Below are 110,439 nucleotides of genomic sequence, written 5' to 3' on the forward strand. Positions count from 1 at the left end.
CCTAGGCTCTGTGGTTTAACCTCTGCGGTTTAACCCACAGCGCCACCCATGTCCCATGACATTGGATACCTTTTGAGTAAACCATGTGTGTCTTCAGTTAACAAATCCTTTCGGGAAAGTCTGGCAGAGCTGTGCAAGTTTCAGGCTGCAGGAGAAGAGAAGACAGAATATGCTTGCAGTCTTTTAGGCAAGAGGATCCATTACCTAGAGGGGTGGTAGGTTGAACAGCTGAGGCAAATAGCAGAGTCCATTGCGAGTCTCAGCAGTAAATGTTATACTGGATGTTGAACCACAAATCCCTTGCCAGGATCTTTTTTTCTGCAGCAGCCAGAAGCATCAGCCAAATGGGCCTGTAATTGAAGTCAACAGTCTTCAAAAGCATGTCATGGTGACCTGTGTCACCCATGGGACACAGCCAGGGAAATGGGCTGCACTTCATTGCTTTCGGAATGAACTCAGGTTTATGCAACGTGGGTTTCAGGAGTTGCAGTGAAAAGTTCAGACCAACGGCATTGGCACGGAAGCCAAATTGCTCTTGCTCTCATGGCAGGTGCAGTGACCCATAAATGGATCTGTATCCTTTCCAAAATGCTCCTGTCAGAAGACACCACTGGCTATGACACACTTGGAAAAGCACCTGCCCCATCTTGTCACACGTACTTTAGTAAGGCGGTTTTTCCAGGCAAGGCTGAAGGCAATCATTTCTTTCAATGTGGATTTATTGGCTGAACTTGAATGAGGGGTCTTACTGTATGCACCATGAGTGCAAAAGGGATATGTTGTTTCTGCTCTGGAAGTGCAAAATATCGAAGCACAGGCATATAATAAGTTGTCTACTCATCTCCTTGATATACTTTTTGACTGAAAAGGAAAACTGATGAAACCTGCGGCAAAGTTGTGGACACTCAAAGACACACTGCGGGGGAGGGGAGTGAGTGTCTTAATGTTTAATCCACTGAACTTTCTTGTAACTGGCGAGAATTGGTTTTTCAATGCCATCCTATTTGGGTTATGTTTTTGGATTACTTACATTACAGGTACTAGGCATGGGGAAAACGAGAAGTTGTTCCCCTTCACTATTTATAAAGTTAGCTTTTCCGAAGGTGTTTGCAAAGTTTCACAATGAGACATTTGTAGTTCAGTAGAAGAGCAGCTTGGGTGATCCAAAGATCAGGTTCATCCTTGCACACCACACTTGTCCATTCATTGTCTTTTTGCACACACTGCCCATTAATAAGTATATGTAGATACGCAATTTCCACTGGAGTTAAAATAAAACAAAAAACTTCCCATTCATTCCAGTGGGAGGTTTTTCCACATGCAAACTGCAGGTGCAGAGGGCCTGATCAGAATCAAAACTCTTAACACAGGTGGGCTTTAAACCTTTGCTTAAATTTTTAAGCATTTCCATTTTTACAGAAACACCCATGGTTCTTAATGTTATTAACAACAATAATGTTAAATAGCATGGCCCATTGGTATGAGGTGGTTTCCTATGTTCCTATGATTTGGGCAAGGCTTCATGGGCCTCATCCTTACTGAGGTAAGATGGTCAACTTGCATTTGGGCCACACCACTGGACTGCAGGAAGGCTCTCACATTTTTAAAATACACTTTAAAAAGCTCTCACTTTTTTAAAATACAGGACTTTTTTCTGACTAAAACAGCTCCTAGGCATCCTTGAAACTGCATCGTGCCGTGTGAGGAGCAAAAATATTGCAGCGAGCACCCTTGTTTCCATATAAATAATAGCCCACAAGGGCTTTAGTTTGGGTAAACAGACTGCTTAGTAAAATACCAAATCCTTAAACAACCCATATATTCGGAGCACGACAGAAGTGAGAAGAGAAGTCTCGAATGTAAGAATATTTTTATTTGTTTGCAAACAAGCGCTTGTATTGTTGTGTGCACTTTCGGGGAAAGGGACTGTGGCTCTGTGGTAGAAGCATCTCTTCTGCACACTCTCCATGCTCATAAGCGCACTGGCCTGGGCCATGTGAGCCGGCAGGGAAAAGTTGGAGGACAGATAACTGTTTTCTAAGCACTGGAGAGCTGGAACAGATGGCCCTTCCCTCTGGGCATTGACAAGCATTCCTCTCAGAATACTCTTTCTATCTTGCTCCTACACAGCAGCTGAGGTGGAACAGAGCCAAATGCAAACAGACCAGTGCTTCACCAGTGGGGACTCTTAAGTATACTTATCTGACTGTCAACACTATGCTCAGCCACCACCGCTCTCCTGTCCAGTCAGAGCTTTTGCTGCCTGCCCTGCCTCTTTCCTGCATCCCAGGCTTCGGGTGCCAAGCAAATATGGCTGCCTCAAGCCAAAATATACCTGAGAGGAAGAATGATGGAGCACACGTCGTCTCCACATTAGCACCCATGGGCCTTTATTCTTTTTTTAAAAAATCCATAGGATTCCTTTAAACTTTTTCTCTCTTAGGAGAGTAAAGGGAAAGGGATGTATTTGCTAATTCATCTAATAATAATAATTATTTATTTACAGGCAACTCCCAATTTATTCAGGGGTTACGTTCCAAGGCTTAAGTGTTTAAGTGAAATTGTGTATAGCTGAAACACCATGGAAAAGGCCAAATCCACAGTGTGATCAACTCCCGCCCAGAAACCAATGTCCCCTCGTGTGGATCCAGAATTGGTCTCCACAGTCACTTACGGACTCATTGTTAAAACTGTGTTTATGGAAGACAATCTTACTTGGCTACGGGTGATCGCCGCCAAAGAGGAAGAAGATTATTAATTAAGATTTGTATACTGCCCTTCATTCATAGATCTCAGGGTGGTTCACAACATAAAAATAAAACACGAGTAGCAACACCACACAGTTCCAAGAGGAGATAAAGCCTGCATGTAGTGGAAATGTGGGTTATCCAGAGAAAGTTAAGTCACAGATATGTTACACAGAAAGCAGTCAAATTCCTACGCATTTTATAAAGGTAAAGGTACCCCTGACCATTATGTCCAGTCGTGGACGACTCTGGGGTTGCGCACTCATCTCGCTCTATAGGCCGAGGGAGCCGGAGTTTGTCCACAGACAGCTTCCGGGTCATGTGGCCAGCATGGCGAACCAGAGCAGCACATGGAAACGCCGTTTACCTTCCCGACGGAGTGTTACCTATTTATCTACTTGCACTTTGTGCTTTCGAACTGCTAGGTTGGCAGGAGCAGGGACTGAGCAACGGGCGCTCACCCTGTCGTGGGGATTCGAACCACCAACCTTCTGATCAGCAAGCCCTAGGCTCTGTGGTTTAGATCACAGCACTACTCGCGTCCCATACGCATTTTATAACCACCTTTAATTCTTTTAATTTCATTGGGACCAAGGGAGAGTTAGCTTTTCATTCACATGGATATAGCTCCCTTTGATAGGAAACATACCTTCTCTTGTGCTAGGGATCTGTACTAAGCAATAGTGTAGAAGGGAGGGGAAAACCCATCCCTTGTTCATAATTCTCATGATACAGCACAGTAATCTTTCAACGCTCAGCAATATAAGAATAGATGCTTCCATCTAGCGGCTATAATGGGAACTGGGAGTTTTGAGTTTCAGCCTTCAGCAGCAGCAGGTGGTGATAACATCAGGCTTTCCGACTGGTGAGGGTCACAATCCCTGTGTATACACTGGGTGGTATTCAACTCAGTGTTATTCAGAGTAGACCGACCAATGAAATGAAAGGGCCTAACTTAGCCATGCACATAAATTTCTTCTTCTTTCTTTTTAAAAAAAGTTTTTATATTTTTCAAATTTATACATTTCATTAATTTTACAATCATTTTAACATTTCAAAGCTTGACATCTTCCCCCTCTTTCTGTAGTTCCTTAAATTTATTTTTTAATATCTTCTGCATATCCAAATTCATTTAATTATCTAATTTAAATACAAACTGTTATGCAGGTTATTACAATAATCCTGCCAATGTTTTTTTATCTGATTGTACTTTATCTGAAAAATTTCAATAAACCATTTTCATCATATTATAAAAGGTTTTGTTATCTTGATTTCTCATTCTTCCGGTGAGTTTCGCCATTTCGGCATGTTCCATAAGTTTTTGTATACATTCTTCCTTTGCTGGGACTTCTGCTTCTTTCCATTTGGGGGCGAGTAGCATTCTTGCTGCTGTACGTAGTAGCATACCTAACTAAATTTCTATACAATTTAGGTAGTTCTGTCCCTATAATTCCCAAAAACATATGTTAAAAGAAAAATACTGCTGCCTTTCCCTTATGGGGTATCTAAGAGCCCGTAAAGAAGGCTGATTGCCAAAGAATTGATGCTTTTGAATTATGGTCCTGGAGGAGACTCTTGAGAGTCCCATGGACTGCAAGAAGATCAAACCTCTCCATTCTTAAGGAAATCAGCCCTGAGTGCTCACTGGAAGGACAGATCGTGAAGCTGAGGCTCCAATACTTTGGCCACCTCATGAGAAGAGAAGACTCCCTGGAAAAGACCCTGATGTTGGGAAAGATGGAGGGCACAAGGAGAAGGGGACGACAGAGGACGAGATGGTTGGACAGCATGAGTTTGACCAAACTGCGGGAGGCAGTGGAAGACAGGAGTGCCTGGTGTGCTCTGGTCCATGGGGTCACGAAGAGTCGGACACGACTAAACGACTAAACAACAACAACAAGAGCCCGTATAGAGTCCTTGAGTAGTTTCTCTATTGGTAGGAGAAAAGAACAGAGGCCAACCAGAGAAATGAGAAGCAAGGCAGCTAGTAAGCCTGATCTTTATTAACTGTTGCAACAGGGTGTTCACAACCACATGCAGGAGGCAGGAGGGACCCAGAACAATGGTGCACAAACCCTAATAGAGACTTTTGAAGTTGCCCACCCTTTAGCCGGAGACCACCCCCCAAAACATCACACATACATCACAGAAGGAGGCGGGCTACAGTAGAAATACATCACAAGGGGCCGTCTACAATGCAAATCCTGTCTGGCAGGATACTGATAATGGTCACTTGATTGCTTCACCTGGGCAGCCTGGCCATTCCTCTTGAGATGCTAAATAGCTCACCCTATTCATATACCCTTAAGACAGGTAAGCAAAAGACAATGGAGAGTCTTTCCCATTACCTTCCTCCTTGCAGAGAAATATCTGAAGTCAATTTGGGAGAGCCAAAATGGTTTCAGGACTGCTCTCCTGTACTATTTCAGACACGCGGTTCATTTACTCATGTATGTGTTTGCCTTGTAGATTTTTGAACATAGGATTTTTATATATGAGACCTTGGAATTCCTATAACACCTAATTTCTCTGTGTCTGCTCTGAGTAAAACTCAGCTGAATACCAGCCACTATACCTTGGAAACTAATAGGTCGTTATGTGCCCAAAAGGTACTTAGGCCTTGTCCACACAATACCTCTGAAGCACGTTTAAAGCACATTGTTTCCCGCAAAGCATTCTGGGCGCTGTAGTGTACACCTCATGGCTTCCTGCAAATCTCCCCTCTCACCTCCCGCAACTCACCATGTTGTAGCTGCATCTGCTGTAGGTATTCCTCTCACAGACATGGTGGACCTTGATTGCTGGTCCCCACTGGAACTCATAGTGTGGATGATGAAGGTAACTGATTGGGGCATTTTAGTGATTTTCACCTGGACACTGTTTCTGACCGCTGTCACATCAGTGATGAGAAAAACTTCTAGCCTGAGCTTCTGTGTGTATATTTGGAAGCAAGTCTGGGATAGCTCAGCTGGTAGAGCATGAGAGTCATGGGTTTGAGCCCAACATCGGGCAAAAGATCTCTGCATTGCAGGGGGTTGGACTAGATGACCCTTGTGACCCTTCTGATTCTATGTCCCACTATGATCAAGAGGCTTTATTCCCTAGAGCAACCTTCCCCTACCTGGTGCCTTCCAGATGTTTTGGATACAAATCTCATTGTCCTGCCAATCTGAGGGCTTACCCTTATCACTTAACCTATTGCCCTGCTCTTTCCAGGCATAGGTAAAGGTAAAGGGACCCCTGACCATTATGTCCAGTCACGGACGACTCTGGGGTTGCAGCACTCATCTCACTTTATTGGCCAAGGGAGCCGGCGTACAGGTTCTGGGTCATGTGGCCAGCATGACTAAGCCGCTTCTGGCGAACCAGAGCAGCGCACGGAAACGCTGTTTACCTTCCCAACAGAGCGGTACCTATTTATCTACTTGCGCTTTGACATGCTTTCGAACTGCTAGGTTGGCAGGAGCAGGGACCGAGGAATGGGAGCTCACCCCTTCGCGGGGATTCGAACCTCCAACCTTCTGATTGGCAAGTCCTAGGCTCTGTGGTTTAACCCACAGCGCCACCCGTGTCCCTTTCCAGGCATAGGCTCCTGCAAAAAAGTTCTGTGTCGGTGTTTTTTTGCCTCCAAGCTTTCCCACCCCCACCCCCTATTTAGCGCTCAATTGTAGCAAGCACCAATTCGGGTTTTCTGCAGATTGCCATTTGCTCCGACTGAGCTTTAGAGAGTGGGTTTTTGCAGGGCAAAAGCTCTGGAGTGAAAAGGGGAAAAGGGACATGGAGCTTTAAAGTGTGGACTGTGCTTGGAAAGAGTGGAGGAAAGGAAGTGTGGATAAGCCCTAAGTCTATAAAACATTTTACACCAGCTGCAGCTTCTGAACACTCTTCAAGGGCAGCCCCACGCGGAACACATTGTGGTAATCTAAAAGGGAAGTGGGTGGCACTGTGGGTTAAACCACAGAGTCTAGGGCTTGCCGATCAGAAGGTCGGCAGTTCTAATCCCCGCGACAGGGTGAGCTCCTGTTTCTCGGTCCCTGCTCCTGCCAACCTAGCAGTTTGAAAACACGTCAAAGTCCAAGTAGATAAATAGGTACCGCTCCAGCGGGAAGGTAAACAGTGCTGCTCTGGTTCGCCAGAAGCGGCTTAGTCCTGCTGGCCACATGACCCAGAAGCTGTACTGGCTCCCTTGGCCAATAAAGTGAGATGAGCGCCGCAACCCCAGAGTCGGTCACGAGTAGACCTAATGGTCAGGGGTCCCTTTACCTTTACCTTTAAATGGGAAGTGACTTTGGCATGCCTTAGGCTAGCTGGTACATAGGCACTTCATCCTCATCCTGACTCTCAGATTGTTTTTCTTACTCATTGCTAACACCCAATGTTCACTTTCATAAGATACTCAAGATTTTTTCCCCAGTGAGTGTAATGGATTAAAGCTGCAGTCCTGGGAGCAGTTCCAACTGAACTCATTGGAGCTTACTTCTGAGTAGACATGTGTAATACAGTGGTACCTCTGGTTATGAACTTAATTCGTTCCGGAGGTCTTAACCCAAAACTGTTCTTAACATGAGGTGCACTTTCGCTAATGGGGTCTCCCACTGCCGCCACACGACTCCCATTCACATCCTGGGGCAAAGTTCACAACCGGGAGCATCTACTTCCGGGTTAGCGGAGCTCGTTACCCAAAGCGTTCGTAAGGAGGATGGGACATAACCCGAGGTTCCACTGTATAGTATTGCACTGTAAGGAGTCACTAATCTCTTAAAAGAACTTTATACTAAATAGTGGACCCCGATATGATTCTATACCTTCTATGTTAGGTTGGCCGACTTTTAAGAGCAGTATCTTGGCTTCAAATCTTATGCATTATATGAAATTAGCATTTCATATAATGCTAATTGGTTGGCACTCAGAATAGTTTTTATAGCTCAGTCATGCCTTTCGAGGGAAAAAGCTGTTATACAACGGACAAATCATCATAAATGCCTGATGCAAAAGGTCAAACTTATATAACTAGCTATTGATGGGCACAATCCATTTTTATTACATGGCTGTATAGTTATGGTTATACAAGTGGCCGTCATGAATATCTAGCAGAAAAGAATGCTGCTTTATTAACAGGGAGAAGACTATCTTCAGTTCTTTTACAGAAAACCGTGCCTCTTTGTTACACATAAATGAAACTGGAATAACTGTTACTAATTCCATGAAGTATTCATAACTGAGGAGGGGATTTGATTATGTTCAAAACAATATGAAAACCAAAATGCATTCATTCTTCAAAATTCACGCTTCTCTGAATTTTGCAATCTAGTTCTCCAACCAGTGTTTGCAGAACGGCATATGTCAGGGTGTAAATGTGCATTAAAATGATGATAGTGAAGCTAACATGCAAAAAACCATGATGTCAGGAGAAATTGCTTGCACAAATTTGTGACATTAGGAGAAAATTGCCTCTGATGTGGGACTACAATTCCCATCATCCATGCTGGCCGAGAGTTGTAGTCCAAAACGTTTGGAGGAGCCCAGATTGTTTTGTGCATTCTGGAGGCCAGAGGCCTAGTTCATTTACTTCCATATGTTCCGGGTTCTGTCAATCCTATAATTGGCGCAGACTTCTTGGGATTGCAAAATTCCTTATTCATGTGGTCGTGGTCCTCTTACCTGCTCTGGGACACCCTGCTAGGTCCTCCTCCTGCTTATGCACGTGCATGGAGGAATGTTGGGATCTGTCGTTTTTGAGAGACCATGTCACTCTTCTCTCTTGTCTCTCAAACCACAAACTCCATCTTGCAGAAGCTCCATTGTAGCATTTGGGGAACACCAGCTCACTGTTCAAAGCATTGCTTATTCTCACCTGCTTCTGTTGGACTCTAGCCCAATCACACGGGATCTGGGCACACAGGGAAAGAAGTCTGCATAAGCATCCTGAAGGAGGATGGTTATACATTTAGCCTTAATTTCCCCTTCACAGTTGCTGCCTTCCAGCCTGAGGACCTTCAGGCCATGTCCTGCTGGGGTCCTCCTGGCTTAGCAACAGGACGGAATTGGGTGTGTTATTGAATACCAGTAAGTTCTTCCACGCATCCTGGGCTACTCCTGCGGCACTATCAGCTCTCAGACAAGAGAAAGTGTGCCTCTGGGCTCGCCCTTCCCTAAGCAGACCTTTCACCCCTCCCTTAATTGCAGCTGGAAAGGGGAGGGGTGAGCTGCCTCCTTTACAAGGTCCTACAATAGGACTTGCCTGGGAGACAGAGAGAGGAAGTGGGAGAACCTAGCTGGCTCTGTGGATTAGCGCTTTATGCCACAGAAAGTGGTCCCTTGGGTGCCCCAGTCAGGGGGAAGACTTTGCCTTCTTGCAAGCTGTTCAAAAGACTAGAATTGAAGCTCCACCCGACAGCGTTTCTTCAACCTTCTCTAGCTTTTAATATCCTTATCCGCTGCTGCCTCTTACGCACAAAAGGTAAGTCCAAAGTTGACTTCTGAGAGCTGTTCTCCAGCTTTCTTGCTTTTTAAAATTTTATTTTAAATGTGGGGCTTTTCCCCCTCAAGCACACCATGGGTGAAGAAGGGAGAATATTAACTATGCGCTATAGTTACATGACCGAAACAGAACAGGCGTGTTTCACAGCTGCTCCAACCTGCTATTTCTGATAGCAAGGCAGAAATTGGGGCAATTTGGACCTGTTGCCTAGTCCCTATGCCAATTATTCCGACTCAAAGGTAGCTTTTAATCTGAGAACGGGATTCACAGATTGAGGTTAAAAGGAAACCGAGACTTAAAACCAGCCTCTAAGGTGGAAAGTGGCTAACACAGGAGGGATCCACTACGTTTCTCAGAATGATGGGAATATATAATTGGGTGCAAATGAGTGCAATCTGGGCAGAAACAGAAGTCTTGGTGATTGAAACCTATTCAGAACTAATATGAGCATTAGATGGATTCTGAATTTTTAAAATCTTGGATGCAAATGCCCCTGTATTAGGGGACTAAGAAATAGATTCATAACAGAAACTTTTGAATTGTCGATTCACAGTTCTTCAAAAAAATATGTGAACCAAAGAACAGATATCCTTCAAAATCTGCAGTACTGTGAATTTTATGGTGCACTTGTTCAACCAACAAAGAACATATTACATGTAGGGTAAAATGTGCATAGAAATGCATATACTGCTGACAACGGCAACGAGAAATGTATTATGTTGCTGTAAATTCCTTGCAAAATGTACACAGTAGGCAAAATTGCTTTAAAATTTACTTTAAGAGAAATGTGCCCTAAAACGCTGATTATTTTTTGGTGAGGACTTTTCACATAAGAAATATGACAAAGAGTGGGGAAATCAGAGAAACAGAAATCGACAGGATTTACCTATTCTTTTAAGTATAGGAAACATTAGTATTTTTCTTTTTAATGGACTGATTCCAATTTCTTTAAAGTCAGAAAGAATTAAGCAACTTCCCTGGGAGACGACCAGCGCTTATCTAATGTATCTTAAAAATAAAATCAATGTGAGGGCAGCTAAGCAGCATAAGAGATATTATTCCCCCTGCTCCCCTGAATTAGTTTAAGAATTTTTTGGCTAAATTATATCTGGTATATTGTGAGGGAAACAACTTGAATTTTCTTGGAAATGCAGGCTGCTTTCTCTCTCTCTCTCTCTCTCTCTCTCTCTCTCTCTCTCTATTTGTTGCTTAAATAATGTGGACACTAAAGTGTAGATTTAACTACCGTATTTTTCGCTCTATAAGACGCACCAGACCACAAGACGCACCCAGTTTTTGGAGGAGGAAAACAAGAAAAAAAATATTCTGAATCTCAGAATCCAGAACAGCAAGAGGGATCGATGCGCAGTGAAAGCAGCAACCCCTCTTGCTGTTCTGGCTTCTGGGATAGCTGCGCAGCCTGCATTCGCTCCATAAAATGCACACACATTTCCCCTTACTTTTTAGGAGGGAAAAAGTGAGTCTTATAGAGGAAAAAATACGGAAACTACCAGGAGTGTCATTTAAATGAGCTTTTGCATTTTTTAAAAAGCTGGTAATTCAAACATAAATATTTCAGGGACTTTAAATGTATATTGAATTTGAAAATGGCCCATCTGTTTCCAATTCCCTGTAAACAACATTCAAAAGTAACACACACAAAACTAACAGCAATGCTCATGAGCTGTTTGTAGGCTTCCCAAAGGAAACTGTTTGGCCGCTGGGCAAAGACAATGATAGATTGGATGGGCCTTTGGGCTCATCCAGTGGTTCTTGAACTTTTTTTTCTGGGTCATGCTTTCAGAATAGAAATGTGCTCGCCACACCAAATTTTTTTACTGATAAGAAATACATGGGAAAACAAAAACAAACAGCTCTTAGCAGTTCTTGATTCATAACATAGAACACAACTACTTTGTAATATGATCGTGGGACACCTAGAAAGCATAAAATGATTATTTTTGAACTGTGCTACACTGAAATGTTTAAATGTTTCTTTGTTTACTCCTGCCGCACCATTTGAGAACAGCTTCCTTATATGCTATGCATGCTGACCCACAGGTAAGTCCCACTGTTTTCGACGGTGCTTTCTCCTGGGAAAGTGTGCATAAGATTTCAGCCTGAAAAGCATTCTTAGTATTATATGAGAAAACTCCATTTAGCATTGCTCCCCACACCTCCAATATTACACCCAAAATGTATCTGTAATTTGGGCAGGTGTAGCAGTTTTTAATAGGCCATTTAAAATAGTTGAGAGCAAGGCTGTCCTGCCTGCTACTTCTGTATATTTTTAAAGGGAGACGTGCTATATGCTATTGAAATCTGATGTGCTATATGCGCACATCATTCTTCTGGATGCTTGCGTTATGATTAATGCAACGAAGTATGTGGTCCTTAGTTATGCAGGCTGCAGTCTTTTACTGTTTTGTCCCAGGGCAACCAAAGCAGTGCCTTCTCCAGTATGCTGATTCTGGTCTCTGATATCCTCTGTTGAGGTTCTGCTGTTGACTTATAGTGGCGACAGTGAAGGTCTTTTCTGTGGAACCATCATTTCCCAAGGTTTTCAGGGCTTTATATGTCATTGACTAAGCCTTGAATTCAGACTAAAAACAAATGGGCAGCTGCTGATGACTGAAGGATAGAAGGGACTGTCAGTCTCGGTTCTCTTAGTTCTGTATTTTTGTCCCGTTATTAAATTCAGTTCTCCACATTTTGCAGCAATTTGCGATCGGAAAAATCCTTATGGAAATTTTAGTGCAAATTTCTCCTTTAACAGCAGTTTTCACTAATGTACACATTTCATCATCTTTTTTGCACAGCTTCTCCTAATAATACTCATTTTCCCCCTAAAAATGTTTGGTTGGAGCGCTGCATAGCAAATTTGGACAAGTGTAAATTTCGAAACTTTGTTTTGGTTGGATAGCTGTGTTTTGCTTGTCATCTTCATAAGCAGCCCTACATAGTGTCTGTTGAAATAACTGGGCATTTTCTCACTGATCCGCCACTCCCATTTCTATACTCATTTATTTCATTCACCCTAATTTCAGTCACCTTTAGGCAGCAAACTTGCAGGCAGTGTCTATATTTCATATCTTACATAAAGCGCTTCAGTGCCTTCACTACAATAAATGAATAATACTAGGGTACAGCGTATTTTCTCAGTATTGGCACTATCCAGTAAACATTAGACAATGAAAGCAGCAGACTAACAATGAGCTTAATGGGACTGATTATTACTATTTTGTGGGATTCGATTGTGTTCATACTGGAAATCTATGCTTCTGCAACTAAAATGGATTTAAGTGCCCTGATGAAACAAATCCATGTTTTAAAAATGACCTTTTTGCAAGGAGGAGAGTGATGGGGAAACACACTTAAGAAGTGTGGGATACGCACTGATTTGCAAAAACTCATATAAGCTTTGTGCAAGCAAATTGGGATGAATGCTCGCTGCCATATAACCTCCCTGCAAACGGTGTTATTTCTTTCCTGGAATTCCTATGGAGAAATAACATTCACTGCATCAATATGACAAACTCTCTGGTTACAAAAGCTATAGCAAGTCAGAATGGATGGGATAAATCTCTAGGATAGCACACACATACACGCAAACTAACACAAATATCAAAGACAGAGGAACTAAATCAGTAAAATGTCTAGGGATATAGCACGAATGATTCAATAGAAATTCTCAAAATCAACCAAGAGCTATTATATATTAAAAAACTGAGAAATATTTGGAATGTTGGAAATATCTCTGTATATCCTGGATTGATAGGATATCAGTAATTAAAATGAATATGCATCCCTAAACCCTGTTTTTGCCCATAAATATTCCTCTATTCAAGGAATATTTATAAGCAAAACCAATATTTCCCCCTTCTTTTATTTTCTAAAATTTGCAGATAAAAATAGATAAAAGTGAAAACATATTCCTGTTATCGTTTTCTTTAATAATTTTAGACAAATAGCAAAAGCGCTTATTGAACTTTATATAGTCAAAGAACCCACGTAGAATAGCAGCAAAAATCATATTCCTTAAAAAAGTAGAAAGAGGAGTGGTGGTTCCTAATACTGTATTCTGTTACCAAGCAGCAAAATATAGCTTCTCTTTAGGATTCGTTATTTCCAGTAAAACAACAGAAGCAGAAAAACAATTCTCCTGAATAAAGAATTTAAAAGTCTGTTAATGAGGGGCACCTTGGAGCCACCTGAATTTTGTTGCTTATATTGTCTGTGTTCATCTTGTGGTTCACAGGGATAAAGCACCTCCGGAAAGATGGCTCAGAACCCACAAGTTGGCATCCCCATGTCCGAGACCAGTACAAACGGCATCCCAGGCAAGAAGCAGATGAAAGCCAGCACAGTCACTTTTCACAACATCTGGTACAGAGTGAAGACAAAGTCTGGCTTCATAGGTTGCCGAAAAACAGTTGAGAAAGACATTTTGAGAGACATCAAGTACGTATTTCTCAGCCAGAATGTGCACTCACTTTCCATATATATGTGTGTGTATACTTTGAGAGGGTCCCCAGTGTTTCTCCTACATTATCTTAGTAATCCTTACAACAGCCCTGTTTTGTAGGCCAGTATTATTATCCCCATATTACAGATCAAGGGCAGTGCCTGAGTTCATGAAGGATGGGTGCCAAATATTCTGATAAACCAGCCACAACCAAGTTCCTTATCTGCTGGCCTAGCGTCAGCGAAGACCAGACGCTGCGAAATCCACTGAGAACTTGGGTGATATAAGTTAGGAAGAGGAGACTGAAATGGTTTCAGAGTTCATTGCACTATCCAAAGCCCTTTCGGTGGACAAGTTTTGCCTTAGAAAGCATAGGTGGAGGAAGGGTGGCCCTTTGGCAGGTACGTGATGGCAGTGCTAACAGATCTTCTGCCTAAGATGGCATGGCAAACTTTCTGTGGAAATCGCTGGATCTAAAATGGCAGCCACCGCTGTGGAAATCTGCCAATGCTCGCTTATTGACCTGTGTCGGGAACAAAAATTGATCAAGCAAACACGGCTGTGGTTGCAAATGGTGCGTAATTGACTGTGAAGTTCAATGCTACATGAGAACAGACAGTAATACGACTATGAATAATTAACCGAATTATATTGTTCCCTGTGTGAAAGGTAACAGGGGGCCACACCCTACGGAATATTTGGTAGCTTGCCCTTAGATAAACTGAAATAATGTGTTATGAAAGCAGTCGTTATTAACCCTAGGGACCCATAGGGTTGATTTGTAAGTTTCAGGGATGCCCCATGGATCCGCCATCAGTGCTGGATTAACTCTAGACACCCCCCTCCCACAACATGCGTGTGATTGATTGCATGACCACATATGCATGCAGTGCTGGGAATAAATAAATCGATTCAGACTTGGAATTGGCAGCAGAGCGCTGGAGAGCCCTTGTGGAGCCCGAAGAGTACTTCAGCAAGGGCAGAGGAAGCCTTGAAAAGACCGGAGGCACAGCTGGAGGGAGAGAACTTAATTATACCACATTGAGCTCCTTGAAGTAAAAGTGCAATACAACTGTAATCATAATAAAGTATGTATGTATGCTATCTTGAAGGCCAGCTTGTCTAGCATTGCTGCTGCAATGTTCACTCGCAGGGGCATTTTTGAGAATATTGTATGGCAGCACTTTTTAAGGCCTTCAACCTTTTCAAACCCAGGCTTCAAATGAATCTGCAGCTTGATTAAGTTTGACCAATAGATACAATGCACCGAAGGCGAAAACAACTCACAAGAAATGTGCTGGTTTTGTGTTGCAGCGGGATAATGCGGCCTGGACTGAACGCAATCCTGGGGCCAACCGGCTGTGGCAAGTCTTCGTAAGTCTTGTGGCAGTGAGCAAAAGCGGCTACATGTTAACTTGGCCCTAATTCCTACCCTTGACTAAAAGAAAGCCCTCCAGGCAGAAAACATGGCTTCATATATTGAAGCCCAGAAAGGGTTCATAGTCTGGTCTAAAATAATTTTGCTGGAGGATCAGCCTCTTTCCTGCAATTCTGGTATAATGTTGTGAGCATGTCCTCAGTTACGTTTCTCAGTGGGACTAGCTAAACGATGCTGATTATGCTATTATGGTCTTGACAGAGGCAGACAGAGGAGCAGAGCAGTCTATAAACTGAGTCAAGACATCTGTGTGAACAAACTGCAAGTTATGTCCAACACACAGGGCTGGATTCATCTACTCTGTTCTGCTAGCAGAAGCCGGCAGAATGACTCCGGCTAAAATAATGGGGATTCTTTTCTTCCCCGTACACCTCCTACACACACACACACACACACACACACACATGGAGGACTGGGAGACTGCCCAGAACAGCACTGGAGGGAGGAGAGATCATCCCATCGGTTAATAGGGTGTGTTGAAATTTTCAGCTTTCAATTTCCCCAAATGAGTGGAGAGCCAGTGTGGTGTAGTGGTTAAGAGCGGTAGTCTCATAATCTGGTGAACTGGGTTCGCGTCTCCGCTCCTCCACATGCAGCTGCTGGGTGACCTTGGGCTAGTCACACTTCTCTGAAGTCTCTCAGCCCCACTCACCTCACAGAGTGTTTGTTGTGGGGGAGGAAGGGAAAGGAGAATGTTAGCCGCTTTGAGACTCCTTAAAGGATATCAAATCCAAACTACTACTCTTCTTCTTCTTCTAAAAAGTTGTAACGTGGCTTGGGAAGTCAAAAGATATTTTGGTTAAATGAATAGAAATTAGTTTTTTTTTCTTGGGAAGTAGAATGATAGGTTTCAGGAGCCAACACCATCGGCAGAGCATGAGGTTCTTAATCTCAAGTTCGTGGGTTCAAGCCTCACGTTGGGCGAAAGATTTCTGCGTTGCAGGGGGCTGAATTAGATGACCCTCATGGTCTCTTCTAAGTCTACAATTCTATGGTTCTATGAATTTGGTGATCTGTGCTTTTTAAAATAAAACTCTTAAATGGCAGCCACACCAGGGAAAAGCGCAATCAGATCAGAACCATGGGGGGGGGGGGATTTAACTCCTTTCCCTCCATACCTTGGGCCTGATAAAAATCCTCCCCAGCTACACTTTTGCACTGGAGAGAAGCTTTCCTCTTGTCCACATAGCTACTTTTGGAAAGGGTTGGGATGAGTTATTTCCATTAAAACTGTGCACAATCAAATCCAGTTTGACTCCCAGTGTGCTTTAACAACAACAACAAAAAGTTGTGTGGGTGGGTGGGGGGAGTCCTGTGTGATGTAGTTCTGCCTTTTTCTTTTAGACTACTGGATATTTTAGCCGCAAGGAAAGATCCCCATGGCTTGAGTGGAGACGTTCTAATCAATGGAGCCCCTCAACCTGCCAATTTTAAATGTATCTCTGGATATGTTGTGCAGGTAAGCCTCCGATAGTCTCTGACTCTGTTTATTTTACCCTTTACAAAATTCAGTGTTAAAATCAGCGTTGCCCAGTGTGATGCATAGTCCCAGTTTGCTTTATGCAAATGTTGCAGAGCATGAAATAGAGAAGGTTTGCCTGGAGCTCTGCACGTGATTTGTGGCTTTGGTATGTGAACTGGAGCTCCTGATTTGAGTTGCGTATCTATCTGTTTCCTTTGGATTTGTCCAGGATGATGTGGTCATGGGGACCTTGACTGTGAGGGAGAACTTCCAGTTCTCAGCTGCCCTCCGATTACCGAAGACTGTGAGGGAGCAGGAAAAGGAGGATAGGATCAACCAGATCCTCAAGGAGCTGGGCTTGACAAAAGTGGCAGATTCAAAGGTATCATCATTGCTTCTCCAAAATTATGTCGCACACTGACTAAATTCCGGGATAAAAACTATATACCGGTAAACAAGACTCTACAGGGAAAAAATGAAGATTTTCAGAGGTGAATATTCTTTTGAACAATATACCCATTGCATTGAAATTGACAACAGGACAGTGAAAATGGATTCTACATGCCCTAATGGTGGCTAAGAGATTGATACTGATGGATTGGAAGAATAGAGATACGATTCCTCTTAATCAATGGCTTGACAACATTTGCAAAATATGGATAGCTTATAGATGCAGACTATCTTTGAATACAATATTTGAAATGAGTTTACACAGAATAGATTAGGTTATTGACATATGTGTATTAAGATAATAAGAATATACACATTTGTATATTAATGTCTGGTAATGTAAGGGTTTTTTTCGTTCTCACTTTCTTTTCCACTTCTCTTTCATTATAAATGAAATTATTCCAATGAAATATTAATCTTTATTATTTTAAATGTTTATTTATATGGCACTATCGACGTACACAATATCGCTCAAGTTCTTCTTTTGCATTAGGTTGGAACCCAGTTCATTCGTGGCATATCCGGTGGAGAGAGGAAACGGACCAATATCGGCATGGAGCTGATTACTGATCCTGCAATCTTGTTCTTAGATGAGCCAACCACTGGACTGGATGCCAGCACAGCCAATGCTGTCCTGCTACTCCTGAAAAGGTAATTGCTAGAAAAGGTACTGTGTGTCTTTGCCTGTGCATGGGATGAAATAATAGCACTTTCTTCAGCATCGGTACAACGAACTGTGATGCCCAAAGTATGGTTCTTGTGTGAGCCACTGGGATTTTGCGGATAGGGCTGGAAGTGGGATGGAGAGATCACCTGTGTCCAAAGTTTTACTTAGCCATGTTATTTATGCTAGGAAACAACAATGCTTGCAATAAGTTACCTGAACCGGGGTGGGGGGTGGGGGAAGTAGACGGAAAGGCAACCTATTCTTCCCTTCCTGATTCCTTCTTAACGAACTGCTTGTTGATATGTAGATTGTTTCTCATGCTTTACTTCTTTCCTGCTTCTCCAAATCAGTTATTGTTAACTCTTTGATTCCATGTTGGCCACATGTAAGCTTGAGCTGACATGTGGCTTTGTTTGCTATAAGTAATAAACCTTGCTTTCGTCTTTCCACCAGCCATCAGTCTTACTTGACTATTAAATTCTGCACTTCACTGCAATATATACCAGACACCACAATTTATTTAAAATTATTTATGTGCCACTGTACATACAATGTATTGCAGGGATTTCCAAATGTAATAATAATAATAATAATAATAATAATAATAATAATAATAATACCCTGTCCATCTGGCTGGGTTTCTGCAGCCACTCTGGGCGGCTTCCAACAAAATATTAAAATACAATAGTGCAAAATATTAAAACACAACAGTAAACCAATACTTCTCTAAAACCAGTCAAAAAAGTAAAAACAATATAGCAAAACAGCCAGAAAACAGAGGATGTGGTAGTCAGCTTCAGCTTTAAAAGGCCAGATGGGACAAATAGTTTTCTGCAGAAAAGTGGCAAGAACTTCTCTTGGAAGGTACAATTGCAAAAACGAGGGCCGAACCTAGCTTCCCCGTGAGATGGTATCCTGAGCAGGGCATCATTGGAAGATCTTAAGTGCCGGGAAGTTTAGTATGGAAGGAGGCATTCCCCCTAGATAATCGAGACCCAAACTGGTTAGACTTACATGGTGAATTTGGGTCAATCACTCCCTCTGAGCCTGCCCCACCTCGCAGGTTTTTGTTGAGCTAGGGGAACCCATCTGTGCTTTCCAGAGGTACTTTGGGGGAAAGTCAGATACCGTACAGTAAATAAACAAGGTTTTGTTAAATAGGTTTAGTGTTTTTCAGAGAATCAATCTTGGATACAGTAACAGCACTTGATTTTTTATTTTGATTTTTTTGGGGGGAATGTTATAGTTCTTTGATGGGACTTACAATACTCCCAGCATCATAACAAGACAAATGGGGAAAGTACGGTGATAATAAATGCAAACTGTGTAGCTGCTGAAAGAGTAGACTAGGCCTCGTGGACTAGGTCCCCTTTTTTCCCCTGCGGCTCACCGGACATTAGGGAATTGTAGCCAGCCTTTAACAAGCCTCCTTTTCCTGGAGGTGTGCAATGCATTCATAATCTCTTCCTTCACAGGTATGCAGTTGAGCAGGTATTATGGAAGTGCAGAAGCAGGCACACTTCAAGAAGTATTAGCAACCTAACAATATAAAAAACCCTAACCCCACTCCCAAGCTGTTTCTGACAGCCTACTCCCAGGTTTACCTTGCCATACAGCAGAACCAGGGTTAGAAACTGAGATATGAAAGCTAGGAGCTAAACGGCACCTTAAACCTAGGTTATGGGCGCAACAACGAAATGTCTAGGCGCGCTTTTTAATAAGAATACAAAGCTGAAAATGAATGAGCTGCAGCTAAAATTTTATGTCCTTTTTTCACATGGTCTAGTCCTTCCCCTGCCCACTCCCCTAATATTCTTAAGAGGGGTCTCTTCTCTAGCCTTCAGAGAGCAGCTGGAAGTGGGGAGGCAGGAAAAGGTCTTCTTTTCCTTCCACTCTGCAGTTGTAATCTGAAATTTTAGGCACAGTACTGCACCCAGAGCTCAGAAACCACCCGCGCTCATGAAATTCCCTGTCACAAAATGCGCCTAGAACAAAGGGAGTTTCGAACACTGAGCAGAGCTGGAAAAAAGGCAGAAGCTATCTGCTGGGCCAAATGGGGGAGGGAAATCAGCTTCTCAGGTAGCTAGAACATCAATTCAGTGCCCATTATGCAAGTAGTCATAGCTACTGGGCTACGGAGAAGAGAAGAGGTGGGGCAGCACAGAGAGAGGTGGTCTCTTCACTTTGAACAGCTGTATGTTGAGAATTTTGACCTATGATGAATTGCAGGGGGGTTTTTTAGCTTGCAGATTTTGAATGAGTAACACTATGTTTTACAAAACCTTAAGCCGGTTGACACCTTTCTTACTGCCTACTCTGTTCAGGATGGCCAGGCAAGGGAAAACAATCATCTTTTCCATCCACCAACCTCGCTACTCCATATTCCGACTGTTTGATAAATTGACCTTACTGGCAGCAGGCAGGATGCTTTATCATGGACCAGCTCAGAACGCCATAGAATTTTTCAAATCCAGTGGTAAGGTTTCAGAAGACTCTCTACTGAACATAGTGGGGACTGCTATATGTGAGCATATATCCCCGTTGTTGTTTTGTTAAAGTCAGCTCAATTTGGCTTTGCCACAGGGGAGTGGGTTGATGTATTTATTACAATACCCTAGTCTTGAAATTACCAAAGCATGGACAGCTGCAGGCTGTTTGATAATCTGGAGACATTTTTTTTTTGGGGGGGGAACAGTTCTGAAGATTTTGAATACACGATCCCAAGTACTTTGCAATACATTTTCACCACCTGCTTATTGAAAGACCTGCAAGCATTTTATTTCTTTGTAGGTTATGAGTGCGAACCGTACAACAACCCTGCTGACTTCTTTCTGGATGTCATTAATGGAGACTCGACGGCTGTGGCTTCAAACAAGACTGGTGAAATTGAAATAGGTATGCAAAACACAGTTTCTTTGTTAGAGTCACTGCCCGGTGTGCTGTATGAAGAGATGCATTCTGTGTTGATTAGCTTTGCCATAGAGAAATCGCGCCTGTACGATACCATACAGAGACCATTGGTTTGTATAGTGTCGGTGCCAGCACAACAATCTATTCAGAGATCATACCCATCTGTTGTGCAGATTACGGCATTCAGCTGTGCATCAGTGTGCATTCAACGTACCGCCTACCTCCCACTGGTACTGACACATGGTGAAGTCTCAGCACCTACAATCCGACAGAGTATAAGACCCTTAATCTCAGGGTTGTGGGTTAGAGCCCCACACTGGATGAAAGATTCCTGCATTGCAGGGCATTGGACTAGACCCTTGTGGTCGCTTCCAGCTCTGCAGTTCTATGATTCTATAAATAACTGTTGGAATCAGAGCAACAAAGGGCTGGTTTCAAACCAGCCTGACAAGGAAGCTCAAACCCTGCCCGGGCAGCAGTGAAGTGTTGCCGAGCTACCACTGCATCCAGACCCGTCACTCATGCTAGCAGGGGCATAAGTAGGCATAAATCCCTGTGCGAGCCTGGAGTTGCGCAGCAATTGGACCTGATGCTGTCAAATGATGGCAGTTGGGTTGGCTGGGGAGCTAGCACATCCTGGGCCTGCTTAGCTGGTCCCTGCCTCATTTTGGTGCTTTCTGTATGCTGCTGCTGGTGATGTGGACCTGCTAATAGTTCTTCTGCCCACTCACATGCTTGGAAAGGGGAAACTGCCCTTGTAGAGTGACTCTGGTGTTACTTTGTGGTTGGAAGACACCAAAGGCCTCCACTCAATCCAAAACCACCTCATCCTGGCACAAAGAGGGTTGGGATTGCAATTGAATGGCTTAGGACCAGGATACCTGGAGGACTGGCTCCTATCATACAACTCTGGTCATTCCTTTAGGGCAGTGGTGGCCAAACTCGGCCCTTGGACTACAATTCCCATCATCCCTGACCACGGGTTCTGTTAGCTAGGGATGATGGGAGTTGTAGTCCCAAAACATCTGGAGGGCCGAGTTTGGCCACCACTGCTTTAGGGTCAGGCTGAACATGGGACAGGGTCTTCTTCTCTGTCACCATGTCCCAACTTCGGAATATCACCTGAGAGATCAAGTACATGTGAAAAGTATCTTGGTGTCTTAGTTGACCATAAAATGACCATGGGCCACCAATGCAAGATGGCTGCAAAAAGAAGACGTTATTCCAGTCTTAGGCTGCATTAGCAGACAAATTCATGGAAGATCTACTTATCAACAGCTACTAGGCATGATGGCCATGCTCTGCTTCCACAGTAATGCTTCTGAATGCCAGTTGCTGGAAATTGCAAGAGGGAAGAGTGCTCTTGTGCTTGAGTCCTACTTGTGGGTTTCCCATGGGTATCTGCTGAGAACAGGATGTTGGACTAGGTGGGCAATTGAGGCTCTTCCTGTGTCCATTTCATTCAAACAGTGGACCAAACTGAAAGCGAAGAGCAAAGCGCCTCTTTGGATGGTATGAATCCTAGTCCACAAAAGCTTATGTCATATAAAGTAAAGGTAAAGGGACCCCTGACCATTCAGTCCAGTTGCGAACGACTCTAGGGTTGTGGAGCTCATCTCGCTTTATTGGCCGAGGGAGCCAGCGTACAGTTTCCGGGTCATGTGGCCAGCATGACTAAGCTGCTTCTGGTGAACCAGAGCAGCGCATGGAAACGCCGTTTACCTTCCGTTTACCCGCCAGAGCGGTACCTATTTATCTACTTGTACTTTCGAACTGCTAGGTTGGCAGGAGCAGGGACCGGGACCTCACCCTGTTGCAGGGATTCGAACCGCCAACCTTCTGATTGGCAAGCCCTAGGCTTTGTGGTTTAGACCACAGCGCTACCTGCGTCATATAAAGTACTCAGCCTTTATGCTATGCTACATTTTGTGTTTTGTGCTCTAGCTCAACTCCCATAGATCCAGAAGACCATGTTAAATGTATTTCTCCATCTCTCCAAAGATAACATTGACGAACACATCAGTCGTGATCAGACGCTGGCAGAGAAATTGGCAGAAAAGTATTCCAGTTCCACTTACTACCAAGAAACCAAAGCAGAATTAGAGAGGCTGTCTTTGGGGAGCCAGAGGGAGACCTCTTTCCGAGAAATCACCTACTCCACTCCCTTCTTTCACCAGCTCAAGTGGGTCTCTAAACGCACGTTCAAAAATCTGCTAGGCAACCCTCAAGCCTCCATAGCACAGGTAATACTAGTCATTTAAAATGCTTTCTTCATTAATCTACACCCCAGTGATACAAAACTTGCATTGACCTGTGCAGCTAGTGAGTTACTGCTGTGCACATGTTCATTGCACAAGAAATAACCTTAAGCTGTTGGGGGCTTCCAGGTGTAGAGAATGGCAGAAATAACAAATGGATACCAGAATGCACCAGTGTTTTTCCATAGATGCTGGAATATTTCACCCGGAGCCATGATGACCACCCACATTTTGTTTTGGGGATGGTAGTTTGCATGACTATATTGGAAGATGCTCACCTAAACCATTTCTTTCTTTATGAGATTTGTTTCCCTCTCTTTCCATTAAATATTGCAATGGAATTAAAAAACAGAACCAATAAAATGAAGCGGTTAAAATAACCAGCATCTAAACCAGTAAAAAACCAGCAGCAGAAACAAGAGGTTCCATGACATTCACACAAGCCACTAAAATTCCTAGGGGAACGGGTATGTTTTGAGTTGCCGCTGAAACAACAGTAGTGTAGGCGCAGTGCTATTTTTCTAGAAAAAGAGGCGGCAGAACTCACCACGAACCCCTCACTTTTCTCTTATAATGGCAATGGGGCCTACCTGAGTGGTGCCAGAATTGAGTTCCGGTGGAAAAAAGCCCTGTGTAGGTGTCATCCATACCTCTGGGGGAAGAGCATGCCGAAGTCTGGGGGGCAAACACAGAGAAGGCCCTATCTTGTTTTACCTTTGTCTGTGTTGTTTTGAATAACCAGAAGTCTCTCTCTTAAGTTTCTTGTTTACTGTCTCCTTCCACGTTGCCACAAGGTTTTCTGTTCATAGACTTTAGAATAATAATAATAAATTAATTACTAAATACAGTGGTACCTCAGGTTAAGTACTTAATTCGTTCCGGAGGTCCGTTCTTAACCTGAAACTGTTCTTAACCTGAAGCACCACTTTAGCTAATGGGGCCTCCCACTGCTGCCGTGCCGCCGGAGCACGATTTCTGTTCTCATCCTGAAGCAAAGTTCTTAACCTGAAGCAATATTTCTGGGTTAGCGGAGTCTATAACCTGAGGTACCACTGTAGTAGCTATCCTGGTCTCCAGCTCCATATTGGGAAGCAACACCCATTTCACTGAAGAGACCTGCGTATTGGGCCAAAAATACATACTGTGTCCCATGATTGGCGCCTACACAGAGGGCAGGGAAAGAGGGCATTGGCAAAAGCAGGGGATACGAGGATGCCTTAGGGCAGTGGTTCTCAACCTGTGGGTCCCCAGATGTTGTTGAACTACAACTCCCATCACCCCTAGCTAGCAAGGCCAGAGCTCAGGGATGATGGGTGTTGTAGTCCAACAACATCTAGGGACCCACAGGTTGAGAAAGGCTGCCTTAGGGGAAGAGGAGACTGGCTCTGAGGGCGAGGATCACCTGGAAGAGGCTTGTTCAGTGGGAAAGTGACAGGGAGGACAAAGACTGCCGGAGGTTGGGGGGACCTTGCAGAGAGCAGCAGCAGGGACTTGGTGGAACAAATATGGGACCGGTGGAAGAATTGATCGAAGCAAAAAAGGAGCCCAAATGCCCCCCTCCCCACCACTACTGTCACCTCAGCCCGTAGGCAGGCAAGGAGGGAAGAAGGGCATTGTTCGGCTGCGTGCACATAGCAGCTTGGAGAGAATGACAGCTAAACACAGGTGGGGAACGTCTGTGGGAATGCCGGGGAGAGTTACAGCTGAACCTAGGTGGAGAATGCCTGAGGTAATGTTCACAGCTGTGCCTGGCCAGGCTAAGATGGGGCTGGAAGCAAAGAGCATGTGATTTCTGCACCTGCAGTTGACTCAGCTGACTGTAGCTCTTGCCCATCACTCCTCCCTGGAAGAGTACTTTAAAGAGAAAGCGTCCCTCAGGCTGAAAAAAAAGTTCCCCACTTGGTTTTAACCACATAGTCCCGACCTTTTAAACTGGTACGAAGAATTGACATGCTTTGCTGCCATTTCCCTTCATTGTTTATATAAAGGTATGCATAAAAAAGGAGAAAATAAAAAGGTTCCCCACATCTGGTCAAAAGAGTGGCAGATTTGAAGTGGTGAACAAGGGAATGTTGCTTATCCCAAATCAGCTTTAAGCCTGTATTTTCCCCAGCTGCATTTATTCTGAGCCCCAACAAATATGCATCTGGGTGTCCTGAAGGAGGAAGATTATCTTGGGGAGGGGAGCGCAGGAGGAAGGCCACGAGAAGGCTTAAGTTTCTCCCACCTTTGCGCTTCAGATGTTCAGCAAACCTCTTTGGCCCTTAGAGGTTGGGGCTCTATAAAACATCTAATTAGATCCATTTGATTCCTTCTTAAACTTTTGCTGTCCACAAGCCAAAAATCTCCTCAGAATCCTAGAATTACGGCCTTTGATTCCATGTGTATGTTGATATTATGGAGATCTCTCTTAATTGCTTTGTAAAAGCTTGACCTTGTGACAAGAATAATGCCCTTTTAGAGCTTTTTAATCTTCCAGGGTTAACGGTCCTGACTCCCCAGCCCCTCCAATCGTTTTGATCTCCCTAACCTCATTAGGAATGGATTTGAAATGCGGTCTCCAAATGCCCTACAGTTCTTTTTTAATCTTCTCAATTGGGCCTTGCTATGATCCTTGTTTTCTACTACAATTGGCTTAGCGCTTGGATTATCCCTGACATTTGGTCCTTTCGGCAGGTTCTTAACATCACGGTACCATGTATGGAGGGCCCTCTGTTACGTTGAGGGCTGCTCTTGCCAAACTGCCTGATACCATCACATTGGCCACGGTTTTAATCATTCATACTTAATGCTTGATATGTGGTCTTAACCATTCTGGCAGTACCAGCCCAATACATTCTGAGTCCAAATGGTGCCCTACCCACGATGGTCGACACTTTAAAGCATCCTTTGTCAATCTGGTGCACCTCCAACCTCCCATCAGCCCCAGCCAGCATGACCAATGGCCAGGAATGATGGGAGTTGTAGTCCAACAACATTAGGGTGGCAGGTTAGAGAAGCCTTCATGGAGTCATTCGGTCATTCAAACACTAATCCTTTCCTTCAGCTGTCACTGCCGCCCCTGGTATAGCCTTGTGTGCTCCAAGTACATTAGTATACCAGTAGATACTTCATCAGCTAAAAAGAGAAAAAATGTTTACCATATATCACACTTTATAATACAGGAGTACCTTGTGTTACAAACTAAGGTTACCAGACGTCCCCGTTTCCCGGGGACAGTCCTCGGATTTATAAATCAGTCCCCTGATAAAATCCTCTCATTCCTACTGAAGTTGAAAAGTTTCCCCGGATTCATTGAAAAAAATCTGGTAACCTTATTACAAACACCTTGGGTTGCAAACACTTCGGGTTATAGACTCTGCTAGCCCGGAAATAGTACCTCGGGTTAAGAACTTTATCTCAGGATGAGAACAGAAATCGCACAGTAGCGGTGTGGCGGCAGCAGGAGGCCCCATTAGCTAAAGTGGTACCTCAGGTTAAGAATGGTTTTAGGTTAAGAACAGACCTCCAGAACGAATTAAGTTCGTAATCAGAGGTACCACTTTAATAATAAAAAACCCTTCCCAACCAGGGTTTCCCAAACTTGGACTACAACTCCCATCATCCCTAGCTAGCAGGGCCAGTGGTCAAGGATGAAGGGAATTGTAGTCCAAAAAAAGGCTGGAGACTCAAGTTTGGGAAACCCTATTCTGAACCTATTTGGGCTGCCTTGAATCAACACCCTTCTTCAAAGTTTGCTGCATACATCATCACAGGCCACTGCCAGTTATGATACTTATTTTATCATTAATATTATTTTATTAATGATATCAATATTATTTTATTTCAAATGTAGATCATGCTAAGAAACCAAATAATAAAAACACGCTGGGGCTGCAATTCTATGTCCCAGGCTTGGGAGGAAGCCCCTTTGCATTCCAGGAACTTACTTCCGAGTAGATATGAATAGAATTCTATTGCACTGTAAAAAAAAGAATACCAAAAAAACAAAAACAAAAAAAAGACCAAAGCAATCGTGCACCCACAAAATACATAGCAGATGAGACTTCAGTAAAACAGCCATAATCCGAAAAATAAAAGTCAATTGCAAAATATAAACAGCTTGAGCTGATTTCAAATGCCTCCTTAAAGAAAAAGGCACGTGTCTGGTATGCCGTTTCTCAGGCTGCAGCTGGTTTAACCTGCTAAATTCCAAAGTTCTATATGAAACCATGATAACTTAATATGGTGCTTGCGGTGGTTTTTAGCTGCTGGAGGGTGTTTCGTTGCTAACGACAAGTCCAATTTTCAGAAGGAATTTGATTTGTATTTGTCTTCAATTTTGTAGTTGACAGCTAGTGATTTTTGCACTCGACTGTATGCGATATAACACTGCTGTATATTTCGTTTATGTTTCAGCTCTGTGTTACCGTTTTCCTGGCAGCAGTCGTAGGTGCCATATTCTTTGGGGTAACGAACGATACTACTGGTTTGCAGAACAGGTGAGGAATCTGGGGGCTGTGTGATGAGAAAATGGTGGCAGTTTTTGATTCTAGAGAAATCTTCAGACTTCTTAAGAAGATAAGAATATCTGGCTGGATCAGGCCCATGGCCCATCTCATACCAGCATCACAGTCGCCTGTGGGAAACCAGCAAGCAGAATCTGAGCCCAAAAGCCCATTCTCCCCTCCTGTGGTTTCCTGCAACTGGAAGCATTGATGCCTCCCATTTTGAAGCTTGAAATTTAGCTCCTGTCAATTGAAAAACACAGCCTGTAAAACAAATACTAGCTTCTGCTTGGACTTTATACATCTCTTTTATTCTTTAACTGGATAGGACTGCTAAACAGCCAGTATCTTAGGGCTCCATCTTGTAAAACCAGGCGATGGCAGCTCCTTCCCCCACGATTTGTAGGATACTGGCAGGGCCTTGCAGAGCCAGGCAGATAATGTGCCCCCCCTTTTTTACCCTGGGATAACTGAAGTCTTATAAATAAGTATATAAATAATTTTCACAAAAGTTATGCTGACAAATAATGTTATTTCAAGGCTTGAACTGTATCTGCATATAAAGACAAAATGGAAAATATAGATATACAAGACAGTGCTACCTCGGGTTACATACGCTTCAGGTTACAGACTCTGCTAACCCTGAAATAGTACCTTAGGTTAAGAACTTTGCTTCAGGATGAGAACAGAAATCGTGCTCCGGCGGCGCGGCAGCAGGAGGCCCCATTAGCCAAAGTGGTATCTCAGGTTAAGAACAGTTTCAGGTTAAGAATGGACCTCCGGAAAGAATTAAGTATTTAACCCGAGGTACCACTGTAGTGCTTTTTAAAAATACATTGGGAAAAGGATTCCAGGCCTAGTCAACAAAATTTTAAACAAATGTCCACATCATCAATTTTTCATCATTTTCAAAAGAAATTTTAGCAATAAGAAAGCCAACACACTTATCTTTAAGGTATATGTGGTTTTAATTTTTGGCAAACAAGATGTTTTTTTTTTTAAAAAAAACCCACCAACTTTTAATAGCATGAAAAACATAGTCCACCATCACGTTCACGGTGCGCTGGCTGCTTGGAGCCTTGGTAGCCTCCACCCAACCGGGGCCCGTTCCGTACTCCTCTGCGGAGCCGATCGCAGGACAGGGAAGCTTTTCTCTTGGGCTCGGTCTTATTCAACATCTTTATCAACGACTTGGATGATGGACTCAAGGGCATCCTGATCAAATTTGCAGATGACACCAAACTGGGAGGGGTGGCTAACACCCCAGAGGACAGGATCACACTTCAAAACGACCTTGACAGATTAGAGAACTGGGCCAAAACAAACAAGATGAATTTTAACAGGGAGAAATGTAAAGTATTGCACTTGGGCAAAAAAAATGAGAGGCACAAATACAAGATGGGTGACACCTGGCTTGAGAGCAGTACATGTGAAAAGGATCTAGGAGTCTTGGTTGACCACAAACTTGACATGAGCCAACAGTGTGACACGGCAGCTAAAAAAGCCAATGCAATTCTGGGCTGCATTAATAGGAGTATAGTATCTAGATCAAGGGAAGTAATAGTGCCACTGTATTCTGCTCTGGTCAGACCTCACCTGGAGTACTGTGTCCAGTTCTGGGCACCACAGTTCAAGAAGGACACTGACAAACTGGAACGTGTCCAGAGAAGAGCAACCAAAATGGTCAAAGGCCTGGAAACGATGCCTTATGAGGAACGGCTAAGGGAGCTGGGCATGTTTAGCCTGGAGAAGAGGAGGTTAAGGGGTGATATGATAGCCATGTTCAAATATATAAAAGGATGTCACATAGAGGAGGGAGAAAGGTTGTTTTCTGCTGCTCCAGAGAAGCGGACACGGAGCAATGGATCCAAACTACAAGAAAGAAGATTCCACCTAAACATTAGGAAGAACTTCCTGACAGTAAGAGCTGTTCGACAGTGGAATTTGCTGCCAAGGAGTGTGGTGGAGTCTCCTTCTTTGGAGGTCTTTAAGCAGAGGCTTGACAACCATATGTCAGGAGTGCTCTGATGGTGTTTCCTGCTTGGCAGGGGGTTGGACTCGATGGCCCTTGTGGTCTCTTCCAACTCTATGATTCTATGATTCTATGCCAGCCATGGCCCCAGGGAATCTGCCCACCGCTGCTGCACCTCCGTGTTTGCCCCAGTGCATCCCCTGCAACTGTGAATATGCTGACCAAGGCCCCCTTTGGAATCGGAGGCCTGGGCCAAGTGGCCATACGGCCCCTCCCCTCTGTCTGGGCCTGGGTACTGGTCCCTCCCATTCTGCCTCGACTCACCTCCCAAGGGGCTAGTATCTTTAACATAAATTGGCAGCTGCCCAAGGGCATACACTGTAAATGCCTGTTTTCTACCAGAAATCGAGGTTATAGCTCTTTTCCCAGTGGGTGAGGCAGTGGGGAAGATGAGAACATGGGATCGTCCAAGGATGAGCTTGCTAAAAAAGTGGGTTTCGGGGAGGAAAGAGGATCCTTGTTGTGAATATCAAATATTTTTTCAAAGGCTTTACGGTGACAATCCGTATTTCCTCCCCATAGAATTGGTGCTATGTTCTTTATGACCACCAACCAGTGTTTCAGCAGCATTTCCGCTATTGAACTTTTTGTTGTGGAGAAGAAGATATTTATGTAAGTAGAACACTGCTGAACAGGCAACACTGTATATTATTATTATTATTTACCTTATTTATTTGTTTATTTTATTTATTTCAAGAATCATCTTTCTTACCCATCCTTCACCATAAGGTCCCAAGGCAGGTTGCAATTTAAAAACGCAATATTAATAAAGAGTTCAAAACATACTAAGAGTCACAGGAATAGGGTGGGTCCTAATATATAAGGCCATGAAAAGAGGGTGCATCTTCAGCATTGAGACAGAAAGGTCCCAGACACACCTCTGTGGAGAGGTAATTTTACAGCATAGGGAGGGTTTTTTAATGTTTGATGTCTTATTATGTTTTTATATCTGTTGGAAGTCACAGAGCGGCTGGGGCAACCCTGCCTGGTGGGTGGGGTACAAATAATAAAATTATTATTACAGCATAGGGTCCACCCTCTTCCAGGCCGCTCCCTCCAAAAAAAAAAAAAAAAATCTGAGGGAGGTGAAATACCAAGAGTTCTACCCTATGCTGATCTTAATACCTAAGAAGTTCTAAAGGGAAGGAGACTGTCTTACAGTCTAACTACAAACTACAATTTCCAGCCTCCTCAGAGAAGAGGAAGTAACTGTTTTACATCTCTGGTCTGCATGAACCCAATGTATATTTTTATTGTAGATTTTTTTAAAAAATGATTTAATCCCTAGCATAACATTTTCTTAAAAGACTGATAAATAAGACTGAACAGATGTACATTTTTGGGGGGGATGATTTTATTATGGCAACTTCAAAGTTTTGCCAAACTGCATACAATGTATCTCGGTTGCTTACTGTGTGAAATTATTTGAGTACTTTAAAACTTTACCTGGTAATATTGTACTGTTTATATTCATAGACATGAGTACATCAGTGGATACTACAGAATTTCTGCATATTTCTTCTCAAAGCTAATGGCTGATTTAATACCCATGAGGACTTTACCAAGCATTATCTTCACCAGCATTGTTTATTTCATGTTAGGTAAGTATGTTGTCCTTGAAGCTATACAAGAGAGCTTGCCAAGTGGATCCTGCAACAAAATTTTGTTCTGTGCAAATGCTCCTGCCCGTCAACCCTACACACTAGGATACTCCATCCCTCCGTCACCAGCTGGAACTTGGCAGAACTCGCACCTCTCAGGTGGGCGCTATTGCCATTATAAGAGAACAAGGGAGGAGTTCATGGTGAGTTTCAGCTCCTCTTTTTCTAGAAAAATAGCACTCTGTGGCACCCAAATCAAATAGGCATCATTTCATGACCGCTGCCATGCTTCGTCCTCATTGAAGTGTTTTGGAGCTTTGTCTTGAATTTAGTCCTTTTCGTTTCTCCCACTCCCCTACTTTTCCATATTTCTGCAAGCCTGAGATGTACGAGGGCAGAGTGGGATGGCGGTTTCACCCAGCGGTTTATCGCTGGGTGAAACTGCGGCCGCTCTGCTTCCAGTGCCCATCAGCAGCTTGTTGCACCCTCGGTGCGCTAGGCGCTGGTTGCAGAGGGATTCTGGAGGCAGCGGTTTCACCCACAATATACCGCTGAGTGAAGCTGTCATCGCGGGCTGCCCCTTATATCAGTCCAGGACGATATATCGCCCAGGCCTATCCCAAAGGCCAAGTAATGTCTGAATGGGCCATTGGCAAGTCATGCTCTTTCAGCTTGCCACCTAAAACTAGAATAATATGAGCAACCTCATATTATTTGTTGTAAAGCTGCACAAGGAGTAGAAAGCATTTCACCCATGCAGACGTTATTAAATATAAGGATGCAACATCATGAAAATAAAGTGTATGCAAGGTTTATGATGCATAATAAACTAGTAACATGGTACAATATTTGACTGTATATTCTTTGTCAAACACGCCTTTTCTTTTCAATCTCTAAGGTCTAAAGCCAACAGCAGAGGCCTTCTTTATCATGATGTTTACTCTGATGATGGTATCTTACACAGCGACTTCTATGGCGCTAGCAATTGCCGCAGGACAGAGTGTCGTGGCTGTAGCAAATCTACTCATGACCATCACCTTTGTTTTTATGATTGTGAGTATCCTTAAATGGTTGATAGGAAGTTGCTGGCATTGCAGCAGCTAGAAAACTGAATCAGGTGGGTGCCCCCTTTTTTTAATAACTAAAACTTTTTTGCCGGAATCGCTTTTTATTGAGTTTTATAAACAAGGACCACAGGAATAGTAAACAGTACAAATAAACAGACCAAGTTTTCTCATGTCATTTGTCTATCACAAAATTAGCATAATAAATTTGCAGTACGATCTACAACATAGGGTTCATTATTAGTGATCAGCGTGTAAGTTCTTGGTTCCTGAATTGGTTTAAACAAAGACAGTGGGGAAACAGGATAAAACAGAGTTAACAGATAACATTCAACATCACATAACTAAACGCCTAATCAGGAGCCCTTGTGGTTGTGCTTAGATTAAGTATGAGTAATGGTCATTTTAACTCTTACGTTACCTATGAAACAATAGAAAGTGTTGGTAAATTGATGGACGTGAGAGGGGGTTTCAAAGTGAAGCTAATACTTTATGTTTAAATTTAGATCAATCAGATTGAGCCAAATGCTAGGATGGTTCGGGGATGGTTTGCTGGGATGGTTCGTTTTCTGGAATACAGTCGTACCTCGATTTAAGAACAGTCCTGTTTACGAATGATTTGGTTACGAACTCTGCAATACCGGAAGTAGTGTCCCGGTTTGCAAACTCTACCTCGGTCCAAGAACAGAATCTGAGGCCTCATTAGGGAAAGCGCGCCTCAGTTTAAGAACCATTTTGGTTTAAGAATGGACTTCCAGAACGGATTAAGTTTGTAAACCGAGGTACCACTGTACTGGCATATGTTATGAAATTAAACCACACCGGAGTAAAGCCATCCTTCTTGATCTGTCCGTGTGTCAACCGCAGTTTATTTGTTAAATCTTTCAAAAGAAGGGCGGATTCCCAAACAGTTTTGTACCAATTGTACAAGGTCTTTCCATTGTCTGGCTATGTTGCATCTCACTCCTTGTAACAAAATGGCTCATTAATTCTTTATTATGTAAATCCAGATTGTTGACTACAAAGCGTCATCGGATTAAATTTTTAATTATGGTTTTGTCTGCAGATTTTCTCTGGGTTGTTGGTAAATCTCACCAGTATACTGCCTTGGCTTGCCTGGCTCCAATACTTCAGTATACCTCGATATGGGATGACAGTAAGTGCTTCATGCAAAAATCATTTCCCCCCCAAAAGTAACTATTTTACCTATAATGGAGCCTTGGTGAAAGACAAACTAATCAGCTCAAGCGCTTGGAAATTCTGCTGCATAATTACAGGCATATATATATATATATAGTTTTACAGGCTTTGCCCTCAATCCAGCTAAAGTGAGTTGTGACTAAGGTTACAGCCGTAAACATACTTGCTGGAGAGTCTACCCACTGAATGTAGGTCATACTCCTGAATAAACATGCATAGAATTGTGTTGTAAGATCCACTGAAAGCAAAAGGACATATCACTTTCAACGTAATCCTGATGCCGTCTGCAATGCCTCGGTTAACAGCTGCCCCTAAAGTCGACCTGGGCTGAAGCACTTCATGGATTGCTGGAACATTTGCATACTAAGTCACTTAGAATCATAGAATCAAGAGAGTTGAAAGGGACCGCAAGGGTCATCTACTCCAACCCTCTGCAATGCAAAATATTCTTTTGCCCAATGTGGGGCTTGAACCCACGACCCTGAAATTAAGAGCCCCGTGATCTACCGATTGAGCTGTTCCAGCTGTAGTAATCTGGGCTGAAGAATAGCTTCCTTTATGCTCACCACCACAAAAAAGTCTACAGTCTGGGAGCCACCAATTTCAAATAAACCTTACCCCCATTATGTGGTTGTAAATAATAATGAACGTGCAAATATATATGACACTTTCCCCAAATGCTCAGAGCATTTCACATACAACCTTTGTGTTCCTTACAACAATATTACTCCCATATTGCAAATGGAAGAGGGAATGTTGAATGATAATGGCTTGTCTGATATCACCCAACAAATGTCATAGTGGAAGTGAGGACTAAATCAGCAAAACAAACTCACAGCTCATTTTCTATCCTATACTAGCTAGAAAAGAATAGTCTGCACACTACAACATTTTTACATGAAACTACGCTGCAACAACTCTCTTGCTGTTACTATGCCTTTATATCATTTTTTCTTTTTACTTTCAAAGGCACTGCAGGTTAATGAACTTGCTGATCTCAATTTCTGCAACGTAAGCATGAATGAAAATTGGAGCAATTCTAACTGTACAGATCTCAGCAAATTACAGATGTAAGTAAAATATATTTTCATTCTAGCTAGATCTAACCCACTTAGCAGGAGGCACCTACAAACCCCCACAAGAGTACTGTTCACATTAATATGACGACTGCATTCAGACATACTGAACCATAGTTTAATGCAATGTGAATGGACCTAGGTGAGCCCTGGGTTTCATTTGCTTCCCTGTCCCCTCAAAAAATGGTCACTGTTTTGGATGCCTCCTGGAGGAAGAAAGGCATTAGAAAGAAATTGCTATGTTACTGTTTTGACACTACACTATTTATTAAAGCAGTGGTACTATGAATGGTTTTAGCCTAATCCCTTTAAATGAGGAATTCTGGAAACCCCTGAGCCAAATCAGGTCAGAGGGACATTTCACTACACTGTATACATCTTATTTCATTAAGTACATACAAAAAACAGCTGTCTTAATTGCAAGTTAATTCATAACCATGAAACCAGGATCATGCTTACTGCCCACTCGTAGGCATATGGAAAACCCATGCATAGTCTGTAAACTTTTCTGTCCTGAATTTAATCTCGGTCATGCTGGATGGCCCGATGGAACATAGGAAGTTGATTTATACCTGGGGGGTGGGTGGGGCTGATGTGGTCTCACCACCACTGCCCAAGCAGATCCCTTCCCCCAAATGATCCAACTAATTTTGCAGTAATGTCAAAAAAGAAGTTAAAATTATACATCACTGGGGTTAGGTGGAGAAGTTTTTAAATCTGCCAAACCCAGTACAGTGGTACTTCGGGTTACATACGCTTCAGATTACAGACTCCGCTAACCCAGAAATATTACCTCAGGTTAAGAACTTTGCTTCAGGATGAGAACAGAAATCGTGCTCCAGCAGCATGGCAGCAGCGGGAGGCACCATTAGCTAAAGTGGTGCTTCAGGTTAAGAACAGTTTCAGGTTAAGAACGGACCTCCAGAACGAATTAAGTACTTAATCCGAGGTACCACTGTACCCTGATGGGAAGGCAAATTGCCTATTCCTTGGGTATCAGACCGATCAGCCGTGGAGTGCAGAGGGGTCAGTATCCCTCCTCTTCAGCTGACCAGATGAGGATGGAGGTTGTATTCTGTGTGGTGTCTACCTTCATTCTTAGCCCAACCTACTGTTGCCATGTGGTCCCCAGAGCATTGACTAAGGATAGATGCACCCTTAGGCCAAAAAGCTTAGCTATCCCTGTTTTATAATGAATCAGACCAGTGGTCCAGCTAGCTCAGCGCTGTCTACACTGATGGCAGTGGCTCTTCAGTTTAAGATAGGGAATCTTTTCCTGCTCCACTATAGTAGATGCCCAGGACTGAAACTGGGGCCTTCTAGGGTGGCGCTGTGGGTTAAACCACAGAGCCTAGGACTTGCCGATCAGAAGGTCGGCGGTTTGAATCCCTGCGGCGGGGTGAGCTCCTGTTGCTCAGTCCCTCCTCCTGCCAACCTAGCAGTTCGAAAGCACGTCAAAGTGCAAGTAGATAAATAGTTACCGCTCCGGCGGGAAGGTAAACGGCGTTTCCGTGTGCTGCTCTGGTTTGCCAGAAGCGGCTTAGTCATGCTGGCCACTTAACTGTACGCCGGCTCCCTCGGCCTATAGAGCGAGATGAGCACCGCAACCCCCGAGTCGGTCACGACTGGACCTAATGGTCAGGGGTCCCTTTACCTTTACCTTTACCATTGGGAAAGGGCTACGTGCTCTTTCTGTGCTAAGCTGTAAAGTCGCTCGCTACTTCTGGAGTCTGAGAGGGGAACACTTTTAACACGTTGCAATTCTAGGACTAATTCTCAAAACCTCTATTTGTACTTCTTTGTAGGTGCACTGGAGAACAGTATCTCAAAAGCCAAGGGATCGAACCAACTGCATGGGGCCTGTGGCAGAACCATGTTGCACTTGCTTGCATGACCGTAACTTTCCTTACGATTTCATACATGAAGCTGCGTTTCATGAAAAAGTTCTCTTAAAAAGCAACAGCTTGGAAAACAGATCTATGATCCAGGCTGCCCTGGGGGTGTCATAAGTAGCAGAGCTAAAGGCATGACTATTCTCTTCTGCTGGCAGTCTTATTTCTTTCTTAGAACACATAATGGAGAAAAACATTGCCAAACGTCTGCATTTGTAGTGCACCAAAATATTCTCTTTCAATATTGCTATACTTATTTAGTGGCACTTCCAACTGCAAGCAGGCAAATGCCTGAACAGTTATTTTCAACTAGCCTGATCCAATCAAGACTGACTTGTAAGCTCTGTAAATTTCAGTGGGAGAGAGTTCATCATGTGTTTAATTCTCCAACAGAAACCAATAGGATATAAAGTGTTTAAGTTTGGAAGGAAGAATATTTATTAGAACAGTTTTTGAGAGGTTTGCCCTCACATTTTGAAGTGTGTAAAGGCAAACAGATTCAACTTAGGAAGAAACTTGGGTTTTGGAATACAACTTCTGCTACTGCTTTAATAGCACTTTTGGTGTGTTTGGAGCATGTCACACAGATTAGCATTATACCCATAAAACTTCCCTTATGTTCGGTGCATGAATGGAAGGAGGAAAGAACAGGATTGAAGTCTCACCCCCCCACCCCCTTTCAGGCCCTGTCCCCCTGGTGTCCATGCACTTGGCATGGTGTTTGGAAAGGAGAGGCTGTCATGCATACTGTTGCACACAAATACACACAGAGACCTTCCTTTTCAGACACTGCACAAAACATTGACTTTGGGGTGGAGGACTTCATGCATTTATTGAACGTGAGCTAGAGTGTCATGTGAAAACCCATTAAGCCAGTGTATCAGATACGCAAAGCAGCATATACTAGGATCTCAACAAGGTTTGCTTCATTTTTTAAAAAAGAAAAGCAGCTTTGGGAGATGGGGTGAATGTGTGTAGAGATTAAGTGGGGCAGGGAGCTGGGACAAAGGATGCTCCTTATTTTCATCACTGCAGGTTACGCCCCCCCCCCAATGGCTTCCCATCCACAGTGTTTGGAATCAGTTTGCCCACTTTCATTTAAATCAGAATTCAAGCTATTATTTCATTGCATGTAGTTTGTGAAATATCTTCTTTCTCCCCCCCCCCCTGCCCCAAATAGGAGCTAGTCAAGAAATTAGCATATCTCAAATTTAATTTAGAAATGCTTTTATTTAGGGCATCCTATGAATGGGAAAGTTTTGCATACGAATTGTAACTAAATAGTTGAAAAATAACTGCTTATTATACACTTTATGAAAAGGATCGTGTTCCTTGAAGTGCAATCGGTTACAGATACCCAGTATTATGGTTAATGATTTTTTAAAAAATGTTAAATATTTCCTTTCTGTTATGTAGACTCTTTGTCCCATTCTGAGTTTAGGTTAGGGGGCAGAACCTCATGAGCTGAGTTGGACCCTGAATGGCTCACAGCTTTATCACTTCAACTCACCCTCAATCTACTTTCATCTCTGCTGTGTGCTGATGAGTGTGGGCCTTAGGGAACAAGGGCAGACTGTCATCTTACACTTGTACAGCATTTTGTTTCTGTAGGTACCCTGAAAATAAACAAACAAATAATATCAGATGCAGTGAATGTGTTTTGGCTTCAGCCTTTTCAGACACAGGACCCACCTTTTACACATACATGCGTTTGGGGACCCATTTTTTAATCTTAAACCATATATGGTGGTAAGTGCTCCTGTTGCGACCCACCTTGGATCAGGCTATGTATGACCCAGTAGCTGGTCCTGACCCACCAGCTAAAGACCAGTGAATGACTGCAAACTGCTGCTCCCTAAATCAGTGGTGTTGCAAGCTCTGGCCATTTAGGTGGAAGTTCAGGGCTTCCCACTCATCAAAATGAGCAAGAGTACTACCAAAAAGCACCAGGTTGGGTTTACCACATTTTGAAGTACCATTTAAAGAGCAGTCACCACCATGTAAGCCTGACTGGAGGTCGTCTTGTAGTGTTAGCTTCTATGTGCTGACTGATTCTGTCCTTGGTTTAGCATGGATAGATAGATAGATAGATAAAGATATAGATATAATAATAATAATAATAATAATAATAATTTATTATTTGTACCCCGCCCACTCTGGGTGGCTTTCAATAAAGATTAAAAATACATTAAAATGTCACACATTAAAAACTTCCCTAAACAGGGCTGCCTTCAGATGCCTTCTAAAGGTCAGACAGTTGTTTATCTCTTTGACATCTGATGGGAGGGCGTTCCACAGGGCGGGCGCCACTACCGAGAAGGCCCTCTGCCTGGTTCCCTGTAGCTTAACTCTCTCTTTATGTACTGTGAGAGCAAACGGAACACATTTTAATTAATGCTGCAGTAACATACCTAATTGACACTGCTGGATATCATATTCTTTTGATCTTTCCTCTTTTCGGATAAAATAAATAAACTCAATAAATAATAACTAATTGTGTTAATTGTGAAAAAGAAGAATACACGGTGGGGGTGGGGCAGAGCTGGCACAAGCCATTTTGGTGCCTGAGGCAAACCACAAAATACCCCCCCCCACAGGTTCCCACCTCACGGGAGAAGAAAGGGTGAGTGAAGATCTAAACCAGAAACAAAGAAGGAGGGGGAGGCAGTGGTGGTACAGTGGTTACAGCATTGAACTTGGACTTGGGAGACGAAGGTTCGATTCCCCACTCAACCTTGAAGCTGACCTTGAGGGCTAGCCACTACCTCTCAGCCTAGCCTGCCTCACAGGATTGTTGTGGGGATTAAATGATGGGCAGGAGAACTAGGCAAGTCCCCTTGGAGCTGCATGGAGAAAAATGGTGGGGATATAAATGCAGAAAACACAGTGGTACCTCGGGTTAAGAACTTAATTTGTTCTGGAGGTCCATTCTTAACCTGAAACTGTTCTTAACCTGAGGTACCACTTTAGCTAATGGGGCCTCCCGCTGCCGCTGTGCCGCCGGAGCACGATTTCTGTTCTCATCCTGAAGCAAAGTTCGTAACCTGAAGCACTATTTCTGGGTTAGCGGAGTCTGTAACCTGAAGCGTCTGTAACCCGAGGTACCACTGTATTTGCTGCTTACTTTGGAATCAGACGCTCTTTTAATTCTCCAGTGCCCAGCTGTCCAAAAGCTCCAGCTCCCCACGAGAAAACTCTCCCGTTGTTGCGAACAGCCAGTGAGTGCTCCTTCCCACAGCTTACGTGGACAATGGTTTGTGTTTCCAGCGCTTGGATTTGCTCTTTCAGAGATGGACACATAAAAAAGAATATTCATTTGTATAGCCAGAGGGGTCATTGACATATTTAAACCGCCTAGAAAGGCAAATGGTGATGACTTGGGTTCATGAACTGCAACCTGACGTACCACTGTAAAAAGATCCTGCTGACCCTGGGGATCCTGTCGCCTCACCTTGTCCCATGGGGGCGGGGGCAGCCCATATAACCCAGAAACAGGAGCCCCCCCTCCCACTGGTGTAGCCAAGGGGGAGGGGCTGCCTCCCAATCAAGTAAATCAATTTTTAAAAAAACTTAATTGAGATTCTGCCCACCCAACCCCCAACATGAAGCCTGCCCCCCCCAACATAAATCCTAGCTTAATCCCCCCCGTCCATGACGTCTATTCCCCCCCCCCATTTTGCCTCCTCCCACGCTCGGGCCACACACGCCACCGCCGCCGCCGCGCGGTGGAGGGAGGGCGAATGGGCCGCGATGGAACGTCCCCGGCGGAGCCGTTATTTCCTGGCTTGCGGTGAGATGGGGAAGGGAGAAGAAGAAGCCGGAGCGGGACCTCAGCGCGCGCGCTCTCTCTTTCTGCCGCCTTCACCTGCCGAGGCGCTCACCTGGGCCCCCTTCGGCCCGTCGGAGTGGAGGGACTGCTGCTAGCGCATGCGCGGCACTTCGCCCGCCCCGGCGCCTTCATGAATGGGTAACAAAACAAAACAAAACAAAAAGGGACGGAGGGTGTGGCTGGAAAAGGTTTTGAAAAAGAGGGGAAGTGTGTGAGTTGAGGGGAGGCTGCCCTCTAGTAATCCCGTGGTTTTGAGGGGGAAAAGTGAATCTTCATGAGGGGTGGGGTTGGGGTTGGGTGGAATCCCTCAGGAAAACAGCAAAAGGGCGCTCTTCAAAATGGGTTGAATTTCCAAATCTCGTTCATCATCATCACCATCACCACCACCACTTTTAATTTGTATACCATCTTTCTATCTTACAATACCCTAGGGGGTTTACAAGCTGAAGAAACAAAGAATGTACGCCTTATAACAATCTAATGCAATACAAAAACGTGACAATAAAACATAACTTTAAAATGCGCAACCTACATCAAATAATATAGAATAATATTAAATATCAGTGTATAAAAAGTAACAGAAATCCACTTAAGAAGGACAATAGTTTCTAAACTACAATCGATAAAACAACGGCAAGCCACAGTGCATAAAAGAATACAATACAAATTGAGAAGCAGGTGACTGGAGGGTGGGACAAGGCAGGTTCAGTGGCTCTGAAATGCCTCTAGGCCTGATGATGGTGATGGGTATAATACCCTGCCCATCTCACTGTGTTGCCCCAGTCACTCTGGGCGGCTTTCCAACACATAAAAAACATAATGATGGGGCATACCCCTAAACATTTTGTGAATGTTTTGCTTGGCCTCATTGAGGGGCAGTATTTCAATATGAGTACCAAAATGAGAGTATCCCTAAACATTTTTAAAGGGAAAAAAGCACTGAATAAAACATTCAGATGTTTTGGTTTTTGGGATGCTACATGCACCCTGAATCCAGAACTTGGGGTCACTGGCGGAGGAAGAGGAGTGCGGGGGGGGGAGCGCACCACCCCTGGCAGCGTGATCCCAGCAGGGTGCCATCGCAGTTGCCCCCCCCCCCGCGCTGGGCGCCACGCCCCCAAGATGCGCACCACGCCCCTGCGGGCAGCCAGCCCCCCCGCTCTCCGCCTCCCCCCCCCCCCCGGTGCTGGAGCATGAAGCTCCGCCACTGCTTGGGGTGGGTGGGCAGAAGAAGGGCTCTGGTGTTTGAAGAAAAAAAATAAGGGGGGGCATAAATTCTAACCATGGCACTTCTCTGCTCGTTGTAGCTTTAAAAACTAAAATTAAGACCATTTATAAACTGCCGATGCATTAAAACTATAGTGGCAGTGTGCAATAAGATCATTTGCATGTAAGATGTTTCCTAAAAACACATGCTCACCTCAGAGGGAGAGACAATTATATATGTTTGTATTTTCTCATAACTACGCCCCAAATAATTGTGCACTTAGGGTGATGCTGTCAAGGGTGTGCCTTTAGGAGGTGCTCTGTGGTGACTGGTTGCACAGGTCTTTTTCGGTTCTTATTTTGCATTTTTAATAGCTACAACTGGCTCGGGTTGTTTATTTTGTCAAAATGTTTCTATTCCAGAGTACATAAGTTGGCTAACAAAACACAAACAATTTAAGTTGCATTTGTTGCTCCAAATCCCTGTCATTCTCTCTCTATTAAATGCATGAGGGGAACACAGTTGCAAAATGGAAATGGGTGTTTTGCACACTGGTGCCAGCTTTGCTGTGGGATAAATGGGCAACCTAGTTATTTCCTTTAGCCATCGTTTTAAAGATCTGGGTAAATGTGCATTCCTGTGTGGGCGTTGTGAAGTGGGAAATACATAGCTCCCTAAAGAATTTAAAAGAATAAAATTAAAGGATTGTACAGAGGGCAGAAATTGCCGACAAGATTCAGCAGGTGCTCATGATATCCATGCAGCCATAGTCCACAGAGCAATGATAATAGCAATGAATTCTGTGCCTGTAGGAAGAACTATATTTTCCCAAATACAAAACTAATTTACACAGGGGTTATGTTTCGAGGCACTGTACGCGCCAGTGAAATTGTGTATATTTGAAGCACCATTGGAAAAACCTGCAAACACACCCTTGAAACCTCTGTAAACCCTTTAAAAAGCCAGCAGTGCTTACCCAATGCCAAACTCCACCACAATTGTTCCCTACAAACCTTCTCAAACTCCACAGGCCTCAATGGTCAGCGCAAGGGCTCCTAGGATTCCTCTTACAAGGCTCCTGGGATAGATAGGCGCTGTTTTCACTCCTTTTTCCCATTTCTGGGCTCTTCTAGAGCCGTTTTTGCAATTATTAAATTCACTTCTGGTTCGGCACCTGTGCATCAGTTGGACACTCATAAATAACTGGAAGATTCCCCAGAATATTCTGAATGGAGAAATCCAACAGAGCTCAGGGACATTGACACACTCCCACCCACTCCCCAAGCACAGCTGGATCTTAAGTTGTTTGTAAGAGACAACTTCATTTTTGAGACAGAGTCTGCATATACACCATACATTTAAAGCACATGACTGCCCCCAAATAATTATGGGAGCTGTAGTTTACCACCTCACATAGCTACAGTTCCCAGCATGCTTAACAAACTGCAGTTGCCAGGATTATTTGGGGAAAGTCAGGTGCTTTAAATGTATGGTGTGAACATAGGCCAAGATAGAGAGGCAGACAGCTACCAGAAGGCTGAAAGGCATAAGATGATGGAACGCCTCTCTAGGGATCTGATGGGGCAGTGTTTCTTAAGTTAAACAAATATTACAGAAACACCATAAGCCCTCTCTATCAAAGGAAGCCAAACCCTGATAACCAGTGCCCTTGGAAATCCCCACGGCCCACACAAATAGAGAGAGTATAACAGAAAATTAATTTAGAAAACTTGGATGCCCTGCCCTCATTTTGTTTCCTTTAAATTGCCTTCGTAAAATTTTTATTGCTGGTGGTGTTAGATTAGAATTGGGCTCACGCTATACTTCTGCTACCTGTTGCTACTGGTTCCTCGTTTGTTACAAACCTACAGTGACTTTTCTGATCACTCATTTGTTTATTGCCATCACCAGCATTTGCATCAAAAATCAGACAAATTGAAAAGCATGTAAGCATATGTGATGACGAAGATGCAGGTTTCCTACGGAAGAAGAAAATCAATTTTCTAGGATCCGGGTTTGCTGAAGGAAGCACAATGACCTTTCATCACATCAGCTACAGAGTGCATTTGAAGACTGGCCACTACGGCTTTCGAAAAGTGGTTAAAAAAGATATCTTGACGGATGTCAGGTATGCTTAATTGCCATTGCTTACTTATTTTGGGGTGCAATTCCTGCTTGTTCCATGTACGGAAAGCAAGGTGGGGAGTGGCTTCACTGGAGGGAAAGTTGCTTCAGCTCATTGGTAGAGCATCTACTTTGCATTCAGAAGGTTTCAGGTTCAAACCCTGGCATCTCCAGGTAGGGTTGGGAAAGATTCCCCACCTGAAGCCCTAGTGAGCTACTACTACCAGTCGACATAGACAATACAGTGGTACCTCAGGTTACAGATGCTTCAGGTTACAGACGCTTCAGGTTACAGACTCCGCTAACCCAGAAATGGTACCTCGGGTTAAGAACTTAGCTTCAGGATGAGAACAGAAATCGTGCTCTGGCGGCGCGGCAGCAGCAGGAGGCCCCATTAGCTAAAGTGGTGCTTCAGGTTAAGAACAGTTTCAGGTTAAGAACGGACCTCCAGAATGAATTAAGTTCTTAACCCGAGGTACCACTGTACTGAGCAAATGGATCCACAGTATCATGTGGTATGAGGCAGCATTCTATGTTCCTTACCAGTCCTTTCCTGCCCCTGGTATTGTTTTACGTGCGTTCTACTCTGCAGCTGGAATACTCATTGTCAAGAGATGCCCTCCTGAACCCATCTCTCTCTCTGTTACAGAGGCCAGGCTTGTTTCACCTAGAGGCAGTGGTTTTTTTCTTCTTCTAAAGAAACGTTTAGGGATACTCTCATTTTCCTACTCATATTGAAATACTGCCCCTCAATTAGGCCAAACTTAGATTCACAAAATGTTTAGGGGTATGCGTACCCCCTGCGTACCCCCAGGGAAAAAACCACTGCCTAGAGGGTTTCCCAAACTTGGGTCTGCAGCTGCTTTTGGACTACAACTCCCATCGTCCCTAGCTAGGAACCTTTTAGGCCCCTCCATGAACAAAAGGATCCCATCCGTTAAGAATAGGGACAATCTGGATCTAACCCATATAGAGAAACTAAACCCAAATGTAAGATGAATATTAATGGCATATAACCCATAATCTTGTAGAAAAGGAGTAAGGAACCTGTCACCTACCAGATGTTGCTAAATTGCAACTCCCATCATCCCTGACTGTTGGTCATGCTGGCTAAGGCTGATGAAAGTTGCAGGATATTTCCTGTTGTAGAACATTTTCTGTCTCTTGTACACTGATATTTAAAGGGGTGGGGGGAAAGATGCTTAGTTTTCAAATTATGAAGAAAGTACTCATTTTCAAACTATGAAGAAAGAACTAGTTTATTTTTGTGCAAAAGTGAACAATTTTATCAAAGATGTCATTTTATTGGAATGGCTTTACACATTAAACAACTGACTACTGACAAATTGCTTTTCGTTTACAGTGGTGTCATGAAACCTGGTCTCAATGCAATCTTAGGACCTACAGGCTGCGGCAAATCTTCGTAAGTGTTAACATACGGGTAAAGATCTATTTTCTGATAATATTAAACGTAACATTGTTACAGGTTTTTTTTTACATTCACAACCAGTAAGTGAGGTTCTGCAATGAACGTGCATATTTGATCAGAACAAAATGGCATCAGTCAAAACCAGAAGAGTGCAAGGTAAAAAGATTCAGTATGGTGTGCAGAAAATGGGTAAAAAGAAGTGTTTTTTCCTCCTCTTATAATACCATAACTTGGGTTATCCAACATGGCTGGATATTGGAAAATGCAGGGCAGATAAAAGGAAGATCTGCTGCACACAGCACATAGTTCAACTCTGGAATTTTCAACCACAGGGTGCATTGATGGTAACCCAACTTGGATAGCTTTAAAAGGGGATTAAGCAAATTCATAAAAAGATAATGCTAGACTAATAATGGAGATGGCAGGACTTTGAATGCCAGTTGCAGGGGAACATGAGTAGGGAGTGTGGTTGTGCTCATGTCTTGCTTGAGCACATCTGGTCGGCTAGCATGAGAAGAGGCACCAAATTGCCCCCAAGATTGAGGGGGTCTGATGCGTAACTCGCATGTGTGACATCACATGTGTGACGTCACACTGTCCGGAGAATGGTGAGCACTCTGGAGGAGCTGGCCACTGAAGCTGTGCTGCTCTCAGCTCCACAGTCAGCCTCCTCCGCCCCCTCAACATTGAGGGGGCCCGACTCCCTTCCAACAAGTATTGAGGGGGCAAAAGATACCTTGTCCCCCTAGAGTTAGTGTACCTGGCTAGACATGTTTTTGGTGTGATCCAGCAGGGCTCTTCTTAAGTTTGCAACAGTATGATCTTCAGATGTTGGCACAAGTAACTTTTCTTGAGTCCTTTTGGTTTTCCTTATAGGCTCCTGGACATTTTAGCTACAAGGAAAAATCCTAAAGGCCTGACAGGAGACATTTTGATCAATGGCTTCCCTTTGCCTCCAAATTTTAAATGCATTTCCGGATATGTAGTTCAGGTAAATAAAGTCTGTAGTGGATCTTTTATCGCGGTACATGTGTGATAGCTATTATTCTATTTAGACAAATGATTTTTATGATACTTCATGTGTTGATTGTCTGCCAGTGCAATAGCAGGATGCCAGTGCTATCAGTGTCTCCTTTTCTGTGCATGATTACTGTTAATCATGTAAATCCACTCACCTTCTCTGGTGGGCACCATTGCGTGCCAGCATTCCCCACCCACCCCGCCTGCTGGATCCCACCCATGGATCCCACCCATCTGCTCAATCAGAGAATCGTGAGTGGGCATGGGGGGTGAGCCACCAGGCAGCAGGCTCAGCCACCCCTGGCATATAGCGGAGGCTGCCAAGCTAGAGTTTTCTCTTGTACTGGCTGTTTCTCAACTGGTTTCATTCTAGCTTGTACCTGGACATATGGAGAGGGCCATAGCTATTTGCCACCTGTCATCAATGCTCATTAAATAATCATCTTCTGAGCAGGCGACTTCAGCCAGCTCTGGTAATGTCAACTGACCTTCAGTGCCCTTTAGCGATCAATCAATACATAAAACAAAAAATAGCAGCCTCTTCTCTTGACACAGCACAGTAGCACTTTCTTTACTACGTTAATGCATACAGTGGTACCTCGTTTTACAAGCAGCCCTGTTAACAAGCTATTTAGTTTATGAACTCCGCAAAACCAGAAGTAGTGTTTGTGAACTTTACCTCGGTCTACGAACGGAAGCCGAATGGTGGAAGGGCACCGGTGGTGGGAGGCCTCATTAGGGAAAGCGTGCCTCAGTTTAAGAATGGATTTGGTTAAAGAACAGACTTCAGGAATGGATTAAGTTCGTAAACCGAGGTACCATTGTATTAACAATTGTGCAGTAGTGATTAAACCTAGTATAATGTTCAATTGAAAACTTTTTTTTAATCAATAAGGATGACATAGTGATGGGAACATTGACAGTCAGAGAAAATTTAGAGTTCTCAGCGGCCCTTCGGCTACCATTGTCTATGAGCAAAAAGGAAAAGCAAGAGAGAGTGGAAACTGTTCTCAAGGATCTGGATTTGTCTAAAGTTGCAGACTCCAAGGTATCTGTATAGTGGCATTTAATACAACCAAACATTAATTGTTAATGTCAGAACTTGTGTTATAAATACTGGCAGATTATGCAGCCCTTCTGGCCATCTGCCATAGAGGCTTTAGTCGATTCCTGCATTGCAGGGGGCTGGACTGGATGACTCTTGGGACCCAACTCTACAATTCCATGATTCTCCCCACCTACCTCTGCAGGGAGTCTAAGTGCCCATTGTTTGCTACTTGATCATGAGACTATCTCAGCCCCTTTCATATGGGATGCCGGTAGCACGGGAGCTATTGCAGCACATCTCCCTTCTATGTCACTGGAGTAAGCTGAGGAGCCCTGGGCTGGGGAGAGAAGCCTCACCACTTTGGCATTGTCCCATTGTGGAGATGGGAAGCCCCAGCCCTGGTGACCAAATGCAGCCCCGCAGATTGCTCTGTCTGGTCTTTGGGGCTCTCCCAGGCCACGCCCCCTCTTTGGACCACACACTCTCACCAGTCCTGCACCATGCCCTCCTCAAGTGCTAGAATGTGTCTTTGAACTATACTCATGCCTCTGGCTTGCCTGCCTGGATGGATGGATGGAAGATAGAGAGGATGAGTGTGTATAGAAAACCTTAGGCTTTTGCTGGAAGGTAGCATAGAGTACAAAGATAAAAGACCCAGAGTGGGTTACATTGAAATCAAACACATAATACCAAGGTTGACTGGTCTATAACAGCAACTAGTTTCCCTACCCTCCCTCTGACCAGAGTTTGAGCAGCAGTGCGGAGAGAGAGAGAGAGAGAGAGAGAGAGAGAGAAAGAAAGAAAGAAAGAAAGAAAGAGTTATGGGTTGAGTTCCAGAAAGACCTGTGGCTTGGAAATGGAGGTGTTATAAGCAAGAGTGGACTTTGGTAAAATGGTGCCCCGAGTAAGGACAAAATTTGACACCCCCCTTGAATATCTCTTATTTTCACGCCACCTCCCTCTTGCCTTCTGTTCTGTGCATACTCTCAAGCGCACTATGTCATAGTTGTGTCATATTTTGTGCCCCCTTGGCTCAGAGCCCCAAGAGAGGAACTGCCCTAAAAAAGCTGCTGGTTGTAAGAGAGGTACCTGAAAGATAGGGGTGATGAAATCTTAGAGGGGGGGAGAGAGGTCCAGAGATTTTTCCTGTGTGCTAACTGAAACATTTTCATAGTTTTGAGGATCCTCATTTTGAAACTTCATTTCCTGTACCTAGATTGGCACCCATTTTATACGTGGAGTTTCCGGGGGAGAGAGGAAAAGAACCAGCATTGGACTAGAGCTCATTACACACCCTACAGTATTGTTCTTAGATGAGCCGACAACTGGACTGGATGCCAGCACAGCCAATGCCGTCCTGCTTCTCTTAAAAAAGTAAATTGTGCTAGACTCTTGGAGACTGCACCTTATGGCTAATGATGTACTCTCTAGATTGAAGCAAGAGACAGACAGACGGGGGTGGGTGGGTGAAAACCTGTGCCATGGCTGGAATATTGACAGTCTGATGTTCCTTGGCCTGGTTTGTTTTTCAACAAGGCAATTATTTTTAAAGACAGCATTCCTTTTTTTGGTTTTTTGTCACAGCTTTTATATTCACTTTCTTATGCAATAGTTTCCCCATGCCTCCAACTCTGGTACGATCCCACAAGACAGCACTTACATTATGGTTATGTTGTGAGTTGTGTGACATGCTAAGTGGATATGGGTAAATGAAGAGGGGTTGAGTTAGAAGACTATCAGTTTTGGTAATAATTTTGCTTACAGTGCTGCTTAATGCAAGAGCCCAGTGTTGTTATCTAAAGTTATGTCCATTTGTGTTGTGAATGGTTTGGAACATTAAAACAACAGGTAATTACAGTAGTTGACGGTCTTTCCTGTGTTGCATTCAGGATGGCGGTACAAGGGAGAACAATAATTTTCTCAATCCATCAGCCCCGGTACTCTATTTACAAATTGTTTGACAGCCTGACGCTACTTGCTGCTGGAAGACTTCTTTATCATGGCCCGTGTGAAAATGCTCTTCCATACTTCAAAGGTCTTGGTGAGTTTTCATGTGGTATGTTAAATTTAGACCCAGAATTGAACATGAGTCTTTTCAAATTCCTGGATCCAGCAAGAGTTAAAATCTAATGGAGGATCCCATGTTGAATTAGCCAAGCAGGGGCCATAATGGCTGCTTACCCAGTCCAGGGGTGGGCAGCGGTTGCAGTTCATTATGTCTGGTGAGTGAGACCGCAGTGGCCCCTAAGTATGGGTCATTAGTTTTGTTGGCATCCCTCTGTCTTGGGAGACAATGGAAGAGTGCAGAATGTGGAGAACTGAATTTAAGACTGAAAACATGAGAAACTGAGAGAACCAAAAGTGACAGTTCGTTCCATCACTACCTGTAAATGTGTTTTCATTAAAGCTGCCTCAGCTGCCGGCTATGTAAAAATAAACCATCTTTTATTCACAGGTTATTTGTGCGAACCATATAACAACCCTGCTGATTTTTTTCTGGACATCATTAATGAAGATTCAACTGCTGTTGGAATGAGTAAAATGACCATCATTACTATACGTATGTATTCTGAAAGTCTTCAGAGTTACCGTACCTTGATGAATCTGTGTGTATCAGCACCAAACCACTTCTCTCTGTGGTTTTTTTAAAGTACTTATCCATTTGGCCCTAAAATGTGATAGGAGGTTCTACTTTTTTGTCAAAATCCCACCCATCCCCACCCATAGAACTGGCAGAGTTACTAGACCAGATTAAGTAGCTTCTGGTCTAATCAATCACAACCCTAAGACAATATTGGGCTGCATGCACACTGTTCATTTATATTACATTTTAAGCACATCACTTCCCCCAACAAATTGTGGGTCATACAGTTTACCTCTCACAGAGCTATGATTCTCATCTCCCTTAACAAACTGAAGTTCCCAGGATTCTTTGGGGGAAGTCATGTATGTTAAATGTGCCTTAAAAGTATGGTATGTATGCAGCCTTAGAGAGTATTCCTAACTGTCCAGATCCTCTGGCTGGAGTGCTTTCAGTTTGGGGCAGAGGTGCTTCTCCACCTGTGTGGAGCAGCTCTGCTAGCAACAGGGGGACTGGGGAAACAATTATGCCCATAGAAAGATGTGTGGGCATAGAACTACCACCAGCAGTATTTTTGCTAGCCGTAGACTGTGAAACGTAGCATTTCAGTGTTCACCCAGAAGTAGCTTTGGATCTGTTGCAAGATGGTCAGTCTGTACACAACCTAAGATAGTTCAGAGTACACAAACTGTGATTTAATTTGCACCTGTTGCTTATTTGCAAAGGAGTAACCTCAGTTTTCATTATCATCCAAAACAGCCATTGATGAAGACAATGACATGGAAGACACTGACAGCATTGCATTAGGATTAGCCATACGCTTTACCAGAAGTGCTTACTACAAACAAATGATGGCAGACCTCGATGCACTATCTTCGGACGATAAAAAGAAGACGACAGCTTATAAAGGAATTCCGTACACCACACCCTTTCTTCATCAGCTCAAATGGGTGTCCAAACGCACATTCAAAAATCTGATTGGAAATCCACAAAATTCCACTGCCCAGGTATCCCAAATTAACCTCTTTTTTGGCGGGGGAGATCAATGTTACTAGGAAGCTATGCGGGCTATTTACAAATGAATTTAATTTAAATAACAAAGAGCTATAGGAATCATTACATTTTATATACTGTGGGATGATGTCAGACATAACTTACATGGTGTCAGTGAAGTGAACCATTCAAAGAAACAAAATAGTTCAGGCCTAGTGAGCACAGCAACACTTCCCAGCAGATCTTGCCCCAAGCAGGCAGTTGTGAGGACTGAAGGTCCCTACCTTTCCATAGCTCTCTAAGTCTCCTTCTCCCTTGGCTCCTTCCCAAGCCCTCTGAGACTCCTTTGTCTTGACTGTCTTGGCTCCGCCCTCTTCATACCTCTGGGTTCTGGGAGACCAGTGGAGAAGGGAGCTGGTCACAGCAGAGGGAGAGACTCGCTGGCTTCTTCAGCAGCCTGCCTCATCTCTGCCTCTTGGCCTCCATCCTCTGCTTCTGCCTCTGGTTCTGGACTGCTCTCTGCCACAGCCCCTTCCTGCTCACTAAACCCTGTTACCTCTTTGGCTTCCGACTCCGACTCCTCCTCCCAGTCAGCTCCCTTTTCTCCCTCTGACCACTCATTGTTGTCCCACCACCAATGCCCGGGCTCCCAGCCTTCTTCCCTTGGGGGTTCCCCAGCTGGTGGCTCCTGCCGCTCCTCTGCATCCAACCACTCCATCACACCTGAACCGTATGTGTCCTCTTCTTCCCCTGGGAAGCACATTTCAAGCACACGCCTGTACTAGAAACATCCACAAGTTGAATGTGACAGAAATGATGAGGGACAGGCATGGGCAGAGCTAACATTGTTGTCCCTGCTGTCCTCCTCATTGATTTTCTGAACACTGGGTCATGATGTCTGAAGAGAGCCGTAGAAAGCAGCAAACAACAATGTATTGCTGTTCCAGCAGGTATTCTGTCCAAAGGGCTCTTTGAGTTTTCCTCTCAGACAGTGTGCCCATTCCTTTCACTATGACCTCCACTTCTGCTGCAAATTTGTCAAGAATTCTGCAGCGGTTTTCAAAGATACATAGTGATTGCTAATCATCTGTTCAGAGGCCGTGAAGTTAAAAGCTTTGTGTGTGTATGTTGATATTATGGGGATCCCTATTAATTGCTTTGTAAAAGCTTGACCTTGTGACAAGAATTAGGATTTTAAGAACCTATAATCTTCCAGGGTTAATGGGCCTGACTTTTTTCTCACAATCATTTCTATCTCCCTAACCTCATTAGGGATGGATTTTGAATGCATTCTTAAAAAGACTCCACATTTCATTAAGCCTTTTTTTTCTTTTTTGGTAATCTTCTTAAATTGGTCTTGATATGATCTTTGTTTCCCACTTCAACTGGCTTAGCAGTAGAATTATCCCTGACATTTGGTCCTTTCAACAAGTCCTTAGCACTACGGTACCATGTATCAAGTGCACTTTTAGTGTTAAGGCTCAGGCAATCCCTCCTGCTTAAACACGACTGAACAGGCTGTTACCGTCATCTTGGCTGAGATTTTCATCACTTTTGCTTGTTCTTAAGAAAGCAAAGCATAGTTTTTAATCAGTTTGATCATTGTCCTCTCCCTCCTTCTCTCTGTATATTTCATATAGAGAGAGATACAAATAAATATATGTGTGCATGTGTGTGTGTGTAAATTGGCTGGGCAATTTTATTGCTCTGTATAAATGTGTTTAAAGGGACATGGGTGGCGCTGTGGTCCAAACCACTGAGCTTCTTGGGTTTGCCGATCAGAAGGTTGGCAGTTCGAATCCCCGTGACGGGTTGAGTTCCTGTTGCTTGGTCCCAGCTCCTGCCAACCTAGCAGTTTGAAAGCATGCCAAAAAAGTGCAAGTAGATAAATAGGTACCGCTCTGGTGGGAAGGTCAATGGCGTTTCTGCGCACTGCTCTGGTTTCGGTGTTCCGTTGTGCCAGAAGTGGCTTAGTCATGCTGGCCACATGACCTGGAAAAACTGCCTGCGGACAAACGCCAGCTCCCTCAGCCTGTAAAGCGAAATGAGTGCCGCAACCCCAGAGGCGTCTGCGACTGGACTTAACTGTCAGGGGTCCTTTACCTTTATAAATGTGTGTAACAATACCTGGTTTGTTCCAAAATCTGGCAGAGTTTAAACACATCTCTGTTGGATTTTACCTTGTAAACATTTAGTAGAATGTTTTCTTTTCAAATTCAATTTGAGTCGTTCAAGTTGTTATTATTTCTAATAGCATTTTAAAGCAAACATTATTTTACAAAGGGGGGGGTTGCATAGAATTCAAGAAATAAAAGAAAGAATAAAATTCAGTTAAAGAACCAGTATTAATATTTAATGCAGTGGATGTGCTTTCTCTTGTTTTCAATCCCAAATCCATAGACATGCTGTGGGCCATGTGAATGAAATGTGGGCCACTGGTGGTCTACAGATCACAGTCTGGGAACCCTGTTCTATGTTACAGTGAAGGTCCAAAGCCCATTTTTATAAGTTACCTACAGTGATATGGTTACTTCTTCTTTTGTGGTTTCTCCTATGCCAAAGTATGATTTGTATCCACCATTTACCGGTACTTAGAAAAGACTGATTGAAACGAATGGGATTTATTAACTTGGGTCTGATTTCTGTGGATCTGCTCAGCTGGATACATAGTTGGATACAACCCTATGTTCTAGGACTAGTATTGCCAGGCATGACCAGTGTGGTATATCAACACACATCCTTCCCTAACAAAGTGCAGTGTTCATCATCACAGCAGGAGAGCAACTTAATAGATAACAGTTATTATACTTTCACCAAGTCCACTATTTTTCAAAAGTTTCCTTCTGCTCCTCACTCCTCCCTGCCCAAGACAGCATGTTTTCAATATGAAATATTCTTTCCCCGCACTAGATATGTATTGCCACTTTTCTGGGACTAATAGTAGGATCCGTATTCGCTGGAGTTAAAAATGATGCCACTGGCATTCAAAATAGGTGAGTAAACGCTTCAAAAAAAGAGAATGCAATGTAGCATCATCTTCAGCTAGTATTTATGTGCAGAAAAGTTTAGGTAACAAATTACTTTAGGACATATTTTATGCAGCAGTCTCCAATATATTTGCTTAAAGTTTTATTTAACCATGGGACAGGGGAAGGTAATTTCCCCAAGCTCTACCCAAGGCTTTTTTTCCCTTTTAGAAAAAGTCTGGTGTTGTCTGATTCTATCTGAGAAGGGCTTCCTAGAGTTCACAAATCTTTAGCAAAGCTGAGTCACCCAATTCAAAGAATTTGTTTCCTCCATCTAAGGATGAGGGAGAAATTTGTTTTTTTATGCATTTTCTTGTGAAACTACCTAATCTGCACCTAAACCAGAAAGCCAACTGAAGGACGGTTGTCTTTCAAAATTTGCACTTCTCCAAATTTTGCAGTGCAGTTCTAAAGCTGCAGTTCAGTTTTGCTCCGACTAAACAGTGTGCACAAAGATATATTAGAAGAAATAACGTACGAAACTAAATTATATCGGGAAATTGCTTGCAGAGATGCATATTTTAGAAGAAATCCACACAAAAATACGTAAGGCTCTTTGCACAATTTTTTTTTTTTTAATTGTAGATTGTTGCAGAAATTAATCTGTGCCTTGGTATCTCTAATTCTGTCTTTTTTGGGTTCCCTTGTAGAGTTGGTGCTTTGTTCTTCTTGACGACCAATCAGTGTTTGAATAGTATTACGACTGTTGAACTTTTTATCACAGAAAAAAGGATATTTATGTAGGTAAAACTGTGTGTATTGGAAAACCAAGCTTACTCTTCTGCTAGTAGCCTTATTTGCTTACCTGTTCTTTGGTTGAGTAACTCATCAGTCAGTTCCACCTATGGAGCCCATGCTCACGGCCATTTTGCCACACATATCAGCCCCTGGTTATGATAAAAGCCTTCTCTTCATTTGGTAAGGAGATACAGATGGCCAAGCTGTCCTGGCTGAGAGCGCTCAGTCTGAATTAAAGTTTGGCTGTCTGTATGGGCTCCGGGTTTAGGGAGAAAGAATTCTCTAAAATAAGGGTGAGAAGCTTTTTCCAATCCAAGGACCACATTCTCTTCTGGGCAACCATGCAAGTGTCACATGTCCATGGTGAGTAGGGCCTGGGCAAAAGTGGGAGGAGCAAGAATTTGACCATTGTAAACATAGACTAGTTTCTACACACCTTTCTCTGTCCTCCAACCAGACAGGCAAGAGGCATCATCACAATTCAAAGACACATTTCAGCCAGGAAGAACCAGATATTGCCTGAGAAGAGGGTGTGTGACCTGGAGAAAGTATTAAGGGCCAGAAAACGGAGCCTTGAGGGCTGCCACATCCAGCCCTGCTCTATAGCATCAGTTTTGGCACCTAAGGAATATGTGAATGTTGAGCCCATATTCCATTTCAGCGAATACTAGCTCAGCAGTTGCATGCTGGATGCATTGTGGACCTGGGTAGAACAAGCACACTTTCATGAAAGCTTCAGGGGCCCTAGCTAAGTGGCAGAATATGTGCTTTGCATGTTGCAGAGTAGTGACCTCATATAATCATAGACCTGTAGAGTTGGAAGGGATCCCGAGGATCGTCTAGTCCAATCCCCTGCAATGATAGAATCTTGCCCCTGGTGGGCTAGAACCACCAACCTCCTGGTTAACAGCCAGACACACTGATCCATTGTGCCACAGGGAAGACCAAGGACAGGACATGTTGCATGAATAATCCTGGCACCATCTGGACACCATGCTCTTTCTGTTCTTGACAGTAAAGCTGAATGTGATTATATTGGGTAAATCTTTCATAAAGCACTTTTGACACCCTCACAAGTCTATAAAGCAGGACATAACTGTTTTAAATAAGCTTCTGGGAAATGTCTGGTACTAGTTTGAAAACTGGATTGAAAACTGCTGCCATTTATGAATCCATTTGTTGGTTGTGCAAGTCCTGAATGTGTGTATTTTGTGTTGCAGACATGAATATATAAGTGGCTACTATAGAGTTTCTGCATATTTCTTCTCAAAGATATTAGCTGATATGGTGCCCATGAGGACTTTACCTGGCATCATCCTCACTTCCTTAAATTATTTCTTGATAGGCAAGTATACTACAAAAGTCATGTTTCTTTTTTCCTTAATTTAGATATTAGATGGTGGCAGGCAGATTGCTTGTTGCATATCACTGTTGTTGGAAAGCACAATATGCTTATTTTGCCACTTAAAACCATGTGTGTATTCAGACACACCCTCCCGTACCAGCAACTGGGGAAGTGGACTTGATACTAGAAATGTTTATGCCATAAAAAAAAATTAGTTAGTCTTTAAGGTGCCACAAATGCATTGGTTGTTTTGCCGTAGGAGACTAACATGTATGTTCCTCTGGAAATAAATAGTAAAGTTATTGTTTTCCTTTTGTCGACCAAATCTCACTTTTGATGTAAAATATATAATAGGTTGATTCTAAATTAGCAATAATATAAAACACATACCCAATGCTTGAGGTGGGGTAGGAGAGACCTGCTAACTCCTATATCTTGGCAGCCCCCTCAAGCACTGTGTATGGGCTTGTGGATTTCATTAAGACCCACTCACCCCAGAATTAGGGTGGTTAAAGCAGAAAGGGATAGCAAAAAGCTCCAAAAAGTTCTCCTGAGCTAGGGGACTGAGCATTGAAAGGTTAAACACAGCTCTTATGCATTTATGAAAGTGATGCACACTGGACTCCAAATACAAATGTCACATATACATAGATGTGATCTGAGTGGACAGTGATTGACCAGGCTATCAGTCTTGGGGTTGTGGTGGAGAGCTGGATGAAAATGTTGACCCAAAGTGCAGCTGCTGCAAAAAAGGCAAATTCTTGGCTTTTCAGGTAACAAGATCATAGAACATTGTATTCTGTGTTCTGTTTACAATACATGCAAGGACCAAAAGCATCACAGTCAACAATGCTCTTTATTGACAAATAAAACCAGCTCTGATATTAAGGCTGACATGCTAGTGCAAAGCTGCATATGTGCACAGTTTTGCTCATGGGGAAGCCTGCATTGCAAAATTTTGATGCCGAGTATGTACATCTACAGTGGTACCTTGGTTCTCAAATTTAATCCATTCTGGGAGTCTGTTTGACTCCCGAAACACTTTGAAAACCAAGGCGTGGCTTCTGATTGGTTGCAGGAGCTTCCTGCACTCAATCAGAAACTGCGGAATCTACATTGGACATTCAGCTTCCAAAAAACGTTTGCAAATCGGAACACTCATTTCCGGATTTGCAGTGTTTGGGAGCCAATTTGTTCGGGAGCCAAGCCGTTCGACTACCAAGGTACCACTGTGTTAACATTTTTAATTTGTTTCAGGTTTCAAGCCAACTGTGGTAGCCTTCTTTACCATGATGATTACTGTTATATTAGTTGCCTACGCAGCCAGTTCCATGTCTCTGGCAATAGCAACAGGGCAAAACGTCACGTCGGTTGCAAACCTCATCATAAATATTTGCTTTGTTTTTATGATTGTGAGTTTTGGTTGATTCTTCTCTTTCCCCTCCTCCTTTGGTGGGTGGGGGTGGGAATGTTTAGACAGATATTATGCAAAAAGGCCACATTGCCACATTTCAGACACCGCCCAAAGTTCTATCACATGAACGGGATGATTCATAGGGGAGCAAGTTTGCCTTCAGGGACACGGGTGGTGCTGTGGTCTAAACCACTGAGCCTAGGGCTTGCCGATCAGAAGGTTGGCGGTTCAGATCCCTGCGACGGAGTGAGCTCCCGTTGCTCGGTTCCAGCTCCTGCCAACCTAGCAGTTTGAAAGCATGTCAAAGTGCAAGTAGATAAATAGGTACTGCTCCGGCAGGAAGGTAAACGGCATTTCTGTGCGCTGCTCTGGTTTCGCCAGAAGCGGCTTAGTCATGCTGGCCACATGACCTGGAAAAACTGTCTGCGGACAAATGTCGGCTCTCTCGGCCAGTAAAGCGAGATGAGTGCCGCAACCCCAGTCGTTCGTGACTGGACTTAACTGTCAGGGGTCTTTTACCTTTACCTTTTTAAGTTTGCCTTCAATGGCTGTAAGACTCCTAGACAGTGCCCGTTTGGGGTGAAGTCAAACTGTGAAAAGTTAGAGCACTTGCTGTGGCTGTTGAGACAGGTATGAGAGACATGGTTTTTTGCAGCTGTGGCAGATGAAGGCATCCAGTTGTGCTGCTGCAGATGCACCACAGGGTTTCTTATCTCTGCTATCCTCCCAGTGGTCATTCCTGTTCTGGCCACTGGGATGGATGTGCAACCTGTCTGTCTGTCTCCTGCTATGGATATGCAACCTGTCTGTCTGTCTGTCTCCAGGCTCTGTGGTCGTCTGCAAGGGATTCCCACACAGTGGGGTTGATGTTGCCAGCCTTCATGCCATGTTTACAGACATAATGGGAGTTGCAAAGATGGTGCCCTATCTAAGACTCTTTATCCCATAGAAAACGAATAGCCATTCATTCCCGCAGGAGAAATGTCTGCCATTAAACTAACTTATGATGCACCCCTGAAATGGGGGCGGTGAATAAAAAACACACACAGTTTGCTGAACTTCAAAAAGTACATGCTTACTGATGATGGGTGCTCCAGAGGAATAACGTCTCGGTAAACATGAAATCCACAAAACCACTTTGTATATTTCACGGCGATGAGAATGAATTCTGGAAATGGCTGAAATCCTTTAAGAGCTCTGGGTGAAATTTTTTTCTGTCAGTTTGACTTTTCCCTGTCTTTTAAAACTACTATTACCATTTGTAGGTTTTCTCTGGCTTGCTGGTGAACATCACAACCATTTCACCTTGGTTGCTGTGGCTGAAGTATTTCAGTATCCCGCGCTATGGCCTGAATGTAGGTATCAGCCTTTCCCCCTTTCTTCTTTAGAAATGGTTCTGGAAGTTTAGAACTCGCCACCAGCTATCATAACCCTGGCTACAAATTCATATAACTGACCAGAGAAGGCTATCTTTCCCCTCAACATTGACTCTGGTTTTTTTTAATTTTAAATACTTCTTAAACACCCAAACCTCTAAGCAGTTTACATAAAATACGGTACGATAAGTTCTCTTAAGGCTGCACCATATGTGCAGGTGTTTAATAAAAACATGTTTGCTCGCTTAGCAAACACATTTTAATTAAACGCCACATGTTACTTTCGCTGATTTTAAATGCAGGCATTAAAATGCCATTGTGTGGGACCAATCTGGATTAGGACCCTAGTGTGGCAGGTGGGTTTTTTAAAAACAACAACAACAATGGCATTGATGTACCTTCAGTGATTTCTGCTCTTGGAGAAATATTAAGAGTCCCTTCTCATTTCATCAAGCAACTGCCTGGATGATGGCTCTGTTATACCTGGTTTGGGAATGGACGAAGGCTGTTTCTGATGGTGGAAGTGCAGGCCTGCCCCCTTTCTCATTTACTACAAAGAAGACCCCACATATTAAGCATTTGCCATACACTGGTTACTGAATGTGTGAACTGGGCACAAGCACACTTTCCACGTCCTTTTCTTTTAAACGAGAGGGTGAATTATGTGAATTGGACACCACTACATGATGAGCGGTGGGAACGAAAAACACCCCACCCCTTTTGGACCTGTGACTTGAGATCACAAGACAAAACGAAAGTGTGGAAAAGTGATCTCACAGTGACATCTAGTGATATAGGCTGTGAACTGCACAGTGCTGCCTGTTAACTCTCTTATGTATTGGCGTACATTAATTAGAATCAAATATCCCTCTCCCCCGCCCACATTGTTAGTTTGATGTGAATGATTTTTGGACTAGGGGGAGATTGAGATTTTGTTCATTTTTGTTCATTTGTTAATTAGTGGGTCTGAGTATTGCTTTATTCTTTGAGCATGGCTTTTTTATAAAAGGATTTTATACGAAATATTATTATTTGATTGCCCCCACTTCCCCCCATGGTAATATATACTGTATATCTTCCTTTTTTTGCTGTAAATCACTTGGAGAACTTCAGTAAATCTAATAAATGAAATTAAATGCATATAAAACTTAAGGTGAAATAGCGTTTTCTGCTACAAAGGGTGTGTGAATTGCAGGATTTCTTATGCAACATTTTCCAGTTATGTTCTTAAAAGCACCAATTGATCGTTGGTATACTAACTTGTGGCAAAAAATAGTGCTTGAAAGCATGTGAGGCTGTTTAGACAGGTTGACTCTTAATGCGCACAGCGACTGACAGCCAAACTGAGAAGCCTCAGCTACTTTTGGGATCTCCACCAATCTTGGATATTGAGAAGTAAATAAAATGTGTAATGTTTTCATATCCTTAACAAGACTGAAATTCTTCATGTCATTTTGCCTCTTCCTGTAGGTGTGAAAATATGGAAGTCTTCTTAGGTAACAACAGTAGAAACAAGCAAGTAATTCAGTTTTGTTTGTCTTTAAAGGCTTTGCAAGTAAATGAATTTACCGGGCTTAAGTTTTGCTCAGAACTTGAACAAGGGGTCAACGTAACCTGCATTGCTCCTAGTCCATTTACTATGTAAGTACTTGGCATTTTGCAAAGAGTTGAGCTATACAGTAAGCTAAAAAAAAGAAGATACCGGAGTTTATTTAACAGTTACTCAGAGCTGATTTCTTGCACATTAGAATTAACCAGGGATGCAGGTGGCACTGTGGTCTAAACCACTGAGCCTCTTGGGCTTGCCGATCAGAAGGTCGGCGGTTCGAACCCCCATGACGGGATGAGCTCCCGTTGCTCTGTCCCAGCTCCTGCCGTCCTAGCAGTTCGAAAGTACACCAGTACAAGTAGATAAATAGGTACTGCTGTGGCAGGAAGGTAAACGGCATTTCCATGTGCTCTGGTTTCTGTCACGGTGTTCCAAAGCACCAGAAGTGGTTTAGTCATGCTGGCCACAAGACCCGGAAAGCTGTCTGTGGACAAACGCTGGCTCCCTTGGCGTGAAAGCGAATGAGCGCCGCAACCCCATAGTCGCCTTTGACTGGACTTAACTGTCCAGGGGTCCTTTACCTTTTTAACTAGAATTAAACCAAGAAGAGCCCACTGGATCTGGCCAATGGCTCTTCTAGCAATCTCCTCCTCTGGTTTTCAGCAACTGGTATTCAGAAGCATACTGCCTCCAACAGTGTAACACATTCACTAAATAGAGCCTAAGCATAACCTCCCCAACCCCCATTCCTGAATATTTGACCCTTTGCAAAAAGCAACAAATAGCAAGAGGCAACTGCTCTTCTGCCCTTACCTCACCTCCCAACTTCAAGCCTTAAAAAAAAAAAAACATCATTCTTTGAAGACTGCTTGCTCCTTTCTCTATTGGTGGAGTGCACAATACTATGCCTTATTTAAAAAACAACAACTATCTCCTATAGTATTATTTCCTCAGCCCACCTCCATTTACAAGGGAGTTGGAGAGCACAATACAGTGGTACCTTGGGTTAAGAACTTAATTCATTCTGGAGGTCTGTTCTTAACCTGAAACTGTTCTTAACCTGAAGCACCACTTTAGCTAATGGGGCCTCCTGCCGCCGCTGCACAATTTCTGTTCTCATCCTGAAGCAAAGTTCTTAACCCGAGGTAATATTTCTGGGTTAGCAGAGTCTGTAACCTGAAGTGTATGTAACCCGAGGTACCACTGTATTGGCACTGGGCTCGGAACTCAGCCACTAAAGCACCAAGGATGAGATGGGTTTACAAACTGGGTTGCATACAGCTGTGTTCCTCTGCTCACGGAAGGCTCTTCACTCCAGTGGAAGCTTGTGAACAGAAGGTTTTTGCCACCTTCCTCTGCAGGGATGCTTTGGAACAGCATGGCAGAGCCTCTGCAAAGAACTGCAGGAGAAAGAAGAAATTTGTAAACATTGCCTGCTCCCTTTCCACCCATGGAGCCATGCATGAACAGAGGCGGCACAGCTGGATATAACCCAGCATCTATAAAAGTCCAAAGGTGAAAGGTGATGTGGCCAGTTATGAGAGAGAAGAGATCCTAGAAGTGGGCTGTGGTGGAGTGGAGAGGAAGGCTTCACTGTATTAGTCTTAGAGTAGGGTGTGTGTGTGTATGTGTGGAGTGTCTGTGTCATCCTCTATCAACTAATAGCAGTGTCTTCTTTGTATTCCATCTTTTGTTGTCATACGTCTGACTTATACAGTGGTACCTCTGGTTGCGAACGGGATCTATTCTGGAGGCCCGTTTGCAACCTGAAAAGAACGCAGCCTGCGCGGGTCGCGATTCGCCGCGTCTGTGCATGCGCGTGACCATCATTTTGCGCATCTACGCATGCGCGAGCGGCAAAACCCGGAAGTAACCCTTTCCGGTACTTCCGGGTCGCCGCAGGACGCAATCTGAAGCAAACGTAACATGAGGTATGACTGTATTAAGAAACAGCATTGAGAGTAAAACAAGAAAACTAGGTAAAATTAGGGACAATGCATTTCTAACAAAACTTCTGCCTTTAACCTGTGTTTTCTAGATGCACTGGAGAAGAATATCTGAAGATGCAAGGCATTGACATGACTTTCTTGGGCATGGTGAAGAATTACGTGGCTCTTATATGCATGACAATCATTTTCCTCTCTATCGCGTATCTGAAATTGAGATTTATTAAGAAGTATACTTAATCGAGCAAGGCACGCGTGCCTACTGAACACTACAGTGTATTTTTATGGTAAACATGTAATATATGTAAAGTATACAGCTGATTTATAAAACTTTTCTTTCTTTCTTTTCTTTCTTTCAAGAGAGAGAGTGGAAGGAAAGTGGCCATTGTGCCAATTGGAACTTTCCTCCCGTTAGCAATTAGCAAATAGCCAGGGATTCTGAATGGGGAAATGGGTGTGGCAAAGCATCCTCCCCCATGGTCCTAACCTGGCCTGTGACCTCCCCCACCAGTGCCATCTACATATAAAACTATATGTATTTATCATCTACAATGTCACATTTAAATTGGCCTTGTCCTTCCAAACAGTGGTTAAGGTGGTCAATGTCTTGCCCATACAAAATCAAACCAGAGGTGGGAGCTCACATGGTGGGATATAAATCTGCTCCTTACGCAAACAGAGACGTTTGCTTTAGTTCAGGATCCATGGATTGAGTTGAACTGGGTCAAGAGACCACCTATTCCTACAACCGACCCACAGAACTAAATTGAAACCCAGCCTGTTTCCCCCCACCTAATAACACACACAAACTACTGCAAACCATATAAAGTCTTTATTTAAAGTGGGGAGGTGGTCACTATTAAACCAATACATCTTTGACCACAATGGAAGACTTGGATAACTAATAACTTTCCAACACACCTTTGCTATTAAGACATTAACCTAAAAACAGGGGGTAACTCACGCTTCCATTGTGTGAAACAAAAGGGATACAAAAACAGGTAGCTTCGCTGTCATACACTAAATGTATGTACGTTGTCAGTATGCATGGATAACCCATGAAATCTTATTGCACTTCAAAATGAAGTTTGTTATTAAGTAACAACATGTTACAACAATATATATAAACATATATATTAATATATATAAACAAATATGATTATGAATGCAAACATTTTGGTTTTTATAGCAACGCTGCAAATGTAAGATATAATGATTGTGATGGCTGTAAATACAAACAGGAAGACACAACTTTTGAAACAAGCACGCCAAGGCGTGTTGCAATGGCAGCTTCCCACTCTGCGGCTTGGCATCTGCGACAGCATGGCACGAAAGATCTGGGATGCCATTAGCACTACTGTGAGAAATCCCTGTGGACTGAAGCACCCTCTTGAAGACATCTAGCCCCCAGCAACAAAGCAAACTGAATGTGTCCCTATGAGTCATACTGTCACACAGGTTGTTGTTTTGGAAATGCACCACATAAAATCTTTCAGAAATCTAAAAGACTCTGACTTGCTGCCTTTTGTGCTCTTGCTACATCACTAAATGACCTTTCAGGGGTTTTTTAAAATTTCATGTCTAATTTAAGCCACAACCCAACCACAATCAGTGCCTAAGAATAGAATGTTGTAAATTTCCTACCAAAAAAGAGAACTCTGGGTCCCTCTTGTGGTCCCTTTAATTTTCAATTAATGCAAGGCGCATAGTTAATACTGTTCAATTGAAAGGCATGAGCTGCCAGTCTGGCACCTCACAAAAGCTGCTTCCACAGTGGAATTTTACTGTAGGATAGACATACTTTCTGCATTATGTTCTGAGCAAAACATCCGCCCCCTGCAAATATCCCTCCTTCAGCTTTGGGGCAATTTCCTCAGGTGTAGGTGACCTGCCATCTAGCTGTTCACTCCCCCCATTTTTGCCAGTTATGACCTGCATAGATTCATCCAGCCATTTCCTTCTCTATGGTTAATACTCCTCTCTAGGAATCAACTCTTTATCATTTTAGCCCTTCCCTTCCCAAATTTCATTAATCAGTTTCTTACCCCATCCCAAAACTCTAGAAACAAGATGGGGGGAACACTTATTATCTGGGATGCAACCCAGAGGTGTGGGAGGGTGTAGTTAACCCTTTCACCCTCATGCTGCAGCTTTAATTGAAATTGCTTCACCCTCTCAACATTTGGGGCTGGGGACACTGCCTACCAGGCTAAAAGAATGTCATTTGAATTTCAGAGGTCTGGAAACAGAGCTGCTATTCTGCTTATAGCTTGAAGCAGAGCTATTAAACAGGGTGTTATTAAACAGTACTTTTTTCTGGGGGTACTCAAAGGTATGCAGTACTGACACCTTATTTTCTTAGAAGAAAAGCACTGGTTAAAAATGTGGCACTTACTGTAACAACTTCATGGCGAGTACCAGCACCTTTTTTTCTAGAAGAAAAGCACTGCTATTAAATCACCCGTGTTTAGAGGCACACTGTGTGAAAATAGCAGCATTTTAAGAACCAGAGGGGACTTTGCCTTCACTTGCCATTTGAGAACTACCGCTTGCTTGAGTAACAGAAAATTCCTGTGCCATTCCTTGTAGAAAAACAGAAGAAAAAAAAGAGCATACCATCCCAGCCACATTATTCTGGACATTGTGTGATTTCATTTCTCTCTGGTGAATGAAATGCAGAGGTTACTTTTTTGGCAAGTAGTTAGGATAAACTACTGTAATACCCATTTCTCTTGAAAGCAGACAACAGCTATTTATGCTTTGATTTGGACAGTTTCTTTGCAATACTATTAAGAGTACAGGATTTCCAGAATCCTGCTATCTTTAAGAACATACAGATAAGATTTGCAATAAAAATTGGTGTGTTTTATACTTTATATAGCAAATTGAAACTTGATAGTTTAGGGGTCGTCGTCCCCCACTCTAGAGGGCTAATTGCATTTTTGAAGGAAATAGAGTCCGGAGAGGAAGCCTCTATGCATCTGTATGAAAACATGTAAAACAACTGCTAACAGTGCAATCCTATGCATATTTACTAATGTGTTCAATTGTGCTGACTTTCAGGTAAGTGTGTATAGGATTGCAGCCTTAGTTATTGAGCTGACAGTTCACTATATGAGCTTACTCATTTTCTATGGAAAGCAGAGAAATCTGTGACATTTCTGTAGATTCTTAAGTAGCTCCAAGCCCAAGGCTGAATCAGTTCTCTGGTAGTGAAAGGGTTCTTGCACTAGCAGATGCGAAGGTTTGTGGAATGTGCTGGTGGAAACTTGGTGCGCAACCTACTGTACAATCTATCGTGCGACAAAGTTACCTGCAACCTACTTTTACATTACTCTGTAAAACAGCGTTTTGCCAACAAAAGTGTATCGCTAAGTGATTTTAATTGAGTGCTGCATTAGAGACAACCCCAAATTAACTTTTCTTTTTAAAACACTTCTTAGTCTCCCATTTTATATTTAAAAAAGCATCAACAGCTCGGCTGTTTCTCTGCTTACTGAATCTGCCTCTGCAGATCTTAGAGCTTCCTGTGACTTAGCCAAATCACTAACTGTGCACAATACTCATAATTTTGTAGGCAAAGGAAAAAGTCTACTAGACATGGACATTGTTGCCACTGTTCCCACCTCCTCCGACATCAATGCCTTCTGTGGACTGTGACGAAGAAGGGCGGGAACTCCTAGCCCGGGACTGGCCATTGAGCCCCATTGGAGTTCCCAGTCTGTGGCTCACTTGGGATGCCGTGTCATCCGATTCCCATCGCTCCAGCTCTTCTCGTACAAGTCTCTCCATCTGATCCCTGTGGACTTCATTATCACGGCCCAGCCTGTCATCCTAGGCACAAATATCAGTGTCCGATCATACAAAGATTGCAAAAAAAGATACACTGGAGTATGAATTCTTAAACTGGGAAGAAACACTTATGTGGTTTAAATGGTTAAAAATTACTAACACAGCTAACAGAAACAATACTTTGTCTTAAGAAAACAGGAATAGAGTGAAACAGCAAATTTGCAAGAACTGTTTGCCTTTTTCTGGCACATGTGAGTTACCTCTATGACCCCATCAAGCAGCCTTCCCAGCACCTCTTTCCTTTTCAGTTTTGCTCTCTCCATGGCTTCCAACTTCACGATGACAGCGTCAATCTTAGAAACAATGCTGCCTATGGAATGCTCCATGCGATCCACTCGCCGCACCAACCTAGAGCCAAACATTTTTTTAAATAAAATATGGTTTTTACTTAAACAATGCGTATTTTATTTTGACTAGAGATTTAATGATCAAGCAATTCATGTAATACTTGTTAGGAAAAAGCCCCTCTGCCCTAGTGGTCTATTATCATGTACTTTTGCACAGATTAGTCTCTTGCATCTCCAATGAAAAAGTAGTGTAAGAACAGGGAGAAACCCCGAGGAGCTGCGGCCAAGCGAAGTGGTCAGTACTGAAGCAGCATCTGAATCAGGGAAGCCTCACTTTGAATTTTGCCTCTGACATGGACCTATGAAGTGGCCTTAGGAATGCCACTCCCATTCAACCTCCCATTTTCAGTAATGGTAAGAACAGTAGCCAACCTTGCAGGGCAGTTATATGGATTTCAACAGTTTAATGCAGGTGAAGTACCTTGATAAATAAATCCGCAACAAAGCATAAATACATGGTTATTTTATTACGGGGTGTGTGAAATGCTGCAAGCAACACTCCACAGACCATAGCAATGGGAGCCACAGCTTCTTTGCATGGCAACTGTCTTCTGGAGCACACAAGAGGTGCCACTTTAAATTGAGAAAAACAGCCGAGAGCTCATGTTCTCTGGCAATTGTATAGTTCTACCGCTGAATATACAATAGCCTTGATTAAAAGGGAGGAAAGGCACCATGCAATGTTCTTTGAACATTCATAATCAAGCAGAATTCCGCTATATCTGGACATCTCAGAAGACAATCGAGCAGTCTACACGTACTACTGTGGAAGGACACTAACAGCAGCAACCCAAGAACCTTTCAGCACCTCGCTCAGAATGCCTAGGCAACAGAATCAGCAACAATCATCTCCTATGCTTGCTGGCTGCTCATATAGCTACAACCCTATGCAAGGCTATGCAACACACAACAGAAAGGCATCAAGATTAGAGAGTGGTCAGGATACTCAAGTGTTTTAGCTTATTCTAGCAGGATGACAGCATAAATGCACAGCTGTCCAGAAACAATAGTCCCACATTCCTTTGCTGACTTAGTCACAGGACGGCTTGTTGTTACTACCCATCTGTATTTAGTGTTATTCCCCCTTCTGTTTTCCACTGGAACAGAAGCATTTTCCCTCAGATATTTTTCAGCTGGATTCCTTCACATTATGTTCCCAGACTGAAGTTTCCAGAGGCAATACAGAACATTCATAAATCAGAGATGGGAAGAAGGTAGACAGTGATCCACCAATGGAACTCTGAGCAATTTCTGGCAACTGCCTTCTCCCTGCACCTTCTCCCAAGACAAATCCAGCACTCCATTGCAAGCAGAAGCCTCATGCCCCACTGGTTTGAATGCAGGCTATTTTATACATATATAAATGCTGAAAACAAACAAACAAACAAACAAACAAATGCAAAACCCATGAAGATCCTGGTTATAGCAGGAGCTCTTGCCTTTGATAAAAGGGACGCAGGTGGCGCTGTGGGTTAAACCACAGAGCCTAGGACTTGCCAATCAGAAGGTTGGCGGTTCGAATCCCCCCGACGGGGTGAGCTCCTGCTCTACTCCTCGGTCCCTGCTCTTGCCAACCTAGCAGTTCAAAAGCACGTCAAAGTGCAAGTAGATAAATAGGTACCGCTCCGGCGGGAAGGTAAACGGCGTTTCCGTGTGCTGCTCTGGTTCGCCAGAAGCGGCTTAGACATGCTGGCCACATGACCCGGAACGCCGGCTCCCTCGGCCAATAAAGCAAGATGAGCGCCACAACCCCAGAGTCGGCCACGACTGGACCTAATGGTCAGGGGTCCCTTTACCTTTTACTTGCCTTTAATGCTAATGCCCACCCCCAAGTAACAGATTCAAGTCTCTCTCACACAACCACATGAGGGATACAAGCAACAAGTTGTTGCAGGGCTCTGCTTGTAAGTGATGGAGCACCACAGTTCAATGTTAAAGCATCTGTTTTGCATTCAAAGGTCCCAGGATTTAGTTCCCAGCATTTCCGTGTAGGGCTGGGAATATCCCCTGCCTGAAATCTTGGAGGCTGCTGTCAGTCAGTGTAGACAAGACTGAACCTGATGGATGACCAGTGGCCTGGCTCAGATTGAGGTCGTTTCCTAGGACGCATTTCAAAAGGAATATCCAGAACTGTGTTGGACAATGACATTGTTTTAAAACCCCCAAAATTCCTAATACTAACACTTGAAATTCTTCATACGAAACCCCACTTGAGCTGCTGCCTCTCCTCCGGGAGCTGTGTCCGCTGTCGTCATCGTCGTCCTCTTCAGAGTCATCCAGGCTTCGTGGGAAGCTACGGCCACTCAGCGGACGATTCAGAGAGCTTCTGTCTAACTCTAAGTCCTCCTTGGTGAAAATAACAAAGGCTATAACGTTCGTAGGGCAGGCACAATATCAGACATACACAAAGCTCTCTTTCCTCCCGAGCTTGTTACAACCAGGGACCCATGCTTGCCACAAACTGAAATCCAAAATTCTGCCTAAGTGATTATTTGAGACAGCTTCCTGCAGCATTATTCCACGTGTACTTTGTGTCTTGCCATTTTTACCTTCTTTATTCTGAAACTAACGATGGCATTTGTGGCTCGGCAAGGCCAAACATAAGGCGTCATTCTACTCTGCCTTACACTGGTCCAAGATCTGCACAAGCAGAATACAGTACAAATGGAGCAAGCAAAAATAAGATAAAACTGCTTCGCTGAAAGCAAAAGCAGTAGCTTGGATCATATAATCCAGACTTCTAATAGCGAATACAGCTAAAAACAGTATTTGTTCATTTCAAGAAGTCGTCCCGTGGTATTTAAACCATAACTCACCCTCTCTTTTTCCAAATCATCTCTCATTTGCTGATGCTCCAGCTCAGTCAATTCCTGATCTCCATCTTGGTCATACTTTGTAAAGATGGCTTCAATCTCGGCATCAGTGTGTCCCCTTCTGGAAATAAAACACACACACACAAGCTTCAACAAAAGGTTGCCAAAGGATACAGGGTAGGAGAAGTTAAAACATTATGCATGAACAGACACAAATCAGCAAATATAACTGCTCCTTGGATCCATGATGTTATTTTGCTATCGTTAGTATGTCTAAAATTGGCATTCCATACAAAAATATCCATTGAAAAAGATCAAAATCCACCCATCGCACAAAAAAAGGTTGGTGAAATTAATTACTCCTTAATGCACCATGTGGAAAGCAAGTTCAGGATGCTGAAAAGGCTACTCACCACCATTGTTCTTGAACTATGGTCACCAAGAGCCTTTTGCTGGGAGAGTACAGTGGGCCCTCCGGATACAAACTTAATTCATTCCGGGGGGTCCGTCTGCAACCTGAAAAGTCCACATCCAAAGGCACCGCTTCTGTGCATGCGACGAAACCCAGCAGTATACACTTCCGGGTTTGCCGCATTCGCAAGTCAAAGTTTACATATCCGGAGGGATACATAAGCAGAGGTACAACTGTTTTACAGAGGAGGACAGTTAAACTTACCCCTTCAGGTCTTGCCGCAGTTCATCAAAGTTCAATTTGCCTCCGCTTTGTCGCAGACTCTCTGAAATGTCATCAACTGGTGTTTTTTTAAGTTTTAATTTCACCATGGCTTTAGTGTAACCCTGAAATAGGAAATACAGTCTGTATATATAGTCAAAGCTATAAAACTTAGCAGCATATGCTAGAACTGTGTATTTTTATGGATGCTTTCCTCTCACATTACCTTTGGTATGAATGCACTGAGCTTCCTACTTCCACATCAGAGGATTAACTTGGGAATGTTTTGTGTGGCAAAATGCTTTCTAACTGACCTGTGACCTGTACATTGCTGCTTTCTAACTGCTAAAGAGATCAGTGTCAATCTTCTTCAGCTGTTAAGTTTACTCACATGAAGATATTGACTTTCCAGGGTTCTAACATGCAGGGAGGGCCTCCTCACTTCAGAAACTTGCTCTCCCACCTGTGGAGGACTGTAAAGGAGAGAGTGATGCACTGGATGGGGAAGAGACTGTCAGCTCTCCCTGCCAGAGATGGAAACCTTGGACCCTCCAGATGATGGACAGCTTCCATCAGCCTTGATGGCTATACAGGTTGGAGTTGATGGGAGTTGCGAGTCCAACTGCTGAATGCCTACAAGTTCCTTATCCCTGACATGTCCTGGGAGCTGCATTCAGGTACCTTCATAAAATACCAGCTGAAGCTCCATGTTTAAATATGATTAATAAAAGGAACTGGCAAATTAATTTGCCAATCAGGAACTGTGAATTAATTTGCTAACCATTCTGAAGGGGCTCTGAGCCCCTTGCTTGTGCCGTAAGGTCAAGGCAGCAAAGATACCTGTAAAAGGCTTTTACCTTTCTTATAAGATCCGACAGTTCCATTTCAGATTTCTGCTGCGCCATATCCGATTTGACTTCAGAGTATGTATCGTTGATGATGGCCAAAAACATGTTCTGTTTAAGACAAAGCATTTTAAAATGCAGCTTGAAAAACAAACAAACCCAAAGCCTTTGACTTCATTAAAATATAGTTACTGAGCATATGCTAAGATTAAGTTTTGTAACTTTCAAAGAAAACAGCAGGCTCTGTCCAAGTGAGAGGAAGGGGGACCTAGAATAATGAGGGTAATTTGCAACAGCTCCACCAGAACTAGTTGTTCATTATCCTGTCCTCTCAAAAGAGTGAACATGCCTCGGTCCTGTATACCTGAAGGAGCGTCTCCACCCCCGTTGTTCTGCCCGGACACTGAGATCCAGCGCTGAGGGCCTTCTGGCGGTTCCCTCATTGAGAGAAGTGAGGTTACAGGGAACCAGGCAGAGGGGCTTCTCAGTAGTGGTGCCCACCCTGTGGAACACCCTCCCTTCAGCTGTGAAGGAAATAAGCAGCTATCCTATCTTCAAAAGACATCTGAAGGCAGCCCTGCTCAGGGAAGTTTTTAATATTTAATGCTGTATTGTGTTTAACACTTGATTGGGAGCCACCCGGAGTGGCTGGGGAAACTCAGCCAGATGGGCGGGATATAAATAATATATGATGATGATGATGATGATGATGATGATGATGATGATATAATGTATAACCCTCTGGGGTCAAATGCAAAAGAAAAAAAAAATTAGGCCAGGCTTGGTGCTCTCCCTCCCCCTTTCAGCATCACGCACTCTGACAAGAGCGGTAGATGTATACTGTAAATGGCCCCGTGATCCTTGGATAAAGCATGGTGTATAAATATAGTAGATATAACAACAACAATGGGCAACAACAACAACAACAGGCGGTTGCATTCATAGCCATAACTCATTTCCATAAGGCTTTGTCTCAAAATAACAGCTCCTGAACTGATTTTAGTTTTAGGTTTATTTAGAGTTCAAACTGAGCTTGGGAAGAATGAAGGCCTCTTGATCCACCTCAATTGAAAAATGCAAGAAGGACATGGACAATAGGGAGAGGCTGCCATCTCTACAAAGTGTATTTCACAATTTAAGAATGGAACGCAAAGCAGTCACAGTCTCACATTCCAGAAACCGAGTAAGCTCGTAACAGATTGGGGCAGGATACTTGTGCCTGCACTTCCCCAGGGCCCCATGCACATACTGTCAAACTGTACAACTGTTACTTTTTTATAATGAGGAGTGGACATTATCATGTGGACATACACAACTCAGAAACTGCACACTGTTAAGGCCCTTTGAGTATTAGTCGTATTGAAGCCCAGGAAAGATAATAAAACAAAACAAATAAAATTCAAATTAAGAGGATGATGACAATAAAACAAAAATGGTTACATACCAAAAGAATGAAGAACATAAAGAACACAAATGTAGTGAAATAAACTGGTCCCAAAACTCTGTTAGCTTCTTCAATCTCTGTAAAGTCAAAATCTCCCAACAGGATGCGGAACTGAGTAAAACTTTAAAGAGAACAATGCAGTTTTAGCCAATAGTTGAGTAAGTCTCATAAAACTGATCCCACCCCCCTTTGTATTCTGGCAGTGGTCTACAACATTCTTTTCAACACAAAGATAGGTGGCTGCTAGCAACTGCCTAAACAAGTCCAGCTGCAATGCACATATATCTGCAAAAATTAAAATATTTTATCGATTCTAAAAGTTCAGTTGGTTACAGCATGGTGCTGATAATGCCAAGATTGCAGGTCTGCTCCCCATATGGAGCAGCTGCGTATTCCTGCATTGCAGAGGGTTGGACTACATGACCCCCAGGTCCCTTCCAACTCTACAATCATATGGTTCTAAGTTTTGCGTAACGTCAGAGAAATTTATTTGATGCTAGAATTTTGAAAATCCACAAGAAGAACTTCACTAAAACAGACAGAATTCTAACAATGGATTTGATGCGATCTTCTGTGTCCGATGAGGACATTTGCTAAGCCACTGGCAGCCTTTTAAAGATTCTATTGTTGTACTTACACACTGTCCTGGAAGGTACTGAAATCGTCAACTTGTGCACCAAACACAAGGTAAGCTAGCTGAGCATAGGCTATGAAAATGATGAAAAACATAATGGCAAACCCAAGAACATCTTTGGCACATCGTGACATCGTGGTAGATAACTGGTTCATTGTTCGGTTGAAGCTGATAAATTTAAAGAGCTGTCAAAGAACAGAAAAATATCTCATGAGCTGGGTAATTGAGTGAGAGTAGGAAACAGGGAGAAGAATTAGGCTGCTAAATACTGTAAACCACAAAAGAAGGAATATTAAACAATTCTGTAGACTTGTTCAGACATATTGCCAAGCCACGGTTTGTACTAATCATAGACGGACTCCAATTCACAATGTGTGCTCCAGGCAAACACATGGAAGCCATGGTTTTTGTGGTTTTCTTCTTCTCCTGCCTTCTCTGTGATTCTCTGGATTCTATTCTAAACAATAGAAGCCAGCCAAACTTTGCAAACTATGGAGTGGTGCAGAGGCTACACCAAATCCTTGTTTGCTGAACCTTTAAATCATGGATTCAGATCCTGGTTTGGCAGACACTCACAAACCACAGTGGATTAGAGCGTATTGGTTCAAAAATTATGAAAAATGGTATCTGGCTCTTACAGCTGAACTATTTCAGAGTGTAGTATGCTGGTACTGGCAAAACAAAGTTCAAAGGAACTCTCTCTGCTAAGTAGCACAAGACACCAAGGATGACACGAGTAGCAGAAAACAGTGTTGTAATAAGTCACTTGGAAATGAAATTTACATTTAAATCTAATTTTCAAATATTTTAATCATTCTTTCAAGGCAAAAAGCAGGTGGTCTAGCCAACTGAGTTTTCTCTTCCTTTCTAGCAACAGCTTTCTTGGATCAACATTAGCTCTTAAAATGTAAAGTGTTTCAAAAGCAACTTTGGATTTGATGGATTTTGCCCTTGGTTTGGAATGTTCTCTTTCCTGCTATGAGTCTTTATGGCAGGGTAGGGCACAACACATGTTTATAGGAATAAAATCATGAACAGATTTGGATGTAAACTGATTTATCGAAATAACAAATACAAATTCCCTTAAAAAGATATTAATATATGGGATGAAATGCCATTTAAGTTAAGCATGAATTACCTTAATCCAGACGAAAAACATGGTGACAGCTGCAATATTGTTGAACTGTGTTTGCCAGTATGCTAAAGGTTCAAAATTTGGGAAGTTATTTTGATTTTCCAGCAGCTCCTTCAGTAACCTATCCACAGCAGATGTTCGATATATATTAATTCCAATAGCTGCCACCGATAGCTGAGGGCAGAGAAAGAGTACATAAATAATATGTAACATGCATCTTAAAAGAGCATAAGAAGAACCTGTAACTCTTGTCCAGAAATCTTGTGAGACACAGAACTGCCTAGTCTTGCAATATCTCTCCCTCTCCATGGGATAACTGAGAACTCAACCATCATGACAACTCACCTAGAGGTTTTCTTTCCCAGCAAGAGGCAGCTGGGGGCAGCTACAGAACCAGTGCAGAACCACTGGAAGAGCAGATAGGCACACTGCCTCCCCATGCACAGGGAACTCACGAGACAAATTACCCAAGGTCTGTGCCCATTAGAACTAGTGAGTCAGTCCACTCTTCACATCAATCCACAAGCACTTCTCTCAAAAGACAGCAGTGACACTACTGAAAGATTTGTAGTCCTTAGATCTCACTTACCACGATAATGAGAACATCAAGACAATTCCAAAGACTCCTGAAATAAAAGAGTCTGTGTATGTGAATTTCCAGGATTTCTTCCACCACGTAATAAAGAACAAAAAGACAAAAGACAATTTCGCAGGCAGCCAGGAAGAAGTCAAAAGTGGAAATGTAGTGGATCAACTTTACAGGCTGGAATTGCCAAGATGTAAGGAGGCCTCCTGTTGGTGGGAACTCCACCAATAACCTGCATTTCAAAAAAAACACATGTATAATTAATTCACCTTGTTATTAGTATTTTTCGCTCTATAAGACACACTTTCCCCCTCCTAAAAAGTAAGGGGAAATGTGTGTACGTCTTATGCAGCGAATGAAGGCGGGAGGCTCTGCTCAGCACTCCCTTTAAAGAGCCACGTGTGTGCAGCTCTTGGGGGCTTTTTTCCTCGGGGAAAAGCCCCCAAGAGCCGCACACACCCTCCGCGTGCTCTTTAGAGGGAGCGCGGCTCTTGGGGTAGCCTTAGCCACGTGCAGCCTCTCCCGGGCAGGGGATGAAGGCTCCCCTTGCCCGGGAAAGGCTGCTTGCGGCTAAAGAAGAAGCCAGGACAGCGAGCGGGATCCCGCTGGCTGTTCTAGCTTCTGGCTTAGCCACGGGATGAAGCCTCCACAGGGGAGCGGGGAGCCTTCATCCCGCTCCCCTGCGGAGGTTTTGTGCGGCTACCCCTGGCTTTTGTGGGAGGTGGGGGAAGGGACAGAGCGCGCAGCTCTGTCCCTTCCCCCACCTCCCAGAAAAGCCCCCAAGAGCTGTGCTCCCTTTAAAGAGCTGTGCTCCCTCTTGCGGGAGGAAAGCCAGTAGGGCAAGAGGGATCGGTGCGCACCGATCCCGCTTGCTCTCCTGGCTTCAAGGGCAGCCCCGCAAAGCCTCCTGAGCGAAGATGGAGGAGCGCTCCCTCTTAGCTCAGGATGCTTTGCATTCCTTTCTTATTTCTTGTTTTCCTCCCATAAAAACTATGTGCGTCCAATCGTCCAGTGTGTCTAATGGAGCAAAAAATACGGTATATAGTTTGGCTCTAGTTTTCATTGATTTCAATGTTAATTACTTCTGAATAAATATGCACAGATGCTTTAAATCAAGCTTCCTCATCCTTGGGCCTCCAGATGTTTTTGACCTATAACTCCCATGATCCCTAGCTAGCAGGACCAGTGGTCAGGGACAATGGAATTGTAGTCTTAAAACATCTGGAGGGCCGAGGTTGAGGAAGCCTGCTCTAAATCTACACAGTGAAAGCAGACGCTACCATCTGCTTCATAAAGGCTGTGTTCCATCATCCAACAATTCCAGACTTACCTGATAATGCAGAAGAGATTGATGTTTGCATTGTACACTGAAAAATCTATAAATGTTGCCCGTGTGCCTCTGTCAAGCCACAAGCTGTTCTTAAGGCCAAGAATTAAAGCAGATGTCTCCTCTCTGCTTCTGGACAGATCCTGGTAATAGCCAGCTCCACTGTAAGTTGCAAGCAACCCCCAATGGCTGCTTCCATTCAGATCTTTTTCACTGGTATAAATCCAACTGAAATGCAACCGGAAAAGACACGTTGAAGAAATTCTTTTCATGCATGTCTACTACTTTGCAGGAAAACCTAACTGTAAACTCTTAGGGTTAACAATTCTGACACAGATGGAGGAAATTCCCTCTCAGCCTTTTCTCTCTCCATCAAAATTAAACTGTTGTGGCAGTCATGGATGCATCTGAACTATTAAAGAAAACAGTTTTTTTCAAATTTACACAGGCTGTTTATGTTAGCAGAAACAAATTAGTGGTTACGGGATCTCAGGTAAAATACAGTGGACACTCGGTTTGCAAACGTGATCCGTGTGGGATGCACGTTCGCAACCCGCAGCGTTTGAAACCCGGGTCTGCGCGTCTGTGGACACACGGGTTGCGATTTGGCACTTCTGCACAAAGCGTGATTTAGCGCTTCTGCGCATGCGCAACCACCGAAACCCAGAAGTAACCCGTTCCGGTACTTCTGGGTTTCGGCGGTCTGTAACCCTAAAAAACGCAATGTGAAGCGGCTGTAACCCGAGGTATTACTGTAGTGCTTTTATAAGGGACTACAGCACGGATTGAATGAAATCTAACAAAGTCCCCACACCAGAAGAACAGCCCCCATTTGTGAGATGGATTCCCCCTTCGCCCTACAGGCTCCTGCATTCCCCCCAAATCTGCTCCAGATTGCTAGAGTTGGCTATATTTATGTGAGAAAAATACATACGCGGTTCCATTGCGAGGCCCAAACGGTGCAGTGTCCTCATTACTCACAGAGTAAACATCGTAACAGTCTTTAATTTCATCTTTTAAATCTTCAGGTATTGAACACGTGCCATTCCTCACTTTCAGCTGTCGAATGCGAGGCACTCCCAAAAGCAGGTTCTCATGGTAGATAAAACTCCTGTTCTCTGCCACGGTTCTGTTGTTGTACCACATCTCCCAGTACAGGCCATCTAGCAAAGGACCCTCAGTGAACTGAAACAGAATGCAGTTTCAAGGAAATTAACTCTTGCTAAGATTCTGCAGGTTGTTTTTTTTTTAAAGATACAATTTTATCACTGAATAATGTTTTAGAATAGGCATGGTGTAACAATTTCTACTATTACAGCATAATCCTCTGTGTATACCTGTTCACACTATAGAAAACTAGTCCTGTTGATGGCAAGAACTGTTTCCAGGCAATCCAAAGAGAAACTTTTGTATATAGTGGTACCTCGGGTTACATACGCTTCAGGTTACATACGCTTCAGGTTACAGACTCTACTAACCCAGAAATAGTGCTTCAGGTTAAGAACTTTGCTTCAGGATGAGAACAGAAATTGTGCTCCGGCGGTGCAGCAGCAACAGGAGACCCCATTAGCTAAAGTGGTGCTTCAGGTTAAGAACAGTTTCAGGTTAAGTACGGACCTCCGGAACGAATTAAGTACTTAACCCGAGGTACCACTGTACTGGAGAGAAGTTGGTTTTATCCTAACTAACCCCACCCCACCCTCCCACTATATGTAAGGGTCTGGTGACTTCTGTTTCAGTGTACCTGAAAAAGTGTGTATGCACACGAAAGCTTATACCCGGAACAAACTTAGTTGGTCTCTAAGGTGCTACTGGACAATTTATTTATTTATTTATTTTTTTACTGCATCAGACCAACATGGCTACCTACCTAAATCTTTTTCCAATTAGGTCATCATTGCACCACAAGAAATAAGAAGGTGAGGTAGTAGTAGTTTCATTAACTTGCTTCTTTGAAAGACTGGATTAAATCGTACCATTAACTCCTGCCAAATCATACATACTTTTCAACACTGCAATAGACTAAAATTGCCTTAATATTTTTTCTGATAACACACCATGTACATATTATTTGAACATATTCCTGCTCAAAAACCAAATGCCACAGTACCTTCCAGAAGTCTTCCATTGTAGATAACGTTTTAAAATTGGTCTTCTCCATTTTTGACACTGGTGTGTCTAGAAAGAGCTGTGACATCACCCTTGTGTAGTAGTACATATTCGAACTCACCATCCCATATGACACTGTAAACGCAAGTTGGGGGGGGGGGAGTCAAAATGTTTTTTTAAAAAAAACAACAACATACAACCCATACAAGCATCAAACAATATTTTTTTAGGCTGTGTTATGAACCCAGTAGGTAAATAAACTTTTGATTCAAACAGTCTACGATTTATCTAGCAGACGCCAATGGGGGTCTGGGACTGATCCTATACTGATTCAGGAATAGGGGGGAGGGAATGCCCACAATCTTGTTGGAACCTGCCTGATTTCATGCTCCACCCAAATAAATGTGCTGTAGCATCAGTGGCCCCGTTACAGAAAGACCTACAATATTGTATATCTTAACAGTAGCTTTCATCCTTTTTGACCCACCTTTGAACTCAACCCTCATCATGGAATCTACCTTTGACTATTTTTCTGCGCAAGTCCATCTTTGTCCTTCTCTTTCTAGTACTCTCCTCTTTCTCCTGTCCTTTAAAACATTTAAACAAAAGAAAGAAAATGGTGGGGCTGCTGCTTATGTAACCCATTTTAGATCATGTCACAACCACGTTTTGAGCACCTAACTGCTGGCTGGAAGAATACATATTTGATTCCTCCAAATATCTGAACCATAAGCAAATCTAAAAATTGTTCTAATAATTCAAACAAAATGGTCCATACGATCCAAAAATGTTTCTTGCATATATATCTTTTTAAAAAGGGAAAAGATGGCAACTTCGCAATTTCAATGAAACCACATTAGACAGCAATGCATTTCATACAAATTCACATCTGGTTAATCAGCTGCCTAAGCTGCTAATATGGATAGCCTCTAACAGCAATAAACTTCACAGAAAGCCTGCACTGCAGAACAGCAGAATGCTCTCAGAGTATTTTATGTTTCTTTAGGAAGCAACGCTACTGGCATAAGCACAAATGAGCTTGCACCAGCCGTGCTCCGAAAGGGAAGAGACTAATAACTTGTCAGTAGCATCTTCTTCACTTTACTCATATGCTCTGTTTGTTGATTTCCACTAGTGAAGAGAGGATTATGAAATATTGTTCTTGACACTCAAAATTATTCCTTAACCCCCCCCCCAAAAAAACCCCACCTTAGCACAGGTAAGGAACTGAACCAAATACAGAACTTCAATTTTGTGAGTGGCAGTGTTGATTTGCAAAATCATAATATCATCTGCAATTGAATTTTGATAGCATAATGTAAGGCTCTCTTTTTCCATAAAAGATGGACGTTCATGAATTGTCAAGACAGGTTAGCACATGTGCTATTTCTTTTCTAGGACTATTAACCACGTAGAGACACACTGAATCAGAGGAAATGTATAACCATTACAGCTGAATAACTAATTTTAGGAACAATGCCAGTCCGTAGTCTTGAAAGAGGAATGCTTTAAAAACAACAACCCACTAGAACTATACTGAATTACCTGTTAAGAATAACTAGTGGTCATTATTAGTTATCATGTTAAAGTGATAGCAAGAGTCTACTTACAGAAAGACAAGACCAGGAGAAAAATCAAGTACGTGATCAGTTCTCGTAAAACACTTTTCAGATATCTCTCTCTGGTTGTGGTTTCTTCCATTAGGGTAGTACCCCACAGACCTTGAAAAGGAAGCATTAGCAGAAAAAACATAAGAAATGTAACATACTGACATGTTTAACTGTGCCTATACAATCAGGTCAAAGTGTGCATTTGATTTTAATTTGGTATATAAGCTCTCGCATTCATTTCCCTCCTACACAAACTACCAGATCTACCATATATTGCTTTAACATTCTGGGGCAAGGAGCTATGAGTATGCTGAGGACGCTCCACTCTGTTTCTCCAAAACATCTGAATTGGTGGATCTGTTGAGACTTAAAACATTACACATTACACATAACTGATTGCTGTGTGTTTTAGGTAACGTTATCTTTTTAAGCAACTGCTGCTGGATCTCCTGTAAATATTTTCCATTCATTTAAAATATTGGGACGTTTTGAACAGTACAGATTTTGAGATTAATACATCAGCAACAATGGAAGGTTAAAACAACAACAACAATGAAGTAAGGATTTAGCACCATGTGCTGCCAGAAGTATCTCTAAGATTTAGTACATATGCCAAAACATGACCTAAAATCAAAGCGTCAGTAAATACTATACATTCTCTTCACCAAGAAGAAGTGCTTCAGTATGTGACTGTAAAAAAGATTAGCCGGCATATTACCTAGTCACAAGAAGGTAATAGAAAACTACTCAATGCCGGGGCTTTTTTTGGGAGGGGTTGAAATTATACAAAGCGGTTGGGAATATTTTGCAGGAAAATACTCAACACAAAAAAAGCTTAACCTGAATGTCCCACAACTTGCTATAATTAAGCTTGTAACCAAGTCTTGTTTACCTGTCTACCCCTGACTCTACCTTCCAATGGCTCAATGTCAAATTTTAGTTTGTAAGTTCTTCTGAACAAGGCCCTTTCCCCTTTCATACTCTGTAAAGCGCCCAGTCCACAGAGGACTATGTAAAGAATACACTAACCCAAACAAAAATGGGAGCGAGTGAAACATGGAAAAAATTGCTTATGCAAGCTCATATCACAACAAACCAGCAAATATCTGTCACAGCACTGTTTGCTTTTTTGCTGCTATGGGCTAAGATGGCTCTCCTTCTGGAATTTGTAGCTAGATGGTTATCCTGAACTGGAACAAATGAGCAAATACTGGTTGACTAGGCAACAGAAAGCTTGAAATGTACTCTGACGGAGCTGCAATTCGCAAAACTTGGCAGGGTGCAGGTTTATATATATATATAATCAAACACATTGCTTTTCTGCTGTTTCCCCCCTCCAAAAAGTCTCCTGGTCAAAACAGCAACAACTTAACAATAGTGTATACAACAACTTAACAATATTGTATAAACCATATTGCATGTGGTTTTTAAAGGGATACTGATTCCTGAGGATTTGGAAATCATGCAGTCTATGCCACTGCAATTCTGCATGTACGTTTGCCAGCTTGGAGTCCAAAGTGTCTACATTTTTTGAGGAGGCTCCCATATAACATCTTTACTGTTAGCTTTGGATTTTCTCTTAGGAACTTGAACAACTTCAATATTTTCTTTTAAAGTAGCCTAGACTGCAAGAAGTCTTCAGCACTGGGCGAGAAATCTTTTTCATCCCAAACCCGTGTGCTTTTCTAGTCAAATACGTATTACCTACTGGTTTGCATGAAATGGTAAAAAACTTTGTTGGAAAACAGTACATGCAGTGTATCCCACATCAGATGCAAACAAAAGTGAACTACTTTGCTTGGTTTTCCCCATTATAACTAGTTTGGCTCAAAGCGTTACAACTTTTTGAGATAGATTAGCTAGATGGATGAAGGAAAGGTCTGACTGGATAGAAAGTAGCTTCCTGGGCTCTTAATAAAAAAGCATTAGTAGCAGGAGAGGAGACAATGAGGTGGTAGGGCAGTGGTGTCCAATCTTTTTTCAAGGAGGGCCAGATTTGATGAAGGGAAGGGCCGCGAGGGCCAACCAAAGTTGTTGCGCTGTTTTTAGGATTGAAATTATTGAGCTTTTTTTTAGGGTTGAAGTTGTTGCGCTTTATTTAGGATTGAAGTTGTTGGGTTTTTTTTTAGGATTTTACCCCATAAACTGCCGAAGGGGCCCCCAAAACGGACTTTGGACATGCCTGTGGTAGAGCCTTTGGCCGACAAGGGAATCAAAGGCGTGCAAGGAGATTGCAGAGGAGCTGAATGGCTTATTTGACTCGCGAGAAACATAAAAGTAATAAGGTGAGGCAGGAGAGATGCGAGCCGGGAAGCGCGACAGAAGGGCCCGGCCGGGCGGTCACTCACCTCGCAGGCGGTGCGCCATCCCTTTGGCCCAGGCGAGCCGGCGAGGCGGCGGCGGCGGCGGCGGCTGCTCGGCGACCTCCTCGCCCGTCTCCTCGTGAGGGAAACGCGGCGTCGGCGTCGGGGCGCCTCCGGCGGAGCAAGGCCGCTGGCCTTCGCCTTCCCCTCCGCCCTCCCCCTCTTCGCCGCGCCGCCTGCGCCTCCGCTGCCTCCCGCTCTCGGCGGGCCCTCCCGGGCGCCGGGCGTCGGGCTCCGAGGGCGAAGGCGCCCCTCCTCGGCCCCACTCCACCACGCCCATCTGCAGCACGGGCCCCGCCGCCACCGCCGCGCTCCCGCCAGCCGCCCTGGCCGCTTCGCCCGCCTCCTCCTCGGGCTCGAAGCCCGGGTTGTCCCGGCTCCAGGCCTGCCTCGAGCAAGACGAGAGCGGCGGCGACGGCGAGCAAGACGAAGGAGGAGGCGAAGGAGAAGAAGCGCCGCCGCCGCCGCTGCTGCCCGGCGGGTCCCGCAGCCGCCCCAGCTCCAGGTGCTCCAGGCCGCCGGGAGGGCAAAGTCCCGCCATGGCCCCCCGACCCTGGACGAAGGCCGCCGCCTCCGCCTCAGAAATTTTCTCCGAGGCCAAGCGAGTAACGGCGCGGGAAGGGAGCGCCTTCGCCTTCTCCACCGCCCGCCTTCCAGCCCCCCATCCCCGCCCACAGCGCGCCGCCTCGCAGGGGGAAGCGGGCAGGCCGGGCTGCGTGTGTCTCTTGGCCGGGAAGCTGCGGGGAGGGGAAGAGCTGCGCTCCCCTGACAGCCCGGAGTTCCTGCGGCTCCTTACGAATCTAAGAGGAGTTTTGTTTTGTTTTTGTCTCTCTTTTTCTGCAATTTGAGCTGCTGACACAGCCCCGTCCTCGCCTCCGATTAGGATTACCCCGGGGGATCCCTTTCCAAGGTTCCTCTAGTCCACTGATTTTTCAATTTCCAAGAGACTGCGATCTACTCCTACTAAAAAACAGCAACTGGCACTGATTTACCCATTGTATTGACCAAAGTTGTTGAGATTTTTTTGGGAGAGGAAGACCTAAAGTTGTTGAGTTTTTGCTTTGTTTTTTGGGGTGACCGATCAGGATCACACGGTCGACCAGCAATCAACCGGTAGATCGCAATAGACCTGCTGGACATCCCTGCTCTAGTCTGTTATAGAATTCTCAGATACAGAATTAAGTTTTGATAATTGCACAATGTGAACACACACACATAGGTATATAAACCACATTAAAACAGTACAGGAGAGCAATTCAAAAGCCATCTTGGCTCTCCCTAAAGACTCTAAATCAGTGGTTCCCAACCTTTCTTTGGCTGTGCCCCACCTAAGCATCTCTAAAATCCTGATGTCCCCATCTGTGGCATATAATTCTTATTATTCAAAAAGTGAACTCCTGTTCACGTGGAGGAAGCCTAAAAGGCCATTAACTGTTAATAATTCATTCTTGAATTGTCCCCCTTAAAAATCGAATTGCTCCTCTGTGGGGTGTGTGCCCCATGTTGGAAACCACACTCTCAATATTTCCTCTGCCTTCTTAATCCCCCTTGCCAGAGAACAGGTAGGCAGATAGCAATCAGGGAAGTTCCTGAAGGTTATTCCTCTCTTATATCTATGAAGCTCCTTTGTACGAATTGTCATTGTTTGCCCAGATGCTCTGCACTGAGGGATGACAGGCCTCCTGATTATCTTATCAAATGCTAATGTTTTGTGTAAACTGTGTCTGGAACTATGTAAAGCTTGTTAAATCCTCAGGAATATCACATCTTGGCCTGCCTGAGCCACAGTAACCCCACCTTACGTGTGATATAATTTCTGACTGTACAGTACAGGGGGTGTCCTTCTTCTCCATGCCAAAACGCAAACCCTTAAGAGAGATGTTTCTTCTTAGTTCTGGGTCTCTCATGCCTCCTTCCTAGGAGGGGAGGAAACTCTGTCGCAACAGAAAAATAAAGATCTGCCTTGCTTTCCCTGCATCCTGCCTCCATCTATTCATCTCTGACCGATCATGGACTTAGGGGACTCAGTCCCTTGGGGAGTTGGGCAGCAAAAGCCAACCATCCCTATTTTTTCTATATCAAGTCCAACCCCTGCAATGCGGGGATCTCAGCTAAAGCATCCATAGCAGATGGCCATCCAACCTCTGCTTTAAATCCTCCAAAGGAGAGTCCACAACCTCCCGAGGGAGAGACTGTTAATAAAAAAGGGTCCAATTTAACTAACTTCCTTTCATGTTTCTTATGTGCGATGTTTTCCGTTAGTGCCAAGTCTCACATTCTTTGGTCCCCAGTTTCAATAGATGGTTGTTGGCCTGCTGTGTGGTGCTTTTTGTGTTTTTAAACAGATCAACATGCCTGAGTGTGTTTTGGTGTACTTTGGAAAATAGACAACACTGCTCATTTAGACAACATTTATTTCAAGTGTTAAAATCATTAAACGTGAATCACATAGAAGACTCTCTGGGTTTTTCTTTTACTTTTCATGATGAAAATGAGAATGAGCTACACAGAAAGGCTTGAATTGCTTTAGTGGAAATGAGAACTAAAGGCTTCAATTTGTTTATATAACAAAGCCTGTTGTATTTGGATCTTTACTAACTGAAATCGAACTCATTCTTGAAAATAAATGTTGACATGAAAACAAGTTTCCCATCTGCCTAGCTGAGAAAAAGAATATTACTGATTTGTGTCCACATTTTAACGTTAATCTTCCTTGCTTTGAAAGCAGAAATTTCATTGTCGATGCTAGGCAGTTTCAAGGACCTCTGATGATTGTAGTTATTTTAGAGGCACAGGTTTCATATTAGACTTCTACACTTCAAACTTCAGCTTCCTCACTGTCCTGGAAATCCCCGAGGACATGTGCTGATGGTTCACTTTCATCATAGACCTGTCAAAAATGTAATAAAATTACGGTATTGGCCCGAATATAAACCGCACTCCCCGCCCCCCCCAAAAAATTCTGACCGTGAAAAGTTAAAGAATTTATAGAATTCTATTATTCTAAGAAATCCTCAAATAGTGACTTACACATACAATCATGCAATCAATAAAAACTGCTGTGATGGCACACAAGGCAAGAAATGAGCATCTCTCCTAAAACCAAAGGTTGAACTACTAGAATGCATTTACTGCTAATAAATTAAACAGTTAACATGAAGAGCGTGACGACTTAGAAGCCGTGACCCACCAGTTGAAGCCTGATGGGCTAAAATCTACCTGTAGTTGTGATCATTAAGGTGCACCTCTGGAGGAAAGTAAGCTAAGAATATTCTATTGCCTAGAATTTCTAAATTTGCCTTATTTGTTATAGCAGTTATCACTGAGCTACCCAGTGTGTGTGTGTGTATGCTTAAAGCAGTCATTTAAAATCTTAGGATACTTAAATTTGTGCTTCTATAGGTAATAATACTTTATCTCAAAAAACTAAAGCCAGCAGAGGGATAAACTTTAGCCATACTGACTATTGGCATTCTCACAGCCAATGCCAAAGTGATGCTTATAATGAACTAACTGAAGCAGAGTTAGATTTCTATGTTGTAATTTTTACCTGTTGCTCAGCAACGTTATTGTTTTCTTCTGTTAAAAAGGATACCTGTAACAAAACAACAACAACCCAGTATATTACTGTTATATCCGTAGAGTTCTGCCAGATGCAAAACTTTGGTGCTGCCCTTTTTAAAGCAATTCCCTTTCTCTTGTCAGGAAAGAGGGTTAAAGGTGGTTTAGAGTTCCAAGGACACTATAGTTAATGTGAATCGATTTTCGTTGTAATCACAGTTGCAAACTAATTTCAAACCATTAGGGAAGGACTGGAGTTCATTAGTAGAGTATTGGTTTTGCATAGGGGGATGCAGGGGTACGCATACTCCTAAACATTTTGTGAATCTAAGTTTGGCCTCACTGAGGGGCAATATTTTAATATGAGTAGGAAAATGAGAGTACCCCTAAGCATTTTATTTTTAGAAAAAAGCACTGAATATATGCATTTTTAAGCACACTGTATATGCATTTTTATACACCTTAGTTGGCTGGGGTCACAAAATTCAGAGAAGTGTGAATTTCAAAAGATTGCTGTTTTAGGTCATGTATTGTGTTGGAAAGTATGAATTAATGAGGCTTGCCTTTAAATGTGAATGTGATTGGATTTCTCCACAAGCTCTAGTGCCAGATTCAATTCTAGGCATCTCCAGGTAGGGCTGGGAGAAAGAGCTATCCAAAATTTTGGAGAGCCACTACTAGTCATTGTAGACAATAGTGTGCTAGGTTGACCAATGATCTGACACTGTACAAAGCAACTTTCTGGGCTCCAAATTCTCTGTGTGTGCATGTGCTTATGTGTTTCTAAGGGAACCATGGTTAGTGTTAAACCTGGTTAGCATTGGTGCGCCAGCAGTAATCAGCAAAGGCAAGGAAGGGAATTTTTATTTAGAGGGGAAGGAGAGAAAAAGGAGTGCACATGCACAAGGTTAGTTCCCAATTTGTAAACCATGGTCTGCTCTGTTTTGTATCTGCTAAAGACCTTGAGAACTAATCCTGTAAGTTACTCATGAACAAGTTATTCATAGCATCACACACTCACTGTACAATTCTCTATAAGAAAGCTTACTTGTGGTTCAATCTTCTCTATAGCTTCATCCGAAGAAGGAGCACTCTGAAAAAGCAAAATGGATAATGTCAAAAGCTATGTCTATGACAAGGCTGCCTGAAACATAGTGAAAAGGTCAAACAATACATTGGTTAAGTTGGAAAAATCCAAATACAGTCATACCTTGGTTGACTAACACCTGGTGAGTCGAATGTTTTGGCTCCCAAACACCGCAAACCCAGAAGTGACTGTTCCGGTTTGTGAACTATTTTTGGAAGCCGAATATTTGATGGGGCTTCCAGTTGGCTGCACGAAGCCCCTGCAGCCAATCAGAAGCCGCACTTTGGTTTTTGAACATTTTGGAAATCGAATGGACTTCCGGAACGGATTCTGTTTGACTTCCAAGGTACGACTGCATACTGAATGTTACATTTGTGCATGGGTGCCAGCCCTGACATCAAAGCGAGACTCTGTAATAAAAAAAATACATTCTTGTATGTGTGGCATCGTATATTCACTGATAGAAACATAATAAAACCTTTGAACAAAAATGTGTTCATGTCAAGTTGATTGTTTGCAGTAGTTAATTGAAGCAACTTAACCATAGTCCATTCTGTAAAAACTCAGTGTGATAAATTACTAGATAAGATGTTAGATTCCAACTGATATCAGGAGAAGCATCACCATCAGTGGTCAAAGCAGATGGGAACTGTAGTCCAACAACAGCTGGGGGGCAAAAAACTCCCCATCCCTGATCTAGATGGAAGCATTCCTACTGCCATTTTACTTCAAAAAATGGAAGGAGAAGAACTGTTTGGAAAAGTGACCCTGAAGTGTCTCCGGACAGCGCTGGCCCCCGGCCTCTTAAGTGAGATGGGCACACAACCCTAGAGTTGGACACGACTGGCCCGTACGGGCAGGGGTACCTTTACCTTTACCTTTACCTTAAATGATAATACTGAAAGCAGTGTCTCGCCTAAAACCAATCTAAGCATAATGCAAGCTTCTTATAATTAAATACGAAAAGGGAAAGTCCCAACTTTATTAAATGTTGCCGTATTACCTCTTTGTCAACCTCTGTCAAGTCCAAAGCAAATGAGTTCAGAAAATCAAGAGAGTGGATTTTAACAGCACAATTGTCTTGTTAAAAATGATTTGTATGGCTTACTCCCAGGTCAATGGGGTCAGGACTGCAGCCTTTGTAGCTATCACATCAGCAAATAACTCCTATCCATTGCAAAGAAAGGTATTGCCATATTTCCTCATATCGCTGGTCATGTTATTGCTCCCAATATATATATGCTTTGTATCATGTTAGAAGTCATAATTCTACCAATGATGGCCCTGAACCTTGTGGATACTTTTTTGCTATATTTCTCCGGAGAGTTCAACAGCAAAGAAACTTTACATACCTGATAATCTTCTGCTGGAGCTTGCAGTTGTTTGACAGCAGGATGGTTTTCAGCATCCTGGGCATAGAAAAAGAACCAAAACCTGTATTTTTTCCACTACATCAGTGCGGAACTTAATAAAAGCAACAGAGGGTCATGGTTTATCTAACCACAGCTGTGAGAGCACAGGTTCCTGTCCCTGCTCTGCGGGGAACCATTCTTACAACCAGTGCCATTTTTCTAGAAAAAGGGGTGCCGGAATTCACCATGAATGCCTCCCTTGTTATCTTACAAGGGCAATCGTGGCCACCAGAGAACTCTGTGCCAGTGAATTCTGGCTGGAAAAAAACCCTGCTTACAACTCAGTTAGGAACCTTTTTACTTCAAAAAATGTGATAAAGGACATCATTAGAAGAAACATAAATGGCAGTATTTAACAGGGTATCCAACCTAAAACTGATGAAAGCATAATTAAAGCTGCTAATATATAAGGAAAGGGAAAGTTTCAACTTTATTAAATGCTGCCATTTTACCTCTTGGTCATCCTCTCTGGTGTCCGAAGCAGGTGAATTCTGAAAATCAGGAGTGCAGAAGAAAGTCAGTTTCTGCTCGCAAAAGCACAATTTTCTGATTAAAAATGATTTATATGGAAAGGGCCCCTATTTTGATTGATTGCATCACTGCTTAGATGACAAATGTGTCCATACATCTAGTTCAGTGTGTAGTGTAGTAACAAACAGCACAATCCTATAAGACTTCCTGTGAAGTGCCAAAATCTTCATTTGTCATCATGCATGAAGTGGTCCATAAGGCTGATCTATTAGATGTTGTAAATTATTGATAAGGGGGAACCTGTGGCCTTCCAGAAGTTGTTGGATTCCAATTCCCATCAGACCCAACAACAAGGTCGATGGTCAAGGATGATGGAAATTGTAGTCCAACAGCAGCAGGAGGACCACAGATTTCCCATCCTGGCTCTAGATGGAAACATTCCTACAACTATTTTACTGCAAAAAAATATTTATTTAATAAGGTGCTGGAAGAAATGTAAATGAAAATACTGAAAGTAGTGTCCCGCCTAAAGACAATCAAAGCAATAATGGAAGCTACATCTAATTAACTATGAAAGGGGAAAGTTCCAAATTTATTAAATGCTGCCATCATATCTCTTGGTCAACCTCTGTCAAGTCTGAAGCAGGTGAGTTCTGAAAATGAAGAGTGTGGAAAGTCATATTTCTCCTGACAAGTGCACAATTTTCTGATTAGAAAAGATTTATGTGAAAAGGGCCCCCATTTGCACTGATTTTTCTTAGATTTCTGCATCACTGCTTAGATATGGCCCACATCAGCGAGTCATAAGATCACAGCAAGGAAAAGTCTTGCCATAGCTATTGCTTCAAATATTTGTTTGTTTGTTTGTTATCATGTTAGAAGTCATAACTCCACCACTGATGACCCTGAAGACTTTGTGGTTACTTTCTGAAATATGCTCAGAGTCGAGAGTGGATTTCATGCTCTTTATTCAGCTCATAGTGGTGAGGAGGAATGAAAGTCCCCTCAAAGTATCTACTTTATATACATTATTTACACAATGGGCTGCCCGTGATTGGCTAATTCCGGAATTCTCCTGTAGGCCAATCAGGTTGTGGATTCACTTCCATCTGGAGCCGGATAGGGTGGCTCCTGCAGACCAATCATACTGCTGCATTGTTCTAGGACCAATCCAACTGCTGCATTCTGAATCCTATTGTTCTAGGACCAATCAGACTGCTGCATTATGGATCCTATTGTTCTAGGACCAATCGGACTGCTGCATTTTGGATCCTATTCAACTCAGTACATAACACTTTCCTGCTGCATTTCTCCGGATAGTTCACTGGCAAAGAAACTTTACATACCTGAGAAGCTTCTGCAGGAGACTGCAGTTGTTTGAAAACTGGTTGACTTTCAGCATCCTGAGCCAAAGAAAAAAAAGGAACAAAAATCCATATTCAAAATGAAAGTTTTCCATTTGTAATGTTCTCCCCACCACACAAATGGGCAACTTCATAAAAGCAACAGAGAGCTATCCCACTCATAATGTGTTTTATCTTATACTTGTCCTCATGTAAAGTGTGAACTGTCTCATAAGATTGGCGTATTAACTATTCTGGACTCTAGATAAGGAATGGGGAACCTGTGGCTCTCCAGATGTTGTTGGATTTCAACTCCCATCAGGCCCAATGGTGAAGGATGATGGGAATTGTGGTCCAATCACAGCATGAGGGCAACAGGTTCTCATCCCTGCCATAGATGAAAACATTCTGACAACTCATGACCAAACATTTAAAATTCAAAAATGTGATTAAAAAAGACCATCAGAAGAAACGTAAAGGTAAAGGGACCCCTGAATGCAGTGTAACTTAATCCCAGGTTAATGGTGTCAGGATTGGAGCCTTCGTAGTTGTCACATATGGGCCACACCAGCAATTAAATCCTACCTATAGCAAGGAAAAAATCTGGCTATATTTCCTCATATTAATGGTCAAGTTATTGCTCCAATTTTATTATATTTTTTGTTATCATGGTAGGAGTCATAATTCCTGACCTTGAACCTTGTGGATACTTTCCTGCTATATTTCTCTGGAGAATTCAACAGCAAAGATACTTTACATACCTGAAAATCTTCTAATAGAGCTTGCAGTTGTCTGACAGCAGGATGGTTTCCAGCATCCTGAGCCTTAAAAAAGAACCAGAAACTGTATTCAGAATGAAACTTTCCCATTCATAATGTTCTCTCTGCCACATAAGAGTGGAACTTAATAAAAGCAACAGAGGGTCATAATTTATACAACAACATCTGGAAGACGTCAGGTTCCTATTCCTGCTCTGGGGGGAACATGCTTACAACACAGATAGGAACTATTTTACTTCAAAAAATGCAAAGAAAGAAAAACATTAGAAGAAACATACCGTATTTTTCGCTCTATAAGACACACTTTCCCACTCCTTAAAAGTAAGGGGAAATGTGTTTGAGTCTTATGGTGCGAATGCAGGCTGCGCAGCTATCCAAGAAGCCAGAGCAGCAAGAGGGATCGTGAAAGTAGTGATCCCTCTTGCTGTTCTGACTTCACTTCGCTTCTTTCTCTGTGCAGCGCCTCTTCAGTGCTGGAGAGGCGCTGCACAGAGAGGGAGAGAATATTTTTTTTCTTGTTCTCCTCCTCTAAAACTAGGTGCGTCTTATGGTCGGGTGTGCCTTATAGTGCAAAAAATACAGTAAATGGTAATATTGAAAGGGGTATCCGACCTAAAACTGATGAATGCATAATGAAAGCTGCTACTGTAATAATTAAACAAGAAAAGACAAACGTTTGACTTTATTGAATTCTGCCATCTCACCTCCTGGTCATCTTCTCTCACGTCCAAAGCAAATGATTTCTGAAAATCAAGAATGCAGAAAGTCATATATCTCCTGATGAAAGCACAATATTCTCATTGGAACATTATTGATGGGCCCCTCTTTGGACTGATTACTCTTAGTTTTCTGCATCACTGCTTAGGTGGTGAAATTAGGCAGATGATTTCACACTTCTTGTTCCGTATGCAGTGTAGCAACAAACAGCACAATCCTAACCATGTTCACTCAGAAGTAAGTCCTATTGAATTCAATGGGGCTTACTCTCAAGTAAGTGGGGTTAGGGTTGCAGTGTATTAGCTGTCACATATGGCCCACATCAACAATAAAATCGTATCCATAGCAAGGAAAAGTCTAGCCATAATTCCTTGGATTGTTGGTCAAGTGATTGCTCCAAATAATATTTGTTTTGTTAGCAAGTTAGAATTCATAATTCCACCAATAATGACACTTTCCTGCTACATTTCTTTGGGCAGTTTAATGACCATGACGCTTTACATACCAGACCAGCTTTTTCCAGATTCCTGAAAGCAGGTTGATTTTCAGCATCCTGAGCCACAGAAAGAGAACCAAAATCAGTATTCAAAAATGGAACATTTCAGCTGCTAAAGCTCTCTCCACCACACAAGACTGTAACTTCATTACAGAAACAAAGGGCTCTCCCAGTCATAATTTATCTTTTCTGCAAAAGGTTGCCTTTCCCACTGTAGTTCACCAGGGAGGAAGCATTCTATGCCAGTTTACAGCACATGTTTTGAGGTTCTGCATTATACTGCTGAATATAGGAATAAATCTCAGCAGTTCATCAGTTACTTTGGTCAGAAAATAGAGATAGAGTCGAAAGACTAAAATTTGGCTAATTAAAACATAGTTAAATATGCTTTTGATAGAACTGATAAGGAGTTAAGTTGTTTCAAACATTTAGTTTGGGGCGGGATATTATATTCCATGAATTCCATGGTATTAAATATAAAGAGCCCTTCTGAGTCAGATCAAGAGTCTTAGGGCGGATCTACACTCGTCGTTTATAACGTTAAAGGTAAAGGTAAAGGGACCCCTGACCAATAGGTCCAGTCATGGCCGACTCTGGGCTTGCGGCACTCATCTCGCTTTATTGGCTGAGGGAGCTGGCCTACAGCTTCCAGGTCATGTGGCCAGCATGACTAAGCCACTTCTGGCGAACCAGAGCAGCGCACGGAAACACCGTTTAGCTTCCCACTGGAGCGGTACCTATTTATCTACTTGCACTTTGACGTGCTTTCGAACTGCTAGGTCGGCAGGAGCAGGGACCGAGGAACGGGAGCTCACCTTCTGATCGGCAAGTCCTAGGCTCTGTGGTTTAACCCACAGCGCCACCCGCATCCCTTTTATAACATTAAAAGTGTGTTATTAAAATGTGACACCAGAGGGCACTGCAGAGCAGCGAGCCACCGGCGATGGAAAACTGTCATTAAGCGGTACAAAACGTTACATTTAATAACGTTTAACGTTTAGAAGATCAATGTAGATGCAGCCTTAAACTGGCCAGTTGGATGCTTCTAGGAGGCCAACATACAGGGCTCAAAGGCAAGAGCTCACCTTGATTGTTTACCCATTAGCAACTGGCACAATATAGAGCTGCCATTTAGCTGTCATGGCTGACACACCATTGATTTATCCTCTTTTAACAATTTCTAAGCCAGTGGTAGGGAACCTGTGGCCTTAATAATAATAATAATAATTTATTTATACCCTGCCCATCTGGCTGGGTTTCCCCAGCCACTCTGGGCGGCTTCCAACAAAATATTAAAAAGACATTAAAACATCAGTCATTAAAAACTTCCCTAAACAGTCCTTTTAGGTTCCTTACCTTTTCTTCTTCAGCTTTGTCACTTACAGCTGAAGTCAAATGGTCCTGAAAACAAATACCAAATATTAACGTGTAAAAAATACAGTCGTACCTTGGTTCTCAAATGAGTATGTGTATTCCATTTGACATTTGCTGCAGGCATCATGCTTTACAGATAGGAGTTATCCCTGACGTTGGAAGCACGGGGAACCTGTGGCCTTAATAATAATAATAATAATAATAATAATAATAATAATAATTTATTTATACCCTGCCCATCTGGCTGGGTTTCCCCAGCCATTCTGGGCGGCTTCCGACAAAATATTAAAAAGACATTAAAACATCAGTCATTAAAAACTTCCCTAAACAGGGCTGCCTTCAGATGTCTTCTAAAAGTCAGACAGTTGTTTATTTCCTTGACATCTGATGGGAGGGTGTTCCACAGGCCGGGCGCCACTACCGAGGAGGCCCTCTGCCTGTTTTCCTGTAACTTCGCTTCTCACAGTGAGGGAACCGCCAGAAGGCCCTCGGCGCTGGCCTACCAGATATTGTTGCACTTCAACTCCCATCATGTCTGGCTGCTGGCCATTTTGGCTGTGCTGTGTAGGAACTCAGCGCCCAACAGCACGTGGCTGGACACAGGTTTTCCACCCCTGTTCTAAGCCAGCGACCCACCTGATATAGCTCATTTCATATGCTTGTTCTGTGCAGTGCACATAACTTTGTTTTGACCATCCTGAGTCTACCACCTGCATTTCCAGTACTTGTGTGAATGAGAGGCAAAGGGGGAAATGTCTCTGTTTCAGTGGAGGGGAGGTTTCACATACCGGTGTTTTCAGCGCCCGGGTGCTCTTGGAAGTAGGCTTATCTTCAGAATCCTTCAAACACAGAAAAAAAATAAAAATATCAGCAATACTTCAAAATGAAACTGCCATGCCCTAGTATTTCAATATTTCATTCACAACCAGGAACGGATTTAGGTTTGATGAAGCCCTAAGCTACTGAACGCATTGCGGCCCTTTATTTATCCTGCTGTCCTTTGTCAACAACAAATTGTCACTGTTTTTTTGTGTTGAATATATGCTTTATGGTAATTTATGGACCTAATAGGTATCTAAAGCCATTTGCACATAACAAAATATGTATTTTATCAAAGTAATTGTTGAACTGAAATACAATTAAGAAGAGGTATATTAATAGTGAAATTTTTGGGGGTACTCCCCAAGAGAGTGGGCCCCTAAGCTATAGCTTGTTTAGCTTATACGTAAATCCGGCACTGTTCACAACACACTGCTGTGTTTTAGTAAAAAGCCTTTTGGTGGAAACATAAATGATTTGGTGGCTGAAACGCCTGTTTTATTGATAATAGGCCTGTTCAGTTTGCTAATTTCAAAGGCTGAAGTGGTCCATAAGGTAAAGGCAAAGGGACCCTAGACCATTAGGTCCAGTCTTGACCGACTCTGGGGTTGCGGTGCTCATCTCGCTTTATTGGCCAAAGAAGCCGGCGTACAGCTTCTGGCTCATGTGGCCAGCATGACTAAGCAGCTTCTGGCGAACCAGAGCAGCGCACGGAATCACCGTTTACCTTCCCGCCGGAGTGGTACCTATTTATCTACTTGCACTTTGACGTGCTTTCGAACTGCTAGGTTGGCAGGAGCAGGGACCCAGCAATGGGAGCTTACCCCGTCGCGGGGATTCGAACCGCCGACCTTCTGATCGGCAAATCCTAGGCTATGTGGTTTAACCCACAATATAGGTTGCAGTAGTTATCGCTGGCTTGCTTTGGACTAATTATGAAGTGCTGAGAGCTTGGAGCTTGAGAGATTATAGGGAGAGGTAGAGGCAGAAGCACTCAAGACTCATGTATGAAGCACCAAGGAATGATATGGCATTATATCTGATCCACGCCTTTAAAACCCAAAGCTGAACAATTAAATGGGCTCTATCAGAACATTAACAATGTAAGGAGGATCTGTAACTGAGCCCGTGAAACCATTCTGAAATATTGCAGTTATAAACCGCTTAGAGGAGGGATGTCCCAGTTGTCGTGAAATAGAATCCTTTTCATTTTCTTGCCTTATCTTCCTTGGTTTTCCCGCTCCCAACATTAGAAGGTTGGTCCTGAAAACAAATATCAAAAACTAGTACAGTATGTGAAAAATCGTATCACACAATATGATGTTTTCTTTCTCATATTAGTTCAGTGTGTTATAGGTTTGGGGGAGACACTCTGAATGATAGCTGTGGGTCTCTTCCCAACCTGTGACCCTGTAAGTGTTAGTTTAGCATCTAGTAGAAGAAACCTGTTAAAGCAGTTCCTTTGTGAAATAATAACTCTTTTGGTTCCTTACCTTTTCTTCCTTGGGTTTGTCGCCTTCAGCTTTAGAAGAATGCTCCTGAAAATAAAAATCAAACATTAGTTTGTGTGGGGAAAATGCATCTCACAATATGATGTCGTCTTTCAGAGAGACAGAAATATGGCTGATCTGTGCTGGACCTAAAATGGTGGCTTGGGACTTCCCTGCAAACCAACTGGTGAAGGAAGATCTGTTGGGGTGTTCATGCTGTGAGCCCTTCCATCTTGCGCTCAGGTTGTATATATGTGTATATGAAACCATATGCCCTAAGGACACCACAGTCTCCATTGACCTTCGCTCCAAGGGATTGGAACCTTGGCTATGTGCAGGGTCCCATGGAATCTCTTGCTGCTTGGAGACTGGGGTGTGTGCCACAGGGTCCTTTTAGGTTCCTTACCTTTTCTTCTTCAGCTTTGTCACTTACAGCTGAAGTCAAATGGTCCTGAAAACAAATACCAAATATTAACGTGTAAAAAATACAGTCGTACCTTGGTTCTCAAACACCTTGGTTCTCAAACAACTTGGAACCCAAACTCTGCAAACCTGGAAGTAAGTGTTCTGGTTTGCAAACTTTTTTCAGAAGTCAAACGTGCTCCTTTTTGAGTGCCACGCTTCCGATTTGAGTGCCACACTTCCGTTTAGAGTGTTACTCTGAGGTCTGTCTGTTTTTGCTATTTATTTTGCGTTTTTGTGGCTCTTTTTCTTTTGGTGTGTGACTGTGTGGAACCCAGTTCAGCTACTGATTGACTGTGTGACTGCAGTACATTGTTTATTGCTTTCATTTTATGAATCAATGGTCTTGTTAGATAGGAAATTTCATGTGAAATTGCTTTTTTGGGTTGTTCTTTTTTTTTAAAAAAAAGTTTGGAATGGATTAATTCATTTTGCATTACTTCCTATGGGAAAGTGTGCCTTAGTTTTGGAACACTTTGGTTTTGGAACGGACTTCCGGAACGGATTAAGTTTGAGAACCAAGGTACCGCTGTAAATAAATCACATCTCACAATAGGATGTTGTCTTTCCCAGATCTATTCAGCAGAAAGGAAGCTTTGCATACCTTTTCAGTTTTTCCTTTTTCTGCTTTAGCTTCTTTCTCCTGGTGATCATCATCATGCTTAAAGAAAAGAAAAAATATCAACATCAGTATTTCATTTGACACTTACTTCATGCCTCATAACTGTCAGATAGGAACTTCTCTGAAGTGAGAAGTCTTCATATGATCCATGATCATAACTGAATCCTGTTTATTTTATGGTGCAGTTTACCTATGGTGCAGTTTTCCATTAGTGGATTGCATGCGTTTTGCACCAGTGCTTAGTGCCTGAAGTTCTCGATTTTCATGCTGACCTCCAAAATCTTTTTTTCAAAACCACCACAACAACAAACCATTTTTTTTAACCTTGGTGCTATCGCTTGTAGCTAGACAAGGATGCTGTCCTCCCTATATTGGTGTGTGTGTTTATTTTGATTATATATTTTGTGGTTTTATATTTTGATTTTGTTCTGTGAACCACCCTGAGACTTCCGGGTATAGGGCAGTATATAAATTCAATAATAATAATAATAATAATAATGGCAGCGGAGACCAATCAATGGGGACCAAGATTTACATACTTTTTCACTTTTTTCTTTTTCTGCTTCAGCTTCTTTGTCCTGCTCAGCGGACTTAACCTCAGCATCCTTAAATCACAGAAAAAGTACCAACATGAGTATTCCATTTGACACTCGCTGCAGACATCATGCTTTTCAGATAGGCGTTATCCCTGAAGTTGGAAGCCTCAGTATTGCCAATAATCATAGCTGACATCTCTGGGACTTTTGGTGAAGTGGATGCATCATGGACTAACCTACTTAGTGCATAAAGTTCTGTGTGGGAAGATTGACTTCCCAAACCCTGGCAAGACAGAATTCTTATGAGACAGACTCAACACCAGTGTTTAAAGATGGGACTCTGTTAACAGAAGGAGGTCTGGAGGCATTGCAAGTAATTAATTGCATTACATAATTCCTTTTTGGGTGATTTAATGTCATCATGGGAAAGAAAGGCTCCACTGAATATTGTGTTTTATACCACTCCATTCTATCAGGAACTTATCACTGAATTGCAGAACTGCTCTCCAAATCAACAAAGCAGGAATTTTTGCACACCCTGTGTGGCAATAACAGCACTAAGAAATAAGGGAGGTCTTTCTTTAAGTCACTACACAGAGGGCTGTTTTACACAGGCTTGAATATATAGACTCTGCATAGGTTGTGGGGCATGAACAAATTTTTATGTAAGCTGCTACCTGTTATTTGTATGCACAACCCATCTCCTGGGCCCTAAGGAAGTTAGACTATCCTCCACCAGGGCCAGGTCCTTTTCAGTGATGGATCCGACCTGGTGGAATGTTCTGTCCCATGAGACTAGGGCCCTTCAGGATTTAACCTCCTTCCGTTGGGCCTGTAAGGCAGAGCTATTCTGCCTGGTGATTAATCTGAATTCAGCCTGATCTTTTATTTCCCTTCTCTTCCCTCCCTCTCCCCTTTTATGAAGATTACCCGCTCTGAGACCCCACAGCTAATTCTCCCCTGGCCTCCTCGCTGGCCCAAGTAGGACCAATTCAGCCAGCTAGCCCTGGTGATTATCTAATGCTTATTAGATGGATTTCCCCTAAATTGATTTCTGAACTTTGAATTTTATTGTTATTCATGTTTTTATACTGTAATTTATGCTGCTTTTATAATTAAGTGATTTAAATTTGTTGTTAGCCGCCCTGAGCCCGTTTTTTGAACCGGGAAGGGTGGGGTATAAATAAATTTTATTATTATTATTATTATTATTATTATTATTATTATTATTTGTAACATTTTTCACTTGAACTAGGCACATCTCAGCCCTAGTGCCACACCAGCACCCCGTGTCATGGGGAACTCTGTGAACTGGTACTGGGAGTTCCTTAAGGGATGATTGAGCAATAAATCAATGGATGCCCGATCTTGAGGGCATGTGTTTTTTAAGAGCAATTTGCCAGAGAAGTAGGATAGAACTGAATGACTCTTCCTGTCATGTCAAAGATAAAATGCTCCTATATTTGCAGTAGAAACTAAAGCTGTTAACACATTAGTTACATATTAGGAATTCCCTGCTTTGGTTCCTGCTTCTGCCCTAGATTCCCCATGACGGTGACCTTAGGCAAACTGCTGTCTCTGAACTTCAGGCCCTCCTCACACCTGCGCAACAGGGGATCCAAAGACAGGGATGCATAACTGAGCCAGCTAAAGCCTTTTTAAAAAAATTACAGTTACAAACTAGTTAGCGCAAAGTCCTTTTTACCTTTTGTGTATCAATCTTTTCACTTTCATCTGAAGAAACATCGTCCTGCAAACAAATATCAAATGCTAGTGCATGGAAAACCATTTCCCTCCCTTTCTATATGATGTTGTCTTTCCCTTCTCAGTTCAGCGGGGAGGAGGTTTTACATACCACTTCCGTCGCTTGAGTGTCTGTGTCCTGGTTATCGTTATGAATCTCGGCCTGCTTAAAACACAGAGAAAGGGACCAAGGCGACTTTTGCACTTGCGAACTTCTTTTTAACTTTTTTCTTCACAAATGTTGTGAAATAGTAAACTCTTTTTGGTTTCTTACCTTTTCTTTCTTGGCTTTGTCGCTTTCAGATTCAGAAGAATGGTCCTGAAAATAAATACCAAACACAAGTAGCGTGGGGGGAGGGGGATTGTGTCTCAAATTATGATGTCATCTTTCCCATAACTGTTCAGTGTGTCTGGAAACTGGGGTGTGCGCAACAGCATTTCCTACCTTTTCTTCCTTGGTTTTATCGCTATCTGCTGGAGAAGAATGGTCCTGAAAACAAATATCAAATATAAATGTGATATATAGACACACACACACACACACACACACACACACACACACTGACATTGTCTTTCCCATAATTACTCAATGTGTTTGGGGATGGGGGGGTGTCAGTCTGGATTCTACCTGTGGGTGCCCTCCAAACCTGTGGTCCTGTGTTTGTGAGGTTTAGAATCCAGTAGAATAAACCTACTAGAATTTTGAATTATGGTGCTGGAGGAGACTTTTGAGAGTCCCATGGACTGCAAGAAGATCAAACCTCTCCATTCTTAAGGAAATCAGCCCTGAGTGCTCACTGGAAGGACAGATCCTGAAGCTGAGACTCCAATACTTTGGCCACCTCATGAGAAGAGAAGACTCCCTGGAAATGACCCTGATGCTGGGAAAGATGGAGGGCACAAGGAGAAGGGAACGGCAGAGGACGAGATGGTTGTATAGTGTTCTCGAAGCTATCAGCATGAGTTTGACCAAACTGCGGGAGGCAGTGGAAGACAGAAGTGCCTGGTGTGCTCTGGTCCATGGGGTCACAAAGAGTCGGACACGACTAAACGACTAAACAACAACACAGAATAAACCTGTTAAAGCAGTACTGGCTTTGGCTGGCCAGTTAAGTGCCCTCATCAGCATCCAAAAGAGTGAGCTCTGTTGCCATAGAGACAAATGGATGGACGTTTTCACACTTCAACTGCCTGGAAGCCACACAATTTTAGGATAGAGAACAATATACTGGTGGGGGGAGTCCTATGTGTGAGAGTTTTGTTTGATGCTGGAAGCTGGAGAGACAGAGACATGTCTGCTCTGTGCTGGACCTAAAATGGTGACTTGGGACTTTTCTGTAAACATAATAGGGAAAGAAGAGCTGTTGGGGTGTTAGTGCTGTGAGCCCCTCCATCTTACACTCAGGTTGTATATATGTGTATATGAAACCATATGCCCTAAGGACACCTCAGTCTCCATTGACCTTCACTCCAAGGAAACTGAATATTGAGTACGCGCAGGCTTCCTTGGAATCGCTTGCTGCTTGGAGACTGGGGTGTGTGCAACAGGATTTCCTACCTTTTCTTCCTTAGGTTTATCGCTTTCTGCTGGAGATGAATCGTCCTGAAAACAAATACCAAATATTAATATCACACACACACACACAGAGAGAGAGAGAGAAAGAGAGAGAGAGAGAGAGAGAGAGACTGACATTGTATTTCCAATAACTGCTCAATGTGTTTGGGGATGGGGTTGTGTGTCAGTCTGGATTATACTTGTAGGTCCCTTCTAAAACCGTGATCCTATGTTTGTGAGGTTTAGAATCTAGTAGAAGAAAACCTGTTAAACCAGTTCCTTTGTTAAGGTATTGGCTTTGGCTGGCCAATTAAGTGCCCTCATCAGCATCTAAAAAAGTGAGCTCTGTTGCCATAGAGACAAATGTGTGGATATTTTCACACTTCACCTGACTGGATGCCGCACCATCTTAGGATGGAGAGCAGTACACCGGCAGGGGGTAGGGGTGGCACTGTGTGAGAGAGTTTTTGCTGCTGCTGGAAGCTGAAGAGACAGAGACATGTCTGCTCTGTGTTGCACCTGGGAAACACTGGCCTGTGAGCGCTCCAATTGGAGAACAGCCTTTACCAAAGGTGTCCTGAGTTCTGAAGATGCTGGAACTCAGGATGAAAGGGAGAAACGTGCTAATAGGAAGGCATGCATGGCAAACCCTTACCATGATCAACTCCCACCCAGAAACCTATGTCCCCACTGAGAAGGACATGTGGGTGCAGAATTGGCCTCCACAGTCACTTACGGACTCACCTTTAAAACTGTGTTTATGGAAGACAGTCTTACTCGGCTACAAGTGATTGCAGAAGAAGAAGAAGAAGAAGAAGAAGAAGAAGAAGAAGAAGAAGAAGAAGAAGTGGTGCTTTACCTAAAATGGTGACTTGGGACTTTTCTTAAAACATAATGGGGAAAGAAGAGCTGTTGGGGTGTTAATGCTGTGAACCCCTGAATCTTACGCTCAGGTTGTATATATGTGTATATGAAACCATATGCCCTAAGGACACTACAGTCTCCATTGACCTTCACTCCAAGGGATCGGAACCTTGGGTACGCGCAGGGTCCCATGGAATCTCTTGCTGCTTGGAGACTTGGGTGTGTGCAACAGGATTTCCTACCTTTTCTTCCTTAGGTTTATCGCTTTCTGCTGGAGATGAATGGTCCTGAAAACAAATATCAAGTATTAATGTGACACACACACACACACACACACACACACACTGACATTGTCTTTGCCATAACTACTCAATGTTTTTGGGGATGGGGTGCATGTGTCAGTCTGTATTATACCTGTGGATCCCTTCCAAAACTGTGATCCTGTGCTTGTGAGGTTTAGAATCTAGTAGAGCAAAACCTGTTAAAGCAGTTCCTTTGTTAAGGAGACCGGAATGTGTGCAACAGGGTCCTTTTAGGTTTTTACCTTTCCTTCCTTAGTTTTATCGCTTCCTTCTAGAAACCAATGTTCCTGAAATCAAATACCAAATATTAATGTGCAAATAAAAATAAATCTCACAATATGACGTTGTCTTTCCCATATTTGTTCAGCACGAAGGAAGCTTTACATACCTGTTCAGTTTTTTCTTTGGCTGCTTCAGCTTCTTTTCCCTGGTGATCAGAATTAACCTCAGTGCTCTTAAAACACAGAAAAGGTACTAATATGAGTATTCCATTTGACACTTACTATATGCCTCATGACTGTCAGATAGTTTTTAAACTCAAGGTGAGTAATCTTCATGTTATCAGTGATCATAATTGAAACCCGTGGATTGTTTGGTGAAGTTTACATACACAGTTTTCCATCAGTGGATGGGACATGTTTTGCACCAGCCTCCTAAGTGCCTGAAGTTCTGGCTTTTTAAGGAGAAGACTGACCTCCAAAATCCTTCCAAAATAGAATCCTTATGTGATAAAATCAATACCAGTAATAAAAAAAATGAGTGGGTATGGGATATTCTTAATTACAGAGTTCCTTTTGAATAGATTAATGTCCTCACAGCAACGGCAGTTTCCACTGAGCTGGCTGCATTACTTTGTTCTACCAGTAACGTTTCCTTGGGTTGTGGAACTGCTCACAAAATCAACAGAACAGGAACTGCCACTCACACAACGTGGAAATTGTGTCTACCAAGAAATAAGAAACACCTTTCCTTAAGCTGCAACACGGCTGCTTTACACAGTCTCCACACACAGAAGAAAGGGGCAAAGCTAAATTTTACATAGGGTGCTGTGTGTTATTTGCCTGTGTGTGCAGTTCATCTGACACACAACAGGGATGGATCTAAAGGGCAGGTACTAGCATGTGTCGAGCATTCTGCACATGTGGTGGGCACGTGTGAGCCCGAGCGCCGCTCCTGTGTCCCTCACTGTATGGGCTCTACGTGCCACTGAGTTCTTATGGACTGATTCTGTAGATCAGTGGATTATCAAAGATGGAGGCCGTAATGAAAGGTTTGCCAAGAAGTAGCATAGGGATGTGATTCTTTCTGGTGTGCCAGAGGCTCCTTTAGAAGCAGTAAAAACTACAGTGTGCTGGTGCAGCATAGTGTCTAAGAGATCGAGCTATGAATCAGGAAGTCCCTGATTTGAACAACATCTCCATCAACACCTCTCTATGCTGCCTTAGGCTGTTGTCTGTGAGCATCAGTTCCCCCCACATCTAATAACACTGATTTTCTTCATATGGTTGTTATACAGATTACAACTACGACGTGTATGTGAAGCACTTTGAACTCCTGAAAATGCTATTCAGATGTTAATATTGTTATTAATGCTTTGCCTTAGTGTTGTTAAACTGGATCTACTGGATTAGGGTGATCATACAGACACCTGGCCTGTGCTTCATTTTCCACAGGAGGCAAATGAGGGGATACATTACATACCTTCTTTATTTCCCAGTCCTTCTCAACATGGCCATCTTTTTCATGGTGAATCTTGGAAGGAGAGAAAGTAGAAAAAAGAGATGATGGGGCTGGATCTCCTGCTGTCAAGCCATTAAGTTTACAATTCTTGGCTTTTTGCTTTTTTGCAAATGTACTTACTGGCAAAGCCAAGGCAATGCTGAAAAGGCACCAGCAGATCACAGCAGTCTTCATTGTGAAAGGTCCCCTGAAGAAGATGTTCTAATGGTCAGTTGATAGGTTACATGTATAAAAGAAGAAAAGCTGAAGAGCTGATTGCAAACTTGCTAGAACTTTTCTAAGTGGCAACACGATCACGCTCTTTCACTTTGTGGTCTACATTCCCACTGCACACTGCTCATTAGTGCCGAACCATCATCAACGCAAGGGAACAGTGGATAGACTGAAGCAAAGAGGCGCAAGGTGGCTTCCTGAGATTGGTACCTTGAAAGCAGGTGAGGGTGACAGCATTGCCCACTATGGCATTTACATTTGTTCCTTTATTGCCCCTGGTAAATCGGTTTTGCTGCAGGTGATGTGTGGGTAAGTAGTACTTCAACAACGTACAAAACTCGATTAATCTGAAATAATAGCAGGACAAAAGAAATGCTTGTGTGTGTGTAGACTAAGGATGTCAGAGAAATTCAATTCAGTTTGCTTTTAAAGGAAAACTTATGTCATTTGCATTTCCCAAAACAATACATGAACTGAAACTCACCCATCCTGAGAAAAACCACATTTTTTCCTGAATTTTGTAATGCAGTTCTTCAAACGAGTAATGTGTACAAAAATGCATATACTCTGGTAAAGTGTGCATATAGAAACGCAGATATTGGTGGAAATGGCCTCCAAAAACGCATTGCATTAGAGAAAATTGCTGTACAAAAATGTATGCAAAATGGCATACAAATATGTATATAGTGGTACCTCGGGTTACAAACACCTCAGGTTACAAACACTTCGGGTTACAGACTCCACTAACCCGCAAGTAGTACCTCAGGTTAAGAACTTTACCTCAGGATGAGAACAGAAATTGCACGGCGGCAGCAGCGGGAGGCCCCATTAGCTATAGTGGTACCTCAGGTTAAGAACAGTTTCAGGTTAAGAACGGACCTCCGGAACGAATTAAGTTCATAACCAGAGGTAACACTGTGTTAGAAGGAATCCACTCTAAAATGCTGATGAATTCTCATGAGGACTTTTGAAAACATATATCTATAAACGGATGTGGAAAATGAGAAATTCAGAGAAGCCAAAACTGACAGATTCGTCTAAGAGCAGTCATTCCAAAATTTACTTACATCTGAGAGTGGAGCTTGGAGCAATCTTGGCTTACTCAGTCTCTTCCTTTCCTCTTCTGCTGCTGGATGCCTACAGCCCCCTGGCATTTAAACCCTTCCCAAGAAATCAACCCACCAGTTGTCACCCATGAGGTCGAAAGGGGGAGGCCATTAGCTTTCTTATCACCATATCCCCCCCCCATTCAATGACTTTCAGAACAGACAAAAGCTACTGGTTGAAGGTGTTCCTTATCATGATCAAGCATTTGTGTTCAGTGCTTGTTTTTTCGTCTCAGGTGGGAGGATTTAAGGGGCACAGAGTATTTCATCCAGCCCGTGTAGGAGATTGTGAGGGGCATGTTGTCTTTTGCAAACTGTGTGGAAGAGGAAAACCAGTTCTCTCTTCAGAGATCAACTGATAATTGCTCTTAGATTTCTCATGGATGAAGATATGTTTGGTGTGCTTCTTTCTGTGTGCATGAGTGGTTCATTAAAAGGACAAGGTAATCATTCATTGGCATTTGGCTTCGGTGCAGAAAAGGGAGGACGGATTTTGGATCCCATATGGAGGATGAAGTAAGAGGGCTGTACAGTGTAGTGCAATGTATCCACAGTGTACTGATTACATTTTTTTAAAAAAAATCCCGCACTTTTTCAGGGCATCTCATGGTGGCATACAATAGTCTTTTCTTTCCTCATTGTTTAACCTTCACAATAACCCTGTAAGGTAGGAGGGACTGAGAGATGGCAATAGACTTAAGGTCCGCTTGTAAGCATCATGGCTGAAAGATTCAATTGATCCTGTTGTCTCTGTAGCTCTCATATAACACTGTACAGTGGCTCATCTAATATATATTTTGAAAAGTGGTTTGTCTGTCTGCCCATCTGCTGTCCATAAGTTTAGCCACCTCTTGTCAAACTCAGCACGGGGGTTCCTGAGTTGGGGTGTGTGGTCGTTTTAAACATTTGGGCATCCACCACCATTTTAAATCAAGATGGCAGACTGAAATGTGCCTTTGGCCTGACTTCGCCTATTTTTTTGGCCATAGGTGAGGCTGCCTCTTGAGATATTACACTATCCATGTAAAAAGTCACAAAGTGCTTTTGGTTTCTACAAATTCCCGGGCAGTGCCAGGCACTCCCTGCTAATATAATATAAAGGTAAAGGGATCCCTGACCATTAGGTCCAGTCGTGACCAACTCTGGGGTTGCGGCGCTCATCTCGCTTTACTGGCCGAGGGAGCCGGCGTACAGCTTCTGGCTCATGTGGCCAGCATGACTAAGCCACTTCTGGTGAACCAGAGCAGCGCACAGAAATGCCGTTTACCTTTCCGCCAGAGCGGTACCTATTTATCTACTTACACTTTGACGTGCTTTCAAACTGCTAGGTTGGCAGGAGCTGGGACAGAGCAACAGGAGCTCACCCCATTATGGGGATTCGAACCACCGACCTTCCGATTGGCAAGTCCTAGGCTCTGTGGTTTAGACCACAGCACCACCCATGTCCCTCTATTATACCTAGGTAAAGGTAAAAGGTAAAGAACCCCCGGATGATTAAGTCCAGTCAAAGGTATACAAATAAAATGATGATGAGATTATGATGATGACGATGACTATGGGGTTCGAACCGCCAACCTTCTGATTGGCAAGTCCTAGGCTCTGTGGTTTAACCCACAGCGCCAACTTCGTCCCATAATATATATAATATATATAATATAGATCGAGGCATAATGACAGAGTTCCATATTAGGTGAGATGCTGAAGGCAAAAAAAGTGTCTTTCATTTTAATGTTTGGAAGGCCATTTAGCTCAGGGCAAGGGTCCATAGCTCCTTGGTAGAGCATCTGCTTTTCATGCTGCAGAAAGTCCTAGGTCCAATCCCCATCATCTCGAGGTAGGGCTGGACCTGGGACAGACCCCATCTGAAATCCTGGAGATTCTCTGCCAGTCAGAATAGACAGCACTGAACTGCACTGACCAATGTTCCTATAGTGCAGGGTTTTTAAAAAAATAAAGACATAGCATCAGTTTGGGTAGTGTGTGTAATGATTATTAGGCCTATAGGAGGTGAGAGGTTGAATTTAAACAATTCCTCCACTGCTGTAGCCCTGAAAAGCAATCTTCTGAAGTTGTCCACTGAGCCACAGTCCCTTCTCATTTCCCCATCTGATGCAGGTGAAAAACTGATCAGAAGAACATCTGGGTTTATGCACTTTAATTTTTAACTCAGTGGCAGGGAGGGGGAAGTAAAGGAATCTTTAAAAAGCTCTCACATCTATATTAAGTCTCTCCCTCCCATGTATCTAAATATAGAGACTGATTTGCCAAACTCGTTCCCCCATCGGCTTAGCTCTCAGATGAGCTTAAGAAGTACAGATTGTACTTGCAAAACGGGCCAGGGAGCATTTTACCACAAAACTGACAAAGCAACACATACCATATATAGAATCATAGAATCATAGAGTTGGAAGAGACCACAAGGGCCATCGAGTCCAACCCCCTGCCATCGAGTCCAACCCCCTGCCTAGACTATATATAGAGATAGTCTAGTTGTGAATATTTTTGGATACAGTACTTTTGGTATGGATTGAAGAGAAAGCAGCAGAGAGGGCGTTTAAAGGCTGCTCCCTGCTTTACACGATTTCAAGCCCAGTACATAACCCCTGTGTAAGTGGGGAGTCACCTGTATACAAGTTTGAAGTCAACAGCGCAGAATATCACTTCCAAGCCCATTGCTGGCTTTCCCCACTAGGTGGGGCTTGCTGCATTCCCAGGTTTGACATTAGTTCAATTAGCTGGAGTATTTGAGCAATTTTTGTTTTGTAATTTCACGGGCTACAGGGCTGGCACAAGGTTGCTGAATAGCAGAGGTATTTTGAGAGGGAGAAGGTGGGTTTCATTTAGTTTGGTGGGTAACAACTGCTGTGGAGCTGCAATCAGTACCACATTGTTCCCTGTACAATAGCCGAAGAGGAATGGTGCTGCAAAGTGATTTTTCCCCATTACACGGGACACAAGGCTGGCTGACAATGGCAGTGCTGCGCTCATTCCAAGCCACCTCAAGTCAGCTGTGTGAGAGAAGAGCCATGTACAAATATATAAAAGGATGTCACATAGAGGAGGGAGAAAGGTTGTTTTCTGCTGCTCCAGAGAAGCGGACACGGAGCAATGGATCCAAACTACAAGAAAGAAGATTCCACCTAAACATTAGGAAGAACTTCCTGACAGTAAGAGCTGTTCGACAGTGGAATTTGCTGCCAAGGAGTGTGGTGGAGTCCCTTTCTTTGGAGGTCTTTAAGCAGAGGCTTGACAACCATATGTCAGGAGTGCTCTGATGGTGTTTCCTGCTTGGCAGGGGGTTGGACTCGATGGCCCTTGTGGTCTCTTCCAACTCTATGGTTCTATGATTCTATGATTCTAAGAGCTGTCCTGTCCTCTTGGGCTTGGATGTTGCTCCTGGATCTGCTCTGAGATCTATTCTGGAGGCGGGTGGAACGTTTCAAGTGGGGACCACTTTTTATTCGAAGAAGAAGAGTTTGGATTTGATAACCCACTTTATCACTACCCGAAGGAGTCTCAAAGCGGCTAACATTCTCCTTTCCCTTCCTCCCCCACAACAAACACTTTCTGAGGTGAGTGGGGCTGAGAGACTTCAAAGAAGTGTGACTAGCCCAAGGTCACCCAGCAGCTGCATGTGGAGGAGCGGAGATGCGAACCCAGTTCACCAGATTACGAGTCCACCGCTCTTAACCACTACACCACACTGGCAAGACACTCAGAATGACCACTGACATTGGTGAGGAGTTGCTGCTCTTAACTTGGCTGTTAGAACTGTGACTTAAGAACTTGCAACTGAGGTTGCTTTGTCCTCCTCCCTCCCATTCCTTTTTCCTTGTGCCTTTTTAGAACGTAAGCCTGAGGGCCGTCTTAATACTGATCTTTGTAAGCTGCTCTGAAAGCCTTTTTTGGATAAAGGGTGGGGTATCGATGCAATGGTGATAATGGTTAAGTCCACTCTCTCTCTCTCTCTCTCTCTTTTTTAAATGATATTTATTGAAAAAAAATTTAGAATTACAAAAAAGAACAAAGTAGAAAAAGAGAAAGAAAAAACAAAGAAAAAACAAACCACATCAAACAATCAAAAGACAAAAATGTACCACAAACATTTAAAAACAAATCCAATATTCTCAAATCCTTAACTGTCATTACCTTCTTTCTTTGACTTCCTCCTCCTCCCTTTTTTTGTATCCTAGTTGTTAATTGTCGCAGCAAATCCTTTCCATATTTCATAATATTCTGTCATTACATTACCTTAATCTATTTTAATCTTATCTTACTATAAAAAACCTTAAAGCTTAAAACTTAAATCTTATTTTTACCAATTTCTCATAACCATAATATTCTTACATAATTCTTTAAACATTTTTGCTAAAGCCAGATAATTTCGTTCCAACATTTTTCTAACATTCATCAATTTTATAAAAACAACCTGTAATAAATGTAGGGGTTACTTGTGCGCAAGTTGGTGCCACTCCTGGCTAGTTTGCCTTGTTAAACCTTTTCTGTCTGGACAGCCCTACACTTTGTGGCTGCTCAGTCGCTAGCAGAATCCGTCAGTGGGCATTTCTTAAACCTTTTCCAGCATAAAAGTTGTTTGACTCCAAGTCTCCTCCTACTCTCCCTGCGCAGAAGTCTTCTGTGCAGGGAGGGCGAGGGTAGCGGAGGACCCGTGCTCTCCTCGCTGATCTCCGGCGAGGAGTCCTGGAGCCCCCTCGCCGATTCCCCCATCTGCCCCCCTTTATCCCTGGTGTTACGCTGATTTCCTTCCCCAGCTGGTGAGCCGCCTCTCCCCCTGCTGGTCCCTTCTCCAGCATCGCTTGAGAGCCTCGCCTCCGCCTCTGGCTCCGATGTCAGTTTCCTGACACAACCCTAATAATAAAAATAAAAAAAACAATCCAATCTTCATCCAGCGTCTCTTCCTCCTGGTCCCGGGTTTTGTCAGTCCTTTTTATCCCATCAATCTAGCGCATTAACCTGGTAATCTTATATCCGAGGCCCTTAAGTCCCTTCCATGTCCCTTCCACGGCTCTTCTTCATATTTATAGCTGTATTTTCCTTTGTCTCCTGCTCCTTTCACTCATGGGAACTCCAGCTTAACAATATTTTTGACCCTTCTCGACAAATCAGCCCCTTACTTACCTGGCAGGGGAGACACCTTGATCATGAAGTCCACACTCTCAAAAGTTAAAAGAATTCACCTTCCACTTGAAAGTTGGAAAAATTTTCCCTCTTTCGCAACTACATGAATGTCCCGGTGAAAGTATGTGTGTGAACTTCAGCCAAACACTACTTTAAACCAATGATTTATCCGTAACAAATTTCCTCATACCCAAATGAGTTGGTCAACAGAGTTATAGAAGCTTCATGTGTTTATGTGCATTCTAGACTCCATGCTTAGTTTATATCAGAAGTATATAAATTGAATATGAACTATCCGAGCCAGGTTAGCCTTTTAGACTTTCAGTTTTTTTAGACTCTTGATTTCCAAGCTCAGCTGAGAAGCTCACTTGGTGACCTTAGGTCTGCCACTTACTCTCGTCTTCCTTACAGGGTTGTTGCTATGATGATGGGCAGAATGGAAATCCATGCATGTATGCCCCCTTGCCCCCTTGGATGATTGACATAGCCAAAGTAAGGAAATAATGTTTGTTTGCCTGAAGCAATTAGAGTAGAAATTAGTGTACTGAATGGTCTTTGGAGATTTAATTGTTGCTTTCAAAATGTGTTTTCTTCAAAATTAGACTATGGGTGGATCTACATTCATGGTTTATAACATTAAGGAAGGGTTAAAGAACGGTTATCACAATGTATTTGGACATACTATGTTTTGCCTGTAACATTAATAATACGTTATTAAAACACCAGACGGAATTGCAGAGCAACCAGGGAAACTGCGTTGTTACGGAGGAAACAGGTAAGGAACGTTTTTGTTTTAACAGTATGCCCTGTGATGTTTAAGAAATATATCTTTAATATCGTTCTAATAACGGTAAAAAAGTCGGTGTAGATCCAGCTTCTGTTACGGTGTGGGATTGAAGATCCGTTACTGCTTTTTTCTTTAATTTATGCATTTGCCATGTTTCTATTTACACATCATACTTTCCCATCATACCTTGTTTTTGTACATACTTAATGTTGGCAGTACAGAAGAGTT

General features: G+C 43.0%; 4 protein-coding genes and 1 long non-coding RNA gene across 19 annotated transcripts; 2 read left to right on the forward strand and 3 right to left on the reverse strand.

The window, feature by feature from the left end:
• Nucleotides 1-4,924: 4,924 nt before the first annotated feature.
• Nucleotides 4,925-36,559, forward strand: LOC308485245 (broad substrate specificity ATP-binding cassette transporter ABCG2-like). 4 transcript variants are annotated; one of them, XM_081020830.1, is made up of 17 exons: nucleotides 4,945-5,060; nucleotides 11,258-11,289; nucleotides 13,487-13,689; nucleotides 15,008-15,067; nucleotides 16,476-16,590; nucleotides 16,823-16,975; nucleotides 17,537-17,694; nucleotides 20,035-20,186; nucleotides 20,501-20,605; nucleotides 22,622-22,863; nucleotides 27,277-27,359; nucleotides 29,920-30,009; nucleotides 30,874-30,998; nucleotides 31,897-32,051; nucleotides 33,129-33,218; nucleotides 34,232-34,332; nucleotides 36,144-36,559. In XM_081020830.1, the coding sequence occupies exons 3-17, from the start codon at nucleotides 13,508-13,510 to the stop codon at nucleotides 36,289-36,291; spliced, it is 1,959 nt and encodes a 652-aa protein (XP_080876956.1). In that variant the 5' UTR covers nucleotides 4,945-5,060; nucleotides 11,258-11,289; nucleotides 13,487-13,507; the 3' UTR covers nucleotides 36,292-36,559. The 4 variants fall into 4 exon arrangements, with proteins under 4 accessions (XP_080876954.1, XP_080876957.1, XP_080876956.1 ...); XM_081020828.1 differs by lacking the exon at nucleotides 11,258-11,289 and having other exon boundaries at nucleotides 4,925-5,060; XM_081020829.1 differs by lacking the exons at nucleotides 4,945-5,060; nucleotides 11,258-11,289 and adding an exon at nucleotides 8,993-9,207.
• Nucleotides 32,147-40,186, reverse strand: LOC308485440. 3 transcript variants are annotated; one of them, XR_013990494.1, is made up of 4 exons: nucleotides 40,112-40,186; nucleotides 39,355-39,511; nucleotides 37,731-37,846; nucleotides 32,147-33,259 (listed from the first exon to the last, which is right to left on the reverse strand). It is a non-coding gene; the product is annotated as an uncharacterized lncRNA (long non-coding RNA). The 3 variants fall into 3 exon arrangements; XR_013990495.1 differs by having other exon boundaries at nucleotides 40,096-40,141; XR_013990496.1 differs by lacking the exon at nucleotides 40,112-40,186 and adding an exon at nucleotides 39,637-39,841.
• On the forward strand, nucleotides 39,946-63,361 carry LOC308485239 (broad substrate specificity ATP-binding cassette transporter ABCG2-like). 3 transcript variants are annotated; one of them, XM_081020807.1, is made up of 16 exons: nucleotides 39,946-40,020; nucleotides 43,178-43,394; nucleotides 44,754-44,813; nucleotides 45,696-45,810; nucleotides 46,735-46,887; nucleotides 48,104-48,261; nucleotides 48,777-48,928; nucleotides 49,343-49,447; nucleotides 50,228-50,475; nucleotides 53,372-53,454; nucleotides 54,138-54,227; nucleotides 55,446-55,570; nucleotides 56,828-56,982; nucleotides 58,250-58,339; nucleotides 59,907-60,001; nucleotides 61,948-63,361. In XM_081020807.1, the coding sequence occupies exons 1-16, from the start codon at nucleotides 39,981-39,983 to the stop codon at nucleotides 62,093-62,095; spliced, it is 2,034 nt and encodes a 677-aa protein (XP_080876933.1). In that variant the 5' UTR covers nucleotides 39,946-39,980; the 3' UTR covers nucleotides 62,096-63,361. The 3 variants fall into 3 exon arrangements, with proteins under 3 accessions (XP_080876933.1, XP_080876934.1, XP_080876935.1); XM_081020808.1 differs by lacking the exon at nucleotides 39,946-40,020 and adding an exon at nucleotides 40,059-40,197; XM_081020809.1 differs by lacking the exon at nucleotides 39,946-40,020 and adding an exon at nucleotides 40,205-40,270.
• Nucleotides 62,673-83,845, reverse strand: PKD2 (polycystin 2, transient receptor potential cation channel). 2 transcript variants are annotated; one of them, XM_081020735.1, is made up of 15 exons: nucleotides 81,579-83,845; nucleotides 79,231-79,341; nucleotides 77,622-77,755; nucleotides 76,446-76,696; nucleotides 75,515-75,739; nucleotides 74,188-74,416; nucleotides 73,602-73,772; nucleotides 72,467-72,648; nucleotides 71,830-71,950; nucleotides 70,398-70,496; nucleotides 69,544-69,665; nucleotides 68,871-68,988; nucleotides 68,237-68,397; nucleotides 65,908-66,055; nucleotides 62,673-65,689 (listed from the first exon to the last, which is right to left on the reverse strand). In XM_081020735.1, the coding sequence occupies exons 1-15, from the start codon at nucleotides 82,132-82,134 to the stop codon at nucleotides 65,450-65,452; spliced, it is 2,868 nt and encodes a 955-aa protein (XP_080876861.1). In that variant the 5' UTR covers nucleotides 82,135-83,845; the 3' UTR covers nucleotides 62,673-65,449. The 2 variants fall into 2 exon arrangements, with proteins under 2 accessions (XP_080876861.1, XP_080876860.1); XM_081020734.1 differs by having other exon boundaries at nucleotides 68,237-68,400.
• A 145-nt stretch (nucleotides 83,846-83,990) lies between these two features.
• LOC308485311 (uncharacterized protein) lies at nucleotides 83,991-109,507 on the reverse strand. 7 transcript variants are annotated; one of them, XM_081021013.1, is made up of 27 exons: nucleotides 104,247-104,348; nucleotides 103,087-103,167; nucleotides 102,928-102,978; nucleotides 101,615-101,680; nucleotides 101,469-101,513; nucleotides 101,167-101,211; nucleotides 100,064-100,108; nucleotides 98,951-98,995; nucleotides 98,780-98,824; nucleotides 98,618-98,671; nucleotides 98,468-98,512; nucleotides 96,766-96,831; nucleotides 96,209-96,265; nucleotides 95,549-95,593; nucleotides 95,146-95,190; nucleotides 94,871-94,915; nucleotides 93,622-93,672; nucleotides 91,469-91,516; nucleotides 90,951-90,989; nucleotides 90,229-90,291; nucleotides 89,471-89,527; nucleotides 88,738-88,777; nucleotides 88,106-88,143; nucleotides 87,594-87,650; nucleotides 86,203-86,247; nucleotides 85,144-85,188; nucleotides 83,991-84,483 (listed from the first exon to the last, which is right to left on the reverse strand). In XM_081021013.1, exons 1-27 carry the CDS (start codon nucleotides 104,331-104,333, stop codon nucleotides 84,412-84,414), a joined length of 1,422 nt encoding a protein of 473 aa, XP_080877139.1. In that variant the 5' UTR covers nucleotides 104,334-104,348; the 3' UTR covers nucleotides 83,991-84,411. The 7 variants fall into 7 exon arrangements, with proteins under 7 accessions (XP_080877139.1, XP_080877135.1, XP_080877134.1 ...); XM_081021009.1 differs by lacking the exons at nucleotides 88,106-88,143; nucleotides 88,738-88,777; nucleotides 89,471-89,527; nucleotides 104,247-104,348 and adding an exon at nucleotides 109,425-109,507 and having other exon boundaries at nucleotides 103,087-103,153; XM_081021008.1 differs by lacking the exons at nucleotides 88,106-88,143; nucleotides 88,738-88,777; nucleotides 89,471-89,527 and having other exon boundaries at nucleotides 98,618-98,668; nucleotides 103,087-103,153; nucleotides 104,247-104,362.
• Nucleotides 109,508-110,439: the final 932 nt, after the last annotated feature.

Source organism: Podarcis pityusensis, assembly GCF_964106645.2.
Source record: "Podarcis pityusensis genome assembly, chromosome: 9".
Taxonomy (NCBI): Eukaryota; Metazoa; Chordata; class Lepidosauria; order Squamata; family Lacertidae; genus Podarcis; species Podarcis pityusensis.

Bases quoted from the DNA above. Each gene is read 5' to 3' on its own strand.
- PKD2 (XM_081020734.1), bottom strand. From the start codon at position 82,134: ATGGCGGGACTTTGCCCTCCCGGCGGCCTGGAGCACCTGGAGCTGGGG. The intron at 79,342-81,578 runs GTGAGTGACCGC...TTCCTTTTCAAG, and splicing joins GATGGCGCACCGCCTGCGAG to GTCTGTGGGGTACTACCCTA. The intron at 65,690-65,907 runs GTAACTCACATG...ATTTGTGCCTAG, and splicing joins TGCTTGATGGGGTCATAGAG to GATGACAGGCTGGGCCGTGA.
- LOC308485311 (XM_081021013.1), bottom strand. From the start codon at position 104,333: ATGCCAGGGGGCTGTAGGCATCCAGCAGCAGAAGAGGAAAGGAAGAGA. The intron at 95,594-96,208 runs GTATGCAAAGCT...ATTTGTTTTCAG, and splicing joins AAAAAGGAAAAACTGAAAAG to GACCATTTGACTTCAGCTGT. The intron at 88,778-89,470 runs GTATGTAAAGTT...CTTCATTTTCAG, and splicing joins CTCCTGCAGAAGCTTCTCAG to AACTCACCTGCTTCAGACTT.
- LOC308485245 (XM_081020828.1), top strand. From the start codon at position 13,508: ATGGCTCAGAACCCACAAGTTGGCATCCCCATGTCCGAGACCAGTACA. The intron at 20,606-22,621 runs GTATGCAAAACA...ATCTCTCCAAAG, and splicing joins GACTGGTGAAATTGAAATAG to ATAACATTGACGAACACATC. The intron at 32,052-33,128 runs GTGAGTATCCTT...TTTTGTCTGCAG, and splicing joins TCACCTTTGTTTTTATGATT to ATTTTCTCTGGGTTGTTGGT.
- LOC308485239 (XM_081020807.1), top strand. From the start codon at position 39,981: ATGGAACGTCCCCGGCGGAGCCGTTATTTCCTGGCTTGCG. The intron at 48,262-48,776 runs GTAAATTGTGCT...TGTTGCATTCAG, and splicing joins GTCCTGCTTCTCTTAAAAAA to GATGGCGGTACAAGGGAGAA. The intron at 54,228-55,445 runs GTAGGTAAAACT...TTTGTGTTGCAG, and splicing joins ACAGAAAAAAGGATATTTAT to ACATGAATATATAAGTGGCT.